The sequence below is a fragment of the Dermochelys coriacea genome, chromosome 9 (genome assembly GCF_009764565.3).
Source record: "Dermochelys coriacea isolate rDerCor1 chromosome 9, rDerCor1.pri.v4, whole genome shotgun sequence".
Lineage (NCBI taxonomy): Eukaryota > Metazoa > Chordata > Testudines > Dermochelyidae > Dermochelys > Dermochelys coriacea.
In genome coordinates, this window is record NC_050076.1 from 28455127 (window position 1) to 28572692 (window position 117566).

At 40.3% G+C, this 117566-nt stretch overlaps 1 protein-coding gene across 5 annotated transcripts; it reads right to left on the minus strand.

Moving 5' to 3' along the window:
• Nucleotides 1-3973: 3973 nt before the first annotated feature.
• On the minus strand, nucleotides 3974-108865 carry RNF13 (ring finger protein 13). Of its 5 annotated transcripts, XM_043491931.1 has the most exons (12): nucleotides 108714-108865; nucleotides 108218-108390; nucleotides 105186-105336; nucleotides 98034-98161; nucleotides 93697-93777; nucleotides 78222-78347; nucleotides 41907-41994; nucleotides 39211-39301; nucleotides 36161-36266; nucleotides 27855-27948; nucleotides 8439-8519; nucleotides 3974-5442 (listed from the first exon to the last, which is right to left on the minus strand). In XM_043491931.1, exons 4-12 carry the CDS (start codon nucleotides 98145-98147, stop codon nucleotides 5078-5080), a joined length of 1146 nt encoding a protein of 381 aa, XP_043347866.1. In that variant the 5' UTR covers nucleotides 98148-98161; nucleotides 105186-105336; nucleotides 108218-108390; nucleotides 108714-108865; the 3' UTR covers nucleotides 3974-5077. The 5 variants fall into 5 exon arrangements, with proteins under 5 accessions (XP_043347866.1, XP_043347867.1, XP_038271791.1 ...); XM_043491932.1 differs by lacking the exon at nucleotides 105186-105336; XM_038415863.2 differs by lacking the exon at nucleotides 108218-108390 and having other exon boundaries at nucleotides 108714-108861.
• Nucleotides 108866-117566: the final 8701 nt, after the last annotated feature.

The following is a 117566-nucleotide window of genomic DNA, read 5'->3' on the forward strand; positions in this document are numbered from 1 at the left end:
ATCCCCAACATGGCAGAGATTCTAGCAAAGAGGTGGCTCCTTACTTGACAAGCAGAGTTGCTTTAGCTCTGCAAGCCAGGGTACACTGGAGGGGAAAGTAAGGGAACGTCTCTGCTGAGACATTTCACACACTAAATTAAGCTAACAACCAGATCAGTTCTGCACAGCCTCACATAACCCTTCCCACATCTCATCCAGTGTTTGCTCAATGCGTAGGTCACAGGGCTTTTCTAGATCTTTCACCAGATGATCTAACTCCTACACCATTGTCTTTGCTTCCATTAGGAGGGGTGAGAGCTCAGCAAGGTGTGGTGGGAGTAGTCATTTGCCTTCCAATGGCAGAGGATTGTCTTCCTGCAGCTTATAAATTAGAATTTAAAAGGATGCATTCTCATGGACAAAGACTCTTGCACTCCTGCGGGAGGAGCAGAGATAAAGAGAAAGTGAGCTGTAGCTCACGAAAGCTTATGCTCTAATGAATTTGTTAGTCTCTAAGGTGCCACAAGTACTGCTTTTCTTTTTAAAGAGAAACAGGCTCACTTTTTTGTTATTGTCATTTGTTTGTGGGAGGGTGGGGACAGGGCAAGGGAGCAGGTATTATAACCTTCATGCTGTAAGTGTTATAGGGACTGTGGGAGTTATGGGAACTAACACCCAAGTTCACGAGAACTCAGTGGACAGTTATGAAAACACTATGCTCCGCAGTCTAAGGGCCTAACTATCTTAAGGACTTTTGCCCTAATATTGTAACTACATAAGTGTGTAAACCTCTAACTAAAGTGCATCAGTTTAAAGCAGACCTTTAACCCATTAAACTGCTGTAAAAAAGGATCTCAAGTCTACATTTCTAGTGGAAATGGACAGTCCTCACTAATGACAGGTTTCAGAGTAGCAGTCCTCACTAAGCGTCTGATTATATCAGTCTTGCTGGCCACAGCTCAGAGGGACCAAGTCACCAGCAGCACCAACCCTGGAAATACCAGCTATTGCCAGTGACTGAAGGTTTCCAACAGAGCCAGTTTCTATGTAAGTTAGATTTAGGCTGCAAGTATGGCTAGGGCCCCACAAGCGATTAAGGGGAGACCTCGAGTATGGGGAATGCTCACACAGAAAGGGGCTCTGTACCAGGAGCAAGGAACAAGCCAGGCAGGGCATGTTAGTCCCAGACCAGGATAATCAGCCACCACTGGCCCACTGGAGCAGTAATGGGCCCAGGGTAAGAACCAACTAGATTAGAACAAAAAGGCAGAATCACCAGGTGAATTCCACCCTGCAGCCAGGAGGGCACACGGGGCTCACTCCTGGGGCAGCGTCCTGCTGGAGTGAAGCGTACATCCAACAGCTGCTGCCGCCACCAATCCAAGTCCCACAAGGCAGCAAACAGCCCCTCATGGGCATGGCCTACAGCCCGAGGTAGCCAGAATACCCCACCAGGGCTCTGCCCAGGCCATGGAGCATATCCCCATCCTCCCTTGTAATGCCTAACCCCCAGAGGGGAGAGGAGGCAGCCCTTACCATGGCCCAGGACGTGCCCCCTGAACAGCTCCACATGGGTAGCCACAAAAGTTAATCACTTTAAGGTAAAGCCAGCAGGGATTGGTCCTGCCACCTCGCACAGCTGCTGCCCCGCTGCAGCCCTATCCAGGCGGGCAGATGAAAGGTGGATTGACTGTTGGAAACCAGCAAACGGGAAGTGGCTCTGAGCATATAGCTCCAAATCTTACACTTGTTCCTGCAAGATCTTATGGGTCCAAATGACATGCCAAATCCTACGAGACCTCAAGCTTACCCTGTAAATTCTGGGGGGACTGGAAATCTCATGGGACCTATCCCCCTCCTGTCCTTTTGCTTTCTCCCATTCCAGGAGCCACCGAAACTAGGGTGACCAGATAGAAAGTGTGAACAATCAGGACGGGGGTGGGAGGTAATAGATGCCTATATAAGAAAAATTCCCAAATATCAGGACTGGCCCTATAAAATCAGGACATCTGGTCACTTCAACCGAAACAGACCCCTTGCTAGGCTTTTGTAAAGAACTGTTTATACTTGGGCTACACAAATAGTTCTATTAATCTTGAGATAGTTACAGAGTATGCCTACACTATCTTGTGCTGAAACAGCTGCAAATGCTTTCAAATGTATGAACTTTACATTTACTTTACCACATTAACTTTAAGAATGACTTATGACTTCATGAAGGCTGACATACTTTTTTAAACAAGTAGTCAAAATACAACTGTATCTTAAACGATTAACTTCTATTTTTTGAAGGCAACTGGAGCTGACTTTGGATTTGATAGGCATAATTTAAACAAATGCTCATCAAAGATGGGAGCCAGCTGTACATGGTAGCATAAATAGAGTGGTAGAATTGTTTAGCATCACGTTTCAAAACTTTCAAGACAATTCTATAAAAAGAAAAGGAGTATTTGTGGCACCTTAGAGACTAACAAATTTATTTGAGCATAAGCTTTCGTGAGCTACAGCTCACTTCATCGTGAGCTGTAGCTCACGAAAGCTTATGCTCAAATAAATTTGATAGTCTCTAAGGTGCCACAAATACTCCTTTTCTTTTTGCGAATACAGACTAACACGGCTGCTACTCTAAGACAATTCTATCGTTTTCCTTTGCTGTAGGTTTGGATTGCTCTTACTTCTGAAGAGAGTGAAAGGATATATCTACACTGGAGTTTACATGGGTCCTTACATGAGTTTAAGACAAAATTTCACTACCATCCAAAAAATATCCCTTTGCCCACATTTGGAGGTTCTATAAGCCTGGTCTAGCTGGTGGGTGACTAGGACTCTGGTAGGTCATGGCCAGTGGTTACAACAGGAGTTGGCTGCCAGAGTCAAGGGTCAGAGCCAAAATTCAGGACTTGGCATAAGGCAAGGCAGGAGCAGGGCTGGGAACAACCAGGCACTATACAACTGTGGATAATTGCTTTGAGCAGCCAGTTGAACTGCTGCTGAGCTAAGGAACCAGTGTGGTGACTCTTCCAACCAATCAGGTGGGGTAGCCAATCAGGCAGCCTACTTCACGCCCGCTGTTTGAGGTAAGAGTTGTTTAGCTCTTTTATATTTTTTGCATGGAAAAAAAGACAGAGTTAATTTTAAATTATATTTTTCCTGAACCTCATTCTTCAAACAAGGTGTATGCCTGGACTTTACTGAAGAATAACTGCACAGCTTACTTTGAAAGTGAAAATAACATTTACACTTAAAAATTGCATCTGGGTGAGTGCATGGTGATGATATACAGGATATGCCTTACATTCTGCTTGACCTCACCAGGGATGCCTAGGGGTGTGAGGGACTGAGAGACACCATTGTTCATCTACATCTCCTCCCATGCCCCCACAACCTAAGTCTGACTTCCTCCATAGTGTGCAATAACCTTCCCTAACTACTAATAAACCGCTCCAGCAGAAATGACTTCCTTTTCCAGGTGGTAGGCAAGGGAGGAGTGACTGCACTGTGCATCAGAGCTGTGAAAGCAGTGGGGCCTCACCAGGAATCTCTTCAACCCAGACTTTGGGTATTTGGTTACCAATTCACAAATATAGACTCTGCTGGCTTAAGGGGCCAGCCTGGGGAGTAGGCGTGATTAATGGCATAGGCTTTTTTTTCTCCATCTTTTTTTTTCCTGAAATTACACAAATTACATGCCAAAAATCTACATTGGTGCAACTTTAAGATCACAAATTTAAACAAGGGAGTGATACAAAAGTTAAAGTTCTCTATGAAAACATTATCACACAGTGCACATAATGTTGATCACTATACTGTTTTTTGTATCTTGTGATATACCTTTGTGCAATGTAGGTGAGTTAATGTTATGGGAACCCTAACATTTGCATTTCCTGGTTCTTTTTAAATACATAAACTTACCATCATTCTTTGGCCTTAATTATATTATAAATAAAAGGCAGCATGTATGCAATGTGACAGTTTAATAAATTCCTGCTAATACTAAAGTGGAAACATGTTTATTAACATTCTTTCAAATCCCCCTTATACAAGGCCATATAAAAAATCTTTGCATTTTGATTATACACAGTTATAATGACATTATATATAATTCAGGTTTTCATGATACACTGGTAAGTACAGAGTTCTGTTAAATATTTGTAACCACTCATTTTAAAATCAAATACTTGAAAAAACAATTTATCTATGTACATAGTTTAGCAGACTAATGCAGCATAAAATGCTCCTTATTTAGAGGTATATGATGTGAGGATCAATAGAACAATTACTACAATTCAGTATTTCTATATACATCTTTGCTTGCCTTGCTGTTTTTGGTCACTCCCAGCCCCTGCATTATTGTCATAGGAAATTAGTTTTGCTGCTATCAGCAAATGGGGCCAATTAATAAGATGTTCATTATGAATCTTTTTGTGTGAGCTATTTTAAACCTAACTGATTCTGAAATTTCCTTCACAACCTTAAACTGCTCTTGCAAGCTCAACAGGATTACTTGGAAAAGTAGCAGAATCACTGCTGTCATGATTAAGCATCAGTTTCCCTGCTTTTGTGATCTGCCTGCTAAAAGAATACTGAACTGTTCTACCTTCTTTCTTTCAGTATGGTGGCAGTTTTGGGAAAACCCCAGAGACACAGAAATCATATACATTTTGATTAGGTTGGAGGGGTAGCGCTTACCATACGTTTAATAAATATTGCTATCAGTATAGCCAATCTTGCCTACAAGCTGTAATCGGGGAAAACATCTACTTTCTGGCTATATCCCATTTCAACAAGATACTGACATTTAAAGTAGAGCTCTGGTTTACTGATATCGCTTCGATGGAGACTCCCAGCATTATTCATTAGTATTATGAAGTCCAGTTAAACTGTTCATTTTGAAAAGATAAATATGTGAATGAGTAACTGAACCAAAAAAATCTGTCTGTAATATGATCAAACCATAGATCACTACATGAAGAGCTGCATCTATTGAAGTAACCAAAGAGGCCACCAAATAGAATGTATTCCCTATATAAGTGTATGTAAAGTATAGCTTTATGAACAGTTTTGTTCTTATGAGATTGATCACTAGCAGTCTTGAAGCTCAAACTGTATTTGCCACTCTGTGCTCCCTTTCATCATTGGGCTGTAGTTGAACCACTACACTCTCTTCATTCATTCCATCCTCTGCATCACTACTATCAATATCCTCATTGTCGTCTTCCTCATATTCTGAAGATTCAGTCATGTTTTGATGGGAATGAGACTCTGACAAAGCCCCAAATGACTGAGTGCTAACTGAAGCTAATGGTCTAAGCAAAGGGGTGTTTTCGGAGACTTCATTCTCTTCTTGACTGCTGTCTGTTTCAGAGTCTGAATCCCCTTGAGAAGGGACCACTTTCTGCTTACACACAGGGCATGTTTTCTTGGTTTTAGTCAGCCATGGGTCCACACACTTGCAATGATATGCTGTTAGGAAACAAAACAGGTATGTCAGTTGCTAAGTAAAAATGACAGTCTGAGGTTACTCTTGTTAAGTTATAATTTTTGTTACAGTTTCATGTTAAATAATGCTGATTTTAAAAGACCTTGTGATTGGGTGTCAACCCACACAATGCCTGATTGGGAAAAATGGGCCACTTAACTTTATAGGCTGCACCTGGAGGAGAGGCAGGGACTAATGAAGGTTAACTGATGATGAAAGCCAGCTGGCTGGGGCAGGCTGAGCTTATATAAAGGCAGGAGGGGGCTGTTGGGAGGAGCTCTGCAGTCCCTTCCTAAAGAGAAGAGAAGGGAAGGCCGCCGCCGCCGCAGCGGCAGCTAGGTACAAAGTGGAAGTGGAAGTGGATGTGATCGTGATCTAGAGGGAGAGTAGGCCCTGAGATCCTGCCTTGGATTATAGACTCTGGCAAGAACTCTAGAAGGAGTGAAGTAGTCACAGGAAAGAGAGGAAGCTCCAGTGGTGATACAGAGATAGGCTAGGAGATAAGGAAAAAAGGCAGAAAAGAGCCCAGAAAACAGCAAGAGGGTCAGCGCTTAATCAGACTGTGGTTGCTGGCTAGAGTGTATGTGGGCTGGAACCCAGAATAGTGGGTAGTCTAGGTTCCATTACCAGCTATGGAAAAGCAGCACAAACTGGGTAGTGGGATCAAAAGATTGCCTGAGGCAGTTGTCCAGGGGATTTTGATATCCTGGAAGGGAGAATATAATGATCTAGCTCAGGGGTTCTCAAAACTGGGGTGGGACCCTCAGGGGGTCATAAGGTTATTACATGGGGGGGGTCACGAGCTGTCAGCCCATCCCAAACTCCACTTTGCCTCCTGCATTATAATGGTGTTATATAAAAGGTTTTAATTTATAAGGGGGCGGGGGTCACTCAGAGGCTTGCTATGTGAAAGGGGTCACCAGTACAAAACTATCAGAACCACTGATCTAGCTGTAGGGAGCAACTGAGTCCAGATAGAGACCACAGAGCGAGCAAGCAAAGGAGGGGACATCTGACTGCTCAAGAGCTAATCCTCAGATGAACCCCAAAGCGGCACCACTTGCGGTGAGTGAAACTCTTCAGAGAATGTGGTTACTGTAAACCAGTTGGGATATGGGTCATGTCTACCTTTGGACAACACCTAGCACAGTGGGGTCCTAATCCTAACAGGACCCTCTGAACGCTAGTGTATATAATAATTATTGTTGGACCCTATGGGCAGAGAGAGTATCCACTTCCCTCAAGTGAACAATCATTTGACCTTTACTCAAGAAGTTTCTGATACTGGAAATCTTTTTTTCCTGAGAAGGTTGTGGCAAGGCTATTTTCACTGGTGTCTACTGGAGTTCTCAAATCTCCTTGATCTTAGTCTGGTATTAGATTTGGTACAGCAACTGTACTGATCTCAATGGCCTTATCTAAACTGAGAAAATGATTCATGTTTGAAAATGTCTTAATTAACATGATCTTCAGCACAACCTAGCACCAAGTGTGGACCAGGACAGGTGTTAGCTGGTTAGGAACTCTACGGTTAACCATGACCAACTAATATTTTTAAACATGGTGTATCCCTTTCTATACTATATATAAAGTCATGTTTAACATATAGTAATTAACATGTTTTCCTAGGACAAGTGTTCATGATGATTCCTACATCTGTCAGTAACCTTTGACAGTAAGATTTGGTTAATTTTGCAGCTCTTAGCTAGGGGTAGATGCTATGTTTCTGTTCTTTCTTTCTGAGAAGTCCCAGTCATTTGTCTGTCTGTCTGCCCTCAAGGTTCTTTTGTATGGAATTCTACAAAACCCTATTTAGTTACACACTGAGCAGAACTGGTATGAGGCCACTATGTGAGAGAGTGAGATGGTTTGAGCTGTACTGTCATTGGATATCTCATTTTCATCTGACCTGATGGTACTCTTGCAGTGCCTGGTGAGGGTGTGACATTGAGAGCAGGCTGACTAAGGCTCAGTCCAGACAAGATGTGACTAGTGGACTGAAGGAAGGATAATAAGGGTATATAGTAGGGATGTTCCTTACTGTTTTGTTAGCGGGTTTGTCCAACCTTTAGTCCAAGATGTTAACAATTTGGGGGAGGTTTTGGGCCCTTGATTGCTCCTGGATTTCTAGTTGGTGTGGATAGCCAAAATACCTTTTTTTTTTTGTGTGTGTGTCTGGTTAGACTTTTTTCAGAGTAGCAGCTGTGTTAGTCTGTATTCGCAAAAAGAAAAGGAATACTTGTGACACCTTAGAGACTAACAAGTTTATTTGAGCATAAGCTTTCGTGAGCTGCAGCTCACTTCATCGGATGCATCGTGAGCTGTAGCTCACGAAAGCTTATGCTCAAATAAATTTGTTAGTCTCTAAGGTGCCACAAGTACTCCTTTTCTTTTTGGTTAGACTTTGCAATCCTTTCTATTGGATTGCACAACATGGTTGGCTCCGTTAGGCAGAATTGGTCACAGGGAACCTATTGCATCTTTTATATTACAGCTCTCCAAGCAGAGCACTGGCTTCCAGTTGCAAATCAGTTTATATCCAGGCTACTCATCAGACACACTCTCCAGGTTGCTGTGGCAGTAGAGATCAGCTGAGCTAACAGTTCTTAGATTTTAAATGTCTGGGAACTGGTGGCAACATACTCTGGAATGCACTTCTCCACTGAACTGACACACAGTCTGATCTTCAGGACACCAGTATCAGGCCCATATTTTCTCCTGGGCATTTGACTGAAGAAAGGTGGACTCATTGGTTGAATGATCAGCTGTGTTCTCATTATGATTATCCTTCTCTTGTTACTGTTTAGAAGCCAAAATTGTCTGTTTTTAATCCCATTGTAGACTCTGTATGTAGACTCTGGGCCATATTAGAGAGGCTACCTTTTATAAATCAGTAAATTCATTGCTGTTTTGGACACAAATATTTTCTTTAAATAACTATAATAATTAAAATATTACAAACCAATATGCAGCTGCTTACCATGAGAGCATGGAAGGATTCTGAGCTTGTCTCCATCCTCGTATTCATCCAGACAAATGGCACATATATCATACTCATCTCCTGCAGCAGAAAATTGTGAATCAATACTACATTAAAAGCAGCATAACAAGCTGTATAATCTTCAAACACATACAGGTAAGTTCTTCTGAATATTTTCTTTAATGTCCATATGTCAACTCTGATCTTTTTTCATCCACAGCAATTTTTTTTGAAGCTGTATTGTCCCTTTCATTATACTTCTTATTTGAACTGTATGTTCATCTGCTCTCCCTTCAAGTGCAGGTTGATAAGGTGGCCATATTTCCACAAGTTTGTGTGAAATCCCTTTTCTATAATCTTATTAAAAATTATTTAAAATACAAGTCTACATTATAATATAGATGCATCAACTGTCAGTGGAGTATGTTAATTAAAAATACAGTAGATGAAGAAAAGCAGAAGAATAGTCATCTTCATATGCCCCATTTTAATTTGACAGACAAACTAGAATATATTTATTTATTTTATTTTTTGAGGCAGGAGGACTGGAGGAAATCAGAATAAAGAACAAGGAGCTATTACTTACCTAGTCATAAGAGAACGCAGAAGGACACTACTACATAATGTAAATCTTGTTTGGGAGGTTTATATCATCGATACACTGCCCAGTATATAAACAATTTTCAACTGTCATATTCCTTTTACCACGTTTTTATTAAGAATTTGATTTACTGCAGGAGGGTCTCTGCTTTGGCCTAGAGAATCATAGGCTGTCTTGCGTGTATGCCAGCAGACCTTGGCCCAACATAGGCTGTGGTCATGCTCTCAGATGCGAGGATGATGCAGACCAGCTGTAGTGCCAAAGCTGCAGACCTTTAACACAAGTTGTGCTCTTGCCTCAATGAATATTTAGATTCACATATTCTTATGTTTGTTTTTTCTAGATACCTACTGTGTATCCCTTCTAAACTTACCCAGAAACTTCTTGTTTACAGGGTCACCAGAAAGTGAGAACAGGGATTCGCATGGCTCTGTTGTAGCCGGCATTGCAAGATATTTATGTGCCAGATGCACTAAAGATTCCTATGTCCCTTCATGCTTCAACCACCATTCCAGAGGACGTGTCCATGCTGATGACGGGTTCTACTCAAGAACAATCCAAAGCAGTGTGAACCGATGCATGCTCACTTTCGTCACCTGAGTTGATGACACCAGCAGATTTTTCTTTTTTGGTGGTTCAGGTTCTGTAGTGTCCATGCTGGACTATTGCTCTTTTAAGACATCTGAGAGCATGCTCCACACCTCATCCCCCTCGGATTTTGGAAGGCACTTCAGATTCTTAAACCTTGGGCCAAATGCTGTAGCAATCTTTAGAAATCTCACATTGGTACCTTTGCATTTTGTCACATCTGCAGTGAAAGTGTTCTTAAAATGAACAATGTGCTGGGTCATCATCCGAGACTGCTATAACATGAAATATATGGCAGAATGTGGGTAAAACAGAGCAGGAGACATACCATTCTCTCCCAAGGAATTCAGTCACAAATTTAATTAACATGCTATTTTTTAAACAAACGTTTTCAGCGTGGAAGCGTGTCCTCTGGAATGGTGGCTGAAACATGACGGGGCATATGAATGTTTAGCGCATCTGGCTCGTAAATGTCTTGCAATGCCGGCTACAAAAGTGCCATGCAAACTCCTGTTCTCACTTTCTGGGGATGCTGTAAATAAGTGGGCAGCATGATCTCCCATAAATATAAACAAACTTGTTTTGTCTTAACGATTGCTGAACAAAAAGTAGGACTAAGTGGACTTGTAGGCTCTAAAGTTGTACATTGTTTTGTTTTTGAGTGCAGTTATGTGACAAATCTACAGCTGTAAGTTGCACTTTCACGATAGAGATTAATTGAAAAATACTTTTTTTATTACAGATATTTGCACTTTAAAAATGAGTGAGTTGCACTGTTTTCTGTATTGTAATTGAAATCAATATATTTGAAAATGTAGGAGAAAAATCCAAAAATATTAAATTTCAATTGGTATTTTACTCCTTAGCGGTGTGATTAATTGATTAATTTTTTTGAGTTAAGTGTGATTAATTGACAGCCCTATCAGAAATCTTTTGTCAGTGTATAGAGAATGTTGTCTGTTGTGGTATTACTAGCTTTTGACACCTTAAACCTCTGACTTTTAGTCCCTTCCCTTAACCATAGGATAATCCTCCTGCCAAAAAGAATTTTCTATCTTTTCTTTTTCTCTATCTTTTTGAGCATTCTTGTTGAGGTGTTTCACAAACACATTATTCCTTAGTGCCATTCCTTATACCCTCTCTCTGGTCTATATTTAAGACTATCTGAAAAAATTCAGAATATTTTTGCCTTTCCCACAACTGTACATAAACTACTTTCTGTGAAAGGGTTGTTTCCTCGCTCTCTTCCTGATCCTTCCATTGCAACAACAGATATACTATCAAGCTGAGTAAAAGCTGAGAAGCTGCTCCTCAAAAAAGTTCTCCAGATGGACCAGTCATATCCTAACAGACTTCTAAGCAATAACTCACTTTCACACAAAATAAGAATGTGTATGGGAATAAAGTTGCACCTGTGGTGGTAAAAAATGTAAGTGAAACTGATGATGATCAGTAGCTGGAGAATTAACCCCACAACTCAGCAAAGCTTTTCAGTTTAGGCCTTCTCTATTACATGGCTGTGAAAGACAACCTAGAGAATCTAGTCAAGCTTTTAAAGGAAGTTGTATCAAGAGAAAAATTTAGTCTAGGTAAAAAAGGCATGGGGAAGTCTGACATGTAACAGGGGAAGCTGTAGGGCATAGACACCATCTAAAGCACTGGCTCTCAACCTTTCCAGACTTGGTCCCTTTCAGGAGTCCCTTTTTTTTTTGTGTATGTACCCCCAAGTAACACCTCACTTAAACTACTTTCTTACAAAATCAGACCTAAAAAGACACGTGTCACAGCACACTATTACTGAAAAATTGCTGACTTTCATTTTTACCATATAAAATAAATCGGAGTATAAATATTGTATTTACATTTCAGGTGTATTGTATGTAGAGTGGTATTAACAAGTCAATGTATGAAATTTTAGTTTGTACTGACTTCACTAGTGCTTTTTATGTAGCCTGTTGTAAAACTAGGCAAATATCTAGATGAGTTGATGTATCCCCTGGGAGACCTCTGTGTACCCACAGAGGTAACCGTTCCCCTGGTTGAGAATCACTGATCTGAAGTAAGCTGTGGCTGCTTTGCACCACTCTAGTAATGCGGAGTACCCATAAACTCATCTTAACCACCTAGTTATGGAGTGGTACAAAGCAACCAGCACATACAGGTAATATGGGCCCTTTGTGTTTGAAATCAAAGCAAGTATAATGTAAAAATGACTTGGAGACCATAACTAAATGATAGGGCATTACAGAGAGGGTTCTGAGAATTGTGCATAAGAAATTGCTTGTCAGGGTGCCCCTGAACACAATGCCAGGCTACAGAAAAAAGAAACTAGTTGATTGATAAGATATTTGGATCCAATTTTCACAGTGAAAATATGGATAAGATCTATGCTATGTATATGTTTTGCACATTTATGAAACGGGTAAGTCACAATGGGAAAACTGAGCTGTGAGAACATGACAATACCTGAGCTTTGTGGGGAAAGCATTAGAAATCTGTCAAATACTCAGTGAGACAGAAGCACTAAAATTGTCATTTCAGATTTTAAGTATTCAAAGCCTTCTAAGGAACTCTTTTTTGGGGGGGCGGGGGGGAGAAGGGGAGGTAGTGAGAGGCAAAGGGAGAACAAAGGCTCACGGGCATCTTGGTTAACAATGTCCTCCTTTTCTGTTTAGATGACCCAGACTAGAAATGTAATAAACCAATTGTTAATCTTTTAGCTGTATTAAATATACTGGTCGGATGGCTTTTTAAGATTTGGGTTTTTTAAATTGCAGGTTGTTACAGTTTTTGTTTTGCTCAACACGCATTGTTGGCAATAAAGCACCTTTTTGTTAGTCTTTCTAAAAAGAAAATGAAGCACTTAGTATATTTCTAACTTTTTTTATCTGCTTAGTTATTTTTCTAACACCTTTTCCCAATTACTCTGTGCAGTCTTGTAACACACAGAGCATAACTCCTATTTAAATACCTTCCCGCTGATTCATAGAAGTAAGAAGCTTGGGAAAGTAGGGTAGCAATCTGATGCTATCCACATATTTACACAGAAATTAACTTGGTTTCAGCTTCCAACTCAGGGCTTAGCTTATACTTCACATTACCAAAAAAGGATAGTCTAATATTCCTCTCTTCTGCCCTGATGATTTGGGATTACTGCATATTCTTTTTAGGATGTTAACTAATATGAACTAAGAACTGAGCCACCTCATTAACAATAGGTCTAGTTTGTTTAATCAGTCTACTGTTTCACCTGATTTTTATCAAGAAGCTTTTACACATTTCTCATTTTTCCAATATTGAAATATCTCACCTTGTAGTAAGAAAACAATCATTTCAGAAAAAAGAAAAGGAGGACTTGTGGCACCTTAGAGACTAACAGATTTATTTGAGCATAAGCTTTTGTGAGCTACAGCTCACTGCATCCGATCAAGTAAGCTGTAGCTCACGAAAGCTTATGCTCAAATATGTTAGTCTCTAAGGTGCTACAAGTCCTCCTTTTCTTTTTGCGGATAGAGACTAAGACGGCTGCTACTCTGAAACTAATCATTTCAGAGAGATACCTGTTTAGGTTATGAAATAACAAACATGGGAGGAGAAATGTACAGTGTTCTTTACAAACATATAGTAAAGAGCATTCTCTACCCTAGTGCTTTCAATAAAATTCAGAAAAATAGATGCTGTTGAAGTGTAATATATTATCTATGAAAGGAGCTTAAAGTGCTTTGTAAACACTCACAACATCTGGATGAGACAACATAATACTCCTTCTACACAGGGAGAAAGTGAGATAAAGATGGGCTAGGACTTGAATGAGATCACTGGTGAATAAGTGGCAGAACTGAGAACTCCACTCGTGACTCTTAGCCTCCTGACTTAACCATGCTCCCAGTTCACTTGTCTGTATTTCTGAAAACACAAATCTACAGCACTTCAATACTTTAAAAGCATCATTCACACAACTAAAGCTGTAAGTATATTAGTAATAAGTGATAATAGTTAAGAAATGTGCTGTACTCTTATGAGGTCCTTTACAGGAATCTCACCAATATTTAAGCAATACTTCAGTATTCTGGGGAGAAAAAAACCCTACTTATGTGTACTCCTGTCTCTCGTGAGACCTGATCCTGCAACCCGCATGCTCATAGTCATGCCAAGGAATGCAGTACCAGCCATACCACTTATCAAAATATGGATTATACTTTACTCATCTCAAATTTTATACTGACTAAGATGAACAGTGGATTACATTGGTGATGGTGTATATTTGGTATCTGCTATGTATTTTCCAGCTACAGGGAAAACGTCAAAAAGTATAAAAGCAATGAGTCTTTCTGAATTCAGCATTGCATGTAAGATGAGAAGCCAAAGTACATGTTCAATTAGGATGGGGAGACATTGCTTTCTGGTAGATAAACTGAATTTTGCTATGTGTGGGGTTAAGATTTATGGGTGTAAATCTTTCAATATCCTTCTAACATTGACCCTGGTGCAGAAAGTTCTTCTGTTATATTTCACAGTTGGTGGGGGGAAAAAAATCTATCTATTGCTTGATTTCTGCATTACGACAGACACTACCAAATAAAACAAACCAACACCAGCCAAAACACTTTGCACGACAAAGCAAATAGGAAAAACTGGTTTGTTAAATATCGGCAGAGTAATAGCCATTGTGTTGGGATGGAAAAGGGTGAGGAGATGGAAAATGAGTGAAATGTTATATAATAGACTAGCAGGAAGACTGTGTGCTGCAAATGTCTGCAGTGTGTTTCAGTGTCACCACTAGTAATTCAGGGAGAAATCTATTATATACACCAAATTACACATTTTTGGCAGCAGGTAGGGCAATCATGGTACACGCTGCTGCTACTACTGTGTGATATTTATATGGTGCTTCATATTTTAAAAGCTCTGCCCCAACATTAACTTTTTAATCCCCACAATAGCACTATGAAGTAAATAAATATTATCATTCCCACTTTACAGAGGGGGGAAAGGAGGCACAGGAGACTGGTGTGTTTTTGTTTTTCTTCCCCCGCACTGGCTACATAGTAAGCCAGTGACAGAGTGGGGATTAAAACTCAGGATTTCTTTGTTCGTGGCCCAATGTTTAGACTAACCGAACACCAAGGTTATAGTAAAATTCTTTGCTGCCTCATCTGCTTTCCAAGTGGTAAGTCCTAGAAACTTCAGTCGTGTTGCAAGAAAATTCTGGAGTATGCTGCTCTTGAAGAATGCAATTCATTCCCCGGGGGAGGAATTCCTTCCCAAACCCAAATACGGTGATCAGTTAGACCCTGAGCATGTTGGTGAGACCGATTAGCCAGACACCTGGGAAAGAATTCACTGTAGTTACTCAGAGCCTTCCCCCTCTAGTGTCCAATCTCTGGTTGTTGGAGATATTTACTACTAGCCGTCACATATGTGCCATTGTAGGCAATCTTATCATACCATCCCCTCCATAAATGTATGGAGCTCAGTTTGAAACCACTTTAGGTGTTTTGCCTCACTCCTTTCCTTGAAAGGCTGTTTCAGAACTTCACTTCTCTGATTGGTTAGAAACTGTCATCTAATTTCTTGATCCTATTACTCAGTTACAATGTATTTAGTGATCCCTTCTAATTACAGAATAGTTGCGAAGTTCAACACAGTTATCTGGGATTTTAACTGACAGTGACAGAGAGGCAAGACAATGCATTAAAATACTGGATCGTTTCCTCTTCTCAAAAAGATGCTCCTTGAGAATCCTGAAATATGGTTGCACATTGTTCTTGAAAATACTGATTTGCCTGGTGTGTTGTTGAAAAGTGGGAGTCCTTAATATACAGTACTCATTCAGAAAGCTGCCCAGTGCTCAACCATCATACCCACCTTTAGACTGGAAAAACAAAATTAAGCTTTATCAGTGAGGATTGTACAAGAACCGCAAAATTTAACGGACAAGCAATATCTGATTGAAACAACAAACATTTGTCAAATGTCCTTTAAGGTCACACCTCACCCCACCCCCAGCCTTGGCTCATCTCTAACATCCACTTCCTCAACTCCCACTCTTGAACAACTGAGTCTCTCTGGTGGAAGTCCTGCAGCCAAGGTGAGCTCCTCCATTGCAAGTTTGGTCTCTCCTACTTCTTCAATTCTACTATTTTCTTAGCAAAACAACTCTGATTTCCCATCCTGATGGAATCCAAGCCCATAATCCCAGCTGCCAAATTGGATGCCCTTAAGCAGCTTTGAAACTGTCTAAAATCTTAGCTAGAAGATGGCATGCATAACACAAGTCATATCATGCCCCTCCATTTTTTTTTTTTTTTCCTCACGGAGGGGATTAAAGAAGAAGAAATCTGTTCCTTTGGCCTGAAATCTGTCATAGGGAGGAAAGACTAGGTCAATATGCCTTCTTGCCCCTCCCGCCAATCTCATGAGCTCTGTGCTTCTGGAGCTTTTCTGTGTTTGGAGGTGGAGCATGATACTAGGAGAGCTACTCTTCACATCACTATCGCTATCCCCAAAACAAACCGGTCTGGATTTTACTGGACAAATTGCATTATTTACATGGGCTCTTTTGCTTTGCTTTCAAACCCCACTGGGAAGGGGATCCATCCAGGTACAGGCAGGGGAGCAATAAGAGAAGGTACTCAGGATGTACCAGTCTTTCAAAGGTGCCTTGGGGTTTGGTGATTCCCCTGTGGATCTCGGAAGATCTATGAATTAGTAGGAACATGTCCTGTTGTGTTCTTCTCAGATGGCCAAATCCCACCTCCCAGACCAAACAGCACCTTGGCAACTCATACAGTTTAATTTTCCAGATGTTTTGCAGACATTCTCCTCATCCACCCACTAAAACCAGCAAAAGACTACAAGGGATTTTAGAAATTATGAATAAAGTATTTTACTTAAATGTGATGTGCAAAACCTCTTGTAAACATGCAATAATCTTTTAACTGACTGAGATACATAAATACATGTTTGTTAAACAGTTGCCTCATTCATCTATCTGTAGAACTTCAATATTTCTGGTACTTATTAAGAATGCAAGATGCAGAAATAAAATCGCCAAGATTCTGGCAGACTTTGTGTCCCCCCTCATGAGACCTGCACAGTACTGTGCAGCCAGGCAGATGGGCTAATAATCGAAATAAGATCAGTGATAATCCCATTTGAAGGAATAAATCAATTTAAAATTCCTAGTAAATAGCAGACCTATAGTTTATTACTACGTAATAATGTAAATGACATGTCACTAATCACTTTCTCTTTTGCAGCCCTTCATTTTGGAAGATTATAACTGTCATAAGGCATAATGGAGTTGAGTATCTTTTGCAAAATTATAATGTACAGGATGTTTTGATTTGTTTCTTAGATTTCAGCATATGAACATATGGTGTCCACTCCTATCATCTACACTGAGCTGAAAATAGTTAATTAGGCCTAAAGCCTCAAAGGTATTTAGGTACTGATTCTCATTAGGCTAGGCACCTAATTACTTTTGAGGATCGCAACCTTAGCCTAAAACCTATACTTTTACAGTGTAGTACATATCACATTTTTTAAATATGAAGATTCAGTCCAAATTTTTAAATCTAAGCACTAGTTAGTCCTTAAATCCATATCTAGATACTTAAAAGTCCTGACTTTCAAACGTGGTAAGCAAGCCACTGCTCTGAAAATCTTGGCACTGATGTCTAAGTATGGATTTAGGCCAGTGGTTCTCAAACTTTTGTACTGGTCACCCCTTTGACATAGAAAGTCTCTGAGTGTGACCCCTCCTTATAAATTAAAAACTTTTTTTTTTAATATATTTAACACCATTATAAATGCTGGAGGCAAAGTGGGATTTGGGATGAAGGCTGACAGCTTGTAACCCCCCATGTAAGAACCTTGTGACCCCTGAGGGGTTCTGATCCCCAGTTTGAGAACCCTGATTTAGGCCCTAACATTAGGCACCCAAACTTGAAAATTTTGGCTTAATTCTTTCTTTCTCCCCACATAATTCATGTGCTTTGATCCCATCAAGGACAAGTTACATCTTTATTTTCCAATGTTAAAATATTTTGTTTCTGTGTGATCATTTGAATACACCGTTGTTCCTTTGCTGTGCAAGATTTGAAATCTATTTGGTTTTGCCTTAAATTCCATGCTAGTGTAAACTGCATCTCCTTGCTAGCTTTTCTGTGTTACAATATAGCCCAATTCACATATTTCTATTTTTCATACTGTTCAAATTTCATTATGGTCAAACACAGTAGATAAGAGTTGAATTTGTCCTGTAATTGATTGATAGCTAATTTTTGGTAAAAAATTAAACAGCAAAAAATATGAAGTCCCACTGATTGTGTGCCCAAGATTTTGCCCATTCTTATTTGAATAACATTTTATAACATGAGAAATCAGGACTCACACATTATATTGAGAATCCTTAATTTAGTTAGCGAATCCTTACTTATGCTTTAGTTCTACGTACCTCTGTTATGTGGGGTCACTCTGAGAATAGGCATGTTAATAGGAAAGTGCCCAAAAGCCACCCCATAAAAGGTGTCTTCCATTCCAGTTGCTAACCCTACTTACTAAGTAACTGTTGTAACTCTTTGGACACAGAATGGGATAGATTTTGTCAGTGTGTTTGTCATGAATATTTATACAGTGGGCTTTGGATCATGGCTTTACTGAAGTCAATTGGAAGATTCCTATTGACTTTGGTAGACTTTGGATCAGGCCCCATCTCAAGATAGAAAATCTGTGTGATATCTTCTGTTTTATATTCAGTTTTTTACAGATGGTAGAGTACCCTACCTCCAGAGACCTATTTTGTCATGTAATCCTTTACTTGCTATCCTATGTTATATCACAGAAGTGCACCTCATGTTACTAAAAGACGTTGGGCCTGATTTTCCTTTCATCCCAGTTTTACACTGATGTCAGGATATTCACTGAGCAGAATTACTCCTAATAGCACTGGTGTAGGTATGAGAGCAGTCAGCCCCTATGTCATCCAGCATACTCAAGAACCTGCTGGCACAGATTTAGAGAGAATTCAGTTAGGGAATATTATGATTACTGTCCTGTTTTACAGCATTAAACTACCTATAATCATCTAAGCACAGAGATTTACACAAAGCTTTTGGGCAATCAGAGTATTAAAGCTAAGAGGAAAACAAGCATTCTTAACACCAAAATTACGATCTTCTGCAGTGTTCTTCAGTGTCCCATCCAAACAAGTGAGGCAAGACCTAAAAGGCTGAGCCTTTAGCATTAATAGGGCACAAAACGTGGTTATGGGTGCTAATGGATTTTGCATTAGTGCTTTGGAAAATTTTATCTTCAACAGGGAGCATCAATCAACCTAATTTGATTCCTGTAATGCCAAGTTGATGTACAAAAATATTGGGCTAAATTTGTCCTTGGTGTAACTTCTCTGAATATAGTAACATCAAGGATGAATTTGGTCCATGCTGTCTAGACATCAATATGTTCATAGCGATCACTTTATTTAAAGGAGCTTTGTAGAATAATAAGGGTAAAGTCTTAGATGACCTATTTCCCCTCTCCCCCCAATTTTAAGGGGGATCTATTTCTTTGTCTTGTCGTCTCTAAGAAATTATTACTGCTTACTAACAATCATGAGGACTGTCTCCCCAAAAAAAAAATTCATAGCAAGTCACTGATTTACCAGAGACCTTCCTGAAATTTTTGTATCAACAACTCAGCTAGATTATTGGAATGTTGCTTTGAAGCGTATTTGCTAAAAGAAACCCAAACTAAGGGGAGACAGCATTGCTTTTTCTTGCACATACCAAACATTATATGCTTCACCTACCTCTACTAAGAATTACTATTTCCCACCAACCTAGTCTCAAACTGTCTTATTGCTCTCAAAACTGTCACCTTCTCTGCCCTCTCGTATGTGGAGATGAGACTGATGGGTAAAGGAATGATACAGTGTGGGGACCTGGAGATTAGTGTGTGCATGGAATGGGAGTAGCTAAAGAGTAAGGGAAGAGTGTATTGATTGGATGATAGAGAAGGAAGAAAGTCCGACTGTGTTGGTTAGGGGTGAGAATGGAGTCTGTTAGACCACAGATTGGAGACTGGGGGTGAGGCTCAGAGTAACCACTGATCAGACAGCTAAGGATAGATGGTCCAATTCAGTTGTGTGCAGATTTAAGACTTTTTTAGGGGAGGGGAGGGTTTGAGAGTATAAAGTCTCAGGATCGGGGGATTAGACTATGGGTAGGGTTGGGGGGAGATTGAGAGAGAGAAATTGGGACTAGGGATGACAAAGGGACATAATGGGGAAGGACAGAGAAGGGAGGAGATATTAGAAGATTGAGTTTTACAGTTGCTCAATGTCAGGATTTAACTAGCTTTTAATGTTCACTAAACACAATCCAATTTTGAGTAAACAATGTCATCTCAGTGTAACAGAGGCTCATCTAGCTATTGATCTGATCTTGAATTGCTGGTAATTTTACCCACATGTAATATCAGAATTAACAGTTCTAAAAACAAATTCCACTTAGTTCACATCAATAATGTATTAAACAATCACGTAACCACTCTATCACTTTAACAAAGGCAACTTGATCAAATATTTATAACTTTTTCCCGTTGTTTGTATATTTAAGCAATAATTTCAGAGACAGTGCTAAGTACAAATGGTTTAGAGTTCAAATACAATGCAATGGGCTTTAGGGTAATTAAACAACGCGATCTACAAACACAAAAATGAAGGCTGCTGTTCACAAGCCCCCAGGAATAGCAAACAATACGGAAAATCAGCTTTAAAACTTCCTTTCAATAGCCCAAGTATTGCCTCTTTGCTGAGAGTCAGTAGAAAAGAATTCAAAATGTCTGCATTGCATAGTCAAGGCTAAATTGTGCCCTGGTCCTATGAAATTGCATGGGGCCATAAGGAGAAGTAAGACCCCAGCCCTCTGTGCAGTAGCCTAGGACCTTCCTGCTCTGGGCGCAGGAGGGAAAGTAGGGGCTGCATGCTCAATACCACTCCCCACCAGCAAATGGGGAGAGGCCAGACCCATGATCCATATATCAGCCAGCAGGACAGGGAATATGCTATGCTCTCTCCTCCCTCGTGCAAGAGGAGAGCCTGGAGAAGTACTGTGCTTTTTCTGAGACACAATTTCTTCCTGGAGCTCCTGGGTCAACACAGATATGCACCACCCAATACTCAGGGCTGAGACTAGAGCCTCCATCTACCCTTAAGCGCCATCTCATTTATCGCCAAGTCAGTAGTTGGGATTAGACAGAAGGAAGACGAGGACTACAAGGTATGCACACGTTAAGGATATAAAACAATAATGCCAAACTGAAAATTTGATATTAATAAGAATTAAATGGTAAGGATCTGTGTGCTAGTTACACTGAAGAATAACATTCATGTAAAGCTGAACAACCCTATTGAGATCCATCTTTATATCCATGTAACTGAAATAGAATTTGGATCAACAAAGACTGCATTGGTATGACTAAACAAAATTTTACCCAACAACTGCACTAGTGTAATTGAGAAAAATCTGGAGTATTAACTTCTCTATAGACCTAATTACTTAGGTCCAAATGACTTAAGCAGAGGACAAAATGTGGACCTCTAAATTTGGTCAAGCAGGAACTCAAAAGGAATGTGGGCCAGATTAATCCCTGATGTAACTCACTGACTTCTCATAATGCATCACATCAGCATGAATTACATTTAGAAAAGTTACAGGGTTAGTGAGGATGACTTTCAGCAATGGCAGTAGGGCCACTATTAGTCATATGAAAGGTCTTGGGAGGATTAGCTACTATTAAAATATATATATATATATATATATATATATATGTATATATAGCTGTGTTGGAGTCTCTGATGCTGCTGTTTGTGATCATGCTATTACAGGTGAGTACTTAATTCACTAACTTCTGTTTGTTGGGGGATAGAGTAAAGGGGAATTGCTTTTAATCCCTTAATGATGGGACCTTTAATATCAAGAATTGGTAGTTCTGAACATTTTGCTATTGGAGACTCAGCAGGGGATGCACCAGACTACACTGAGACCCTTGCTTAGAAAATTCTCAACCTAAATCAAAATGGCTACAGAGAATAAGTCACAAATTAAATGCTGGTGAAGCTCCATTAGATCAATAGCGTAGCTGCATCTGGGATGCATTTTCCCCTTTATAAAGGCTTCTGTAGAAAGATCTATCTGCAAATAAGAACTAGCTCCACAAAGTGAGAAACAGAGATATGTGGATCTGTTTCACAGCTATTCTTACAAAGACTATGCTTTTTAAATTTAAAAAAAAAAAAAAAAACACTTACAACAGTGGATCAGTTAAAGAAAAAAAACCCAAAAACTGTCCTGCAAACTAAAATTAGCTGAAAATTTATGGGATGAGAGAACCCAGGTCCTTAATTAATCTCTATCATTCTAAGATTTTTAAAAAAAATTTTTTTTCAGATACATCTTTGTTAGAGCTAGCCAAAAGGTTTACATTCAACTCTAATGTGAGCTGGTAAATTTTAAATCAGTAGGGGGAAAAAGAAAAATAACAGACTAAATTCTTCTTTGGTCTAACTCCATTGACTTCTATGGTATTACATGAGAAGGAGAGGGCAGCCTGAGGCCTGAGCAGCAATGGAAGGTTACTGACCTCTAGGTTTCAGAGTAGCAGCCATGTTAGTCTGTATTCGCAAAAGAAAAGGAGTACTTGTGGCACCTTAGAGACTACACAAATTTATTTGAGCATAAGCTTTCGTGAGCTACAGCTCACTTCATCGGATGCATCCGATGAAGTGAGCTGTAGCTCACGAAAGCTTATGCTCAAATAAATTTGTTAGTCGCTAAGGTGCCACAAGTACTCCTTTTCTTTTTTGGCCTCCTAGGTGTATTTTAAAACTTGAAAAATGTTATCAGCTAACAGCAGAAAGCTGACAGTACATTCTAGCCCTCTATTATTCATTTTAATAAGATAGCTCATTATGGCCCACTTCAGAGTTACTGTATTCTAAATATTCAAACATAAACGTTTTGCATTCTACAATACGACTGATAACACTGATAATTAGTCATTCTAAGTCACATCATGCAGGGTGAGGATATCCTTGGAGCACAGGGTTGGTTCCAGTTGCTTCAGGTATTGGTACTATCATTACTGAATGATCACATTTTATATACAGTTCAGACTTAAAATAAAGTTGCTCTGATGGCTCAGTTGCAGGTTTGATCTCAGATTTTATCTAATAAATACTGATTGATTGGTATGGAGAAGGTAGCTTAAACTGGTTTAAGCAAAGGGAAATGAAATGCTAAAGGAAGTGAGCTATAAATAGTCCATAAGTTTGCCCCAAGTGGCATTTTGCATTTTAAATGATCTACCGATGCTTGATTCATAGTTTTATAGAGCAAAGGGTTTAGTCTCCTCGTAGCTTGCTGTCTGAGTACATTTGCTATAGATATGATAAAAGCTAATCAGAGAATGTCAAAGTCCTGCACTTCATTACCTTACTTAGAGGTCACTACAATATCTCCCCTAAATACAAAAGTGAGCTGACTAGCTAGCCACAGGATGTTTTCTGGTTGGGAATGACATGGCGTGTGCTGCAGATGTGTGCAATATTCACACAAAGATACATGCACTGAAAGAAATGCTTGTGTTTTTACAAATGGTGTATTTTCAAAATATTAAATAGTTTAAACTATGTATTGATTGTAACAAAGTGTGGTGAAACTATATTAAACACAGAGGAAAGTTGTTTTTTAAAAAGAATTTTGCTTTCACTTGTGTGTGTTTTACTCTTTCTATACTGCTCTGAAACCCCAGTTGTCTTGGATATTTTTGTCCTTATTTCCCTTATCTTCTCCCCCTAAACAATTCAAGGTTTCCTACTATGTTTTGACTTTTCCCTTTCTTCCCTGAAAAGTCTTATTCAGAAAGGCTTCAAAGCAGCATAATTCAACATCAAAATTGGAACACTCCAAATCTGTACACTTTACAAACTTCAAATCTGCACAGAAAAACTGCATTTATACATGTACAGCAGATTATCATTTGTAAGTGCAAAGAAAAGGTGACCCTTTTTTTAGAGACAGGTCGAATGTCTCATCCTGGTGTCACCTGAAGCAGTTGTCATCCAGCTGAACAAGTAAAATCAATGAGTTTAGATCATCCACAGACCTCCCCCAATTAGACTTGTCATGATGCTATTGTGCCCTCCCAAGAGAGCTTTCGAGGAAGACAGTCCCCTTCTTAAAAGCTTACAGTCTAAATTAAAACAATTAAACAAGAGGAAGGAGAACAAGGCAAACCATGAAAAGAGTGAGTAGGCTGTTACAAATAGATACTCTGGCGACAGGAGCTCTGTTTACAATTGGGATGATACTGAGACATTACTCCTTCTCTCTCACTAAACACATACAATAAATAATTAACAGTAAACCCCATGAACTGACTTGCTTGAAGGAACGCTAAATTATGTTTTCAATGCAAAATGCAAAAAAAACCCAACAAACCCCAACATGCTTAAGATTGCTGGTTTTAATTAGGAATCCTTAACAGGGAGCAAAATTAATATTAGCCTTTTGGCTCCAGATGACTCCTTTGTAGCCAATTCTATCCTCAGAGAAATAGATTATTATAGCAAGGTTCAGTCAACTCTGTAAAGTGAAAAGCTTATTTTTTTATGAGACCAACTTTGCATATGACACTGTACAAATTCTTATACTGACATCTGCTTTGCAGGTAGTACCTACAATGTCATTAATAATGCAGGAACGTTATCCGAGGCAGTGGAGAACTGCATATGGCTCTGTCCCTGAATCTAAACCAATCCCTAAAGTGATACTTTTGCACACCTAAATACATTGCACATTAACATAAACTTTGCAGTAGCCATTAATTTTTATGAGATTTTCTTCAATTTCTTTTTGTACCTCCTACAAGCTTGTACAAATGAACTATTACATGGCAAAATTATAGCATATGTGAAAGACCAAAAGTGAAGTGTGCAGTAGATACTCCTCTTCTGCGGAAGCAGACCAAAACATGCAGCACTTTTTGAAATGGCTGTTAAGACCCGCCATACTGCATCAGACCAGTGGTCCATCTAGCCCAGTATCCTGTTTGCTATCAGAGGCTGGTGCCAGATGCTTCGGAAGGAGTGAACAAAACAGGGCAATTTATCGAGTGATCCATCCCATCATCCAATCCCAGGCAGTCAGAGGCTTAGGGATGCTCAGAGCACAGGGTGGCATTCCTGACCATCTTGGCTAACAGAGATTGCTAGATCTATCCTCCATGAACTTATCTAATTCTTTTTCGAACCCAATTATGTTTTTGGCCTTCACAACATCCCTTAGGAATGACTATGCACTGTGAAATACTTCCTTATGTTTGTTTTTAAATTGGCTGCCTATTCATTTCATTGGTAATCCTTGTTTGTGTGTTATGTAGAGAAAATTTAACATTTTCACCATACTATTAATGATTTTATAGACCTCTATCATATCTCCCCTTAGTCTCTTATGCAATCTGAACAGTCCCAGTATTTTTAATAAACAGAAAAGGAGTACTTGTGGCACCTTAGAGACTAACAAATTTTTTGAGCATAAGACTAAATAAATTTGTTAGTCTCTAAGGTGCCACAAGTACTCCTTTTCTTTTTGCGAATACAGACTAACATGGCTGCTACTCTGAAACCTGTCAGGATTTTTAATCTTTCCTCATATGGAAGCTGTTCCATACCCCAATCATTTTAGATGCATATTTGTCATTTTTTTCCAATTCTAGTATCTCTTTTTTGAGGGATGGACGTACTATGGGTTTATATAGTGGTAGTACATTATTTATCCCTTTCCTACTGGTTCCTAACATTGTTAGCTTTTTTGACTGCTGCCACACATTGAGCAGATTTTTTCAGAGAGCCATCCATAATGACTCCACAATCTCTTTTTGAGTAGTAACAGCTAATTAAGACCTCATAATTTTGTATGTATGTATACTTGGGATTATGTTTTTCCAGTGCGCATTACTTTGCACTTATCAATGCTGAATTTCATCTGCCATTTTGTCACCCAGTTTCGTGAGATCCCTTTGTAACTCTTTGCAGTCAGCTTTGGTCTTAACTGTTATGAGTAATTTTGTATTGTTGGCACCTCACTGTTCATCCCCTTTCCAGATCACTTATGAAAACTTTGAACAGAACAGGTCCCAGTACAGATCTGTGAGGGACCCAGCTATTCACCTCTCTCCATTGTGAAAACTGGCCCCATAGTCCTACCTTTTGCTTCCTATCGTTTAACCAGTTACTGATCCATGAGAGGACCTTCCTCTTATCCCTGGCTGCCTACTTTGCTTAAGAGCCTTCGGTGAGGGACCTTGTCAAAGGCTTGTTCTATTGCACTGAATAAAAGAAATTATTGTCCTTTTAATTATTTAATTATTGTCCTTTCTCAGTGTGTGTTTAGTCATTTTGACTAACTTTTAGTGATTAACTCTATACAAAGTAAATATTTTGGAATTAAATTTTTAATTGATCACTTCCCCTGGCTTCCTAGGAGCATTGGGTGAATGGAGGGAAAGCAGCACGCACTACAGAAAAGTGGGTAGATTATACCTGCAACACAGTTCAGCTGATGCAGAGCCTCTAAAACAGTGGGCAACTTACATGCCCCAAATACTTCTGTTTCCAGACACATGACTAAATAAAATATCACACAGTCTTGTAGTCTCTGTTAATGCAGTGAGAGAAAACAGGAAGGGAGCCATAGGGGCATAAAGGAGCTGACAGTTAAAATTTAGGACATAAGAAATAACCCTAGGTTTAGCGTTGGCTTTAAGGTTACTCCTGAGGGAATTCTGTGCCAAAAAAATAAAAATTCTGAGCACAATATTTTAAAATTCTGAAAAATTCTGCATATTTTATCTGTCAATAAATAAATGTGGAGGCTCCACCATGGCAGTGAAAAGCACAGACTACAGGATGCAAGGAGGTGGGAGATCACCCTGCAGCCCTGCCCCTGGGACTCAGACTGACACAGCGCAACTGCTGGGCCTGCCCCAGAAACACTCCAGGGTTCTGCCTTGCCTCTCCTCTCCATGTGCACCAAAATAGTGAGCGAGGGGGACAAAGTCTCACAAGCACACCCAGTCCTGGCCCCCAATCCAGGTGTGGGGCAAGCAGGCTCAGCTGGTAAGGTCCAAGTGTGAAGGGGATTAGTGTGGAGGAGATCCAGGTGTGGGGTGGTTTCTGGGTGTGGGGGACTCAACGGGGAGGTCAGGATGCTGAAGGAATGGGGCTTGGTGGAGTAGAGGTCTGGGTGCAGCGGGTTGGGACTCTGTGGGATGGGGATCTGGGTGCATGGGGGCTCATCAGGGTAGTTTAGGTGTAGGAAGGTGGGGGTTCAAGTGTGGGGCACTGCGGGAGATGGTCTGGATGCAGGGGGATGGGCTTGGTGGGAGGGGGTCTGGATGCAGGGGTGAGACTTGGTGGGAGCTCTAAATATGGCGGGGTCTGGATGTACACTGGTTGGGCAAATGAGAGGAGCAGCTCCCCGTACAGTGGTTCCTCCCACTGTGGCTGAGGTGTGATGGGGCAAGAAGTGGAGAGGGGGTGTGGAGCTTCCTGCGTCTGGGGGTGGGTCTGACCCGGCTCCATCCATTCCTGGCAGGGGAAGAGGAAGTTCTGTCTTCCCCAGCCCAGCTGGTACCTAGCAGCTGAGCTTGGCGCATGGTAGAAGCCACAGGCCTGAGCATCCCCAGCTGCCACCCTCTCGCAGAGATTTACCTCTCTGGCAGCTGCTCCAGGCACCCGACACGATGCACTCGTGCTGCTGGGGAGGGGCGTGTGACCACTCTTGTGGCTTCCCTTTGTTTCCCTGTCATTTTCTGCAGGGAAGCAAAGAAATCTGCGAAGGACATGAATTCTGCACGTGCACAGTGGTGCAGAATTCCCCCAGGAGTATGAGATGTATAAAATACCATAATAAACTCCTAAAGCACAACAGTACATTGCTCCCATGGAAGCAAATGTCAAAACTCCCCCTAATTCAGTGGGAGCAGGAGCAGGCCCAAGATGTCTGTTTTGTTAGAATGTGCTTTCATTTCAAATGGCACTGTCCAGTTTAAGTAGTCTCAGAATTGGTTTTCAAAGCTATAAAAAAATTCCATTTGGATATTAGTATTTATTTAAGACCAATGGAGTTGGATTATTTAGACAATCAAGATCCACTTGCCTTTCTTAAATTTATGTATAGGAAGCTTCTTAAGCTGATCTTTTCGAAGCCGATTCCTTCTTGCTCTATGTCTATCTTGCACAAATTTTGTGATCTGGAAAGAAGCAGACATAAATAAGAAGATGGAAACACGAAAGACAGCAAAAGAACAATGAAATAGCCAGTTTTATTTTGTGAGCAACCATTCTAAGTTAGCCAAAGATGAACTGTCCCCAGATTGGGGTAACATACAGCTATCTTTGTCCCAGTTGGACTCAAGGGCAAAGATGTATACGTACAAACAGCAGTGAAGCAGGATAATTTTACACCCCGTAAGATCTATAGGTAACCATGATACTAAAAGTTAAATGTATATTACATTTATACAGAAAATAATTTAATAGGAAATAATGGAAAACTCCTTGTTGCATCCCGTACAACCCCACTGAAGCAACACCCTGGCTCAAGTCAATGGGGCAGAAGGTGGTGTAGTCATGGCAGTATATGGCTCATTTGGCTTGACTCTGTTTTCATTTACAGTGGTTCTATACCAGTGTAACTCTGCAAGCAGATTATTTTCTGCTTAGTTGGAATTTATTCGTAGCACCTAGCTTCAGTTTCCCTTTTGCTAACTTCAGGCTGTCTCCTATCTTGCTCTCTTTGATCACACAGAATCAATCATCCTTCTTATTTTTCTTACAGTCCCACAGATATTTTTAGTCTGTTACTATGTCCTGGTTTTATATGATGAGATTATTTTCATGGCCAAATTTAGAAAGGAAATGATGGGACAGCCTTAACTACAATGGTGCTAAAAGACAAACTGAACAATCCAACTTAGAAAATGGCAGAGCTCACCATTTTGATATCTGTCACAGTTATACAGCCAAAGCAGAAGAGACTCTACAGCTAGCTACCTTATGGTACAATAAACACTGTTGAATATTAGTATTGTAAATAATGTTAATTTTCCTTGCCGTCTGATAATCATTTAAGGAGTTGTTTTCACTTTCTGACCCCTGCTATTCTTGTAAAACTACCCTTTATCTCTTTTGTTTAATATAATGTAAGTATAAATGTAGGTATGAGTGATACAGACAAAATACACAGCGTGTTATAAACATGCTATCTCATGACAGTTTAGCTGAAATATTGGTATCAATGTAATTCTTCCCTGAGGAAAACCAACTTGCCATTTTTTGCTTTGCATTTATAGCATATTTAGATTTCCCTGTTTTGGAGACTGAACTTCCAGGCATTTTTTTTCCAGGTGTGAACTGTGTAGTAGTAGGATTTTATGTTTGTATTTTATATAATTTAAAATAAAGAATAATAATGTAGCATGTATTAAATGTGTAAGTGTATGATTTGATTATATTTTGCTAGCATTTTTTTTGAATAGCAGAAAGGTATGGCCTAATGGGTCATTGCTAAAGATGCATTAGCCAGAATTTGTGTTTGAAGCTCATTTTAAGGCAGTGACAGACCTTGAGGGTTACCATTTTGTTGAAGGTTTAGCATTTTAAAATAAGTAAAAAAATGCAATGATTGGTTGGTTTTTTTGCATTGCAATTTGATGTTTTTGTTTAAATGTTTTGTGTAAATTAATTTTGTTTTGTGTGTGAATGAGGAATGTGTGTGTTAAAAAGTAAGTGTGAGGTCATTACCAGACCAGATGTTTTAGGAAGGAATCAAGGACAAATGCAAGGGCGCCAGGAGATTACACATGCTCCTATAGATATGTCAGAAAAGGGCAAATTAACAACTTTAAAAATAAAACAGGCACCTATCAATGGGAACAAAATAACTGTAATTAAAACCAGCATGGGGTAACTCCCTAAGAAACTTAATAAAAAATCAATTTAAAAAAACAAGCACTCGTTAAACAACAATTGATTACAGCACGACGGTGTAAAACTCATTGGTCCCAATGAAGGAAAATCACTACATAAACAGGGTGCCTTGCTATGAAACTTTGGGTTCGTCCTGCCAAGACTTCCCCGGAGCATTGTGTCACGACCGACAGAACCCGACTCCTCCCTATCCATGATCAACCTAGCTGGCCACTAGATTGATCTGGACTGGTAACTATCACATCGACTGGTGGGACAGTGTGTATGTGTGTGTGATTGCATGCATATGTTAATTGTTGTATTTCCAATAAATGCAATGTATTGCCTTTTCCCCTGAAAAAGATCCTGTGTGCTTCTTATAAGCATGACAACTGCAGTTAATCATCTGGGATTTAGATGCTAGACAGCCTCTTATTTATTTCCTATTTAAAACTTGAGCTTCATGGGAAGAAGTGTTGGAGGACCAAATCCAACAAATCTTTTGGGAGACCATGTCTGGATTCTGTTTAGGGTTCAGTCCAGTGGCTGAAGCGAATGTCTGATTGGATATCTGAGTAACCTCTCATTCATGACTACAGAGAAAAAAGGAACAGGACACAGGTCAGATGTATTTTTGCCCTCAACTTGTTAGCAGTGTAGGACAAGTTTACAGTCACGCACTGCACTGAGGTGTAAAAATCCAAGGTGATATTTTACTTGCAATTCAGAGAGTAGGAGATGTCCTGGAGATGAATGTATTTAAATAATCTGTGATGGCTCTATCATTATAGTATCTATCCTGGTATCTTTAGATTATGTTGGTTTAGACAACTGGTCCCCTGGGAGCAATGTACTGTGGCAGTGCCCTTTTGGGTCAGCTCAGATGCTGTTGGTTTTTTGTTTTCTCTTGCTCTAGGAAAATAGAATTGAGGGAAATGAAAGAAGTGCAATTCTAAGGAGAAATGTCCTGGTCAATTCAATTGTAGATGGCCTGAACTGATGTAATAAATTTATATCATGAAAGGATTACCTTTCACCTTACGGCTTGTCTACACTGGCAATTTGCAGTGCTGCAACTTTCTCGCTCGGGGGGGGTGTGTGTGTGAAAAAACACCCCTCTGAGCACAGCAAGTTTCAGCACTGTAAAACCCCAGTGTAGATAGCGCACCAGCGCTGGTAACTATGCTCCCAGCGCTGGTAACTACACCCCTTGTGGAAGTGGGTTCTGCCGTGACCGCACAAGCCACGTTAAAGCGCTGCCGCGGCAGTGCTTTAGCGTTATTAGAGCAGACTAGCCCTTAGAAACAGTTGTTTGTTTTTGTTTTGTTTTCTTCTATAAGTGGAATAAAACTGAAGTACTGGTAACTGTTACATTTTTACCATTCACAGTCAATCTAAAAGACTTTTAGCAAAACGAAGTGGTGTAAACACAAAATCAACCATTTTACATTTTAAAATTCTGCTTGTAAACTTATATCCAACAGGCGGCTGTTATATATTACACTGTTGATTTATGAGGCTCAGAATAGTTCTGATATTCCTGCCCTTCATTCAAAATGTTATACAGAGAAATCTGTCTTAAGCAACCACACAATGGATAAAAAATAGTTGCCTAGTGGAAGTGTGCTTTAAATTTAATTAAAGTCAAACAGAACTGTACTAAATTGCCCTTTTATGGCTATATGTTTAGTGTATATATGGTGAATCTTGCCCTTTGCACTGTCTGTAATAGGTACCCTCTTGTTTTAAATGTCCTTTTGTAAAGAATCTAAAAAAATATTTACAATTTAAGTACAACTAAACAAAATCAGGGCTTGCAATTCTTCAGCACACAATCTGACCTAGTATACATCTGTCAGCATCCCACAGTTCACCTGGAAATATTTATATCCCTCTCTTTATATTTATAGCTCCATATGAAAAATTAAAGTTAACATCATAAGGAGATTAATGGAAGCAGAGGAATCCAGACCTCTCAGAGGCATTGTTTAAGGCTATCTGCAGACAAACAAAGTAGTTTATACTTGGTTCACATTTGGAAGGTTAAATTTACATGACTTTTAACACCAAGGAGGAGTTTACAGACCTACCCTTCTCCCCTGCTTCTCCTCTCTGACTCTACAAAATGTATCTTAAAGTTACTTGGGAGCGTCGCATGGCATTGAACCAACTATTTCCGTGTGCAAGTCTACATGTGTTATCTACTATCAGAAAGGTCCAACCCACAGACTATATCTATGACCTTCTTGGCCTTCACTTTACTCCAATTGTCTCTATCTTGCTTGCTTTTAATCTGGGAAGTTGCACTATTACTTGGGAAACTGCCTTCTCTCTACCACTCTCACATGATGTTAGGAACATGCAGCGCTTACATAGCATTCTAGGTATCTAGTAATAGCCCTGTATTACGGAGGGGGCTCAGGAAGGGAAGCTAAGTGACTTAAGCAGGATCTCAGATCTGCCTTATCCAGAGGACTAGATGCCTTATACGGAAGGCCAAAAAGATTTTAAAAACTAGCTCCAGAACAGAGAGTTTTCTAACCGGCATTGGTGGAAAAAGCGGAACATCTCATCCCCCCCCCCCCCCCGATAGGAATCCAGAACAGAAGCTGTAGCCCAAGAAGATTGCGTAGCAGAGTAGTTTGGCTATTCTGAGCAAGGGACTCAGAGGATGTCACAGTGTCTCAGCTGTGCCTCACCAGGTGGGTAGCTTGCTCCCCAAAAGTAATCCTGTCTAGCCCTTAAGGCTTGCACAGACAGTTGTTTGGTCCCAAAATCATGCAGGATAGGGCTTTCATTTCAGCAAGTGTCAGTTAGGCACCACCACAGTGCTGCTATCCGATACAATTGTTATAAAACTGTGCTAATTCAGAGCATTGACCTTTTCTACATCAACATCAATAGGTCCTACACTTAAAGGGCAGACCTAAAAAGGACAAATTGTTCAACTTGTATATATGGCCTTTGCTTGGATATTCTACTGCCATCCCAACAAAATTCCACATATATTTCCTGTAACACGGTTAATATTATTTGTAATGCAGAAACCTGTCTTTTCTACTGTCAGAGTAATAGCTGCAATTCTAAGGAGATGTGGCCTTTTGATTGAGTTCAGTCTGGTTTTTGTTATATCAGTCTTGTTCCTTGCTGATTTACATAAATCAGTCTATAAAGAAGTTAATTTCTTGCCCTGAAGAAGACTTCCCTAAAGTTCACAAGGAAGCTGTAGAGCTGTTCTAACACCAAGATGGAGTATGAGCAGTTGAACTGGTGGCAAAAGTCTACAAGCAGGCATGAAGAAGCACATTTAAAGAAGAAAGAATCTCTACTGATGAGGCATCCATGATGGAAACCTGGGGTGAAATTCTCATTCTACTGAAATCAAGCTCATAATCTATTTTCCCTAGAGACCATTCATTATTTTATATATTTTTCTCATATCCACTTATTCATCTCCTTTGAAAAGATTAGCATTATTTACCTTACAATCTTTCTTCATATGAGGGTTTTTCCATGCCCTCTAATCTGTTTTTTCTGAGATGGGGTGATCAGTATTGCACACAGTATTGTAGATGAAATGTAAATCTAGTACCACTGATTTACATAATTACAATAGTTTCTGTATTGTTCTCCATCTCATTCCTTATGCACCCTAACATCTTGGTTGCTTTTTTGAACTTCAGCTTCACACTGAGCAGATGAACAGAGGTGCTGGAGTTGGAGCTGGAGCACTGACAATTTAAGAGAAAAGGTTGTTCATGGAGCATTAACCCCTTGGCTTGAAGTATCTGAATCTGCTGACCTTCAGGACCCACTGCACTATCTACTTACTCATGCTATTGGGGGAAGAAGGACATAATGAGGGCTGGTGTTTGTGGGTAAGGCAAGGTATTGTTTGGGCTTGAGATAATCTCTGGTTGGTTATTTTTTTCTTCTCTGGATTTGGGAAGAGGAAAAGTAGCTGGTTTTAATCTTTTATATCACTGATGTTTTAATGGTGCCAAAGGTGCCTACAACCAAGGATAGGCACTTTTAAAATTATAATTTAATTTGAATTTATAATTCAAAATAACTAAAATAACCATCAATGTAACGTGAGTCATCACTGAAAGAGTTGTAAAAATGCACCATAATGCATTTGATGTGGAAGCTACTTCTTATGGAAAAGGAGAATTATGAATGACCAGAGACTCTGATCAGAGAACAGTTAGGGAGCGAGTCTCTAAGTTACTCACCCAGTTGAAGGGCATGTCTACACTACAAAATTGTTAACCTAGCTGACACTGGTGTAAAGCCACTGCAGTAATTTCTTCCTTGCATGAGCAGTGCATATCCTCACCAGGAGCACTTGCGCCGATTGAACCGTTAATGTGGGGCATTGTAGCACAGCTTCTGAAAGGGAGCAACAATCGATGTAAACAACGCAGTGTTTACATCACACTGCGTAAAACTAACTACCTTGACTATACCCCTCTCATGGAAGTGGAGTTAAGTTGTGTAGTGGGAAAGTTACATCGTCAGGAGCAAAATTTTAGTATAGACACTTACATAGTTAGGTTGACGTAAGATGCCTTGCATTTACCTAACTCTGTAATGCAGACCAGGGTGAAAATTCCTTATAAGAACTGGATTGAAAAGTTCAAATTCAAATCATAGGTAGCTTCCAGCCCAGTTCTTTGGGAGGAACAGTGATGTGCTTGAGGGGACTCTCAGGGTATGTCTACACTACAGAGGGGAATGATCCTCCCAGCCTGGGTAGACAGACTTGTGTTAGTGGGGAGCTCGCGCTAGTGCACTAAAAATAGCAGGGTGGACGTTAGGGCTTGGACTGCAGCTCAGGTCTCAAGATGGGGGTGGAGGGGTGGGTTGCAGGGGCTTGAGAGTAGTCTGAGCTGCAATGTCCACACTGATGTTTTTAGCATGCCAGCTCAAGCCCCACAAGTGCAAGTCTGTCTGCTCAGGAGCTCTTAGCTGCAGTGTAGACATACCCTTAGGTGCTCTCAACAGCCCCTTGTTAAAATTTTTCAGCCAAACTGACAGGAAGCTTGAGACAGTTTCCCTGCTTCTGATGGAGTTCACCCTCCCTCTCTGTATTCTACTAAATCATCCCTGCCACAGATAGCTTACCCCTGGGGCTCATGAATGTTTCTGAAGAGCAAGTCTTTTGTTTTTGCAATGTACCAGATTGTACCAGATGTCAGGAATTTTCCAAAAGTATTCACAGGGAAGGCTTCCCCACTCCCTCACTCCAGCTGTTCTAACAAGGTCTTTACCCCAAGCCCAAGGTTGAACACTCTGCTAGACTATTAATCAACTCAGGATATTTTTCAGGAACAAAATAAAAATGTTCCCAGCATGAGGCACTTAGTATGCTTGGCAACTGGAGCTGTTTGTTATGGTTAGATACCACAATGATAGGCACATCAGAGAGAGAGAGGAAAGTATTTTATTTAAATGAATTGTCTCCCCAGTCCCTCTAGGGCAGGGATCAGCAACCTTTGGCACACGGCCCGTCAGGGAAATCCGCCGGTGGGCCGGGACGGTTTATTTACCTGCAGCGACCCGCAGGTTCGGCCAATCTCTGCTCCCACCAGCTGTGGTTTGCCGTTCCAGGCTAATGGGGGCTGCGGGAAGTGGTGGCCAGCACATACCTCGCCCATGCCACTTCCCACAGACCCCATTGGCCTGGAATGGTGAATTGCAGCCAGTGGAAGCTACGATCGGCTGAACCTGCGGACGCTGCAGGTAAACAAACCATCCTGGCCCACCAGAGGATTTCCCTAACGGGCCGCATGCCAAAGGTTGCCATTCCCTGCTCTAGGGTGACCAGATAGCAAGTGTGAGAAATCAGGGTTATTTTTTTTCAGGGGGGTGTAGTTGCATATATTAGACAAAGCCCCTAATATCAAGACAGTCTATAACATCTGGTCATCCTAAGTCCCTCTCATGTCCTGTCTGTAACACATATATGCTGTTGGGAGACACGGTCTATCACAAGGTGAAGGGGGAATATTTTTGTACAAGCTCCTTGTTAAAACATTTGCAGCACATCACTGGGTCTCCAGTCAGGAGGAATTCAGTGGCGATATTCCCTGTGCAACTGGGTCCTAGGATTACACTGAACTTAGTATACTTGCTGGCTGTTGCAGCTCCTCTCATTCATTGAGCTAGAACAATACTTTAAAGAGAACCAGCATGGAAGAGAAATTCCTTTTGTAGGGCAGTTGCTATGGCTTTGATTCCCTTTAAACAAAGAAGACTGCTGACTGACAAATAAAGAAAAGCAGGACTGTGGTATAGAGGGTGCTTCGAATTCTTACCATGAACTGAATGACACAAGTTTTGAAAGTGAGTACAATCTGTTTAAATACTACCTGAAACTTTATTTGTTTCTTTAAATAAGCATCCAGGGCCATACTCATTTCAATTGGCCACAGTCCTGTAATTTTTTTGTTTTGTTTTGTTGAAGGAAAAAGATTAAAGAGCAACACTTACCATAAATATGACAATGAGTATAAGGCAGATTCCCACTATAATTAGGAATGGAATTAAGTAGTACTCCAAAGGAAGACTGAACTCTGGGATTAACATAATATGGCCACTGTAGGGGAAAGAAAGACAATTTTAAAATGAATTAAACTTTAACAAACAGTGAAGCTTACAACAGAAATTCAAAAGGGTAAAGTCATCAAAAGAAAAATTAGCATCTTCGGGCACATAAAAGGAGTATCTATAATATGAAAATATTCAGCCACTTTTTTTTTTAAAAGGTCAACACACAGTCAGCGTAATACTAATGAAATAAATAGGTAAAACTGCAATCATTAGAATCAATATACTTATCAGGGTGAACTCCTGGACCCAATGAAGTCAACTGGAATTTTGCCATTGGTTTAAATGGAGCCAGGGTTTTATCCCTAATGTGCATTCCAATTCACCATGAAGACATTCAGCTGAAAATAGACTGTGTATACCTGTTTTAGAATGAGTCAGTTTTAAATGGTCATTGTCTCCTCATTAGTTAACAAAGTAGAACCTTGCTAATATGCATGAATAACTGGGAGACCTATGCAGTCTTGTAACTGTGTCAGGCCCAGGATACTAGACAAAGTGGGTGAAGATAGTGTCTTTTATTGGACTAACTCTATTGGCTGTTGAATTTGCACAGAGCTTTTCTTCAGGTCTTGGAAATTTCCTCTGAGGAACTGAACCTGGGCCTTGAGGTAAGGACTTTCTGAACTTGAAGGCTGCTCCTTTCCTGTAAATGTCTTAAAGGAGGGTAGGTATGGGGAGAGACATATTTTGTTTGTGTTTTCGTTTCCCCTTTGTTGGATCCTTTCCAATCGTCAATATAACTGTTTACTATCCTGGGGTATATTTGGTGGCATTTACAATTGTTTGACCCTACTGAAGACAATGACACTGCACAGTTAAAACGGATTGCAGAATTTGGCTCACAAAGTCTCAGATACTGGTGATAAGCAGGAAAGAACTCAGCCTGATGGTTATATCCTATGCTGAGTTTGCAAAAATGGCAAGTAGGAAAAATCTTTTCATACGTGGACAGAGCATACTTGATATAAAAATAACAGAGGGACAAAAAACACAGCACCCCAAGTGAAATTTTTAGTTGCTTTCCCAAGTTATACCACGTTTAAGTGACTCACCTAAGTTATACAACAAAAAACAGATACCTTGTAACTCACTCTCATATACCAGTCACTGGACTATGCTGCCTTCCAAGCTACTGAAAACTTGCCTAGTGTTGTGGAAAGGTTTGCAAACCTTAGTAATCTTGCCAAACCTAGCTCAAATTTTAGAGGCAAGTTCTGCACGTGTTTATTACAGCTGCATTAATTCAAAAATCTTTCTCTAGTAAAACTGCAAAGATACATAAGTATAAGAGGGAACCTATACTTCAGCATGATTTCATATATTCCATCAATATTCAGTGACTGCAAACACTTGTTTCCGTTCCCATGAATGCCTTGAAATAACATAGAGCCACAAAACAATATCTGATGTGAAACAGTTAGCTGCATGGCTCATGTGTGCCATTCAATCAGACTGTAAGAGGACTCAACTGTAGAGTAATTCCCATAGTCTCTACAGTTCACATATAGAATTACTTTCATGCTGCTTCATTTTTGTGAGTTGCAGCCTCCAAGAACTGGCAAAGCCAATATCTTAATTTATGTTGCTATTCCATTTGTCTGATACTACTACCCCGACTGCTGTGGCACCTTTCCCTGTATCCTGGAGAGTAGAACAGACTTTCCTCTGACTTCAGTACTAATATAGCTACAATACCTAGAAGGGCTTAGCTAGACTAGGGTAGTTAGCATTCTACCCTACAAACTCGTATGTCACCTGCACTCCCACAGTCTATCAAGCAGAGTCCTGAGGTTGGGTCCTTACAAAGTTGAGTCTCTCATGTCAGCAGGACATGCTCTTGCTGTGAAACCAGGAGGAAGAATTTTGTTTAGACTTGTGTTTTTGTAGCAACTATCCAACTGAGTGACTAAAATTCAGTTCAGGCCTATTTCTCTTAGGACAGCCTTGAAAAATGTTGCTTGTTCAGAGAAAATAATACTACTGGATGGGCATTAACTTTTTAAATTTTCATTCATCATGGTGAAGAGTGGGATTTTGGGCTTGGACTGGTGAATTTTAATTATAGTTGTATAAGATTTATATTAGGCTAATATTGGAAGATGTTTGGGGTTGGTATCTGTTTATCTTTGTATGATCTAAAAGTATGGCTGGGGGTTTCTAAGTCTTTCAGTTGACAGACCAAAAGGGGTGAAAAATGTGGGGGGGAGAAGGGAAGCCAGCCTACCATCAGTATGAATAAATGAGCATTTTTATCATAAATTCATAAATGTGTAACTTTATCAGTGATTATACCATTATTTTAATTATAGTAAATACATTAAAGTTTGACAAACACATGAGTTTAGTTTTGAGTAAACATGCTGAATGTGAAATTTAGATGATGCTTCCCCTAAGCTAATTTCTAATGTGCAATATCCTTTAAGAATGTGAAAGTGACCACAAATATCTTATGAATCTCAAGAAGCCTGCCAAAGTACTAGTCAGGCTGACAGGCTGAATAAATAGTATTCAGTAAGCATTCTTCAAGGGAACTTAAAAACTTAAGAGCAACTATATCTTTGCTGCAGCCAGTCATAACAACTGTGGCCTTAAAGTAAAGAACTACTGAAAAGTCTGATTTTGTTTTTTATTTTCGCAATTTCAGATTCTTAGACTGGCCACTCTGCCAGAGCATCTATTTATTTAAAAATACTTACCACATAATCTCATAGGGCTCAAGCATCTTACAGTCAATGTTTAAAGTATAGAGGGTGAAATCCTGGCCCCCAGGGAAGTCAATGGCAAGCCTTCCATTCACTTCAGTTTGGCCAGGATTTCATCCCGAAAAAAATTCTTGATCTTCAGTAAAGGTTAAACAGAGGTGATAACAGTCCAAGGAATGATGTTACTGCATATTAGGTTACATATTTAAAAAGGTAAATATTACTTACCCCTTTTCATAAGTGAATTCATATTTCAGTGAATTAGCTGATGTCTCACCAATAAAGACAGATGGAATATCAATTTTCTTTAAAACTTCAACTGTTCATAAAAAGAACAAAAGACTAGCACTGACATACAGAACTCAGTCTCTGTGGGCACACCAATAATTAAGACTGTCTCATGAAGTCTTCATGGCTCTTTATAAGACAATCAGTGTGTGGAGACCTCTTCTAAGACAGATTTAGTATACAATATGCTATTAATACATGCTGTTAACTAAAGTGTCCATCTACAAAACGATATCCTGTGCTACTAGTAGTGGTATCTTAGAGTCGCTGTCTGTGCAAACATCAACTGATAATTCTTCAAAAATATTTAAGATACAAGAAATCCTTTGGTAATTACAGTTTAACCAAAGCATTACTAATTATAGCCAGATCCCAACTAGTATAAATTGGCATAGCTTAGTTGACTTCAAGGAGCTATGCTGACTTATACCAGCTGAGGATCTGGTCCTATGTGTTCCACATTTTCACCTAAATGAAAGCAGTGGAGATGACTTTAGGCTGGAAAAAGTTCAAAAGTAGAAAGGAGGGAATGAGCAAGCCCAACCTCACTACTCATGTCTCACAAGAAATCCGATTGAAGGAAAGCAACATCCCCCTGCCCCCTCCCCCGCCCCCCCATCACAGAATGCAATCACAAAAACTTGCAACATTTCTCTAACCTCAGGTGGGGAACTCTCTGTATTAAAAAAATCAAGTGAAAGAGAGGAAACAAAAATATAGATGCTCTACTAACTTACACTAGTTCATTTCAACAGTGCTTCATCTTATTTCAGAAAATATATAAATATTGGTCTTGAGTTAATATTATAAGGTTTGAAATGGAAAGGGTTTCCACAGGCAGGTTCTAACTGTACAATATTCTTACACACTTTGAGGTGTCAATGGTGCATCTGAAATAGAAATAGCTTTGAAGTGCTCTACTAACTCAATAAATCCATATAATACATTTTGTGCTACTCTATGGTCCATCTCAATGTGTCTTACATATAGGAGGAACAATTCACCAAGTGGGTTCAATTTCACTAAAGTCAATAGAATGGCAACTGCTTAAGTCAATAGTGAATTTGGCCCGGTGAGAAAGGGACATACTAGTCCCTACCTGACAGATGGAGTCACAGAAGTGTAGAAAGGTTCAGGTCTAAATTTTGAAAAGCAGACTCCAATTTTGGATCCGCAGTTTGACACTTCAGGCCTGAAGTGTCAGAGGTGACTCCCAGTCCTGTGCCATAACTATAACTACAGGCTGCCACTCAAGTAAATATATAAGGTACATATTAAAAGAGAGGTGTAAAATGTAGGGCAGCTAACAAGGCAGGCTTCATGTATGTATTAAGTAAAGCTGTGTGAACTGTCTGGATTTGCTTACTTGGTTTCAGTTCATGTGGATTTGCACCTGTGACTTTAAGTTTCAAGGTTGAATGAATCCAAAGTTCCAGTGAAATTTGGTTGACATCAAAGTGTTCAGGTTTCCCAATATGGAATCATACTTTTTGATTGCAATGCAAAAACATATAATGGCCTGTGGTCACTTGAAATTGTTTCAAAGGTTTCTTGCAAACCTCTCTAGCATTTTGAGTTTATAGCTAAACTTGAAACCAAGCAAGCATCACATGCTTGGGGATTTCACTTAGAACACTTCATAGAGCTTTCCCACAATTTAGTGTTTTGTCTGTTGAAAGTGAATTTCTCAGCTCACTGAAAGGTGTCTCTTTATCTGGAAATAGTGTTTGTTCACAGTTATGTTCCTGTTCAGTACTCAATCAGCTGAAGAAAAGTGAAGGAAAAGGATCAAAATATCACAGAAAATTAACAGCACTAAAGACAGAAGCAATATTTTGGATCTATCCAAAATATGCAATAATAGAAATTGAATACTTTTTCCTTGGCAACAGTGGGATTATGTGGCAGTGTGCTACTTTAGAGATGAAGAATATTTTAAACCCTCAACAGTAAATCACATGAACACTTTCTCATTAAACACTGAAATACATACCACGAGAGGAAGCTGACATTTCAGCCACCTTGCAAATATGTTCTCAACTTACTACTTATTGAATGTATCATATCAAAACAGCATATAAAGGAATCATACCTCTTGTATGTTGTGTTCTGGGAATACCTTCAGTTTTTCACTGGAATAAATGTATGTACCTATCTAATCCTTTGGGGGTTATTTAGGTGAACAGACAGCTGTGCACAGAACAGTGAGCATGGAAGAAGACTCCCCACCCAAAAATTACAATATGTTTTGGATCCTCATCCCATGGAGCACCAGTAACTATTTTTGCTGTATTCCTACTTCAGTAATAACAAACGAGAACTGACATCATTCCAGCTATTTATTGGGCCAATCACACTCTTCTTGCTCATAAATTTTAACCACTTGACTTCCATGGAAAAGCTGAATCAAAATTTTCACAAGGAGAATAGACAGAACAATGCTTGCACAGAACACAAACACCATAATGGTGCAAATACCTTATATAAGCAGGCACATACATGCACACACCAGCTTCTAACATCTTAAATGCATTAAAACAAGGAGGAACTCCTGATTATAATAAATTGAAGTTAATACTATATGCTATAGTGGGTGGAATAACTTTCAAATGGAGAGAAGTGATACCTGTACTTACTGTCGTTGGATCCCATGCTAATTAGGTCATCAGAATCAACATTGTGAACTATAGCTGCCTTGTATCCAGCTCTCTGTGCATTTAAAACCTGTAAGTCGTATACAGTACTTGTTATATTAATATATCAGTCTTTTACAATAAAACAAAATACTAATTTACAGCATTCTAGGAGTGCAAACGACCCCACTTTCATTTAGAAATAAGGTATTATTTTTTCCAAACAGCCACATATTCCTAAAATAGGATGCTACTGTACTCTTTCTAAGAATGTATAAAAATCACTTCTGTGCAGGCAGGTTTCATGTTTACATAATTAATCCTAAAATCCTTCAACTTTAAGATAAAAAACCTTTGTCATTTCTGAAAATCAAGAGGGTAACTTATTTTGATTAACTAGTAGTTATCTTTAACATGACATTTAAGTCATAATCTTTGCCTTTAGATCATGCTTGGATCTCTTTAACTTGTCAGTTCACAATATCACTAATGTGCTATTATAGTAGTGCAGAATTATGAATATGGACCAGATCCTAAGGTGCAGTGCAAAGCAGCTGCATTGCTGCCAGTGTAAGGGGTATAGTCATGGCATTGTAGCTCTGGCTATTCTATGCTTCATTGATATGTGGATGCTAAAGGGCCCCTGGGGTCTGTAAACTGTCCTAAACTATGCCAAAAGATCAGCCAGAGACTGCAAAGGCTGTTTTTACACCCCTATGTAGAATTGCACAGTGAACTCCTGGGCTGTGAGTGAGTGATCTGAGCCCATATTTATAAAAAATATTTCAGATTGTCCGATCACTTGGGTTGGATATTCATCAGAGGCCCTTTACTTTATTCACCATTTAAGGTGACAGTGTTGTACTTTTATCTCTGGGTAATGTCATCTGCAAGCATATATTAAACTGCCATCTTTATGCTGATACCTCAAATCTACCTCCCTACTCCAGGCCTGTTGTCTCCTGCCCAAACTAAAACCTTGGCCTGTCTCTGACACTTCCTTGCGGATATCTAGCCACCAGCTCAAGCTAAACATGGCTAAAACACAGCTCCTAATCTTCCTGCCCATGCCCTCCCTCCTACTCTTTTCTCGATCACTCTGGACACCAGGCACCATCCTGCCTGCTACTCAGGTGTGTACTTGAAGATCATCTTCAAATTGGTGCTTATATCCGGTTTATATCTAAATCTTGCTCATTGTTTCTGTGTAACATCTAAGATGCAGAATACAAAAAACATCCATCCATGCAGCCAAAATTCTTGTCTCGTTTACGGCAACATCCTTCTCTCTGGACTTGACAAATGCAATCTTTCCCTACTTGTATCCATTCAGAATGTTGCTGTTAAGATCTTTGCCCCATGCCTGTCACTTGATCATGTCACCCCTCCACTGGCTCCATATTCTTTATTAAATCAAACATAAGCTGCTTGTAGTTACTTTTAAGACCCTTCATAGTCAATCCCCATGCTATCAGTTGTCTCTTATTTACTATTGAGCTGTCAGTGCTCACCAGCAATTAGCCCATGATGCTATCCTTCACTGCCCACTTGTTAAATTTTCAAACACCTTAGTGCTTTTTCTCATGCTACCCCTTGCTATTGGGCAGCGTTCCCCATAAATATCCACAACTTTTATCCATTATTCAAATCTCTCTTCAAGTCTCCTTTGCTGTGATGCTAACAAAGCCCTTGACAAGTTAGGTTGCTAGTGTACAGAGACCACTGCCCATCATGAGGACCAATACTGTCTCATTGTTGTTATACTCCATCTATATCATCTGTCTCCTGTCTTTATCATTAGATTGTAAGCCTCTTGGGATAGAAAGTCATCTTGGTCTGCATTTGTACAGCATCTAGCACAATGAGGTGAATGGGGCCCCTGGATGCTATGGTAATACAAATAATAAATCATCCTTCCAGTCATGAAGAGCTACACATGTGGCTCCTTCTGGGAAGTGTGCCATCACCACTTTCAAGCTGGCTATAGGGGCCAACGGAGTAGCATCAGGTGCTCTCCACCTTCACACTGGACTGAGCTAGCATCTCACGTGGGAAACCATTATAATACAAACTTTTGGCCAGCCCACTATAATTTGTCAAGCAGGATTTAATATGAACACTTGTATTTATGTGACAGGTAAATGCAGTGGCTACATCAATTTACCAGCAGTTACTGTCCCATACCATTGCTTTCCAGATACTACTGTTGGTGCAGCCTGTCCCTGTACTCACAACATCTCACATACTATGGTGTGATACCAGTTCTCATTAAAAAGTCAATATTTGCCAACCACTGTAACACTTCTAAAATTCTATAAGCAGGCCTGCACATACATACATAGCAGATTTAATGGTTACTGTTTGATCCTCTAAAAGGACTCTTCTAGTCAGATTTTAAACATAGGGGGCCAAATTCTTTAGTCCTTTCTCTTGTTATCTATCCACAACTGGCAACTGTGAATTACAGATCTACAGTTCCATCTTGGAGTTCTTCTGATTATAGCTTATGGTTCAAGCTACAAGAGCAAAGTTAAAGTGCTTTGGACAGTCATCACTCTGGAGATAGATTTAGTCCAATTTAAAGTTTGTATTTTTTTAATCACTATTAACTCAAAAAATTAATCACATGAGTCAACTGAAAGTAATTGACAGCCCTAATTATATTAATTGCACTTATAACAATAGAATACCAATTGAAATTTATTAATATATTTGGATGTTTTTCTACATTTTCAATATTGATTTCAATTACAACACAGAATACAAAGTGCACAGTGCTCACTTTATATTTTTGATTACAAATATATGCACTGTAAAAATGATAAACAAAAGAACTAGTCTTTTTCAATTCACCTCATACAAGTAACGAAGTGCAATCTCTTTATCATGAAAGTGTAACTTACAAATGTAGGCTTTTGTTTGGGGTTTTTTTGGTTACATAACTGCACTCAAAAACAAAACAGTCTAAAACTTTAGATCTTACAAGTCCACTCAGTCCTACTTCTTTTTCTGCCAATCGCTATGACAAACAAGTTTGTTTACAGTGACGGGAGATACTGCTGCCTGCTTCTTGTTTACAATGTCACCTGAAGGTGAAAACAGGCATTCAGATGGCATTGTTGTCGCTGGCGTCACAAAATATTTATGTGCCAGATGCGTTAAAGATTCCTATGTCCCTTCATGCTTCAACCACCATTCCAGAGGACACGCTTCCATGCCGATGATGGGTTCTGCTTGATAACGATCCAAAGCAGTGCAGACTGACACATGTTCATTTTCATCATCTGAGTCAGATGCCACCAGCAGAAGGTTCGTTTTCTTTTTTGGGGGGATTGGGTTCTGTAGTTTCCGCATCGGAGTGTGGCTCTTTAAGACTTCTAAAAGCATGCTCCACACCTTGTCCCTCTCAGATTTTGGACGGCAATTCAGATTCTTAAACCTTAGGTCAAGTGCTGTAGCAATTTTTAGAAATCTCACATCGGTACTTTCTTTGCGTTTTGTCAAATCTGCTGTGAAAGTGTTCTTAAAACGAACATGTGCTGGGTCGTCATCCGAGACTGCTATAATATGAAATATATGAGAATGCGCGTATAACAGAGCAGGGGATATACAATTCTCCCCACAAGGAGTACAGACACAAATTTAATTGACACATTTTTTTAACGAGCATCATCAGCATGGAAGCATTTTCCTCTGGAATGGTGGCTGAAGCATGAAGGGGCATATGAATGTTTAGCGCATCTGGCACATAAATATCTTGCAAAACCAGCTACAAAAGTGCCATGTGAATGCCTGTTCTCACTTTCAGGTGACACTGTAAATAAGAAGCAGGCAGCAGTATCTCCCGTCAATGTAAACAAACTTGTTTGTCATAGTGATTGGCAGAAAAAGAAGTAGGACTGAGTGGACTTGTAGGCTCTAAAGTGTTACATTGTTTTATCTTTCAATGCAGTTTTTTTACATAATTCTACATTTGTAAGTTCAACTTTCATGATAGATTTCACTACAGTTCTTGTATGAGGTGAATTACAAATATTTGCACTGTAAAAAACAAACATTTTTCAATCAAAAATAAATAAAGTAAGCACTGTACGCTTTGTATTCTGTGTTGTAAAGAAAATTAATATACTTGAAAATATTTGAAAAATATTTAAATAATGGTATTCTATTGTTTAACTGCTCACTTAATCTTTTTAATCGCTTGACAGCCTAAATATAATACATATAGTACTTGGATCCAAATTTTAAAAATTGTTTGCTTGCTTCCTTCCCTTTCTGTTTTCCTGCCCATTGAAAAGCAGCCCCTTTTCGGCCACCCAAGGAAGCAGTAGTTTCCCTTGGGTTGCCAGAGTGGTGATAACTGCTCCCTAAGCTGTCATTGTGAAGCAATAGCTTCATTCAGTCATGACAGCAGCAATCTACTAGGGATGAGCGGCTTCTCGTTTGGTTGGATTTGATAATTCAGCGGTGTTAATTTGATCTCTTGCATTATCATTGTTTATTGCATGGTTTCCAGTGTGTTTCATGCATCATCCTAGCTAAATATGGGCTTAATAAAAGTATATTGATGCTACATTCTTCATAAGGATGTAGCCTATGTATCCCATTGTCAGGTAATCCTTATGCTTATAAGATATTGCTGGCCAGTTAATGTTGAAGACAGGGACTTTTCCAGCAGACTAATATCTGCAGCAGCAGCTACATACTGCACAGAGCTGTTCAAAGCTTTCTGTGTTTTAGAAGGAAGCACATTTGTTCTAGAGTCAAGACCTGTATCTTCAAAACTAGAAAAAAAATAGTCAGAATTCACATCCCAAGGGACTGAAATCATGGTGTGAAGGTGTTAATGGTCTTAGAAGCTTTCCAACATTAGTACTTCTAAAAACCACAGTCCCCAGGTCAAGCTTGAAACTGAGACCTTCATGGTATAGCTGTGCGATGGCATTGTGGATAAAGATGACTTCAAGTGAAGAACAAAATAAAGAGATGGAAAGGACGTTAAAAAAGACTTGCTAAAAACATCACTCACCAAAATGGCATAAAGGACCAAGCCAAAGAGGGAGTGTTATCAAGTTATTTGCACTCTTTACTTTATCTACGGTAGCACTTGTTCTCAATCTTGATCATCCACATGTCTCTATGGTAAAAATGATTACATGGGTTGGGAGAGGTATCCTTTTATGGACCAACCTCTGTTGCTGAGAGAAGCTTTTGAGCTCTGTATAAGCTTAAGCTTGTCTCCCTCAACAACAGAAGTTGGTCCAATAAAGATATTACCTCACCTACCTTGTGTCTCTAATATCCTGGTACTAACATTGCTACAACACTGCATACAATTATCAGTTATTAGTCATCCATGGAGAAAAATTTCTTATTGTGAGACTTATACATTTCTTTAAACACTGCCGTATTGGAAAAAGTGGTCCACTACACAGAATATTTTCTTCAGCAAAGGTAGCAAATAAATTCATAACACACTAAATTTTTAATTCTTTATCTCTGTCCATGTGGCTAAAATTACATATCACTTTGAATAATTTTTGTAGACACTGTCAAAAGTTGGTTAAAACTTCAATTTTAATGCAAATTCCTCTTTTTAGAATAAAAGCTTTAAAATTTTCAAAAGTATTGAGAGCACTTGGGGTCCTAAATCCTACTGACTTTCAGTAGAACTTAGCTCCTGCGTCAATTAAACATACTTAAACATTTTACCCTGAATCTCTCAAAGGATGAATGCAGTTAATGGCCATCTAATGTAAAATCAGAACTGCCTTTTCAATGTTTTTTTACTTTGTTCTGTTCCGGTAAAATTTTAATTCCTTATTGTCCAAACAAGGCAGTATTGAATAGCACAATGTAAAACAAGGCAGTATTGAATAGCACAATGTAAAGTGAAAATGAAATTGTCTAGTCTTTCTTTGTTGAAGCCAGGAAAAGTGCAAGAATTAAACAAATCCACAAACACTAAAGTAAACTTTATGACGTTCTTTCAATTTTAATCTAAGCAGCAGTTCCCAAACTGTAGTACATCCACTGGTGATATATGAGTTTGATGTTTCATCAATTCACTTCACAACAATTTAAAGGTGGTACATGAACCAATAAAGTTTGGAAACTGCTGGAAGGTGTTATTTTCAACGTAGATGTGGACATTTGTCTCTTATTATAGGATTTTTAAGTAGACAGCATTCCTTTAAAATCAAAGGTACACGTGTTTACAGAATTTTTAGCAGACAGCATAAAACAAGACATTCAGGAGTATGATTAACATACAGACTACCCTACATAGGGAGTACAAAAAAGGAAAGCTCTCCCATATCTACAAACCAACCCACATGTCAAAAAATTCTATTACAGTTTAAACAAAGTAACAGCTGTTCTTTTTAAGATTACAAGTTGCCAATATAACCTAATTCTCTTTATAAGAGCTGTATGTGAAAGGCTGCACACTTACAAAATGCACTACCACCAAACATATGGTTTGAATAGGAAACGAAAGGACTCCCCTAGGAGAAGGAAGATTAATGAATAACAAAACATGCAAAGCAACCCACACTTAAAACAAGAAATACTATCTGGAAGAGGTGTGATTAAGAGTTTCTGAGCAATATGAATAAGCATAGCTTCGGGACTAGAACATATTCTTGAAAATGTTTCAAGGAAAATTGTGTTTGGAACTTAAAATCATATGCCATTTCTGATGACTTAGTCTTTTATTCTGCATATCCATCAAAAGCTCATTCTGCTCCCACTAATGTTAATACAGATTTTCCCACTTATGTTAGTAGGATCAGGATTAGGTCCCAAATGTATGGTAAGGCTAAACTATGTATGGCCCAATTCTGCTGCCGCTATTGAAGTTAAGCAGTATATTAGACCACAAGAAATCTTATTGAAATCAGTTGAGTAAGCTACTAATTCAACTTGAGTAGTGGTGGCAACACCTCTGTGATTAGTAGCTGAGATGTTGGCCAATTTAGTGTTAGAGGTACTCTTTTGTCCCACCAACTCCAAGGATTGGTTCACTATGTGTATTTCACAGGAATGCACATATATGGATGGATGGGTGCTAGCTTCAGGGTTTTGCTATCATAAATGGGTGTGGAAGGATGTGTTTATGGATAGGCTGTAAGGGGAGGGAGGCATCTGTAGATGTGATGTAATATAAGTCAGGAGTGGTTCTACCCTGTCCCAAAAAACACTGGGGTTCAGTTTCTGCTCCTGGTATCCTGTGTTTTTATCCTGTGAAGTCATGGCTACTTACCTTAACAGAACTTATATAATTCTTACTTAATTCTCTCATTTGATCATAATTACTTGGTGTATTAACCCTCACTAAAAGATTTGTTAGGTTTTTAGAAGAAAATTCCTAGCAGGGATAGGGAACAAGTCCAGCAATATATTGGTGTGACCTGTGATGCCCAGGGCAGCCGTTACTGGAAATGCCAAGGGCAGGGCAAGCAGTAAAAGGGAGAGCAGATACCCACCAGTCTTGGGAGTAACACTGAAGTTATTCTCCTCAACCTGTCACAAACTCTGCTTCTGATCCCCCCACACTTGTTATCAAGAAGCAAAAAAAGAAATCACAGCCCCCTTTATGCATTCCAGTTCTGTGGCTCCCATCAGCACCTAAGTCCAATACAGTGAGAAGTTATTTTAAACTCTGCTCACATATACAAAAATGTTTTTCTGACCCCAAAGGGTCAGCCATGTAACCAGGTTAGTATAGGTTTGGACTAGGGTTACCATATATCTATATTTTCCCAGACATGTCTGGCTTTTTAGTTCTTGAATCGCTGTCCGGGAGGAATTTTTAAATATCTAAAAACATCCTGGATTTCACCACATCAGTCGGGACACCCTTTGTCCCAATATCGGGGACCGCTCACCTCACCATGTGCACCAAAGTCCTGGGGCTGGCGGCGCTTCCTGGGGCAGCTCCCGGTGCCCACCTGCTGGCAGGAGCCTGCAGGTAGGGTGGCCCCTGGGCACAGAGGTGGAGGGGGTCTCTACATGCTGTACCAGCTCCCTCCTGGCCAATCAGAGCTGTGCGGGTGGGGCTTGCAGGTGCTGGCAGTGGGCAGAGAGCCCTCTGCCTCCCCCCCGCCCGACCTGACTCAACCCTAGGTAGGAGCCAGAGGGACCTGCCGGATGCTTCCTGGAAGCCACCCCAGGTAAGCACTGCCAGGACTCCCCACCTTGCCCCCGGGCAGGTCCCTCTGGCTCTTAGGGTTGGATCGGGGTGCGGGCGTCGGAGGGTTCTCTGCGCGCTGCTAGTGTATGCAAGCCCTGCTCTGCGGCTCTGGCAGCTCCCATTGGCGCTTTTCCCGGCCAATGGGAGCCACAGACTTCGCGTTTGTGGCGGGCACAGCACGTAGACACCACTCGGCTGCACCTGATCCTAGGACCCAGAAGGACCTGTGGCAGAAGGGGTGAGTAGATGTGCGGTGAGCCAGCAGAGGGTAGGGGGGTGAAAAGGCCAGCCGCGGGCAGCAGGGGTTGAAGAGGCGAGCAGTGAGGGAGCCAGCAGTGGGCAGGACGGTGAAGAGGCGGGCAGCGGGCGGGGAGAGTGAGGAGGCGGGCGGCGAGCCAGAGGCAGGCAGCGGGGGTTGAAGAGGCAAGCGAGCCAGTGGCGGGTGAGGGTGAGGAGGCAAGCGGCAAGCCAGTGGCAGGCGGTGGTTCTTGGGGTGGGCATGGGGGTTTCTGGCAGGGAAGTGAGGAGATGAATGGCAGGTGGGAGGAGGCGAGTGGTGGGTGGGGGACTGAGGATGCAGCAAGCCAGCAGCGGGCCAGGGGGTGAGGAGGGGTGCGGTGGCGGGGCCGAGCGGGGAGGGGGCACCTCAATGTGTCCCGATATTTTACTGTTGTGATCTGGTCACCCTATGCGTACATTCCCAGCCAGATCCCCTATATCAGCAGCCCAGACTGGGGTGACTTAAGATCCACTCCCAGACTCTGCAAGCCAAGGAAGAGGAATCCCTCAGCTGCTAAACTGGCTGCTTCACTAGCACAAAGTGGCCTGAACATGCTGCAGAATTGGGCCCCATATTTAAACATTGTTAAATTGTCTCATTTTTCCATAGTGGTGATAGTGCTACATCGACAATTTCAGTGTCTTTTCTGAGTTCGTATCGTGCACAGTAGTGTTTCCTCAAGAGCTCTTTATTTGATAATTTTATTTTACTACCCCCAAACACAACGCCAAAATGAAAGTGTAAATTCACTGCAGAACTAAAGACGAAATTCCTGTGTTTTCGAAGTGGTAGAGAAGAATGGGAAGCTGAGTGCTTGGTATGTAGATCTGGTACTTACTTCTCTGTGAAAAATAAAGGCGCTAATGATTTACAAACTCATGTGGACTCAGACAAGCACAAAAAAGCAGTTCGAGGAGAGAGCTCATCAACAAAATTGACAGATTATTTTGTAAAACCAGGCAGCGAATCAGAGGATGCTGTTACTGCAGCAGAAGGTGCTTTTGCATTTCACACCGTTAAGCATCATAATAGCTTTAAGTCAATGGATTGCACATCTGTCTTGTTGAAGAAGACATTCCCTGATTCTGAAGTAGCATGGAAATTGTCAAGTGCTAGAACCAAAACAGAAGCAATTGTTATCTCTGTGCTTGCACTGCATTCTGTTGATGTTGTTCTGAAAACGTCTGAAGAAAATGACATAGCTTACTGTCGAGTTGCTACAGATGGAAGCAATCATGGTTCAGTGAAAATATTTCCAGTAATTATTCAGTATTTTGACTGGAAGAATGGGGGTTTGCAGTCAAAATTGATTGAGGTCCAGAACACACCTAATGAGACTGCAGATACGATTGCTCATTACGCAAAAGAAATGCTTTAAAAAAATGGTTTGTTCGAGAAGTGTATTGCATTTACAGGTGACAACTGCAGTACAATGTTTGGAGGCCTCCAGCGTGATGAAGATGGAAAGAATGTATTTGCAAACTTAAAGAAGTTGTTGCAGAAGAGAACATTAATTGGTGTGGGTTGCCCAGCACGCATTTTGAACAACTGTGTTCACCATGCAGCAGAAAGAATGAACGTTGACATTGAGAACATTATTTTTAAAATTTACCAGTACTTTCATATCTACACTGTCCAAACTGAGCGGCTGAAGGAGTACTGTGAGTTTCTTGATGTTTCAGAGTAGCAGCCGTGTTAGTCTGTATTCGCAAAAAGAAAAGGCGTACTTGTGGCACCTTAGAGACTAACAAATTTATTAGAGCATAAGCTTTCGTGAGCTACAGCTCACTTCATCGGAAATGCATCCGATGAAGTGAGCTGTAGCTCACGAAAGCTTATGCTCTAATAAATTTGTTAGTCTCTAAGGTGCCACAAGTACTCCTTTTCTTTTCTTGATGTTGAATACAGAAAGCTGCTTTCTTATAGCAAGACAAGATGGCTGTCATTATCTCCAGGCATTACAAGGCTGATACAGATGTTTCTGGCCTTGAAGTCATTCTTTCTGTCACAGGACAAACCACCCACAGTACTTAAGACATTTTTGAGAGTATGAATTAAGTGAGATTTACCTCTGGCACATGCATTCACTCATGAGTGTATTCCAAACTTACATCCAAGAAATCAAAAGGGAAAGCAATTCTGTTGTGGAAGTGCTGAAAAGTTTGAACTCAGTTCACACTATCCTTCTTGAACGTAAGACTCACAACTTTATCTCCCTGAAAGTTAAGGCACTACTGGCACAAAAGCGCATGGAAGGAATTGATGAAGAGTGTGACAAATTCTGTGCTGAAGTAAATAATATGTACAGCAGATGCTTAGACTATTTGGAGAAGTGGCTTAGACCCCTGGAAGACTTCTCTTGTTTCAAGTAGATTACCCTGAGTGAGACTGAATTGAAGTGATGTGGAACCTTGTATCAAGTACTTGATCGATAAGGTAGTACAAATTGATGATGTGAAGTCTTTTGATCAGGTCAGCAACCTGAAGAAGTTTACAGAAAGTTGCAACAGTGATGAAGATTTCAGTAATTTGCTAACACACCAGAAGTGGACCAAATATTTTGAGAAATCCAAAAACATTGAGTGTCATTCAGAACTGTTAAAGATTGCACAGTTCTTCTTTGCTATTCCTTATCACAATGCAAATGTAGAGCAAATTTTTTCACTGATGCAAAGCCAGTGGACAAAGGAAAGGAACAACTTGAATGTTGAGTTGTTGAAAGGAATTCTACTTGTACAGTACAACTTCAGACAAACTTCTTGTAAAGACTTTCATGCCTTCTTAAAGAGCAATCAACCACTGCTGAGAAAAATGCAATCTTCAGAGAAGTATGTGTGGGCACATGAGGAAAACTGAAGACCTGGTGAAAGGAAAGGACTCACTACATATAAAGAAGTACAGTAAACTTTAAATAATTAAACTTCACTTTTGAGGCCATATCACTTTTTCTTTTATATATTCAATATAGACGACATATAGCGCACAGCATATATAACAGAATAACACCACATTAATACAACACGAGTTGGTAGATACTGGTGCAAATACCCCCCCCCCGTGGAGTGTCCCCTTTTTTGAATGTTCAAATATGGTAACACTAGTTTGGACTTTACCCAAAATATCACACTGCCAGTCAATCCTTCAGTGTCTAAAACTAAAGGTTTATTATAAAGGAAAAGGAAAGAACAAGAAGAGAGATGGTAAAACAGTTACATACATACAAAGACTTCAAAGTGCATATATCAGGTTCATAGCAGTATTGGTGAGTTTGCTGACTTGAAAGTCCCTCTGGAATACATCCACAGCTTGGGTGGGTAATTCAGTCCTTTGTTCAGAGCTTCAGTTTGTAGCAAAGTTCCTCCAGAGGTAAGAAGCAGAACTGAAGACAAAATGGAGAAGATGTAGTTGTCTTTTATAGTCTTTTGCCATGCGGCCTATGCTTCCTAAGTTTCAAACACAAGCTGTCCAGCACATGACTTGAAAGCCTCAGAGTTCTGTCCATAGGCATGTCCCTGCATGCCTTGCTGAGTCATAAGGTGTATCTGCTTTCTCTCAGTGGGTCAATTGTATAGCTGATGGTTCTCGATGGGCCATCAAGCAGGCTAGGCAGTGCTGATGCCAAACTGTCTGGGGGTGTCACTCAGAAGCATAACACAAGTTTTGAAACAGACATATATACATATCTCTGACCCATAATGCAAAGGTGATACAAACACATAGAGATTATCACATCTGGCAAATTAGGCCATGTAAGGTATCTGCAAAAATGCTATATCTGGCATAACTCATTACAATTTTACAATATTTATATTCATAATATCCTCAATTGTCCCCCAGATTCCATACAGCATCACAGTTGGTATCTATTTTGGAGTATATAAAAAAAGAGCACAGCCACATTAGCAAAGGTTAGTGAATTTATCTCTTTAAACCACCTATCACATAGTAATAGTTCACTCAATTCAATGGTGCATTTAAATTTCTCTGATTTCAATAATCATGTTACTCTTCTTCTCAGCTATTCTACTGGCTGCAAGTACACCTTAAAATTAGGTTACAATGATTATTGCTGGCTTTTAAAGCCCAGTAGAACCTCTTTAATTTGCACTGACTGGGAGACCCAGTGCAAAATGAGTGAATTGGGAAAATTAGTAAGGAAAAGAACCATGTAGTTTGACAAGTGTAGTTTATTTTCACTTACTCATAATACCCAACATCAAGTTTAAACGCGTATTTTGTAAATAAATTTGATATACGAAACCATACAGCTGCCTCTGCTATGAAACCCCTAAGAGGGGAAAGCCTGCCAATTTTTTTTAGTAGATTATAAAATACACAGATTATAAAAGCACTGCAGCCCTTCAGTTCCTTCATCATTCATGTTTGTTCCTTTCTTGCCCCCTCACTTGTCTTATTAGTAATAAAATATATCTGGAGGATGTCCCGGATATAAGAGGCTAAATACAGAGACTAATAAAGGTGCAGAGAGAGTCAAAAATTGTCATTTCAATCTTCCGTCCCTTTCCTGTGTATATATTTATGAATCCCTTAAATTTAGGCCTTTAGTATTTTAGGGACTTTTGTAGCAGGGTAGCTATATCAATGTGGGGTAAACTGCACCAGTGCTACTTCACTTTGCACCAACGCATCACATCGACAGGTATGTTTACACTGCCTGCGTTATGCCGCGGCAGCGCTGTGATGTGGGCAGTTTAGACGCGCTTTATCACCAAGGCAGAGCTCTCCTGGTGATTTAAAAAAAAAAAAACCACCCCGAACAAGCGGTGTTAGTTTTATTGCCTGGTGTGTGGCTCCTGGCAATAAAACGCTGTCTATACTGGTGCTTTTCAGCACTAAAACTTTTGTTGCGGGGGGGGGGGGGCGGAGGGACGACGTTTTTTCACACCCCTGAATGACTAAAGTTTTAGCGTTGAAAGTGGCAATGTAGACCCAGCCTAAATTGCGGAGTTATACCAGCATAATTACATCAGTGCAAAAATCCCTATTATAAGAAAGGGCAGGCATGCCTACAACTCACAACCACTTACCAATACAGCTGTGTGCATGAAGGGGAATGTATATGACAATTGTGCATGCACATGGGTTAACTCACCACTATAGCTTTTAGAGATACATTTTTGAGCACTCAACTATCTACTGTATATGAAATCTAAAATATGTTTAAATCTGTTTTACAACATCAATGTCAATACAAATTATGAAAAAAGTTTCATGGATATTCACGTTAGCCAAGAGCAAATGAATTTATACTTCAATGAAAAATCTTGCCATTGACTCAGTATGTACTATTTTAATATATTTTGCAATAAACTTGACACAAATTTGTTCCCATTTGATTTAATTTAATGAAGGAACTGTCCAAAATGTAAATGGAGCGGGGGGTGGAGGGGAGAAGAGGGCATTCTTTTTATTTTCTTTCCTAACCACCTGAGTAGTTATTGTGCATTACTAAACTGTTGCATGTCATACCAAAGGTGGCTGCATTTCAGCGGCAGAAGAATGAATCCATATGTATAATATATACTATACATTACTGACTTAAATCAAAGTGCTTTGGAAGCCTTGAGGATTCAGTATCATACCTAAAACTTTAGTCCTACATTCCTGTTATAATCAACTACAGCCTGAAAAGCACTGGAGATTGCTGAACACATGATCAGTGCTGAAGAAATTAATAATGCTGTACTTCTAGAATTTAAAAAAGAACATTCACAGATGCCTAGTTAACCCTGTCTACATACAGGTACAATTTTACAAATCACTTGGAGGCATTAGGGCAGTTTTGCACTGTTCCACTACTGTGAAGCTCCCATGAAGATGCCTTACTTGGATACGAAACAACATCCCTGAGTAGAGACATCGTGTGCTACAGAGCCATTTTAGTGGCTCCTACACCACATCCGTTCTCCTTGCAGTCATCACTTGGGCTAGGTCTGGGGAACAGGGGCATGACTACTGTTCTCCTGTGAACAGTTGCTGGAACAATCCTTTGGGGCTGATGTCAGTCAAAACAAATTACAGTAGACAGGAGGCTGCTCTAATCTGTGTCTGCAGGCTGGACTGACACAGAACAGCCCCAGAATTGGGGTCTTGTCAAAAAAACACCGTTTTCTCCACTTCTGCATGCTGCACCAAGCACTTCTTGGCCATGGTTGAGGATCTGGCCAGTACTTGGGTTTGACACTCTGAAGGACTTGAGTTCCATAAAACAATGAAACATTTATTCTCAACTACCTGTAGTTCTTTCATTTGAATTATATACTTTAGTTAGAAGTTATTCCAATTATAATTCAAGACAAATTACTAAGATATGAGAAATACCCTTCATTTTAATTATTTCAGAACTTCACAAACTGGAATACACAACTGAATGTGAAATGTTCATAAATATAGGCATTGGTGGGGTTTACAGACAATGATTTTTTGACCAGTGGCATGTCCTAGCCAGAAAGTCAGCTGGACATACCTTTCAACTCACATATGTCACATAATGGTACAAACTGCTGCAATATGTACTTGTAAGGTATGTTGCTGGACAGTATGTAATGTGTGCTGGCAGAAGTCATGACTGGTTAGGATGTAAGAAATGGAGGACAGATCCTCTGCTAGTGAGTCTAGCCCTGTGTTTGTTTGTTACCAAACTACTGATCATGTTATCTGTGATTGGTAAAGAAATGTCTAGGAAATCCATTTTTCCATGGACATTAACAGCAAACTACATGAGAGATTAAGTATATTTAAAGAGAAATTATAGATTGGGCAAGAATGGATTAAACACTGACCAAAGAAGTGATCCTGTAATCCCTTTGTGTCAAACTTCCACTGACTGTGAGGAACTCACCGCCTCTGTTTGCTTTGACAAATCTGTGTGTGTAAGATTGTAACAATTAACAGTCCTATGCTTTTGACTAGTGAACAACCTAGTTATGTGTGCCTTCTACATGTTGGAGTCCTATCTTTAGTTGAAAGGTTTACTATAATTCATTAATCTCTTACATCAACCTGGGTCAAATGTCAAAAGAGAAATGTCTTATTGTTTAGCATCAAAGTTATGGGAAAGTTGAGATTTTGATGTGAAACCAGGTAAAATTTAATGGTTTCAACTCTGCTGGACTGTGAAGTTGCTAGAAAGGGTGCAAGCCCAAGTTAAGCAAAACAACCACAAGCACATCCTTCTTCCTTTGTGTCTTAAGGCCTGGGTAGGGACTTAGAGCTGGGTTCAGTTTTCGACTCTGCCACAGACATGCCTCTGATTTCAGGTAAGGCACTTATCCTACCTGTGCCTGTTTTTTCCCCATCTGTAAAACGCTGATAGTAATATTTTTCCATTCTTCCTAATGATATTGAGGCTAAATTAAATGTATGTGAGGTGTTCAGGCACCATGGTGATGGGTGGGTCATGTAAGTACATAGGTACTTGTTAACTGTGGAGAGTTTTATCCATATCTTTCTGCTAGCATGTATGTAACATTATCTGTGAATGCATTACTTGCATAAGTACTTTATTTTTGTGTTGTGATAGGTGTGCAAATCTTGCTTGTGTAAAATTAAATTTTAAAAATGGATTGTTCACAAACAAGGGCAGTTTATTGCTCCAGGAGGGACAAATACATACACAAACAGTTTAATACATAAATAGATCATATTTAGCTTAGGATTCCTCTGGTCAACATCCTGATAGAGATCAGCCTTAGACTCAGCTTCCTACTATTTGTTCCCACCCCCGAAATTGAATTTCAGCAACTTCAGGTCAAGAGCTCCTTGTACTCCAACATCCTTTCCTGGTGTTCTTTAGACTGCATCTGGACAGCTGTTATAGTTCTGCAGAATTCCCAGCAGACTTATAGTCAGATAGCAGCTCTATCGCGCCCTCCTCCTCTTTCCCAGTTGCTTTATGGTAGCTTAGCAACAAAGCATTTTCCTGTGAAGGTCCTGAGACTACTCCATGACTTTCCTGAATCCATCTGACCAGGTACATCTATATTAGGTTAAACTATAGAGAAGCTAGAATGTCATAGTAACTGTCATAACCTTTGATTCCATTACCTATTCAATGATAGGACACATTAAAAAAAAACTAAGTGTGAAATGCACAAACGTGTAGCATGAAAATTAAACATCAGTTAATTGAGTTTTTTGTCATATTGAAGGAATGCAACTGGAATCTGCTAAAATTCACTGTCAGCAAACATGAGCCCAAGCTATGGCTCCTAGAAGTAGTGATGTGCTGGTGGGAGAGGTGATTGCCCATAGTACCCAAGTCACAGTGGAAGAAGGTATTATACTTTAAACCATAGATGTGAGTAATACAGATACAGTACACTGCAAAACAATCTCCCCCCACATATACTTTTTTTGTGACACTCCCCCTCAGTCTGATCTTGTAATCAAAAACCACCCTCAATTATTCCAGTGAATTAGGCCCCAAACAGGAAGGCTCTAGTTATAAGTGACAGACAGCGAAGGTATTAGGGACTTAAACAAAAGAGAATTACATGCGTGTGGGCAGGACACAGTATGGTTGGACACTGGACAGAAATCAATAAGGAAACTTGAAATGTCAACCTGCATCAGATCAGAGTGTACTGTTACAGTAAACTGGCATTCTTTGGAAAACAAGAAAGAGAGGGGACTTTACTGCAGTATTAAACTCTTCGAGGACAGAAGATGATGTTCAAGGGCTATTTGAACAAGTGTTAATACAAGAACAAAAGGGATATTGCTAGGCACAAAACAAATTAAGATGGAATTCTTTACTCAGAGGAAACAATGTATGAAATAAACTACCTTTATTAAGGCAAGGGGAAAGAGGTACTAATATGTTAGGCATTTGGCAATCATGAAATGTTTCACAGACTTGTTAGTGCAAAATCATAAAAAATCAAAATGCATCAGAAATATAACAATTAGACTGTGTGGGGAGGCTCCAGGGGCTGTTGACTTATGAAATATACATGATGGGCTGGTATGCTATGATGAAGCACCAGACAGTCAGGAAAAGGAAGTGCTGCAGTACTTCTACCTTCGTGATAGGTAGCATTGCATCCACCTCCTCAGTATGGCCTGACAGCGCATTAGTGGTTGTAGCAGACTGAGAGGCCAGGTTGTAAGTGAGAGGGGAGAGAGAAGCGGGGAAGTAAGAGAAAAGGAGGACAAAAGGAGGAAAACGGGAAGTAAAAGAAGAAAGGGAAGCATTATAACAATGGAGATTAAAATGCTTCCAGCCTGCATCTTTTTTCAAGAAGGATGTTGAGCACATGATCAATCTTAGAAAGCCCTGATTCATGCTGATTCCTCTTGAGGGCTCATTACAGTGAGGTATGCATAGAATGGGAATGAAAGAGCAAAATGGCTGACCAGCAAAAAGACAAGGTGGGTGAGGTAATAGCTTTTACTGGAGCAACTTCTGTTAGTGAGAGACAAGCTTCTGAGCTTACACAGCATTCTGTAAACAAAAAAGCTTGTCTTTCATTAACAGAAGTTGCTCCAGTAAAAGCTATTACCTCACCCACTTTCTCTCTAATATCATGGGACCAACATGGCTGCAATAGTACTACAAAGAGCAAAATGGACTAGAAATAAAATGGAGGCTATATTAGTCTATATGTTAATCACTCTTTACACACCAGCCTATCTTTATCTTGAATAATCATTTGCTTTTTATATTCCTGACTCAAGCAATTATTAACCTAAATCTTGCCACACTGATTTCAATGATAGATTCTAAAAGGCAGCAAGCAGCATAGAAATGTCAATACTTTGTATGAGTTTTTCTTTAGATGACTTATATTGTGAATGTTTAGTCCTACTGTAGGTCAGGAATAATGCTTGTGATGTGGGGATGTACAGCAGTCACAATAATCACTTCTGCTATCATCAGATGCTTAATTTCATTTTGAAGGTAAATCATCTGTAAAAGGCACCTAGGCCTTGGTGAAAACAGCAGTGATGTAGTGCATGTTATACTGGATAACAAATGTGAAAAGTTTTGGAAGAGAAAGTATAGTGATGTGTTAATTTTCTTTGTAGTGTGTGAATCTTATGCCAAATAAAGGGGGAAATACCTCCAAATACAAATAAGAACAAAGAATCAATCTGGACACACCCTCTTGGGAAATTAAGATTATATCACCATGTCAGGTTTCAGAGTAGCAGCCGTGTTAGGCTGTATTCGCAAAAAGAAAAGGAGTACTTGTGGCACCTTAGAGACTAACATCCGATGAAGTGAGCTGTAGCTCACGAAAGCTTATGCTCTAATAAATTTGTTAGTCTCTAAGGTGCCACAAGTACTCCTTTTCTTTTTATCAATTTAGGTTAATTCAATTCTTACCAACTTGAGGCACTCTGAAGCCAATGTAGCTAAATTGGTACAGCTTCTGTGTTTAGACAAAGCTTATCTTTGGTCTGGCAAAAGCAAGTCTTTCTCCGCTGCTTTGCACCTTGGGTAGTCATTTATATCTATGCAAAGTCGGTGTGAAATGCTAACATTCTGACTTGATATCACTTTACAACCACATTGTATGGGTGAAAATGACTACATAAGCCTGATTCTCGTTTACATTAGGGTCACCTGAAACCCTTATGGCAGTGTAAAGGGATTGCAGAGTGGATGTAAATATAATTTACATTGTATCATTAACGGAAATGAATATTCAGACCACAAAGCACAGAAGAGTACAATTCTACCCTTAAAATCCATCAAATTGCAGATATCCTCCTTTGTTGCAATTTCTTGTAAGTCCTTGAGAGAACTGTATCAGCATAAATACTGTTGTCAAAAGAATGCAAAATAGACATGACAAACCAAACAATACCACTTGTATCACCTTCTTTTATTACAGATTACTAACCCCCTTTGTGGAAAAACAGAATGATTTGAGTAACCAAATCACTAATGCTAGAAAATCTCCCCCTCAAAAATTGGTTTTTAATTCTAGTGATGTAAGATGTTCAAGTCTCCCCTGCTTCCATCCCAGTTTTAGGCACGCATTGATCAATAAATCTGGCAGTGTTCCCCAGAAAACGAGAGGTCTGTTCACCCATCAGAAAGAATTCTCAAAATAAGAAAGGAATGCAGAGACATAAATAAGATTTGATGTTTCTTAATTTCTGTGTTTTAAAAAAAAATTTAAAAATTGATCATTTTGTATAATAAATGCAGAACTTTCTAAAAGACCAAAGAGACATCTCGCAGATTTGAACACCATGACATTCAAACTACAAAAAGAAAAGGAGTACTTGTGGCACCTTAGAGACTAACAAATTTATTAGAGCATAAGCTTTCGTGAGCTACAGCTCACAGTTAGGGACCATTTTCCATTTTACACCATGCAATCTAGTCATACTCAGAGAAACTAGAAATTATCTAATCAATATTTCTTCTACTTGTAAGCTTTTTGTAAGCTTGTTTCTTCATACATGTTTATACAATGGGGCTCTAGTCATGATAGGAACTTCAAGGTGGAGCTGGTGGGGGATTTTTTTTTTTGGTAAACCATTTTCCTGTTTGAAAAATGTCAAGGATCTGACTCAAATATAAAATCCTAAGTTTTAGCTGTTGACATAGTTCATCAAAACAAACTGTTCACAGGAAAGGGCTGGTTTTCATGAATTACATGACTTGAAAATTTTTACCTCTTATATTCAGCTCATATTCAAAAGATAAGCTTGAAAGTGTGTCTGGACTAACTTCTGTTAGTCAGACACAAGATTTTGATCTTGTGTTCACCTCTTCTTCAGCCAATAAAAGATATTACCTTACCCACTTTTGTCTCTCTAATATCTTGGGTTCAAAAGAGCTACAACACTGCATACAACAATTGAAAACTTTTGACATTTTTGAATTAAAATTTTAGCTTCCATTTCAAAATTATTTACTTTAAATTGGCTAAAATTTTTAAAACAAAAACAGTCAAAATGCAACATTTTGAAATGATCAAAACAAAACATTTTGCCTGACCAGAATGCACATTATTTCTTCAGTATGTCATTTAAATGAAAAATTGAGTGGCTTTTTGTCATGATTTGGGATAGGAAAATTTTCCCAAATCTCAAATATTTTCCCAGAACAGGAAACAATTTCCCTCCCCACTCAACTTCTTAGTCTTTTACAAAAATAAATATTTAACAGCAATGACTAGATATGGCATTCATTTGAAGATTGAAACAATCAGGCTGATAAAGAGGTGTGAGCCAGGAGGAGACATATGCTTGATACTAAGTTAGAGTTCACCAACTAATACAAAACCAGTCTTTCTTTTAGTATGAAGCAAAGACAACTAGATGAAATCAGATTTGCAGATACTGTACCCCTCCTGCAGTAAGGGGATTGCAAAATGCATATAATTTTCAGTGTTATAATCATGCAGTTATATGGATGCATGGAATATTAATCCAGGCTATTATTCATAGCAGAAGAGCATTATAGTTAAGGCCAGCCTCAAGAGGGAGACATGCTCATACCCACTGAGCTGTTTTTTTTATTATTATAAATAAATAAGACTGCTCTTAATTTTGGCAGATTCCAATGTACATCTGACAGTTGGGAAGTTGAATGTTTGAATGAATTCAAAAGATCTTGAGAATATACTGTTTTGACACAGTTAACCGCAAACAAATGTTTGCAAATACATATAATTTTATTCTTTTAAAAAGATCAAGTGGGCATGCAAATTTGACACGTGAAAGCAGCTTAGAATCATAGAATATCAGGGTTAGAAGGGACCTCAGGACGTCATCTAGTCCAACCCCCTGCTCAAAGCAGGGCCAATCCCCAACTAAATCATCCTAGCCAGGGCTTTGTCAAGCCTGACCTTAAAAATCTCAAAGGAAGGAGATTCCACCACCTCCCTAGGTAACGCATTCCAGTGCTTCACCACCCTCCTAGTGAACTAGTTTTTCCGAATATCCAACCTAAACCTCCCTCACTGAAACTTGAGACCATTACTCCTTGTTCTGTCATCTGCTACCACTGAGAACAGTCTAGATCCATCCTCTTTGGAACCCCCTTTCAGGTAGTTGAAAGCATCTATCAAATCCCCCCTCATTCTTCTCTTCTGCAGACTAAACAATCCCAATTCTCTCAGCCTCTCCTCACAAGGCATGTGTTCCAGTACCCTAATAATTTTTGTTGCCCTCCGCTGGACACTTTCCAATTTTTCCACATCCTTCTTGTAGTGTTGGGCCCAAAACTGGACACAGTATTCCAGACGAGGCCTCACCAGTGTTGAATAGAGGGGAACGATCATGTCCCTCGTGATCGTTCATGATCGCTTCCACGTTCATAAATCAGATCCACAGTATACAGACTTACTTCATACTAAAATAGTGTTGGAAAAGATGGAAAATCCAAAATTTCTTTTGCTAACCTAATTTATTCCTATTAGAGGCCTTTGCCATGGCATATGTACAGAAGATACTGGCAGAAACAGAAGGGAACAGACCCTCAAGCTGGTGTAAATTGGTGTAGCTCCATTGAAGCCAATGGAACTATGCCAGTTTACACTGAGGATCTGACTCACCCATAAAATCACAGAAATAGTTTTAACTGTTGACATAGATCAGTAACAGATAGGAATGCAAAACGCACAGAAGGAAAATCCATTCTGAAACGTAATAGCCTAATATTCATCTTGGCACTTCCTTTTCCCGGTGCTTTTAATTGGAAATGCACTAAAAATATCTAAGTGATCTACAACTGCCCAAGTGTGAACCCATTCTAATCACTGAAATAATTTTAAAGTGCTTCAGTTGCACATTTTTATATAAATTGAGTCTTAAAAGCAACCGAAATTTCTACAGAAGCATATTACAACTGCTTTCTGACACAGTAGATCTGCCCCAGAATTCCATACCATACTTGGCAGAAAAAGCTACTAGGTAAGACAGGCTAAGAAGGCTGCTCTTTATCTGGCCTCATCTCCAGTTTTGAGCAACATGTCAAAACATTCAAAGCCTGAACCTTTTAAAGTATCAAGTGCCTTCAAGGTACTCAGTTCTTCCAACTAACTCCCATTGACCTTTTGTTATTCAGGGTGCTTGAGATCCAGTACGAGGGCAATGGTAAGTTGAAGGGGACAAGTTCAATTTTCAGAAAACTGCAGAACCCTTTTCTGGATAATGAATAATTCTGAATTCTGAATAATGCTTTATTTATAAAATGCCATCCCCCTGAGAAAGGGAAAAGCCAAAATTTAAAGCTAGGAATATGTGCAGTTATTTATCATGTTATAATAATCTCCCTTGTTATAGACATAAAATTAAAAAACGTGATCATCAGAATCTTAAAGTTTGAACTTTTTTTATATTACCAAGATCTTAGAACAAATCTTTTTGTCATGCAGGTGGCATTTAAGACATTTCTTTAACCCCATCACTCTTGAAAACAGAGCACAAGCTTCTCTTCCCAAGAACACACCAGCCATAACTGAAGATTTTGAATACCATTTTTAGCATTCATTCATCTCTAGAATAAATACAACTTACGAACTGAACACTGTAAATCATTCTGAAAATGCTCCCAAAACAGCTGCCAATATTCTTTGGCCATAGCTGCCCAGCAAATTCATAGAAATTCACAAAATTGTGTGTTAAGAAATGATATTGTACAAAGATTCTGAAGATAAAATGGGAAGACAGGCACACCAATATTAGTGTCCTGGAAGAGGCAAAGACCACCAGTATCGAGGCAATGATCATCTGCCAGCAATTCCGCTGGACTGGTCACGTTGTCGGAACGCCAGACCACTGCCTCCCAAAACAGGTCCTGTTCTCTCAGCTGAAAGAAGGGTACTATCACCTGGGTGGGCAATGGAAGCGTTATAAGGACTTACTGAAGGACAACCTAAAAAAGTGTAATATTGACATTGACACTTGGGAGACACTTGCCAAGGATCACTTAAAATGGAGTGAAGTCCTACGTGATGCTCCCCTGCATTTTGAACTTGCTCGCAGACAAGCTGAAGAGGATAAGAGGTTCAGAAGGAAGGGGAGACTGGCTTCCAGTCATGGTCAACAGCCTTCTGCTGAGTCTGAAAACATCTGCCCTCATTGCACTAGAACTTGTGGTTCAAGGATTGGCCTTATTAGTCATCTGAGGACCCATAACTCCCATGGAAGATGATCATACTCGGTAACGAGTGATCGCCCATCAAAATCAGTAATATTTCCTCATCAATAGCTGTTTCCATGTAATGTTTGAATGCCCTACACACAACTCCAGCAGACATTCTACATGCCCAGGTGCTGTATCAAACATTGCTGGTTGTTTCTTTAATTGCTGCTTAGCATGCAAAATGCACAAGGCTAGTTGTGTGTTTCTAAAGCACACCTGGCCAAATTCTGCCCCGTTATCCCCAGGTAAATCCAGAATAATTCCACTGCAATAAATGGTATTCTGGATTTCCAATGACAGGTTTCAGAGTAGCAGCCGTGTTAGTCTGTATTCGCAAAAAGAAAAGGAGTACTTGTGGCACCTTAGAGACTAACAAATTTATTTGAGCATAAGCTTTCGTGAGCTACAGCTCACTTCATCGGATGCATTTGGTGGAAATGCACCAAATGCATCCGATGAAGTGAGCTATAGCTCACGAAAGCTTATGCTCTAATAAATTTGTTAGTCTCTAAGGTGCCACAAGTACTCCTTTTCTTTTTTTGGATTTCCAATGTGTAACTGAAACTGACAGCAGAATATGAGCCAACAAATAGAGTGGGGGGTATAAAACCAAATCAGTGCCTCCTTCATTACAAGAGGTTAACCTTACTGTATTATTTGTCATAACAATTATCTATCCTAAAGGAAACTCGCAATTGCATTTTTGCAGTCCTTGCTTCCATAAGCATCAAATCATTTGGGAGATTCACAGGCCATGATACTGGATTCCAGATAGAAAAATATCTTGTCACTTCCATTGCTAAAACTCTCTTCCCTCTTCAACACACATACTAAGAAAAGGAAATGAGTAACAGCAATTTTCTTCCATTACTGCACACAACTGTGAAATTCTAAGATGAAACCTACACGATACAGGGGCTGAAAAATCCCATATTTGTCACAGATTTTTTTTAATGTATATTTTGATTTTAATCCATATCACTGAATCTGAATTATGAGTACATTTAAAGAAAAGACTCCTTTAAAACTATGAAGGTAGATCAAAACAAACCTATAAATAACTCTCTTTAAAAACAAAACAAAAAAAACATCCAATGCTGGACTCCTTAAAATTGGAATAAATTGTTTAAACTGAATTTAGATAATTTCAGATTAAAGATTATTCTACTAATAAAATTGTATTACGTAGCGCCAATGTGTTAAGCACTTTGCAGATAAGTAATCAAACACGATTTCTGTCATAAAAAAATTGCAATGTACAGACAAAGGATTGGGGAAGAGATGCAATATAAAGCAAAAATCAATGAACAGTGAATTTTAGCGTGCATCTGTAGGGGTTTTTTTATTGTTTATTTGCGGGGGGGACTTAATTGTTCTGGAGTTTCTACTTTTTTAGAAAAAAAAATTTTTGTCGGGGAGGGCTAGGTTTTATAGGTCTTTTAAAATAAGTGTAATTAAGGGAGGAGTTGAAAGAGAGTTGGGAAGCATAGCAGACCAAGTCAGGGGAGGGCCCATGTCTAGGGGATAGCTTGAACAAAGGAAATAAGATGAGACTTGAAGGATACAAGAGCTTTTTAAATATGGCTTAGGCAGAGCAAAGCATTATGGGTGGAATGGCATGTTAATTCTTTGCTCCTAATGTCAGTGAGCTAAAAACTCTCCCAAAGAATCTGTTTTAGGCTGAAATTTCTGAACCAGAAATGAATTAAAAAATCTTTAAAGAAAATTCATTCAGACTTCTGCAGTTAGTAGAACATGAAAAATAGGGATTTTTAGCCAATAAAAATCTTACTCAGATGTGAGATTTTATGTTGTAACCCAGAGTAGGTTTTAGTTTTTTAAATTTGGTGTGTACATAATCATAACAACATAGGAATTACCAGACTGGATCAGATCCAAGGTCCAAATAGTCCAGTATCCACTCTCCTATAGTGGCCAGTATCCAGTGCTTCAGAATAAGGTGTGAGAACCTTACAGCAGGCAGCTGTGGAATAATCTTCCCCTTCCACTAGGTCTTATTCTGATGTTTGTACCTAGCAAGTAAGTCATCACGCAGTTTGCACAGTAACCACATACCCATTGTCTATATTTCTGAACATCAACTCGCCACTCATTACAGCTTGTCTGTCTCTGTATTGTAATTCAATCCTCTGGAGCCACTGTGTGCGAGGAATTATCAGTCTTCATTATCTCTGTCAGAAGGAAGGTCCTGTCTAAGAAGGTGTGTCTCTCCATTCCACATAGGTGCCCTTTCCAGCGTGAGACTGGCTTTCTCAACTGGAGGATCTGAGAAGTCAATTTGTAGGTGGGCTTGCTCTAAACTATCTTTATAGGCTATACCTATGATGAATTGAGGGTTCTGTGTCTACCACTTCTGCATATTGGAGGATTTTATGACAATTGTATCACGAAATTACTATGTCATGGAAAGCTGTATATGCATGTGGATCCACTATGAGTTAGCAGGGATGTATCATGGCTCTGCCAAGCCCTAGACAATGGTGAATGATCAGCACTTAAAGTAAAACACCCTGGGATAATAGTTTTGCTCTACCTGGAAAAAGAGACTTCCCTCCTATTCCCTCCTTCCCTCCTGTTGTCTATAGGGAGGGGAGTTTGGTAGTTTTCCATTTCTCCTAAAGGGCTGAACAAAAGCAGCAAGAACCTACAAAAGGATTGACGGGGAAAGGAGGACAGCTGTTTTTTGAACCAGATTAAGATGAGGGGTGTGCTGTAGGGGTAGAGTAGGCATAGAGATACAAGACCCTGCCTGCTTGCCAAAACACAGGTGACCTCTGCCCTCCCAAGGACTCCTCAGTGAAGAGTGAGCTAGTGATGAACATTGCATTTATTGGTTTTTTTGTTTTTGTGATCTAAATTCTCCTGTCCTCTACATAATTAAATATAAATAGCACAAAGTTTTTTTAAAAGGCTGAACAAAGTGTGCGTGTGTCTCCTGAGTGAGTTAAACTAAATCAAAAGCTTCTCACCTTTGGGGTGGAGTTCTGGGAAAGTGGTTTATCTGAGTACTGGGGCGTCCAAAGGGTCAACATAGTGCCCATGTGGGGGTGGGGAGGGAGGAGGCAATTGGACCATGGGTTCCAATACTCTGGGAGAGGAGTTGCCAGATCTAGCCACCCCAAGCTTGGGGCAGTGGCTGGACTCCATTCAGGCTCCAGAAGCATGAAACACTCCAAGGAATCCAGAGCACAGAAACTTGGATTCCCCTCACAGCAGTCCTAGTGTGTGGCCCAGAAGGGCATTCACTAGGATCTGTGATGGTGTATAAACAGTTCAGTCCAATTCTGTGTCTTCAGTAACTTTGAACTCAAGATGCTGTACATGGGCACTGAGGGCTATGAACTGCATGCACCAGATGCATACGTACACCACTTGGCTGCAAAGCACCTAGTTATACATTCTGTACAACTCCAATCCCTAATTAACCTGCTGCTAGTCTTCTACCTTCATAATAAGACTGGGTTTTAACTCTGAGTAGAGAGTTAACATTTTAAATTTTTGGTCTATTAATTTTTCAAGAAAAAACATTACTACTACTATAGAGGTTTTAGTTTGTCAGTCTAGCAACCTATTAACAGTTACATTAAAAGCCTATGCCTTCTCAGTGCCTACCTTCACTCAGTTCAAATTCTCCTGTGCTGTCCCTATCTGTTAACTTCTCACTCAGTTTGGGGTCTTGTCCCTTTCTCAGTGAAACAAGCAGGCTGTGCAAAGTCTTACAACAAGATGGTTGGCAGGGAAGCTATCACAGTGAAATTAGTATTCCCTGCTGCTTGGAGGATCAGTGCTTCACTGATTATCAACAACATTCCTTCACTGGAAGAACAGGGATCAAGCTTTGACAGATCCTCTAGCTAATATGAGTCTAAAAGAAAGGTTCACAATAAAAAATTATCAACTTTGAAAATAAGGAGAATGAAAGTCCATTACTACCCCATGGAACTAACTAAGGAAGCTAAATAATTACCTGAACTTAAAGGGGCTTATAAATAACAGTTCAGTCTTGCCAGATTCAGTAAGAAAATCATCAGACTTCCAAGTCTCAATACTGCAAAGATGATCATGCAGTTTAATGGGAGCAGCTGCAGTCTGTTGGATCAACATACGCATTTGGGTTCCAGATATGGAAATATGACAAGCCATTGATACTGCTCAGAGAAAGAATGTAAACAAAATATAAAAGACTCTGGGACCGATCCATGTGATCTTAAAGACATTGGCCCCATCTCTCTGCAGTGCTAAACCTCTATACCAATCTGGAAACAAAACAGGGTTTTTAAATCAGGGAGCTTATGCTCAAATAAATTTGTTAGTCTCTAAGGTGCCACAAGTACTCCTTTTCTTTTTTGTAAATCAGGGAGGAAACAGTTCCTGGGGAATACCCTCTGCATAAAGGAGCTTCCCTACAATGTAGGAGCTGCTGGAACAGCTCTAAAGCAGGACCACTCCAACTACAGGAAGCATGTCAGGGATAGGGAAAGGAAAGGAGAGGAGGGGGGGTGGGAGTACACTGTACTTTGAGTATTTTCTGCATTCTAGGGCCTATATACAAGATAGAGAAGCCCTCAGGTTGCTTTAATTGATATTGAAGTTCCAGAATGTGAGGACCACAGAAATGATTTAAAGAACAAAACCACCTTTGCAGCCTCCCTGTTCCCGTTAAGCACCAGTGTGGAATAGCTGAGAATTAGGGCCAGTCTGAACACTGGAAACTTTAGGATCCCAAGTAATAAGATTGTACCAGATAGCAGGGTAAATAAATAAATCTAACTATGTAAGTACAATAACCGAAATAATACATACAATATAATTAATGGCCAGTGGTGAGATAGATACAACCATAGACTGGACTGTGTCTATATGTATACCAAAATAGATCCATACAAGTTTAGCCCTGGTGTTTCAAACCAAATAAAAATTAGCATGGAATTTAAGTCATTGCACAGGACAGGTTACAGAAGTTAGTAAATCACACTTTATTCTGGTTAGTAGTGCAATCTTCAGACAAGATGGCCACCTACACCTTAGCAAAAGAAACGAATGTTAAAAATAGCAAAGACTGAAGTATCCAAACATTCCATGGGCAGCCAAATGTAAAAGGAATCCGAAAATGAATAAAATCTTTGACTGTAACCTTTATTGACCTCTTGAGGAGAATAGCTCTGAACAACTTCTTCAATATATTGTTTATAAGATTCTTGAAAGAAAACCAGACAACCTTTTAAAAACACAAAAATAAAGCAGCAGTAGGTAAGATCATGGGCTTTGGAACTGCAAATTAACGCCATTATTTTTTTGCCAACAAAAATCTTAAGACATTCAGTAGCATCTAAAGATTTCATTACTAAGACAAGATTATCTGTCAGGATCAAAATGCCACCAGTTCCAAAACAAGGCATGAGAGACACCTGTCTACTGGTTGAAGATCATACTAGATTAGGTTACATGAAATTATTCCATCTCAAAGCATTCCTTTTTAAAATTTCTGTGACAAACTTTGATATTTCCATTGAACTATGACTTGCCATTTTGAAAGAGGCTTTAAAAAAAAGAGTGGAAGGCAGAAAACATATTGACTGAGTATAATCTGTCATAATGTCAATAACGTTCACCAACAAAAGCAAACAGTGCAATTCAGTACAGCACTAAGGCACTGCAACTTTCTGAAAAAAAATTCTTTTGCCATGAAAGAACATTTTCCCTAAGTGAAAGGTGGTCTCCTTCTGATTCATGTCTAAAATGTGAACACCAAAGCAAGCCCACGATGTACTGAATAGAGAACGTACACTTGTGTTTAAATATTGTATATCACTTTTATAATATCACAAATTACATTTTTGCATCCATAATTCCAGGTCAGAACAGGTGCTATAAAGGATAAGTTTAAAGTGTGCCATCTATGAAAACACATGCCACCAATCACTGTTATCTATAATGTTGTTCATGGTCTTGGGATATAGTGGAAGGCAACAGAACAACAGAACCACAGTAAATGTTTTATATCAAAAGATTTTAAAATAATCACTAACAGATTTTGCTATAATAGGGCTTCACATACCAGTATAGTTAAGATGTTTTGGAGGAATGAAGAAAAAAAATCTTTGCCTTAATGAGCTCCTGAAAATGAACAAGTCAAACTTATCTGCAGATGACAAAGCAATCATTTTAACTGTAAACCATACAGTTTCAAAACGGAGTACATTAGTTGATTTCCACAAATGTTACACTGATGTATGTTCATTTTCAAATATCTATTTAAAAGAAGTGCGACACTTCTTTTAAATAGAGTTTTCAACAGTAAATGTTTGCAGATTTTGCCTTTCGTAAACTTAAGCTAAATTTTGAGCGGTGTAGTCCACAGCTGAAGTTGATGGGATTTGTGGGCTCTCTTCAGGTACTAAGGACTTTGTGGGGATTTGACACAGTAACAGGAGAAACACAATAATTTGATATCACTTCATTTAACAGAAAATAAGTGCTTTATGTGAATCACTGAAATATTGTAATGGAGTCTGATGGTAAAAGATGGTATGTCGTATCTCAGGGATTGTATAGGGAATGGAAAAGGAAAGAGGGCTGCCGTAAGGAAGCTGTTAAGAGCCAGGCTGCCCCATTATATCCAAGAGGAGACTTTGTCTGACTCTGTGTACTAGCTCAGCTGCACTTTTAATGCTTTGACAATAGTTTTTACTATTACAATACAAATACCTAATGCAATTTTTTTCCTTTTTAGTCCTCTACATCATGATTGCCACTGGTGCATTGCACCAGCACTCAAAACTCTTCTCCTTGTGTTAGATCTGAACCCCAGATTTTTTTCTGCCCAGGCAGAAAACAGTCCCCCTTGTTTATTATTCAAGGGCCGGATTCTGGTCCCACTGTAATCCCTGGGAGTTTTGCCACTGACTTTTGTGGCTACAGGATTTGATCCTAACAGAATAAATCTGGGCCTTGTCATCCAGGTATGCCAACTACTAGTCTGTGGCACTAAGCGTGAGTGGTAGTAGGAAAGGTGGAGAAGCTCCTACTTCTGTATTTGGCACTGGTGCAACTCTGGCTGGAATACTGTGTCCAGTTCTAATGTCCACAATTCAAGAAGGATGTTGATCAATTGGAAGGGGTTCATAGAAGAGCCACAAGAATAATTAAAGGGTTAGAAACCAGGCCTTATTGGACTTCTTGAGTATCACAATCTATTTAGCTTAAAGAGAAGGTTAAGAAGTGACTTGATTACAGTCTATAACTATCTTTATGGGGAACTGTAGTGAGCTGGAGTGGCCTCCCATAGACCTGGAGGGTGAGGAGTCCCTCACTGAGCTCTGGTGGGTGGAGCCAGGCTGGATTTACCCCTCCCACCGGAAGTCATGGGAAGGATAGGAAGTATAAAAGGTGGGTCTGGGAACTCAGTTGGGCTGCAGCTGCTGGAGGAGCCAGCGCCTCCGGCTTGCTCCCGAGGTGGGAGACTGCTGCAGGCTGCTGTGGAGCTGAGAACTGGCAACTGGCCGGAGCCATATGCTGACCCGTCTTTGGAGAAGTTATCAGGACTACCGCAGACCTTCTACCCGGACAATCTGGACAATCCTCTACAAACCCAGGTACAACCAGAAGGGGAGTTAGGAAGTGGCCCAGGGACAGCTGACTCTAGTCCAGCTGCATTGTTGCCGTAAATCCTGTCAGCGTGTTACGGTCAGGATCCCTGCTGACCCAGTAGCAGACCCCTCTGCCACTGTTTGGGCCCTGGGCTGAGACACAGTGGAGTGGGTAGGCCTATTTCCCCCCCGCCACCTCAACCCTGGGGTGGTGGTCTCCCCCTTTGTAGGCTGAGCAGCCAGTGCTTGTCAGTCATCTGCTGGAGCTAGGATGCCCGAACCCCTTGCTGCTTGACCCTGAACACAGGCCTGAGCTATAGACTCTCAGTGCCCCGTCCTGACTAAGGGCCTGGGCTCCCCGACTGCGTTTGTTGCTCAGCCCCTGACCACAGGCTATAGACTCCACGCGCTATAGACTCCAGTTGTAGACTACTGTTGCCCTGTTAATTCCCCACAGTAGGCGATGAACAGAGGCGGAGCAGCCTCCTACAGCCCCGGAGGGTGAGGAATCCCTGCCGCTAAACCACTACAGGAACAAATATTTAATAATGGGTTTCTCTTCAATCTAGCAGAGAAAGGTATAACATGATCCAATGGGTGGAGGTTGAAGCTAGACAGACAAATTCAGATTGGAAATAAGGTGTAAATTTTTAGCAGTGAGAGTAACTAACCATTGGAACAATTTACCAAGGGTCGTGGTGGAGTCTCAGTCACTGAAAATTTTTTAAATGAAGATTGAATGTTTTTCTTAAAAAGACATACACTGTAGGAATTGTTTTGGGGGAAGTTCTATAGTTCATTATACAGAGGGCCAGATAAGACTATCACAATGGTCCTGTTAGGCCTTGAAATCATCCATCCATCCTCCTTTCTACATCAGCCATAGCAAAGATTTCCCTGCTATCTACCATTCTGCCCATGTTTACCTACACAGATAGAATGCTCCATACCACTTCTGCTGGGCTGCTGCAGCTTAACAACACCCTAATGCTCCAAAAGACTAGGAGGTGGGGAGAGGATGACACAATGTAGTTGCCAATTCCTGAAGTATATGGACTCTTGCTTGAGTACAGGCTTCTCAGTTTGCTGATCTGCAACCAATTCTGTGCGCTCATTGTGGAGGAATTAAACCATTACTTAGGGCACTGCCATCCATGAACATTCTTCCCTAAAAAGAATTTTTGCTCCATTTTGTGTGAGATTAGAAATTATAGGCAACGTATTTAAAAAATTGTGTTGGCTCTCATTGCATCTTCAGGATTACAAAGAAGAGTTTGGAGTCCTGAAGAAACAGCTGAAAACAAGTAGGCAGAGGCAATATTCCAATGCCTTTCCCTATATTTACTATAGCAAATATCCTGAATACTGCAAATATTGGGAGTAAAGTTATTTAGGTGACAAATTTAAGGGTGACCACTGTGTGGAGCAGTGGGCAAAAGAGGACCAGGTGGCTGGGCAGTATGACAAGGAGAGCAGGGGAAACAAGTTGGTAGAAAAGTATATGCGGGGGGGGGGGGGGGAGGACTAGTCAGCAGAGAGCCAAGGGCAGGAGGCGAGGGAAAAAGAATAGATGGGAAGGAGATGAAATTAAGAGCCTGATTAAGTGTTTTCAAAGGGACAAAACACTTGATGCATTTAATATTGACCCATTTACCAAGAGTTAATATTTTTCCATTTACAAAACTGCTGGAATTGCACAGCGATGACATGCAGTAGCAAATAAAGAGGTGGGTGGTCTGCACAATGGTGAACAGAAGGACGATTTGAGGTTGATGAGAAAAATCTCATTATTAAGACACGGTCCACACTATGAAAAAGTTTGGGAACACCTGCACTAAAGGCTATAATTATAACTAGCAAGATGACTCTTAGCAGTTGCGGTGTCCACTGGTGGCAAGAGAAGTAGAGGGATGGGGAAGACATGGATTAAATGGAGAAAAAGTAACACACAATTTCTACCATCTGTCTGGAAATACAGAATAGCATTTTTTTTTTTTAAAAGGGCCATAAATTCACTGACTCGTTCCAACATTACATCCCAGTTGCAGTAGAATTACAGATTTCAACAACAACTGGCAAAATGTTCAGTTATTAATTTCTAGTTGCTTCTGCCATATATCCTCAAATCTCCTGATAACTTTTTAGTAACTATGGAGCCCCCCTTAGTGCCTCTAGGGGTTAGCACAGCATATCTCAACACCAATACAGAAATCCTTTTAAATGAGGTTAGTTACTACTTGTGAAAACCCATGATAATGAAACCACAATCAAGAAATCAATATAAATGTTGAAAAGTATCTGACTATCCTGCAATAAATACCTTCTCTTTGTTAAATACATACCTGGAGATTAGGTAGCAACTTTACCAGTGACATAAGTACAGTGGTACTTATAAGTACAAATTCTGCCCTATATATGCATGCAAAAACACTCACTAGACCAAATTCTTATCATGTAGAACACAATGGCAAAATACCCATGGACTCCAGTGGGCCCAAGATCTGGCCCACTGATTGCAATAGAAGCTGCATGCATGTAACCACAGAAAACAATTTGCTCAATTAAATTTAGTAACAGTCTTAATGCACATTTTTACTTTTCTTACACCAATAAAATGTAAAAAAAAGTCTTCTCATCACAGAGCATCTTTTCAGACACAGAGCAGCACGTCACCATTCATTCCTGGTCATGGTTTATTCCTCTATTAAACCCAGCCAGGTCATGTTTCTGTGTACGTGTCATTATCTAGTCAGCGGTCAGCCTCTAGATCTGACTGTCTTGGTTGTTTTCACACAATCTCTTTTAACATCCTGTCATCTGTTTGTCTTCTATAGCGTCCCCACTATTGTAATGTTTTTGAATGCAGTTAATCCCTTATGCTCACTTCACATCCTACTCTCCTAACTTTATTTGTCTTAAAATCATTCCGCTTTACACCTGACATCTTCTGAATAACTCATCTCTACTGCCTCCGGCCTTCTGATGTCTGTTTTCATTTAATGCAACTGCTTCTACACAACAGAGTAATACTGTTAGTACACTGGTTTGATAAATTTTCACTTTGATACCAAACGTACTGTTTTTATCAGCACATCTCCTTTTAACCTTATCATTGCTGGAACTATTGCCACTTATCAAGCTTCCTAGGTACACATAAGATTTTACTTGTTCTGAGACTTCACTGTTGCATTTCAATACTTTATCTATTGTCCCTTTTCCAAGATAAAATAAATGCCAAGATAAAGTGGTTGTAAGTCCAAGCTGACTACACCAATTTACAGAGGTAGCGAAAAGTATCATTAATTCAAACATGTTTGCCATTTATACACTGTCATCTGTGTAAGCTAAGGAGCTTCACTCCAGATCACCCAACATCACACCCTCCAACTCATAGGTGCAGACTTTCCATTGTGCCAGGGGGTGCTCCTCCCTCCCGCCCCAGCCCCATCTCTTCCCGCCCTGTTCCGCCCTTTCCCCCAAGTGCGCCGCATCCTTGCTCCTCTCCCCATTATCCTTTTGTACGCCACAAAAGAGCTGATTGTGTCGGGCAGGTGGCGGGGGGGGCTGCCGGTGGGTGCTCCAGCCCCCACCATTTTTTCTCCTCTGGTGCTCCAGCCCTGGATCACCCAAGGAGTCAGTGCCTATGCTCCAACTTGTTTGCCATTCTTAAGGTCCAATTTAAGAACATCATGATGCCCCTTTGTCTTATAGCAAACTTTACCTTGAACCAGTTGCTTAATTTTTCACCAATTCTTACAGCATGTAAGAATGCAGGTATTAAGGACTAAATTCTGCTCTAACTCCTAGGAGTGATGTAAGGGCAAATGGCATGGTGGGTCTGATGATGCATTCAGCACTAGAATCTTCTCTTCAACTCAGGGCAGGATCACTCAGGGTGGCCAGGGGGAAAAATATGTTCTTGAGTGTCCTTGCTGCTGCTCCAAAAAGGAGAACACCACACCAGCAGCTAGTACTGCATACTGCAGCATGCATCCAGGAACCTGGGGCCTGACTTCCCCAAGCTAGCAGATCACATCCCCTTGAGGTTGTAACATACTAGTAAAAGCAGTAGCTTGTTCCCCCAATATAATGTTCTTGTAATCTTGTCCTGAAGCTGCATAGGGGTGAGAAGGAAGTGGCTATATCTACCTTCTGCTCCTACTACAACATACACAGCAGGGGGCAAGATTTTATATTAAACCTGTGAAGTTCTTGTGGAAGTCTCAGTCTGGTACAAAGCCAGGTTACAAGACAGAAAGCCTACCTCTCTACTAGGTTTCAGAGTAGCAGCCGTGTTAGTCTGTATTCGCAAAAAGAAAAGGAGTACTTGTGGCACCTTAGAGACTAACAAATTTATTAGAGCATAAGCTTTCGTGAGCTACAGCTCACTTCATCGGATGCATCCGATGAAGTGAGCTGTAGCTCACGAAAGCTTATGCTCTAATAAATTTGTCAGTCTCTAAGGTGCCACAAGTACTCCTTTTCTTTTTACCTCTCTACTAGTAAATATAGGACCACAATTCATTGCCAGCACTAACAACAGTGAAAACTATACTGTGTACAGAGTTCAGGAGTTTTAACTACTGTATCACATAACCATGCTCTGAACAAACCACATGGTGGTAAAAATGCCTGAACCCTGTTTTATCCTATGAAAATCAGTGGCAAGTTACATGAACCATTTTTGGTAGGGCCGAGAAGGCCCAAGAGGCTAGCATGTCCTTGTTGCCCCATATAGTGGGCCCATTTTCACTCTATCAAAGTAATAAATATTAAAGCTAGATATTCATCAAAATAAATAATTCTAGTCTCTAACTTTCCAACCTTACAAATGGAGAGCCTTTCACTTTAGATTCCTCAATCCTTACTGGCTATAGATGTTACTTCCTGAACAAACGGCACATAAAACAACATGAAGTTTAATATCACAAGTGAAAAGCTACAAATTAACCAACATCTATGATTACTGTAGCCTGCCTCTAGTTATGCGACTCTTTCATTTCATGTGTCAGGGAGAGCCCTTTTTGACATTAACTTTAGCCATCATTCAGAATACCAGCAGCTTTAAATTTTACAAACCTTTAAAATGAAAGAGGCCTACCTTAACATCGAAGTTGCAGTCAAGTCTTCTGATTAACACAATGAAAGCACGAGAGAAGTTGTCTTTCAGTGGTGGAGGTGCTATGGGCTCACATGCATTCTCTGGTTTTGAATTTATTAGGAAGCCCTGAAACAAAGTAACAGCATACTATCAGTTCTAGCTCTGTGACCTAACACAAGTGCTAGGGAAAAATCATACTTTCAAAAGAAAGCTAAGCAAATTCCTGGAGCTCAATCATTGTGAATTTTACATTGTATATTATATTTTTTTATTTATTTACATAGGATCTTTAATATCAAAGTGCTGCTTGGGGTTACAGAGAAAACGCAATGTCAAACTGAATATATATATTAGTTGCCCTTAATTTTCCTGTTGGCTTGTACTAGTTACTAATGTCACTTCAGAATTTTCAGCATTTCTAGTGTATCTATAGTTCAGTATGGGAAACACTGCACATAGCACAGAAACATTATCAAGATGAATTTTTTTTTAAGACTGCTCACTGTAATTAACAGAACCGCAGGCACACTAAGCCAACAAGCACTACCGAAGAGGGAAGGTGAGGAACATCTCTATACTTGTGAAAGTACTTACTAGACTTGCATTTACATGTGGAAGGTTTTTATAAGGTTTGCAGTGATGCATGCACACTTAACTTCTGATAAGGGCCATAACATCCCCCACAAGAGGGAAAAATCATAAAAGGACCAGGAAATTCCATGGATGTTGACTCCTGGGGCATTCTTTCGATTGTCCCACCATAAGGTTGGGTTTGCACACCACCATGGGACATAGATTGGGTGTGACTCTCTTAATCTGCAGATGCTCTAAGATCCACTGAAAAATCCTGCAGTTTTTAGGACCTTGGCAAGGGCAGAGACATGTTTATAGTGGTTGAATGTCCTGGCACTACTCCCTAATCCCTCTTTGCGCTGCCATGGTTCCATGTTGGCTGCTACCCAGACACCATTACCTCATGAGAAGGTTTCACAATGCTGATGGGGAAGCAACATAAGATAATGCTGAAAGAAATGCTATGCATACCTCACACTGCAAGTCAGTCAAAGGTGCAAGATGTTCTGGAGAGCAACCTTACCCTATCTCTGGCACTTTACTCTTAACATGTTGATTTGATCCCATGAAGTATCTGAAGAGGGTCTTCCCAAGTATCAGTGGAAGTGGGAATGTACCCTCAGAACTGCTTCAGCTCATTTGTGTGACCCATTCACCATTTTCATGCACTTTAAGTCCCCTGAACTTATCAAGCAGAGAGGACAACTGGGCCCTAACAGATTTTTTTCAATATACAATACAATATTTTGGCATTCCTGAACTTCTGGTATTTGAAATGGTGGTGGAAAAAGTCAGTGGCACTGATGCCATCTGAATTAATTGGAGCTGTATCTTAATTTGATTTCCTTAAAGGGAAAGTGTCAGGTTCAGAATCATAATCAAACATTTTTCAAATGTGTTAAATAATCCAGAATTATTGTTGGGTGTTGAATTTGAAACACTTCAGGATTGATTTTCAGAAATGCTTAGCATTTACTGCTTCTCTTGACATCACTAGGAATTGCAAGTACTTTGTATCTCTGAGGAAGCAGGTAGCTTATTTTGCTGCCTTAATACAGATTTAGGCACCTAATTTTAGACATGCAGGCTTGAATATGTTCAAAATAAAAAACCTATTGTAAGATATAATTTATTATAACAATTTTTATATCAGATGTCGAAAATCAATTTTTTAAAAATTGTCTTTTTGCAGCCTTGTATCCTAAATATAAAGGTTGAATGTCTCCTAATGGTAACAAGGAAGTTTAAGCCTGAAGCTTAGCAAGACATAATGAAAGTGCCTGGAACTGTTTGAAACATGAATAATTTGATCATACTGAGTGGATTTTTTTGTTTTTGTTTTTTTTATTAAATCCATGAATTGTCAAGACTACACCATACTGGGCAAGCCAGTCTGACAATTTTCTTTTTAATTGGTTTTAATTAATAATGCATCACCATATGATGATATACAGAGTACAAGATCATTAAAGCAGTATAAAATGTTGTTCGTCTGTTGGACAAGGCAGAAGAAGAGTAACACTAGGCAATCAATAGTAGAGCAATACCAGACAGTCAGCCATGCTAAAGCCTTTTTAGCATAGTGGAGATCTTTAATGTTAATATAAAGGACATTAAAAGGTTCTACTTTACTTTCATTTTGTAACTTTCCATAGCTGCAGGCGTTTTGTTTCTCAAGGGGAAAGTAAGCTGCCTTTTGCCAACAAGAGAGGCGTACACACCACAAAACTACTTTTGGCGGGAAATCTCTGCTGTTTTGCCAACAAAATAAAACTACCTCAATGAGAAGCATAAAGCTTTTTGCAGCAAAGTTAAAGTGACAAAGCCTCAGTGTAGACACTGCTGTTTGTTTTGTCAACATAACTGGCTTCCACCAGTATCCCACAATGCCTGCAGTGACTGCTCTGCTCACTGTTTTGACCTCTGCTGCCCTGCAGACATGCGTCCCTCCCCTTTCCAAGCTCCAGGAAGTATCCGACAGCTGAGTGTGCTGCTCCATTTGTGGAACAAAGAGCAAATCATTTACGTGGAATGCTCCTGTTCTGCCCTGCACCAGGAACACAGCCACAGGCAGACTGCTCAGACTGCTGCTGGGGTACAGGGGGGGTGGGGGTAGGGACTGCTTTGCTGCTTTGACATTCCTCAGCACGAAGAGCTTACACAGTTGCTCAGGGTGCCAATCCAGACAGTTAAGAAGGCTGTGGGAGAATTTGGAGGGAATCACAGAACCATAGGTAGGCAGGCGGAGTCGGCTGCTTGGGGAGAGACTGCTGTGCAGAGCAGAGCAGAGTAGGGGGCTGATGTGTGTGTTGGGGGGGGTTCCCTTCCCCCAGGATAGGTCTGTCAGCCTGCTGTCTCTCCTGCCCCAGACATATCATTCTCCTCTCCCTGCCCCCCTCCACTTCAGTTAAAAAGCAACAGACAATCTAGTAGGATTATTACAGGAATTGGCACCCAAAATTGCAAGCCCATTAGCAAGAATTTTTAATGAATCTGTAAACTCAGGGGTTGTGCCGTATGATTGGAGAATTGCTAACATAGTTCCTATTTTTAAGAAAGGGGAAAAAAAGTGATCCGGGTAACTACAGGCCTGTTAGTTTGACATCCGTAGTATGCAAGGTCTTGGAAAAAATTTTGAAGGAGAAAGTAGTTTAGGACACTGAAGTCAATGGTAAATGGGACAAAATACAACATGATTTTATAAAAGGTAGATTGTGCCAAACCAACCTGATCTCCTTTTTTGAGAAAACAACAGATTTTTTAGACAAAGGAAATGCAGTGGATCTAATTTTCCTAGATTTCAGTAAGGCATTTGATACCGTGCCACATGGGGAATTAGTTAAATTGGAAAAGATGGGGATCAATATGAAAACTGAAAAGTGGATAAGGAATCGGTTAAAGGGGAGACTACAACGGGTCCTACTGAAAGGTGAACTGTCAGGCTGGAGGGAGGTTACCAATGGAGTTCCTCAAGGATCAGTTTTGGGACCAATGCTATTTATTCTTTTTATTACTGACCTGTGCACAAAAAGTGGGAATGTGCTAATAAAGTTTGCGGATGATACAAAGCTGGGAGGTATTGCCAATTTAGAGAAGGACCGGGATATCAGACAGGAGGATCTGGATGACCTTGTAAACTGGAGTAATAGTAATAGGATGAAATTTAATAGTGAGAAGTGTAAGGTTATGCATTTAGGGATTAACAACAAGAATTTTAGTTATAAGTTGGGGACGCATCAATTAGAAGTAACAGAGGAGGAGAAGGACCTTGGAGTATTGGTTGATCATAGGATGACTGTGAGCCACCAATGTGATATGGCTGTGAATAAAGCTAATGCAGTCTTGGGATGCATCAGGAGAGGTATTTCCAGTAGAGATAAGGAGGTTTTAGTACTGTTATACAAGGCACTGGTGAGACCTTACCTGGAATACCGTGTGCAGTTCTGGTCTCCCATGTTTAAAAAGGATGAATTCAAACTGGAACAGGTACAGAGAAGGGCTACTAGGATGATCTGAGGAATGGAAAACTTGTCTTATGAAAGGAGACTCAAGGAGCTTGGCTTGTTTAGCCTAACTAAAAGAAGGTTGAGGAGAGATATGATTGCTCTCTAAAATATATCAGAGGGATAAATACCGGAGAGGGAGAGGAATTATTTAAGCTCAGTACCAATGTGGACCCAAGAACAAATGGATATGAACTGGTCATTGGGAAGCTTAGACTTGAAATTAGACGAAAGTTTCTAACCATCAGAGGAGTGATGTTCTGGAACAGCCTTCCAAGGGAAGCAGTGGGGGCAAAAGATCTATCTGGCTTTGAGATTAAACTCTACAAGTTTATGGAGGAGATAGTATGATGGGATAACATGATTGGTAATTAATTGATCTTTAAATATTCATGGTAAATAGGCCTAAACGGGATGGGATCCGAGTTACCCAGGAAAGAATATTCTGTAGTATCTGGCTGGTGAATCTTGCCCATATGCTCAGGGTTTAGCTGATCGCCATATTTGGGGTCGGGAAGGAATTTTCCTCTAGGGCAGATTGGAAGAGGCCCTGGAGGTTTTTCGCCTTCCTCTGTAGCATGGGGCACTGGTCATTTGCTCGAGGATTCTCTGCTCCTTGAAGTCTTTAAACCACGATTTGAGGACTTCAGTAGCTCAGACATAGATGACAGGTTTTTCGCAGGAGTGGGTGGGTAAGATTCTGTGGCCTGCATTGTGCAGGAGGTCGGACTAGATGATCATAATGGTCCCTTCTGACCTTAGTAGCTATGAATCTAGGATGCTCCTGGAACCATGGGATTGAGAAACCTGCATCATGTGACACTGTACCAGCCCCATGAGGCATTGCAAACCCTTCCCAAAGCACACTGTGGCCAGTTGTGCAGTAGGATACCTACCACAGTGCACTGCTCTGTGTCAATGCAAGAGCTGTTAGGTGGATGCACTCTGTTGACAGAGGGAACTAATGTGGATATGCAAGAGTGATTTTAATTAAAGCGGCATAACTTTTGCCAACATAACTTTGTACTATAGACAAGGCCTAAGAGAGTAGGAAGGTAAGAGGAGAAACAGGAAAAGAATAAAAGCATTTACTCTTTTTCTCATGTACATGCAAATTATAGGAAGCTGTGCTGTTGTGGGTCAGAAAATTGAAGTTACAATGGTCAAGTTGTATTTTTACAGGTTATTAGCATCATTCATTCATGTTCCTTGGACTTCTCTCGATTTTCACAGAACTCTGTCTCTCTCCAGAAAGGGACTGTATTGTTTGTGGCTAAAATTAAAAAGTATAGTATAGTAACTCTTCAAAGTAATTGTCTAATCAACAACTACTGTTACTGATTGTTTATTTAACTAATCAAGAACTCATTTAATACAATGCAGGTTTCAAAAGTAATTCTCCAGAAATTCCATTTTAAGCCAACATTCATTAACTTGTCATTATTTTAGAGTATTACAACCCAAATATTGCAGCATTGTTTTAAATGTAGGAGCTCCACTAAGCAAAACAGACTGTAAAACCAAAGCAAAACTTATTTTTTTGTTGTCCAAGGATAATATAAAAAGCATGAAAAGTAAATTTGATTTTTAAAATTCTTTAGATTTAATCCTAATTAGAGATAAGATATTTTGTTTTGAAAAATATATGATCTTTAAAATTAGTGTCCCTTTAAGCAATCGGGGCTTTGCTGAGTTTGTGGTAACAGACACATTACACTGTCTGGAACTATTATCAGCAATATCCACTACAAATTCTGCATCATTGTGCAAGGAGCCAAGGTTAGGTTTCCCCAAGTTTACTGCAATGGATGGAAAGGTACTGACTCATACAGCAAGTATTATTGTTAGGTAATTGCTTATAAAATATTCACTTTATTTTAACTAGAGTAATAAATCGGTGTCTTTAATCTCCTTTTAGAGAGAAGCTTTAGGCAAGTCATACCAGGCTACATTACAGAAAAATAGCTGCTAAAGTTAAGTACATGCAAATATAGAAATTGAAGGGTATGTTTCAATAAACCAGATAACATTTATTAAGAAAATACCAACATCGAACATGAAGAATGTTTAATGAAGGAGCTGTTAAACAAGGGCTTTCAGCCAGAGAGGATTCCACATGAATGGACCATTGTAAGCGAAAGATGAATTTCCTACTTTTGTTGTTCTCTTCTTGGAACCAGCTATTTCAGTAACTGATAATTATATTTACAGGCGGTAAATCAACTGACAAAGCCTGATCATAAGCATCAAATAATAATTACCACCATTTTGAATCTACTGCAGCAGCTATAACAGCAATTTTTAATAATCTTAATATAAACAGAAAAATGAAACTGTTTCAGTACTACTTTCAGGAATAAAGGATCAGGACAGTTTACACCTATCACTCATCTGCAACTGGCTTAAATAAATGAAGAGGAGCAGTTTGTCTAATGGTTAAAGGATCAAAAGTTAAGAATCCTTATTTTTTTTTCATCTCTGCCACCGGCTCATTGTACGTCCTTGGACAAGTTAATTTCTCTGTATCTCAGGACTGGTCTACGCTGAATTTACATCAGAATACCTATATCTGAGAGGGATGTAAAATCCACAACACTGAGAGATGTAGCTATGCCAGCCTATCCCCGGTGTAGACAGCAGTAGGTTGATGGAAGAATTTTTCTATTGACCTAGCTACCACCTCTGGGGAGGTTGATTAGCTAGAGCAATGAAAGAACTCCTCCTGTTGCTATAGTGATTGTCTACACTGAAGTGCTATGTATAGACATAATCTTAGTTTAAACAAAACTAGCCCTGGTCACACCCTCCTACAAGAAAATATGGGGCGGGGTGTGTGAATTTATACAAGGTTCCTTTTGTAAGATTTCTCTTCAGTTGTTCACTTGAGAGAGGGATGTTTCCCCATAAGGAAGATGGCTCACCCACTCTAGAGATCCCTTGGAATTTGCACCGATACCAGGGAATCAATGAGAAGTCAAGCCCTGTGCCTCCATGTCAGTTTTTGGTTTTATGTTTCCACACTCTGGCATCAAGGGTCCTGTGAAGCCACACACACATGGCTTTTGCACCTGGCAGGTGTCTATATTACCACTTTCGTTGGTAAAACATTTATCAGTGAGGGGTATGAGAAAAGCCACCCTTCTCACTGACACAAGTTTCAACGACAAAAGTGCTGGTGTAGACAGAATTATGCCTGCAGGAGAGGCTCTCCTGCAGGCATAGCTAACGCTGCTCATTGGGGGGTGGTTTAATTATGCCAGCAGGAGAGCTCTCTCCTGCTAGCAAAGAGTGGCTAAATGGGAGACTTTACAATGGCACAGCTGTAGCAGTACAGCTGTGAGGTTAGTAGTGTAGACATGGTCTAAGACCTTGCTTAAATGATCTGACTGTATGACATTTCCTCCCTGAGCTCCAGGGGGATGGTGAGGGAAAAAAAACAATTCCTTCTCTGTTCCGAACCATTGGTTCCCTGGCCTGTCCACTACACACCTATTTCCTCCTACTTCCGTTGCAGTACATGCTACAGAGACTTCCCTCCCACTCTTGTACAGGGGCTTGACAAGGTATGTCTACACTTGACACCTGCAGCTGGCCCATACCTGCTGACTCAGGCTTGGGTTAAGGGGCTGCTTAATTGTGATGCTGACATTAAAAGTATAACCTGTTTGTCTACCTGGCAATAGACTGCTGATGCGACATGCTTATTTGACACTCTCTAATCTTTTTATTCATAAATCCACCCCTCTTCCATCACCCTTTTCCCACCTCCTCTTGAATCCATTTTGTTTCTCTTCTGTCTGTATGTTTTGCCTACATTCCAGGTACCATACTGTAGCCTCAGAGAAAAGGATTACTCTCTCTGTTCCCCTGAATACATAGCACAAACCTGCACTCATGATTCTTGCTTCCTTAATTTGAAACAGATATTTAATGTATTTTCCCCAGAGGTATTACCTTGCATTATTCCAAGCTGATTTCCATTTTCTGTCCCTGTTAGTAACCTCTCTGGACCCCTTTCTATTTCTGTCATCTCCAGTATTTACAGCATTTCCCAATTTAGTATCTCATATATATTTCATTACCTTGCTCTTTCATTTTAATTTATTAAATAAGATGGGAGCAAGCATTAGTTCCTGCTGGACCCCATTACGTATCTCCCAGCAACGTGGCATGTTGCCATTTATTAGCGCCCTTTGTTTCTGAGACTTCTGCCAGTTTTCAAGCCATTCCTATTCAAGTGAACATGAAGTAATTTGGAGTGTGAGTTTTATAGGCGTTGTATCAGATGACTTACTAAAATCTATATCACACACACCTACTGCATTTTTTTTTCCACCCATTGACTATAGGCTAAACTGTGATATTTAGTTTCAATGCAGTTTAGGGATGGGGCAGAGCAGATCCATGTGATGGGGGAGGAAGTTCTTTACTGCCTAGTAGTGCCTTCCCACACTGTATAGGTCTGTAAAGGCTAGCCACATTCTGGACCACAGTAATTAGGAGGTTGGGTTTTTTTTTTTAATGTAATCAAGCCTGTACCCAGAAAAATAATGGAGCAAATTAAGCAATCAATTTGCATCCGATGAAGTGAGGTGTAGCTCACGAAAGCTTATGCTCTAATAAATTTGTTAGTCTCTAAGGTGCCACAAGTACTCCTTTTCTTTTTGCGAATACAGACTAACACGGCTGCTACTCTGAACCTTCCCCAGAGAGTAGTTATCAGTGGTTCACAGTCATGCTGGAAGGGCATAACAAGCGGGCTCCTGCAGGGATCAGTTCTGGGTCCAGTTCTGTTCAATATCTTCATCAGTGATTTAGACAAAAGGCATAAAGAGTACACTTATAAAAAGTCTGCAGATGATACCAAGCTGGGAGGGGTTGCAAGTGCTTTGGAGGATAGGATTATAATTCAAAAAGATTTGACAAGATGGACAAACTGGAGAAATGGTCTGCAGTAAATAGGATGAAATTGAATAAGGACAAATGCAAAGTACTCCACTTAAGAAGGAACAATCAGTTGCACACATACAAAATGGGAAATGACTGCCTAGGAAAGAGTACTGTGGAAAGGGATCTGGGACTTATAGTGGACCACAAACTAAATATGAATCAACAGTGTAACGCTGTTGTAAAAAAAGCAAACATCATTCTGGGATGTATTAGCAGGAGTATTGTAAGCAAGACACAAAGTAATTCTTCCGCTCTACTTCATGCTGATTAGGCCTCAACTGAAGTATTGTCCAGTTCTGGGTACCACATTTCAGGAAAGATGTGGACAAATTGGAGAAAGTCCAGAGAAGAGCAACAAAAATTATTAAAGGTCTAGAAAACATGACCTGTGAGGGAAGATTGAAAAAATTGGGTTTGTTTAGTCTGGAAAAGAGAAGACTCAGACTAGACATAATAATTTTCAAGTACATAAAAAGTTGTTACAAGGAGGGAGAAAAATTGTTGTTCTTAACCACTGAGGACAGGACAAGAAGCAATGGGCTTAAAATGCAGCAAGGGAGGTTTAGGTTGGACATCAGGAAAAACTTCCTGTCAGGGTGGGTAAGCATTGGAATAAGTTGCCTAGGGAGGTTGTGGAATCTCCAACATTGGAGATTTTTAAAAGCAAGTAGAAAAACACCTATCAGAGATTGTCTAGATCAGTGCTACTCAAAGTGGTGGTCCACGGACCAGTGCCGGTCCACGAGCCATCGGCTGCCGGTCTGCGCGCACATTGGAAAAAAAGAATGCCGGTCCCCCACATCAGATATCTAGATCGTGCTTCTCAAGCTAATACTTAGTCCTGCCATGAGTGCAGGGGACAGGTCTAGATGACCTCTCGAGGTCCCTTCCAGTCCTACGATAAGTTGTCTAATACCAGGCCCAATCCTGTATCTATTTAAATCCATGGGATGTTTGTCACTGACATCAGGGGAACAGGAATGGACCCTAAGATTTATTTCTTATACCCTGTGGTGCTATTGCTTCTGGCTTGATTATCTTAGATCACGGGTGGGCAAACTTTTTGGCCCGAGGGCCACATCTTCGTATGGAAATTAGTGATTTCCCTTCCCCACCCACCACAAGATCAGATTACTATAATTCTGTTTGTAGGGCTTCCTCTCTGCTGTTCACAGGTTGTAACTCATATCAGATGCTGCAGCTCAAATTTGCATGAGCAGTGGATTATCTCAGGATATTAGTCCTAAATTAATATTTTTACATTAGCTTCTCAAAAATCATATCAGTTTTTAAACTTCTATAAGAAGCTTAGTGGCCGTGGTCCTGCATATTTTACTGAGTTATCATTCACACCACAGCATCCCAAGCATCACACTGGTCTGAATAAGCAGTGTGTTCTAAATCCAACATTGAAACACAAGGAACTACAGCTTTCTGTAACTATGCTTCTAGGCTGTGGCAACAGCTCCCTGTTAATAATTCAGTGTCAGATTTTAAGTTAAGGTTAAAGAAGTCCAGTGTACTAATGGACTAATCGATTACAGACCTGAGGGTGGCTATCCTTCAACAAAAAAGCTTCAAAAACAGACTCCACCAAGAGACTGCTGAATTGGAATTAATTTGCGAACTAGATACAATTAACTTAGGCTTGAATAGAGACTGGGAATGGATGAGTCATTACACAAAGTAAAACTTTCCCCATGTTATTTCTCCCCGCCACCCCACCTCCCGCTGTTCCTCAATTGTTCTTGTTAACTGCTGGAAATAGCCTACCTTGCTTGTCACCATGAAAGGTTTTCCTCCTTTCACCCCCTGCTGCTGGTGATGTCTCATCTTAAGTGCTCACTCTCCTTACAGTGTGTATGATAAAATCCATTGTTTCACGTTCTGTGTGTGCGTATATAAATCTCCCCTCTGTATTTTGCACCAAATGCATCCGATGAAGTGAGTTGTAGCTCACGAAAGCTTATGCTCAAAAAAACTTGTTAGTCTCTAAGGTGCCACAAGTACTCCTTTTCTTTTTGCGAATACAGACTAACACGGCTGCTACTCTGAAACCAGTGTACTAATGCTTATTCTTGCTTTTAGGATTATTTCATATTGTGCCTTTGGACTTGTGAAGGATTTTATGTATAATAGTATTATAGTAATACATTAGAACATCATACTAAAAATCTTGATCCAAATCTGCAAGTCCTTCAGTCAAAGATCCCATTAAAATCAATGGGTGCTATTAGCATAGAGAGGGCTTGCTTTTGTTTGTACTTGAGAACTACGGGGTATAATTTGTCACTAAGGAAAAATCTAGCAATATGTTAGCTGCTGCATATCCAAGCACAGTCTGCATCCTGTATTTGATTGCATTAAATCACACAGAACTGCAAGATTTTACCCAGCGCAATTTCTCTAGGTGTTCATTGCATCCTATTCTCTTACAGGCTGGCAAAAACAAATTCTTTCTATCATCATCATCATCATAAAGAAACTTACCACAAAGAAATAGAGAGCCCTTTTAAGTGAAGGACCGAATAAATTTATGGCCCTAACACTGTTGAAGAAGCTACAGCTATGAGTTATACAGATGTTTCTTTCATTACTGCTAATCTATGTTAAAAGATAAACTCAAAAATAGCTAACAGGAAGACATGCTGCAATCCAATAGTAGGATTCAGACTCAGAAGATTCAGGAATCTCAGGAAATATTAAAAATTGTATTCACATTTCATGATTACAGCACACACAAAGAATTCTTCTGCAAAAAAGTCACCAAAATTCGCTTTTTGCAGTGACTGACTGCCCATTAAGCCTCTCTTCTGAGCTTTACCAGCTGTGACTGTAGCACCCAAAAAAGGAAAGGGAGGGGGGGGAAATCAGGTACAGCTTAGCATGGCCTCAGGCACAGACAAAAAGCTGTGCCTTTGGGATGGCTTTTGGACAGCTAATTTATAAATATTGCTAATTCTCTACCTAATGTAAAGCCACTGAAGTCGATGGAAAGATTCCCATTAACTTCAAGGGGCTATAGATTTGGTCTTTGCTCAGGTAGGGACTTGTATGTTCTTGTTCGTAAAGGGGCCAATTTCTCTAAAATCACTGGAGTTTCACCAGAGGTGTTTGTTTATATTTGTATTCATATCTCAGTACCAGTTTGGATTTTGGTGTTGGGCTTTGACAGTTAACCCAGTTACCCAACACTAAGTTAAATTGTTGTACCACGTTAAAGCCAAAAGATGATGAAAAGGTCTGTGTTTACAGGATCCAGAATCTATATTGGTATGGCCTGAAAACTATTCATTTTGGGATGAATCTTCAAAACGTAAATGCCACAGTGTAAAGGCCTCGCAAAAAGGCAATAAAGATTTAACAATACAAATTATTTGATACTAGGAAAGGTGTGATCTTTGATCCACATTTTTATCAGCATCTCAGGTCTCAATTGTGCTTTTAAGGTGAAATATGGTGTTGGGGTCAGTGGAGCTCTGTATTTACTCAGAAGGAGCTCCAAGACATGCTGTGCCTCAAGATGGTGTAATATTCCCTTCTGTGCTCAATCCATAGAGGAGGCAAAGCTATTACAACTGTCAGTGTAACAACCTGGCTGTTTAGCTCAAGCTGTAGAGACTCATGCTTTTGACTCTAGAGATCCCCAGTTCAATGCCTGGTGTCAGTCAAGGTAGTGGCCATCATACTGGCACAATGCCTCCAGGAACTCTGGAGAATGAAGACCAGCCATTATGCCACTTTATTACAGGGAACAGTATGCACTCCCCCAGCAGAAGCAGAATAGAGATGGGCACATGGGTGATGCAGGCCCAGTCCCTTCTGAGGGAGTATTAACATTGCCATATATGCTTCCTCCTGCAGTTCTAAGCATCAAGTCTTTCATTGTATCCAGGTACTATGCTGAGGTTCCCTTTACCCTCTTCTTTCCCTCTCCTCCCTTCTTCATTGTGTCCTCTTGCCTCCACTCTGGTTGCACACCTGCCCAGGGACCAAGTGCATTCTGCCCTATAATCTGCAACACTAAGTGACTATTAGTAGGACCCATACTTTGAATACTTCCGGTGAGATCACTTCCCCTTTCTCCTCAGTCAATTGCACACATACAAAATGGGAAATTATTGCCTAGGAAGGAGTACTGCGGAAAGGGATCTGGGGGTCATAGTGGATCACAAGTTAAATATCAGTCAACAGTGTAACGCTGTTGCAAAAAAAAGCAAACATCATTCTGGGATGTATTAGCAGGAGTATTGTAAGCAAGACATGAGAAGTAATTCTTCCTCTCTACTCTGTGCTGATTAGGCCTCAACCGAAGTATTGTGTCCAGTTCTGGGTGACACAATTTAGGAAAGATGTGGACAAACTGGAGAAAGTCCAGAGAAAAGCAACAAATGATTAAAGGTCTGGAAACATGGTCTATGAGGGAAGACTGAAAAAAAATGGGTTTGTTTAGCCTGGAGAAGAGAAGACAGAGGGGACATAACAGTTTAAGTACCTAAAAGGTTGTTACAAGGAGGAGGGAGAAAAATTGTTGTTCTTAACCTCCGAGGATACGACAAGAAGCAATTGGCTTAAATTGGGTGGTTTAGGTTGGACGTTAGGAAAAACTTCTTAACAGTCAGCATGGTTAAGCACTTCAATAAATTGCCTAGGGAGGTTGTGGAATCTCCATCATTGGAGATTTTTAAGAGCAGGTTGGACAAACACCTGTCAGGGATGGTATAGATAATACTTAATCCTGCCTTGAGTGCAGGGGACTGGACTAGATGACCTCTCGAGGTCCCTTCCAGTTCTATGATATGCCAGGTGGAGGACATGAAAAGACAGCCTCTTCATGGAGCCTTATGTATTTAGCAATATGATATTCATATGTTCAGATTATGGAATGCATGCACTCAGAAGACATGCTACTTCATAGCCTTATGGCCAACCCCTCTGCATCCATCATCAGGTGTGGCGGCTCCCAGATTACACTTTTGTAGAAGGTAAAGTGTCTCTCAAAAGTATTTTTCTTCAGGTTTAGTTGCAGGTGCACTTCTACAATAACCCATTTGCTAAATTCATCATCAAGGTTTAGAAGAGTCTGTCTGAACTCATCTAGAAAGAACTGTGTCTCTGAAGATATTCTGTCTCTTTAAGGAAGTGGGTTGTCAGAGTCTGTTTGTGAACTCAGCTCCATAATTTCAGCCTTCATAACCTATAAAGATAATTTAATGCAGAGCTATGTAGCGGCACCCTTTTTCCTGCCCAGCTAAATTCAGTTATAATAAGCATTCAGTGATAGCATAGTGTAGTACAGAAATGCAAAGATGCTAGATTCATGTCTGAATAGCTCCAGGATCCGTTTAAATGTACACTTTAATCAGTGCACATCTGTTGCAGACATCCTTTAATATGTACCTCAGATAGGGACCAGTGCAATGAATGTTTGACTACAAGAAACTTACTTATCACTAAAACAAACATGAAAGGCTTTATCACAAAAACAAAGTAACTTAGTACAATGTAGCCACCCAGGCTATTTTTTGACAACCACGTTTTCTATAGGCCAGGACAGTAGTTGAGCTCAATAACTTGCAAGATGGGGTCCATACTATATCCAAAAAAAATCAGTGTGAACTACAGGACTTTGCTATATGGTAGACCACCATACCATATTTTTCCTATCTAAACAAGACTAACAGATGCATCCTGTCATGGGATGGCTGGCCTCTTTGGGCCATGACTCCCCTTAATCTACCCATCATGGGCTTCTCTAAGGAGAATAAGCCCACCTGTAAGCAATTAACTGCCTAGTTGGCTGGTGGACAGCTTACTGAGTAATGAGCACCTGGACCTGAAAAGGCTACCAGGGCTCAGTTGAAGGATGTGCTCCCACAGAAAGAAGGCTCCCAGGAAAAGGAGTGCCTAGAGATAAGGGCTGCCTAATGCAGGGCTGAAAGCTCTAAATGAACACAGGCCCAAGAGGACAGCTGTGGAATCGCTGGATGCAAGGAAGGTAAACCTGCCTGCCTTCTAGTACACAGGCCCCTGGAGGAGGGCTGGAGGACTCCTGGGATGCTTGTTGTCATTAGCCCTAGAGTGAGAAGAAGAGTTGGACTTGAGGGGCTAAAAAGAGGATCCTTTGTACTCTAGAAAAGAAGTTAATAAATTGAACCCCCCAAAGGACTTGTTCTCAGTATCTGGGTCAGATTAAATGACTGCAAGCACCAACAGGGAGCTGAGGGCTGTGTTCCTGCATGGACACAAGGGGGTGTGCTTGAGGATAGTACCCCGCCATACATCCTCTTTTAGTCCCCTATTAAAGTATATCTGTGAAAATTATAAATCTATCTTTAAGCTAGTGTTGACAAAGTTATTTTCAACATATATTTGCATAGCACACAAAATACATTCTAAGAATTTTCTTTTAGCTTATACTTTGTTTATTCAGAGATGCTGCTTCTTACCTTCAAGCCTTCAGTTGGCAGTCTGTAGCCAAACCTTGCTGGTAGATCATCAAATGTCTGAGTTACATTTTCAAAGTTGTACTAAAACAGAAATATAAAAGAAAATCAGATCTATAATATGTATCAAATTGAAAACACAAGAAAAACCTCACATTCTTTAGGGCAAAAATGTACTATACATAGTGCCTCCTAACACTATACTAATGATTCATAAACACTGCTGCTTCCAATCCCTAGGGGTTTTCTGGTGGTGTTTCATCCACATATTGCCCAACCCAATCTGCTTTAGTATGTCAGATGGAAGAGCTTTATTCCATGTAATAAACACAAAGTTCTCTAGAGTCTTCCTTTATTTGGAATGATTTAACAACAACAAGAAAGTAACATGAATACCACTAAATGTTGGGAAAACCTCTCCTTCAATTCAAGCACTAATGTTAACCCATTTTTGCAAAAAACTGACTGTAGCCAAAGCGCACTTTGAGCAAAGGGTACATCTTGCTATGCCTCATGAACACGTTTCTGAAGAGTGGATTTTCTTCACTTTGAAATGAACCAGCTTTTTAAAACGTCTCCAGGAGGGAATCCTTAACACCCTACAAAGATTTTAGGGAAGTGAGTAAAGATACTCAATTTAAACAGTTAAGTTCTAAAATGTTTTTTTATGGAAGCTTATACGCAATATTGCATAACGGCTCTAAAACTGCGTAAGCCACATTTTCCTATTCCTTGTGACTTTTTTTCTATTGCCCTAGGCCACAGGTAGTGGGTGGGTACCATACAAGTCTCTAATAAACAGGGTTAAAACAGATCTTGGCAGATTTTCAGTTTTCTGCAGAAAACCCCAAACTTGTAAAAGTTCTTGATTGTAGCAAGATTGATTTTAAAATTAACAATAATTGAGGAATTTAAGTATCAGGGTGTAGCCATGTTAGTCTGTATCCACAAAAACAACAAGAAATACGGTGGCACCTTAAAGACTAACAGATTTATTTGGGCATAAGCTTTCGTGGGTAAAAAACCCACTGGTCCATGCATCTGAAGAAGTGGGTTTTTTACCCACGAAAGCTTATGCCCAAATAAATGTTAGTCTTTAACGTGCCACCAGACTTCTTGTTGTTTCTAAGGAATTTAAATAGTTTAAAAAGCATTATTCATGTTGCCTACACCCCTGGATTGCCAAATATAGTTCAAATGTTAAGATATGGTTATATTTACTGCATAAGGAAGAGACATCATCTGAGCAAAAAAAGTCTGAGACAGAGGAGCTCTCAAATTGTAGTTTTAGGACTAACACCAATGTACCCAATATATTCAAGTCAATGGAAGAAATCCCACTGACTGTCAAGACACACTTCTGAACTTAACTTGTTAAATAGAAATTTTTGCTTGCAAATATCTAAGTTTACTCTGAAGGATCTTTTGGGGCCCATCAAAGCAGGACTCCCCTTCTGCAGCTTTAATAATTCCTTGCTCCTATATAGCACTCTTCATCAGTAGTACTTTACAAAAGAGATCAGTAAGACTGATGGTGAGTGAGAATGGAGTTAAACTTAAGGGGGGAGGGGAAGCTTTTATCCACACTTTAAAACTTTAAGCACTTAATGTCTAGATATAAAAATGTTAAGCACTATATGAATAAGAACCCCTGTCTTTCCCTGATCCTCTCTACATACCCTCATCCCTGCTGCCCTCCACAGTTCATTGCATCACACCAAGCATCCTTTTCTCCTGCCCTCCCCAGGCTCCCAGTACTAAGACCAGGTAACACAGCTCTGTGCCAACCAGTCTCCTACTCCTCAGCCCACATCCCCTACAAACAACTGCCCCACCACAATGCCCCTCATGGACAATTCCCGCACCATTTTCCCCCACATCACCTACCCACCCTCCAAACTATTCAAGCTGTCAGTAGCATGTCTACTTATATTTATAATCACTTAAAAGTTAACCCGGTTCTATGAACATTTGAAGACGTTTTCTAGAAACGTAGCCCAGGCTGTTGCTACAGGTAAAGTCTGTATGCATTTGCAACACACAACCCTACACCTCCACTCTATATCCTGCCACTTTAAAGCACGCACTCCTCTATGCAAAGCACTTCCCCACCCCAGCCCAGTGCACAGGGGATCTTAAACCTTCTTCAGCCCTGAGGGGAAAACAAACAAACAAACAATCCTTAAATTACAAAATCTCTCAAGCTATCTACAGACTTTCAATTTTCCAGTTCTGCATGGTATGGCTGGGCAAGCATTCCTTTCCCACTGATGGCCCCTCATTCTCATTCCACTGTTTCCTTTGTATAACACTGCTTTAATCGCTCCTTAATTTAGCATGAGGTATTGCAAGGGTTTTTTGTTTTGTTTTAAATAGAGTACTTTGTAATTCCCCCACTAATCCTCCTAAAATATTACAAGACACTGCACAAAAAGGCCTTTGGTGATACAGTGACACCCCTCTGTCACCCTGCCAAAAAAAACCCACAAAACTTCCAAATGACAGGTTTCAGAGTAGCAGCCGTGTTAGTCTGTATTCGCAAAAAGAAAAGGAGTACTTGTGGCACCTTAGAGACCAACAAATTTATTAGAGCATAATGCATCCGATGAAGTGAGCTGTAGCTCACGAAAGCTTATGCTCTAATAAATTTGTTAGTCTCTAAGGTGCCACAAGTACTCCTTTTCTTTTTGCGAAAACTTCAAAAGTAAGTTTCAAGTAATTTTTCAAAACACAATAACTTTAAAAAAAAAATTCATTTCTGAATTTTACCAAAACTTCCCACACACACAAAAAATTATCCTAGCATGAAAAATGGCATGCAGAAAGATTCTCTTCCTTCTGGGAAAGGGCGAGAGGAGGATTGGGGGGTGGGGGGCGAAATCAGGCTTATAATGGAAAGCCAGTTTCACACCTAGCTGTTCCATAATAAAGCAGTTCATCTCTATCCATTTTTTTCTAAAATATCCAGCTAAAAAGAGATACTGAAAAGTGATAATAGTGATCTAGTAAAATCATCCTAAGTGCCAAATAACACAATTCTATATTTGGCAACCTTGTATTACCACAAACTTGTGGAACTTGTAACTTTATGCATTTTCATTTGATTACATAATCATCCTGTTTGAGACTGTCTCTCCCTCCTCAGTTTATCTTAATAATAATTTCCTTGGGTAGCACACTAGTTGATTACAGCTATTAATTTTTTTCAGTGACTTGAACACCTGTCCCAAACAGAAAAAATGTAACTCCCTCATATAACTGTTATGCATAAATAGAGCAATAGGTGGTGAAACCCTTTTCTAACATTATACAGTACCCAACCATGAGATCATCTGAGATGATACCTACTTAACATTTAATTCTGCTGGGGAATGGAGGGTGTGTGTGTGTGTGTGTGTGGCTGTGTATGTTGACAACACTTAGGGATAACAGCTTGCTTTTTCTACTCCCAAATCAGGTCCCAATTGTCCAAGTACTTAAACACGTTTAATGGGACTACTCACCTATATGAAGTTGTAATCAGTGGGCCTGCTCACGTACATAAAGTTAAGCATACATGTGTGTGTTTGCAGGATCAGGGCCTTATTCTGTTTTCTAATATACCAATAAAAACTTAGTCTGTATCCATTAGTGTTCATGCTAACACCAGTCAGTGTGAGTAGAACACCTTACACCCTTAGGGCCCCTTGAAAATTCCAGCCAGAAAATAGAAGACCATATCATGCCACAGATCTTTAAAAAGAACTTCCCACTAGTTTCTCTATTAATCACAATTGGGTGGAACACAACTTGCTATATCCAAATGGTATTCAATCCTTTCTAATATGTTATGCCATATCTCCATGACTACAGAATTCAATATAAATAAATGAGGATCTGAGGGGACAATCTTCTTCTCACTGCCCATGATCATATTGTAAATTACTCTGGACAGAATTCTCCCATGCAACCAGCAGTACAGGAGTTTTTAAAAGTCCATAGAAAGTATTATTTATCTACTTATTTCGACTATTACATTAAATCAGTGGGGAGTTCTTTTTAAAGTTCTATGGCATGAGATGGTCCTACCTATTTTGGCTGGGACTTTCAGGAGATCCTAATGGAGTTAAGTGCCTTACACTGAATTTCAAAGAGATTTCAGCACTAAGCTCTAACCCTAACCTTCTCTGAAAAAAGCCTACCCTTTATTTTTGAATAGGCTTGATGTAATTGGTAAAATATATAAGTGCTATTAACTTTGCACTGATGTTTTAAAATGTATTGCATGATATGATTTATAAGTAGGAAAATCTGAAAGAAATTCCCATTCATTTGCATGTAAAAACATTTATTACACTTACCGCTAAAATGTCTGCCTCCACAGGCAAAAGGTTTAGGAAAGCAAACAGCTGAACTGTCAGAATGGTGTAGATCTGAGTGGCAGACAACATTAACATTCCTATTGACAACAGCATTTTAAATTAAATATCTGTAAATAAAACAAAATAAAATAAATCATGGCATGTAGCAGATATTTTTTCCTAATAATATAGGTTAGTCTCCTATTGATCAGAGCAAACTAATCAACATCTATTTAGATTAGCTAAAAAGTTGTCTTTCAAAGGAATATTTTGAGAGATTTTATGGTCTTTCTTAATTGATAAGAAACCTTTATCTGATATTATTTCACAATTAGGTACAGTTTTCCCAAAGAATGTAGCTTCCATGGCATTTGATGTCTAGACCACTAGAATGGTTAGATATTCAGCTGACAGGAACAATGAAAATACTTTACACAGACAATATGCAGCTATCCAAGCAACTAACTGTTGGCATTAAGCAGTGGACATGCATATAATGCATATTCTTACAGCAACTCCTTGCTTAACATTGTAGTTATGTTCCTGAAAAATGCTACTTTAAGTGAAATAAGTGAATCCAGTTTCCCAATAAGAATTAATGTAAATGGGGGGGGGGGAGAGGGGGTTATGTTCCAGGGATTTTTTTTTAAACCAGACAAATGACTAAGTTTTAAACAAACAATTTAATACTGTACACAGCAATGATGATTGTGAAGCTTGGTTGAGGTGGTAAAGTCAGAGGGTGGGATATTTCCCAGGGAATGCCTTACTACTAAATGATGAACTAGCACTCCGCTGAGCCCTCAAGGGTTAACATATTGTTAATGTAGCCTGACACTCTACAAGGCAGCATGAATGGAGGGAGGGAAGACAGCATGGGAGAGAGAGAGAGAGAGAGAGAGAGAGACACACAGTGTGTGTGAGAGAGAAATGCACATTGCCCCTTTAAGTACGCTGACCCCACTCTAAGTACACCACCTTTTTAAGTAGATCAGCAAGTTGAGACAGCACCTGCTGCCAGCAAGCTCCCTCCGTCCTGAGTCCTGTTGTGTATCTTCCCGCTCTGTGGAGAAGGGTAAAGGAGTGGGGGAGCAGGAGCAGGGGAGAGGGGGACACCCTTACATTAGCATGCCTCTTTCCTCCACCCAACTTGCACAACAAGCATGAGGCTCCTGAGAGCAGGTCCAAGGCAGAGGGCAGGAACAGCACATGGCAGTAGAGGGAGGGAAAGCCGAACTGCCAGGCAATTGATAGCCTGCTGGGCAGTTGCCACACAGGGAACTTAGGGGAGCTGATGGGGGGCTGCCAGCCCTCCCTAGTTCCAAGCCCCCACCAGTTAGCTCCAACTGGCTGCTCTTTCTGCAAGCAGTGGACAAGCAACGTTATAAGGGAGCATTGTGCAACTTTAAACGAGCATGTTCTCTAATTCAGTGGTTCTCAAACTAGGGCCACAACTTGTTCAGGGAAAGCCCCTGGTGGCCCGGGCTGGTTTGTTTACCTGCCATGTCTGCAGGTTCGGCTGATAGCAGCTCCCACTGGCCACGGTTCACCACTCCAGGCCAATGGGGGCTACAGGAAAGGCGGCCAGCACATCCTTTGGCCCACGCCACTTCCCACAGCTCCCATTGGCCTTGAGCGGCGAACCACAGCCAATGGGAGCTGCGATCAGCCAAACCTGCGGACGCTGCAGATAAACAAACCGGCCTGGCCCGCCAGGGGGTTTCCCTGAACAAGCAGCGGCCCTAATTTGAGAACCACTGCCTTACGTGAACTTGATTTTCAGAATGTGCTGGGCAGCTGTCCTATAAAAATCTGATCTCAAGGTGTCAAGTTGTGCACCCAAAACATCTAGTCACTCCTGAAAAATCTTTGCCCTCACACACTGTAAGCTCTTTGGAGCAGGGACGGTCTTTGTGATGCGTTTGTACAATGGTGCCTTGTTCCATGACTGGGCCCATGGGTGCCACTGTAATACAAATAATAAGTAATAGGGCATAATTATTCATATTGCTGTGCTATATCTGTACAGCCCTATTGTCTTCAGGTTTGCACAGGTGTAACTGATTGGACCTATTACTTGTAACTCTTGACCTAGATCCTCAGCTGGCGTAAACATGCATAAATCATTGTCTTTAATGGAGCTACATCAATTTACACAAGCTATGAATCTGGCCCTTCCTAAACAATTCTGTAGATGTGCAAGAAGGAATTGATCTCAGCTTCCTCTTCCATAGTTGTGTTAATTCTACAATGTTAAAAACCAGATTTAAACCACTAAAAAACAACTGTCTTTGAATAACCAGAGGGAGCAAGTCTGCTCTGCTAATCACTTTTCGAAGAGGAACTGCCCTTTAAAATTCCTGCTTCATTGTTTTGGGGGGCTTTTTTGTTTTGCTAGGCAATTGTTTTTAGGAATTCCTTCTCAGAAATGTTCAGAATACAAGGTAGGGGCCTGCAAGCCTCACTCACGTGAATAATAATCCTTACTTGCATAGTCAGTCACACTCCTTCCCCCCACCCTCCAATAAATCCAATGGGGCTTTGAAAAGAAAAACTAACCCACCTGTTTCAAACCTGTCATGAGATTTATGGCTTTCATAAACTCATTTAACATGTCTTTAAATGACTGTAATAGAGATGGAAAATTTTATGTACTTGCATAGTATGTATGATTTCTGGTTAATTTTTTTTCTTTTTTTAAAATGGAACTAACATGACATTTGCCAAACATCTCTCTAGTGACTTTGTGTTACTTTCCTTTCTCTCAACCTGTCTGACTTACCTGTTTAGTCTGTAAACTCTTCAGGGCAAACAATTTCTTACTAAGTGCTGGTACAGTACCTAATACAATATGGTCCTAATCTGAGCTGGGACCTTGAGTTGCTACTGTTATACAAATACTGAATTATTTAGGTTATAAACTCAGGAAATGTCAAATTTATGTTGCCCATGAAACATTAAGTCTGTTTCCCTCTGCACTTAATAGGGAGTATCTTGTGTGTGTGTGTGTGTGGGGGGGGGGAATGGCATGTAATTAAAAACTACCATAATGCATACACACAAGGAGGCCAAATTAAAAGTGGACAGGTAACCATAAATCTAACATTTCCTAACTTCTGAATGCTTGACTTTTAACAACTGCCAAACTATATTACGTTTTTTTGTTTGTTTGTTTTTTTAAAAAGAATTCATTATATGCAACGGTAACACTCCCCAATCATGTATAATCACCATGGTTTGAACACTGATCCTTCAGTACTGCAGCATAGCCTACCACTTGAGCTACGAAGTCTGCTCTGCCTGCAAGGGGTGAGATGAGGAATGGGCCAAAAGCTGGATCCAAGGAACGATCGGGGAGACTGGCCTGACTCTCCTCCCCCTACTAGATGTGGGGGGCACTGCCCCATGTCTGCCCCCAGAATAAGGGATGGGCTGTTGGTATACAAAAAATATTAGTTTCTGTACCCTTTTACTTACCTATGATTTATTTAAACACAGAATATATGCATGTCAATCCCACTGAACAACAAGATAAATAAAAACAAACAAAACTAAATGGAAAGTAAACACTGAAGAAAAGAGGAAAATACAAAAATGAGAACAGAGGTGGTAGGGGAAGAGGAGTTGAAAACGGGTAGTAATTATGGTATGTCTTCTGGAGGACGCAAATAAAACAGAAAGTGTTCACAGTCTGTTCTGTTTATCTAAATCTAGAATCCCTTTTCCTTCTGGATTATTCATGATGGACTTGAAAGAAAACTTATTTAATTTAGATTCACTCTCCATGACTCCTTGTATTAAGGATTTTTTTAAAACAGAATTCCCCACTGAAATCAGAGGGAGTTCTGCTTCAGGAAGGGTGATGTGATATAGCCCCATATTAACATTGTATATTCCACAAAAATAACATCTAATTTTAATTTCAATGTCTAACTGAAGACTATTTTTGGGTATTTACATAATAAAATTTTTACCCTGACTACTCCCATTGATGTCACTCTAAAGTTCCTCCTTCTACTCCATAAAACTTTTAAAGGACAATAAACTATGCCATACCACTAACATTTGATTTACAGATCAGTTAATTAGCCTGCTCCTGCGCTCAGTTAGTCAAAAAGATCATGAATGGGCCACACAAGGACTCCTCATTGTTTTTAAGGATACCAAGTGTGGTTTACTTTTATTCAATTGGATCCTAAACTTATTTTTTTTTTTAATTTCAGCAGCTAATTGATTGATTAGATTGAGCAGTGAATTAGTTTTATACGTGGGCAAGTCTATAACAAGAGTAAAGAATTATCCTTTGTAGAGAAACTTTATTCCAGACTAAATTACCAAATGTGTGTGAAAATACATTAATATTTAAGACAAGTGCTTGCTTGTTTTTCATTAGACAAGACCATATGATCATTCTTGAATATGAGAAACAAAAATCCCTTCAAGGTTGGGATGGCAGATAATGATCACATAACAGCATTGGGCAAATTCTGCCATTCCTCCAGCATCAAACAGACCTGGAGCTTGCTGCTCCCATAGCAACCCTTTCCCAGTAGCCAGTTTAAGGACGTGACCAGAAATAGGTGTGGCCAGATGATTTCTGGCTCCTGGAATAGCCCCAGAAGGTGTTGATAGCCACCATAAATTAGAGTAGTCCTTACTCTAATTTGTATCGGGGTCTAGCTCAGTTCACAATTTAAAGCCATTTTTGCACCTTCTACCCTGAGCTGCAATAAAAGGTCCTTGGCTGAAGCCCAGGATCTAGACCTCTCTTTTAATAAAGGCTCACCCAACACAATATAAATGTATTCCTGTTGCAACTTGTACTCAGTTTTAATAAAATTGCCTCTAACCAAAGGGTAATCCCCCCCCCCCTCCGTTTACTTCATTAAGACATGAACTTCAAAGCCCAGTTTGCATCAATACCAATATTAAGCACTTTGATTCTTTCCTTTTAAAATACAAGGAAATTAAATGAAGAAACTACATTAAGTAAGTAGAATTAAATATAAATAGGCTTGGCAAAATTCAATTTTTTTATAATTTTGACATATCAATGTATTTTTAAAGCACTTTAAAACTTTAATTTTAAATTTTCACAGTTGAAATTAGGGAGGCAGAGAAGGGAGGGGAGAGAATTATTTAATGACAAACATTGGGATTCAAAAAGTGAAAGTTTTAACTGTTGAAACCACAAATTGTATATTTCAGCGTGTGATGCTGACAAAATAAATATTCTTAAATCAAAAACTAAGTTCTCAAGCAGCATTTTTCCTTCTTTGCTGTCTGTAAATTTTGATTACCAATGGAAATATGTTTTCCTGTTTGAGTACAGTGAAATTGATGTTTACTAACAACATTTATCAATTAAAAATCAAATCCTTCTAAGCCTGAATATAAACACATCAGGAATTCCAAAAGTTAAGATCCCAACAGCAGCATTACTAGATGACACTGAACATGTATTTATTGTCATTTCTAGTTGTGCGTTAGGCTAATATTATGGTTTATGATATAGAAATAAAATGTAACACCTTCTACAAGAGGATCTTGAGGTGTTTTATGAACCATGAACTGAACCTTACAACCTACCTGTGGGGTAGCTAATGGGACACAACCAACATATCTAGTCAATTTGAGTTAAAGTGAGTTGCAGGTTCCACACCTGCCTCTGACTCTCTAGCAATGTTCCTGGTTTTACAATTGCTTGCACAAACAGCAGAGGGAAAACTTACTGACTATATAGGGGAAGCAGTGAAACTAGCTATATTTAAAATGGTATAATATAGCGTAATTTCCCCTCAAACTCTTTCAGTTACACTAGTGTTGGGTGTTACAACAATAGGTTAAAAAAAAAAATCAGACAAGTGATTTTTTTACTTGTGTGCCTCATTTTACTGTTAATAATTTGCACTTATTTTCAAATGATCTCAAAGCACTTAGTAAAAACTGAGTTAAACCTCTAACATGCCTGTGAGATAGTAAAGTATTATCAATCTGTAAAATTCTGTTAAAGAGGCACTCCACTGAGATGTGCGTACTCAGCTCCTCTGAATAAGCAGTCTTGTTCAAGTGACTTCACAAGGATTTATGTGCCTAATTTTAGGCACCCAGGATTGAAAATTGCGACCTTGATGACTTGACCAAAAGAGTCACAGACAAAACTACTGCAGAGTCAGTACCAGAGCAGAGTACAAAACTCCTGACTCACAGTTCTATCCTCTAAACATTATACTAGCTTCTTCCTTACTGGAAGCCTCTTTTCAAATTATGATCAGGCCTGCTAAAAAGATTGTAAAATGTAAATCCAAATAACATCTAGCATGTACGAGGGAACTGAGTTAATGATGCTTCTGAAACTTTAACATTGCATTTCTTGATTTTAATTTTAACTGACTAGCTGTAGAATTGCATTAATGTGTATATTTTTTACATTTTATAACCTGCAGTCCAGCATCAAAATCACGGGGAGTTTTGCCTGCATAAGCTTCAAAAGTTGCATGTTCAGTGGAGCAGGTGTTTTCCCACCTTTTATTTTTATTTTTTTGAGGTTTCCATCTGCATTTTAGTGAATATTGAAAGGCGAGTCTTTTCTGGATACATTTGGTTTTATTTCTATTTCATTATTAATGGGAGTTAAGGAAGAGCTGACATTTTAGAAGCAAGTAATTTTTGACTCTGGCATAGCAATTTAGACCCATGAAGTTTTGTAATACTGTTGACTGACAGAGCAGTAGAGGAAACTGAAGTCACATAAATCTGTCTCAAAAAAACAAAAAAACCCAAACTTTTGTAATCCATGAATTTTTATTTTTTACATAAATACATAGAATTGTTACTAGTTAGTTTCTCTTACCACAGTTTTATTAGTTCCCTCTTATCACAATTTCTCAGCTGTAGTTTGAAGTACAGAAAATGCAGGGGCTATGACTATCCACTTGAAGAAAACTAGCTCTTCATAAGGGAGGGAAATTTGTGAATATGCAAATATTACGTCTACTGCAGTTAGTTCAGCAGATATACTATTATATACAAATAATGATAAAACATTAAGGTTGAAAAGTCAAGCACTCAAAGTTAAGAAATACTAGAATTAAGGTTGTACAGACAACCTTAATTCAGCCCCACTGTGCATACACATTATAATTGTCTTACCTAACATCATGTAGCAAATCCGTGGCAGAGCAACGAACAGAGCCCAGTTCTCATGGGTCTCAGAACAGTGCCTCAAACACAAAAGAATATCTCTTCAATTCTCAAAATTCTGTGCCTCATTCATTGTCGATCCCTGCTCATTCGAATAAGGCTGGGGAGTTGTAGAACACATAGTATATGATCACGTAACAAAAGATTGCATCATAATATATACACATTCAAAGGGCTGAATTAAGGTTACACCAAGCAATGCTAAATCTGGCATTTCCTGGACTTCAAACTTTATTCCTTAGAGGTTCTTTTCATGTAATTTCCTAAGTTGTAGTGGTATGTTTGAGATGCTTTTTTTTAAAGCAGCAAATGGATTCCATCATGTTGGAACCCTATTCACCCCTAAAGGGATCATCTGCAGGGTTCTAGATTCAAAGCACAAATCTCTACCACTTTAAAAAGGAGCAACTGTTAACAGGAGTATAGTATAATTCAGTATTCCAACTGCAAGAGGGGAATACAACACACAATTTGCAAGTGGATTATATAATTACTTGCTAGATATCTGACAAACTTTGGGAATGAGGGTACCTGGGTTCTATTTCTAGCTCTGGAGTGGACTGTGGGCGAGTAGCTGTGGACACAGCACAGATAAGCACACAGATTGTTCTTTACACAGAAAACGTTAAGTGTGACTGAGTGAATAATACCTGTCTCCCATACTAGAGATAGCAAAAAGAAAAGGAGTACTTGTGGCACCTTAGAGACTAACAAATTTATTAGAGCATAAGCTTTCGTGAGCTACAGCTCACTTCATCGGATGCATTCGATGAAGTGAGCTGTAGCTCACGAAAGCTTATGCTCTAATAAATTTGTTAGTCTCTAAGGTGCCACAGGTACTCCTTTTCTTTTTGCGAATACAGGCTAACACGGCTGCTACTATGAATACTAGAGATAGGGTTCTGTTCTCAACTCTGCCAGAAGCAACCATCTGAAACATCTGTTACCTCAACTATAGAATGGGAGGATTACTACTTGGCTGTTCCTTGATTTAGGAGTGTGAAACTTTAATGAAGACTATGAAGTACACATAATTAACACCGTCAGTCAACAGAAGGCATCCTCCTGTGCTCCCATCCCAGTGGACCTCCCCTGAGGTCAGAAGTGAGAGCATTGTTGCTACAGTGTCTATATCCTGTCCGAAGCTCTAGCTCTGTGCCTGCCAAGCAGGAAGCTGAGTGGGTCCTGAGACTATGATCAGTGCAGTTTACATGTAGGAATTCACTAGAGCTAGAGAATGCTCAATGCAGAATACACATAAAAACTTGGGCTGAGAATCTCTCCCACTGGACCAACTTCTGTTGATGAAAAAGACATGCTCTTGAGCTACACAGAGCTCTTCTTCACGATACATTTTGGTAAAAAGCACCTCCCTTCCCCCAAGCAACCCCCTGTCAAATGTCAAGTCCTGCTCCACTGCATGGAGATACAACCATTTCTTTTATGGTGCTACAAATTTAGCATTAGAGAAAAAAATAGATTGTTTTGCCAATCTTGTTCTCAGAAATGGCTAAGCCACTTTTGCTGTAACTTTCTTAAAAAAAAAAAATCAGTCTGAGACAGAGATCTCGTATCAATTTTTTTTTTAAATGGTGAACAGTTAGTTTGGCAAAGATACAAAGCTACTGAAAATTGGGTCTTATGGGGCAAAATGTTAGACTAACTCCATCTGTTGCTGTCAGCGCTCCCTATAACCAAGAAACTTTGTGGTGGGATAGAAAATAAAGTGAAGTTAGGCAAACAGCTTGCCCCTATAGTGAATGGAACCTCGGACCAATCACCCTTTACCGAACATAGAATACTGCAGCATTTACAGAAGGCATAACTGTATATTGGCTGTTCCCTGTTATCAGGGAATATTCATATAAATCAGTGTCCATAGGCCACTGGTGCTCCACAGAAAGCATACTGTGGCTTGCAGAGAGCTATCTGGTTTTCCTATTCAAACCTACTAAATTACATTATAGATTCTTACAAAATATTTAATAATCTTCCTAATATTAATTTTCCATGTAAGCAATTGCTGTAGGTTCAACAGGAACTTGTGTGGCTGAAGACAGGAGGGAAAGTCTGCACAGGCACTAATGGGAGGGGAGACGGTGCTGAATGATTTTCTGTAGGCAGGGGAGACGGTGCTGAATAATTGTCTGTGGACAGGAGAGATTGGACGATGAGACTATCTGTTAAAAGTGTGGGCCACAGAATAAAAGGTCCCCATCCAAATGATAGTCCTTGCCCTATTACCTCAGATTATCCATCCTCCAGTGGCAAAGATACTTACATGTACACACACCATGTGAAATCGTCATGTGAACTGGCTAATATCTGACCAAATTCATCCCTGATGTAATTCAACTGAAGAAGCCTTATGCGAGGCTTGAATTTGTTCTATTACCTATAGGTTTGTAATTCAGTTTGCATTTTGGTAAACTCTGCTGCTATTCATCATTAGCAAAGAAAACATTTAGAAATATTAATATCTGGATCACTCATTTCATTTACATTCTCTTAAAAAGTTCCAGGTAGTGCAGGGGAGGTTTGTTAGTTTCACAGTTAGAGGACAAACCCATCTTAGCTGCTTAATGTTAATAATATTCTGTTGATACTCCCCCTAGCATTTCAGTGCATTGAATTTCATCAGACAACATCAGATCTGAATCTGTATCATACCAGGATGGCCTTACCTCTGGGGCTGGGCTAGGAGGGGTACCTGCGCAGAGAGTGAAAACTAAAAAGCACCAGGGGCATTACTGGTGAATAGCTATGAAGAATGACAAACACTGAATTCTCACTATCTCAGGATTTTGTTAACCAAAGCATGGATTGCGCTAGACAGTAAACAGAGTCTATACATCCCAACCAGTTTGTTTGTACCTCTTTATTAGTAGTTTTGGTGGCATTAGGCTGCACTCTCCAGCCAGCACCTGCTCCCCCTTACACAGCTGCCAAACGTCGCCAGAGAGAGCACAGATAATCACTACATCATAAATATGGTCAGCATCCCCGGCCAGACAGCTCTGGAGAAAAACCATGCACAAGAAATACGGAAGTGAAACCCCAGCCCGGGCTGTAGCCGTAATCGGTGATGCTTTGTCAGCATTTTATTCTGCTCACTCGTTCTTCTCTCTTCTGCTTACCCTGAGCTCGCTGCAGGCTGGGGGAGGGAAGGGAAATGCCAGACTCAGCTGAAGTGAAAGTTAGCAACAGCTCCAGCGTTTGGGCTGCTAGCGCCTCTGCTCCTGGGGAGATCCAGCTCTTAGCTCGGCCTCGATGCGCGAACCCAGCTCGCAGTCCTGGCCCCCCAAGCCGGTGCAGCTCGGCTCGCCGGGGCAACTGATCCATGAGCCTCCCACAAGCCCTGGGGGCAAGCGGGGGCGGCAGCGTGACCGCAGCGACCCAGACTGAGCTGGCCGGGAGGCCCGAGCGGAGCCCGCCCCCATCCCCGCGAGCACCGACCGCAGCCAAGGCAGCTCTTACCTGGGGGCCAAGGGCCGGGACCAGCCTACAGCGACTCCATGACAAATGGGTTTGTCCCGTCAGCTGAGAGAGGCGGAGCCGGAGCGCGGCGGAAATCCCGCCCCGGGCCCCCCGCATAGGCGGAGAGGCCAGCCCGGGCGCCGGGAATTGCTCGCCCGGCTCGTCACTCACCGGCTGATCCGCCCCAGTTGGGCCGCCCGTAGCCCGCCGACACGTGATGCTGGGGCCGGGCGAGGAGAGGAGAGGAGAGGAGAGGAGGGAGGTGCAGGCGGAGGGCGGCTGCCGGGGCCGCGGGAGCGGGGTGGCGGGCAGAGGCCGCTGAGGAGAAGAGCGAGATGGCGGGGGGAGGAGGAGGAGGCGGCGGAGGGGGATGCAGGTGGGGGGAAGTGGAAGGACCAACGGTTCCATCCAGCTGCGAGCTGACGGCCGTTTGTTTCGTTGGCCTGATGGCAGTGACGTCACTGCGCGGGGCGGGACCCTCACCCACGTCGCGTCTGCCCAGCCCTCTCCTCTGGGTGGGATGGGGGCCGGGGCCGTGCCCGCGTGTGCGCGGGCTCCGGGCTCCCAGGACCGTGGCTGGGCAGTTCCAGCCTTGTGAGTGGGCGGCCAGTGGAAATGCCTAGCACGCTGCGCACAACGCACGTCGCGCCGAGAGCGGGGTCCTTGCCCGCGCCGGGAGAGCAGGGCGTGGCCGTGGGCGTGGGCAGCAGAGCTGGGATTTGGGTTTGACCTCCCCACCTTGAAAGTGCCCCCCCCTTTAAAAGGACAGCAGTAGAAAGAAAAGGAGTACTTGTGGCACCTTAGAGACTAACACATTTATTAGAGCATAAGCTTTCGTGAGCTACAGCTCACTTCATCGGATGCATTTGGTGGAAAAAACAGAGGAGAGATGGTGTGTGTGTATATAAATCTCTCCTCTGTTTTTTCCACCAAATGCATCCGATGAAGTGAGCTGTAGCTCACCAAAGCTTACGCTCAAATAAATGTGTTAGTCTCTAAGGTGCCACAAGTCCTCCTTTTCTTTTTGAGAATACAGACTAACACGGTTGCTACTCTGAAACCTGTCATTATGCAAGACAGTAGAAAGAGTTGCCATAGGCTAGGCTGAGCTTGTTTAATGTGGTCGGTTTCGGTTTGGGGTGGGTTCTCTTGTTTTCTCCAAATTTCATCTGTGCTGCTGCCTTCCAGTGAAATAGTGATGCTAGCTATCCCTACATATCCCTACCACTAACTTTCAGTTACTGCTAGCTCTAGGAAAGGGGTACTTGTGGCACCTTAGAGACTAACAAATTTATTAGAGCATAAGCTTTTGTGCACGAAAGCTTATGCTCTTATAAATTTGTTAGTCTCTAAGGTGCCACAAGTACTCCTTTTCTTTTTGCGAATACAGACTAACACGGCTGCTACTATGAAACCTGCTAGCTCTAGGTTGTTCCTGACTAGATTTTAGATGTACCTACCACACAAGGATTTTCTCAGAGCGCCACATTTCCTCTGAGGGAGAGAACTGTAGAAGACGCTAGTAATATATAATCAGCCTTATTATAAAAGAGGTAGTACGCTTGTAATACAGCACCCTTTTTTCATTTGCAGATGCCTACACATTTTCAAAGGGAAGCGTGGACCCCTTTGGAAATCTTAGACCTAAGTTGCAGACCCTCTATGGTTTGTGGACCACACAGTGAAAACCATTGTTCTGTGGTAACCACAACCTTTTGCAGACCCCTTAGTCATTGTCTGTGGACCCACACCACAGTTTGAAAGCCCCTGGAATAAATTACCAAATATTTAGAATGAAAGGTACTAATGCTTGATGATGAGTTAGTTATAAGGTATGCTTTTAGAGGTGATTATGTAATATAAATATTTTGAGACAAATTCAGAGAGAGGTTGTAATCTACACATCCATGACAGCAGGAAAGGCAAATGTAAGATAAAATAGGACAAAGAGATTTACTTTACCCTACACTCTACTGCTAATTGCTATGTTAGGGATGACTCCTCTTTCTCCTGGTAAGGCTCCAGCGGCTTGTGAATTACACCCATCAATCAATGTGTAATTTAGATCACTGATGAATTTGTCCCTTTGTGTTTACCTCCCTTGCAACAAAGATTGGCCTAAATAATACTTCCCAGCAAGCTTCTGACTCAATAGAATTTTCCTGTCCATTCCATGTTCTCCAGTTGTGTCCTTTGACTAAATTTGAAGTTGCAAGATAAATTCTGCAATTTCAGTCATCATCCTTCAACCTGAAGTCTGATGACTCTTATCTTACCCTGTATAACTCACTTTTCACTGAAAATCTGGGTTGTGGAGAGAAGAGCTTAGTGATCTAAGCATCATGGTTTGAATAGTGTACCTATATTCATTAGAACCATAGGCTTAAATCTTGTTAGACTCTGCTCAATCTTCATAGGTTAAAGGATGCACTTTACTCTTGTGTAGGCGAGTCAAGCAAGCTGTCTGAGCAAACAAAGATGCTGTCTGTTTCATGTGGGTTTTAAGAGCCAAATTTTCAGAAACAAAAAAGAACAAAAACTATGATTGGTTTCATGCACAGATATTTGAAACAAGCATTTGCCATGATTGTGCAGGAAAACATGTTTGCGCACACAATTGGTCAGTTAGGTTTCTAAATGGTCAATTGTGCATATGAATAAATATCCCAAAACAGATTTTGCCTCAGATAGGGAGATGATGACAACACAGGATGAAAAAGAGAACACAGAATAGTTGGTAGAAAAGTATTTTTCTTTATGTTTAGAGTAATGTAAGTTAAGGATTTTGATAGCAAATGTTTCCTTAAAACAAAATGCTTTTATTCAGGCAAAACACTCAGTGACTTCAGTGGTATGTTTTTTGAGGTGCAAGACTGGACCTCATATTTATTATGAAATTATTGTAGCATCAGCAATGTCTGTTTTATTTCAGAACTGGTTCAAGAATAAATGGTATTTATCTAACTATTCTTTATTGTTTTTTCTAAGAATGATTGTATAGTATTTAATGTATTTCTAAGGTGTTTATCACCATAGTATTTGGGCATATTATGTGAGGATTCATTGATTCCCATAAAGGGATTTAAATGTATATTAGCCCTTTAACTTGTAGGTTTTACTAGAACAGCATCTGGTTGCTGAGAAGAAAGCGGATTCAGAGGAAGCATTTTGGGATTTGTAAAGAAATCCACACTGCTTACTAATTTTAGTGCTCTAGGCTGAAGTTCTGTGGGTAGGGAGGACTGGAACTTGTACCTCCTCTGAGGCAGTGAGGGACTATGACTGAGAAATAGTATTTCCCTCCCAGTCTTTCCAGGAAATTAAGGGTACCAGGCTTGCTGGGAAATCTAGTCCCTCCTAGAGCCACGTTTGTAGTCCTGACAAAACCTGCTGGGGAGGATATATAATTAGCACCCTTCCCATAACCTAGAGGGAGACAGGTTTTGCTGATATACTTTTTTGGAGTGTGGAAGATTAGGGAAGAAAGCCTATTTTATGTCTTTATTTATTTTTAAGCCTATGTTTTGGCTGTGGAGAGGCATAAATAACACAGGTAGAGGAATTTTTTAGTTTATATACTCCAAGGATGGCTGTGCCTTTTTTCTGTTTTGGCCAGCCACAAGATTCCTGAGTGACTGCATAACTCTGCTAGGAAACAGGTTTCAGAGTAGCAGCCGTGTTAGTCTGTATTCGCAAAAAGAAAAGGAGTACTTGTGGCACCTTAGAGACTAACAAATTTATTAGAGCATAAGCTTTCGTGAGCTACAGCTCACTAGGGTCTGTAATAAATATTTTGTAGTGGTAGGTTTTGTAGATTGCTAATGGAGTAAATTTCACACTCATGGGACTATAAGAAAGTCATACTCTGGGCTCCCACAAATTCCACATTCCATGTAGGTAGATAACATGCATTTCCTTTTAGTTCACTGTTGCCATGTTTTTGTTGGATTTTTTTTTTCTTTTAAACATCTACAGTCTAGTTCTTTGCACATGTTTTAATAAACAAGCTGTCTTTTTGAAAGAATTGTGATTACAAGGTGTTGGGACAATAAATCAGTTGCTATGTGGACACTTATCCAACTGTTTTCTCTTTTCTTCATGTCCATGTTTCTCTTTTTCCTTCCTTTCCCATCACTCCTTTTTGGCTTCTCCCACTCTTCCTTTTTCTGCTTTTTTTTCGCTCCTCTTAATGTACTTTCTTATTTCTTAACTGCCATGTCCCAAAAGCAGAGGAAAAATTTGAAAGGAAGGTGTAGACATAGAAATGCACAAATATGTAAAATTTATTTCTTTTAGGTAAATAACATGTTCTCTAGTATCGGTATTTCTTTTGTAAATAACTTGCAGTAATATGAAAGAGATCACAGCAGGTTTATGTGGGATGGAAGTAAAGATGTATATAAAATGTGGGACGGCCCTCTAAGACTCACTCCTACACTATTTTCTCAGGCAAAATACCTATTGGAGTCAGTCACCAGGTAGGGACTGATTTAGCAAGATACTCAATTAAGCACATGTCTGTCTTCAAGCATGTTGGTAATGCCACTGACTTCAGTGGGACTACTTGTGCTTAATTAGGCTGGGGCTTAATTAAATACTTTGCTGAATTGGGACCATAATAAATATTTATCTGTCATTGTCCATATGTGTATATATACACACAATTAAAGTTTCCCCTGAGTAGAGTAAGGAATATATAATTATAAGCAGGAAAACCAGGAAACTCCAAATTTTAGTACATATAATTCCCTGCAGTTAATTCAATCCAGGGATATGTGGATTTGCCTTTCTGCAGCTACCCACCCTGAAGCAGGAATAGGGCAAGACCCATCAGATCCCTGAAAACCCATAAATGACCCACCAACTCTTGGATGGCAGAGAAATTCCATGGATATCTTGGTAACTGCAAATCACAGGGGTATCTGCACAGAGAATTTGTGTTTGTTTATCGGGGGTAGCCGTGTTAGTCTGTATCCACAAAAACTTGTGTTTCTTTAGTCATTTCCATCAGCCCTGGCAACACTGCTCCCTGTGGAACCTTGTTGCCATAGTCTTCCCACCAGCTGGTGTTCCAGCCAACTCTGAGGTAGTTTAGATGTTGGGTCCAAATTTCTACAGATCAGGTAGTTAAACACCTAACTATTGTCATTTACACCCGCAATTAATTGTGGATGCAAAATGAGAGGCCAGGTTAAAAATATGTCCCTCTGAACAAAATAAAGCAGAATTCTTAGAATTAAAATTGTCAGTTGCTATGTTATTTATAAAAAAAGAAAAGGAGTACTTGTGGCACCTTAGAGACTAACAAATTTATTAGAGCATAAGCTTTCGTGCATCCGATGAAGTGAGCTGTAGCTCACGAAAGCTTATGCTCTAATAAATTTGTTAGTCTCTAAGGTGCCACAAGTACTCATTTTCTTTTTGGGGAGAGAGAGTTGCTTTAAAATGTGATCAACAAAAGCCAACATGCTAAGTGCAGAGATGCTGATGATGGGTGTATGCTAACCCTTGCCTGTCTTTCAGAGATGGGCACCTAAGTCCGGGCTGCAGAGAGATGCCTATCTCTGCTTGCAATCCACAAATGGGAACCTGCCACCTGGAGAGTCAGACACCTTTGGTACGCAAGCTGCTTCTTGTGGGAATGACTTAGGCGCCTCACTCCACACAAAGCAAGGCATAGGGGGATGCTGCCACCTTGCTTTGTGTGGAGTGAGGCGCCTAACCCACCTTATAACTTTTAGCCTAGTAGCTAGAGTATGTGCCTGGAATGTGGGAGATCCAGGTTCAGTTCCCCCTCTCTATTGGGGGGAAAAGAACTTATCAGGAGGATCTTACCTCTCAGGAGAGTGCTCTAACACTGAGTTCTGAGATATTGTGATGTGAGGCTCCCTCAGGCTCTCCTGTTGAAGCTGCTCCACTCTGGATAAATAATGAGAGTGATTGGGAGAGTGGATGCCCCAGCCCAATCATTATTTAAGTATTTATCCACAGTGGAAGTGGAACAGTGACAACTGGGCGAGAGAGAGGAAATGACTCTGTGGTCCAGTGGCTGGGGCATCCACCTGGCAGTTGGAGACCAAGGGCCTGATCACTCTGCTCCAGTCATTTTTTCACAGTGTAACACCTTCAACAGGAGAGATTAAAAGAAATCTACATCAGAGTATCCCATAGTTCAGTGGTTAGAACACTCTCCTGAGAAGTGAAAGACTCCACTCTTCAAATCTTTTCTCTACACTCTGGCAGAGAGGGAGGAATTGAACCTGGGTCTCCCACAGCCCAGGCAAATCCTCTCACTGCTGGGCTAAAAGCTACAGGGGCGGGGGTGCTAGCACTGCCTCTCTCGCCCTCCCTGCTGAATTTTGAATGGGACCTGATAGGTATGCTCAGAGGCCCCGCATGTGACTTAAGTGGCTTAATATCCATCTTCACTCCAGTTCATGAGTCACTCTGGGACTTAGGCAGCAGATAGGCACTCACGTGCCTAGAGTAAGGCAGCACTATGCATGCCTAAGTGTTTAAAATTCAGATACCTAGGTTAGGTGCTAACTCTACACAGAGTTAGGCAGCCACCAAGGTGGAGTTTCATGGATTGCAATGGTGTTGCACATGGGGACTTAAGTGCCTAAGTTGCTTCATGGATAGCACCCTTTGTTCCTAACAGGAAAGAGATTATGCTACATTAGCAGTTTCTCTTGTAGCATATTACAATACTGTATGCTGCATTACAGAGGTAGAATGTCATCAGCAGTTATATATGGGAGACGAAGTCAGAACTCCTGGTAGTACCACCAACTCACTGTGTAGCTCATGGTGAGTGACAGTCACTTAGTCTCTCTGTGCTTCAGTTTACCTAGCTGTAAAATGAGCAGGGCCATCCTTATCCATACACAAAGTACGCAGCTGCATAGGGCACCAGGAAATTTGGGGCACCAAATTGCCCCAAATTTCCTGGTGCCCTACGCCCTGCATGCTGCTCCAGAGGCCAGCCCAATCCCCCGGCCAGCTGAGCCACCCAGGAAAGCTGCCCCTGCCCCGCCACTTTCCCATGGCCCCCGCCCCACCTCTTCCCACCCCTGCTCCGCCCCAGCCCTACCCCCACTCCGCCCCAGCCCCACCCCTTCCCCAAAGCCCCGGCCCCTGCTCTGCCCCACCTCTTCCCACCCCTGCTCCGCCCCAGCCCCGCTCCCACTCCACCCCTTCCCCTGAGCAACATCCCGGGGGACTGCAGCAGGGGTCAGGCACGCCCTGCACTCACCGGGTAGCGGGAAGTGGAGCGACCTGGCCCCAGCCCGCTCCACTCTGCCGGGTCCCAGCCACGCTGCCAGTGAGTGCTAGGGGGCAGTTCCCCCCTACCCCCCCAAGGCTTGGAGCCAGGGGAGCAGAGCGGGCCGGGCCGGGCCGGGTCACTCTACTTCCCGCCACCCTTTGAGTGTGGGGTTGGGCCCAGCCTGCAATCACCAGACAGCAGGAAGTGGAGCGACCTGGCCCCAACCTGCTCCGCCGGCTCGTGCTGGGGGGTGGTTTCCCTCCTGCCCCCCAAGCCTGCTCCTTCCTCCCCGTGGAGGCTTTATCTTTAAGAAACCTATACTGCTCAGAGGAGGGATTGTACATAGCAGGACAGGAAATTGGAGATTTCCTGGGAGTCTCATGCCTTCACTCGTTTCATCTGCTGTGCAAAAATGGGGCTGTGATGTGCACAGAGCCTGACAACCCTGCTATATATGGGCAAGGAGCTTCTGACAGGCCCTGATATCAGGGGAGAGTAAGAGGACAGATGGAAAGATCATTAGTCAGTGTGGGAAATGGGGGCAGAGTACTGAGCTAGAATGGGTAAGTGGGAGCATAATTGGGGGAATAGGTGAGGAATCAGCAGCTCAGAAGGGTGGTTGGCTGAAATTGCTTATTAATTATTACTAAAGGAGCATCAGCAGTGAGTCATTTAAGCTTCATTACAATGAGGATAAAAAGACATTTTAGAAGGGTATAATGAAACATGGAACAAGAGTTCCTAGTTCACAAGGAAAACTTGCTGGTGGGGGGGGGGAATGACTTCAAATGGGCAATAATAATACTCCGCCTGTGTCTTTCTGTACTATATCTCACTGTCAGTTACATTTTAACTGCATGGTCCTGTCTATATTATAAATTCTGTAGTGTACGTTGTGAGCTAATCTTGCAGTCGATAGTAGGGCAAAATACTCTATGGGAAATCTGCCTGAGTAAAATTGCAGAATTGGGCTCCGTATATAATTCCATACAAAATGAATCGCTTCAGTGAGGAAAAAAACAAAACACAAAAAAACCCAAATATTATTTGCTACTTCAGGCCCTATAAAGGACTGTGGTAAAAATTTAAATTCTGTTTCATAAAATATCCCTAACATCTTCAGAGGCCCTTTGATGCTGGGGATTTTCTGAAGACTTTAGCATTTGTTACCAAGAGAACGGAGATTGACTAGCCATTCTTAAAATAGGCAGAATTATCCTAGGATTAGGATTTATCCAGCGATCAAATTTCTGTTTTGTTTTAGACACCATCATACAGTAGGTTCACTTGTCAGATACTAAGCCATGTTACTAAATTAAAATGCACTTAAGATTTTTGAATGCTGGTGTTAATATTTTCTAAAGAGTATTTAAGCATTAATTTACAGGGGAAAAAAACACATCAGGCATTGTACTTTACAGATAAAGAAAAGGAGTACTTGTGGCACCTTAGAGACTAACAAATTTATTTGAGCATAAGCTTTTGTGAGCTACAGCTCACTTCATTGGATGCATTTGGTGGAAAATACAGAGGGGAGATTTATATACACGCACAGAGAACATGAAACAATGGATTTTATCATACAC

Coding starts and splice junctions, on each gene's coding strand:
- RNF13 (XM_043491932.1), bottom strand. CDS start 98,147: ATGCTGTTGTCAATAGGAATGTTAATGTTGTCTGCCACTCAGATCTAC. Junction 78,348..93,696: donor TGCCAACTGAAGGCTTGAAG/GTAAGAAGCAGC, acceptor ACTTTGTTTCAG/GGCTTCCTAATAAATTCAAA. Junction 5,443..8,438: donor AATCCTTCCATGCTCTCATG/GTAAGCAGCTGC, acceptor GTTTCCTAACAG/CATATCATTGCAAGTGTGTG.